Here is a 144,179-nt window from a genome sequence, read left to right as displayed (position 1 = left end):
GTTGTGCAGAGCCTAAACCCTGGTTATAGCCAACCACAGCCAAATTAAGTGGCAATTTGGAGACACCATTCCCAGAGGAGACAGGCAGCTCTCCTGGGTTTTCCAGCAGAAGGTGAGCAGTGCTGCTGGGCTGCAGAAGGGGCAGGAGGCAGCTCTGCTCAGCCTGGTCTCTCTCCCAGCCTCACTGGCCTGCAGCACTCCTGCTCCTTTGACACAACATTATTACATCTCTTTGTCAGATCACCGTCAAGCGACTTCAAACACCCTCTATGCTGCTCAAAAAGCTCTGCAATTACCTCCAGCTCGTGCAGGACAGAGCAGGGCAATTCCCACCAAGTTTGGGCGGAGGATTTTTGATCCTTCCCGCTGCTCTGCTGTGCACAAACTGCTTGTTGGTGTTTTGATGGAGTTCAAGGTCTTGGTCGTCATGTTTAAAGCCCTTAATAGAGTGGGTCACACCGTCTCGCTGGAGTTCTGATCTTTAGGGATCTTTCATCTCGCCTTGGGAGATCTGAGGGAAAAGGTTAATCGTTGCCAGGTGTAGAAAGAAAGCCTCAGCTCGGCTGCCAGCTTTGCGGCTGTCTGTCAGATCTTCCTTGAAGAGCAAGAGCCGCTATGGGCTTGGGCTCTTGAAAGAGGCACAAAGGCCTTACTTATCTGTGCAGATATTGGGGAGGCACCTCTGATTCCTCTTGACTTTTTCTTTCCTCGAGGCTAAAGGTTGAAGTAGAAAGAGCTCAGCACAGTTACAGCTGCACATCCACACTTCTGAGCGTGGCCTCTGTGCCAGTTCCTCCTCACACGGCTCACGCCTTGGCTGCTTTCCCAGCCAAAAGATCCACATTGTAGGAAGAAAGTGGCTCCTAAATCCTCTAAGTGGTCCTACAACCACACTAATTCTGGTCCTTTCTGGTCCCTTCCTTCTTTCACAGAAGGAAGTGGGCATTTTTTATCAGTATTTTATGGAATCACAGATGGGTTTCAGCTGGAAGGAACCTTAATGATCATCCAGTTCCTATTTCCCGTCATGGGTAGAGACACCTCCCTGGAATAACCGAGCTTCTCCATTCCTCTCTCCCTCCTGGAATGTATTGTGATCTGAGGCACAGCTCGCTTTAGCCTAAGAAACCAAGAGAGTACCCAAATTTAATTTTGCTTTAGACGACCTCTGTTTAGAATCATCCTGTATTAACTCCAGGACCTTTGTGATGTATTAGAGCAGCAGCAGGGCAGTGTCACTGTGAAATGGTTCAACTCAAAACTATGGTTATGCCATTCACAGAGCTGTCATTTTCATAGCCCTATGAAGGACAGGAAGGCAACAGTGTTTCTATTCTAAAACTTAATATTTGGAGGATTTTGGAAATTTATTCTGTAAGATTTCTGTTGATACCACTTTCCAACCTGTTAGATTTGGGGTGGACTTGCAGTTTTTATGTCGTCTGTTCTGGTTTTGTTTTCTGTTAAATTTCTGGAGAGGAGACTTCTGTGTGGGCTCACTCAGAGGGCTGAGAATACATAAAAACTAAAAACTGAAATTCACCTGGCACTGGACCAGGTTTCATTGGTTTTGATCAAATACCTAAAATTTAATAAAGACTTAAGCACGACTGTAGAAGTCCTTAGTGTCCTGTTCCCCTGAGCTGTAGCAGTTTCAAGCACCAGGAACAAGTTTTCCCCACTGTGCAAGGGTTGAAATTGTGATGACCACTCACTCCCAGCACGTTGACTTCAAGCCTTGACATTGAGCTGCAGTTCAGAAATGCAGAATCTACCATTTAGGGGAAGCAGAAGTCTCCTAATCCTATTTTTATGAATCCAGTGTGAGACTCATCACTCAGGGGCTGTATTATGCATGGATCCTCTTTTGGGGAAGCATTTTTTGAGATAACCATGAAGGATTTTTCCATTTTGATCAGAATAAATAGAGAATAAAAATTTTGAATGTAAGGTTACAGCCACCTTGGTTCTCTATATAATAATTCCGTTAATTGGCAGATAATGCCAATTGATGTGGAAATTAGAGAGGAATTTTTGGGTCGTGCAATGGTTGTAATCTCAGCCCTCAGTATCAATTCCACATTGACTCTTTGGATGCTGTTCAGATAAAATTTTGTATAAGTCAGCAGTCCCCACTAACAGTTTGTTTACAGTCATTGCACACCATTTTAAATTTACATGGTTTAAAAAAAAAGAATTATTCTTGCTTTTTGTCTTCTAATATAAGGTTTTTATTGACAAATTATAATTCAATTATAACTCAAGTCTCTGGACTATGTGTGAAAATTCACTTCAGCCGAGGACAGCATGAGAGGATTACAGGGGAGAACACTGGATAAGAAGTCAGCATCTAGGAATTAGTTTTATTTCTGCAAATGAGTATTTCATTGGAATGAGAGGTGTGGTTATATTCTGAGTGGCTCTAAAATCAAATGTATTTCTGTGGGTCTGAGGACAGAAATGGAAGTTTTCAAGGAGAAGATTGGTGTTCGTTTGCCTGCAGTGATAAGATTCTCCAAGCTTCGAACAAATGGGAAATGAGTGAGATCAATTTGCATCTTCTCCCCACTGAGCAGGGTGTAAAGAGTGAGAAAGAAAATTCCCAGCCAATGTTTAGAGTAGACTCTCACATTAATGCTATTTGCCCATGGAATTCAATACCTAGGTACACATGATGAGAACAGTCATCTCAGAAATTATCTTGGTCTGTCTTCTTTAAATATTATTGCAAACCTTCTGCTAATTGTTCCTAATATACTTATGAATCTGGGAAATTTTATTTGGTGAAGTATTACTCAGCTAACTCTTACCAGTCTGTTAATTATTATTAACCTAATTATTCATTCTCTTACAGGGCCAACATTTTTCAAACATTTTTTCTCAATTTAGAAAAAAATAAAAAATTGGAAGCTGAAAAAGGAGCAAAACATATAGACTTATTTTCAGTATCTGAGGTAATATTAGGAATTATTTGATCAGTTCCTGGCTTGGAGAGGGGATTTCTGATGGGAAAGGACATGAAACTGAATGCCCAGGAACCAGAATTACCCAACTTCACTGGAGGAATTGGCTGAAGAGTTCTAAAGGTGAATAAACAGCAATATCTTTAAATTTGAACAACAGGCTTTGGGTCGTGGTAGTCTCAGTGACAGAGAATAATGGTCTGTTGGAGATGTTTGAGGTTTGCTCAAGAATCCAGGGAGGCACACAATGTGACACCTGATCCTCGTGGTCCTTCCCAGCATTAAAACCTGGGACAGAACATTTCTGAAAGCCTGGAAACTCTGTAGTTCCTTTTCTTCCTGTGATAATTTCCCCAGCACGTTTAAATCTCCAATATCATGTGAAACATGTTTTTGGCAAGAACCAAGCCTGTTTCAGTGAAGGAAGCGCTGAGAACCAACACTGAATACGGAGATGATATTTATTTTGGATTTCTGTAAGGCTCCAAAAGCCCTCCTGATTAAATGGGTTCAATATTTTGATGCTATCACAGATGCTGCATTCAGATTTGATCCAACCCTCCAGAGCAGAATAACAGACTAAAAATCCTGCTAGAACAGATCAAATGCCGTGAATGAAGGTGTATTTCAATTTAATCATCAGAGAGTAATTCCTGTGTTCTTCCTGCCTGCGCTATTGATCTTGGCAGCTCCGAGAGGTTGCAAACACACCCTGAGCACTGGCAGGTTGTGCCCCAGAGCTGCTGCTACCCAGTTCCAGCATTTCCACCAGGGGAAGGAGCAGAAAATTCTGATTTGTGCTCAAGCTCTGGAGGATCCAGTGTCTCCCTGTCCGTTGTGCTCGTACTCTTGGTGTTCTCTATATTTTAAAAACAGCCTCCAGGTTGTGTCTCTGTAATCATAAAGCTAATTTTTAAGGAGCACAGTGTAGTGACAGATACATCTTGAGAAGTTCAATACAGAATAACGGCCAGCAAGAATATACAATATACTTTATATGATAGTATCTCAATTATAATTTATTACAAATATCATACTTGGGTAACTATTTGCTATTACTATTTGTTATTTGTATCAATATCAGTAGTTCGTTATAAAAATTATTCACCATGCACATAATCACAAAACACACTACCACGAATAAATTTAGTTAACTTATTGAGAATCCATTTCAAAGCTGCAAACTTTTAATTTCTGGTATTAATTTGTTCAGTCAGTGTCAGGTTTTTGTTCTGATTATTGCTTTATTTATCACAACTTGGTCTTTTTTCTTTGCTTCCTGCCTCAGTCTGAATATTACATTCAATAAAAAAATTTAATGCTCTAAAAAAGGCTTGAGATAACGTGCAAGAGACAACTGATTTATCTTTTTAAGTGACAAGAGATTTCTGCTTCTTTTTTTACTTCTGAGACTGAGGTAATAAACGAGTAACATGACACAACTCTTTTGATTGAGAATAAAGAAAAGTATTCATAAAGAGTTTTAAGATATTTCTTCTGCATGGTATTATTTGACAGTTTATGGTCATTCATTGGAAATTTTATTTCCACAAAAATTTCATTGGTGGTTTCGTACAGCGAGGAGGTTAAAGGTTGAATGTGACACAACAATTTCTTAAACCCAAATCAATTTAAAGGCTTAGAGTAATAAGCTTATTAACAAAAATAGAAAAAAATTGCAGAAGTTGAACACACAACTAAAACTGACAGATATTTATAGGAATATTACATACAATTACATGGAGAATGTGACATTGATCCAGTGTTAGGGTACAATATATCCACACTTCTGATGACCTTGGGCTTACTGATTGAGAAAAATCTGTGGAAAATGGGCAGCTTCACTGAGATTTATAAGTAGAGACTTCTTAAAGCATCCAAAAAAAACCCAAAATGAGGATGGTGTTTCTTTTAGAATATTGAAATAGTGTTTTTAAGGAGAAGACAACATCTAACCAGGAGCCAGTGGGGACTTGCAAGTAGAACTGCATAATGTGTCCTTTGAATATTTTATTTTGCAGGCAATCCTATTATTTTGAAAGCTACATAACAAACATACCCATTTAGACTGAAACCCCATCTGGGTTTGTATGAGGATTTGACATTGATGTAAAGTAGCACTGTGAGGAAAATACAAGGAAAAACTCACTAGAAAAATTAGCTGCAATGATACAGGAAAGAAAATAATTAGCAATGAAAATTACCTGTTTTATAAGGAAGCTGGTCTGATAGTTAAAGAGCTTGGCCTTTAAAATTTATATAAAGCATTTAAAAGTTCTGGCCTTTTCTGCATACAATTTAAAGATTCATGTTAAAGACAACTGGAGTTAGGAACAGGTGAATTCTTTTCCCCACTGCAACAACTTTCCCTGGAGAAAGGATACAGCAGAGCTGAGCTGGTCATAGGAAACTATTCATAATATACATGTGAATATGTAATATTAACACAGGATTTATGCTTTGATTTCATGACTTATTCATCTTGAACTGTGTGTGGGGTTATTCTCTATGGGAAAATTCCCTTCTCCTCATCCCTCTGCCCATGCTTGCTTCCCATCCATCCTGCCAGCTGTGGGAGGAAGCTATTGGAAATCTAATGGAGCAGAGTAGAAGTGTGAGGAAAAACCCACCCATTTGGGCAGCAGCCCATATTTACATTCATTTTAAGGGCAGTTTAGGCATAGCAGCAATTGCCTCTGGGCAATGATTGATGGGATTGTCTCTGGGCTTTTGCAATAAAGATTATGCTCATACCTGGAAATCACAAATGTGCAAAATTCCACAGTCAATCTGTTTTCAGTCAGGTTTATTTTTAATGCTAAACTTCCTTGCTGGTGCAGAAATTGCCTGATCTTGCAGTACTTCTGTGAGAAGGTCAATAATTCAATATTAACCGAAACAGATTTTCTACGATTAAGCTCTAGAGGTTTTTATTTTGGGTACCAGAGATCCTTTGCATTGGAAGCAGGCTTCATTTTGCAAAGAGAGCAATAATTTCTGATAGTTTTTACTTCTAGCACTTCATTTAGCAGCCACCAACACATTTATTTGCAAAGCTAAAGCAAAAACCAGCAACACTTAGCAGGTAATTGTTCTTAAAAGCCAACATAACACAATAAAAATTCAAGAGCAGCATGATCAGTTACTAAAGCTGAGCAGACACTCGGGAACAAAGGATGGGGATGCCAGATGTCCAACTGCAATCCCTAAAAATGTCTGTGTAGGTCAAAGGCAGACTGATAAATGGCTCTTTTTCAGTTTACTTCAGCAGCAAGGCTACTTCTACAAATCCTGTGGTGTGTAAAGATTTGGAAAAAGATGTCCTGGGAAGTGCTGGAGTTTGCCATCCTTGGAAGGGTTCCAAAAAACATGTGGCCCTTGAGGACGTGGTTTAGTGGTGAACATGGTGCTGGTTTTACCACTGGACTTTGTGATCTGAAAGGTCTTCACCAACCTTTACACTTCTGTGGTTCCTCCATCATTTGCAGTGGAATGTAAATATGTGGGACAAAAAGGATTATGACTTAAGATCTATCTCTAGAATTTAATCTCTGAAACTTCTGACTTACTTAAAAAATGAGCCTTCTCTACCCTCAATTGTTAACTGAATGTATTGGCCTTTTTTCAAACTATTAACTCCCCGAATATTCAGGGCTTGGGTTGCTTTTGAATGATTTCTTCGCTAATAAGAAACTTGTAGTGAACTTTGGATTTTCATCCTTTAAAACCATTGACTTGCAGTTAGCCTATGAAAAGTGTAATTGATTTCCATTTAGCTGTAATGGGATTTCTGCCTGGGCTGTATTGAGTGGGGTGAGGGATGTGGAGTGCAGTGAATCACTGTCCTGAGGCTCTCTCCATCTTCTGTGATGCTCCCAGGGATGGGAGCTCCTTGGAAATAAAATTCCCATGTTTCTCCTCAGTCGATTCACTGCTGCAGTCAATGAGGGATGTTTTTAAGGAGAAGCAAGGGCTGGATGATCGACCATAAAGCTTCTCTAATGAATTAAATTACAGCAGTGATACTTTCTTATTGTTGCAGGCAGGAGTGTCTGATATCCAGCAGCCCGTGGGCAACAGCACTGAGGAGTAACAGGATCTCAGCTGGTGTCACTTATTGCTTTCCCATTTCCCCTGTCAGCAAAGGATTTTAGAGCCATAGATTGGGACTGCTAGTCTAAATACATTTGAATAGGTCAGGAGGTGTTATTGGAAGTCCTCTGGGAAAGATTTTCTACTCCTCTCAAAGACAATGCACATCAACCAGTGCCTTATTTCAAAGCATTTCACTCCAAAAGGTGCTCTAAGAGGGTCTAAAATAATTTTTAGTAACATTTGCCATGTTGCTGTCACGGTTTCTGTTGCTGGGATGTTTCATAGCAGCAATGTTTCACATAGGATGTGGAGCTGAGTTTCGAATCAGTTAATTTTACTGCTGTGTTTGTGTCTGCAGTCTTCTGAGGATGTGTACAATTCTTTTCTTCTTCTGTGCAGCTTCCTGGTGCTTTCCAGAAAGGCCAGAGCTCCAGGAGTGTTTGGGCAGCACTGCCAGGGATGCACAGGGTGGGATTGTTGGGTGTCTGTGCAGGGCTGGGGTTGGACTGATGATCCTTGTGGCTCCCTTCCAGCTCAGGATATTCTGTGATTCCATGATTCCTCCCTACAAGTATCTTGGACACTCCACACTAAAAATCTTCAATTATTCTGGCTTCCTAACCACCTGAGAGGAGCCTTTGTTTACCAATCTGTTTCAATCGTCAGAAACTTGCGGGGTTTTTCTCTTTGATGTTCCAAACTCAACAGGGTGAGCTCCACCCCATCTCTCCCAACTCTGGCCATGGGGAAAGTCAAGGCTCAGGAGGCTTTGCTCTGACTGCACTGAGAGCCACCCCTGCCTCGGGTAGCAGATGATGTGCTCAGTCTGTGCAGAGATTTTGCATTTCAAAGGAAAGCACTCGATGGTAATCAACCCTCGTGTTTGCTGCTGCTCACTTCAAGAGGGGACTGTTAGGAATACTTGTCATGCAGAATAAATATTACAGAAGATAAAATATTTTCTGCCACTTCGCAACACTTACTCTCTTATTTGACCTTCTAATGAGGTTTTATAAATCCCTAATGGGGTCTGATTGGTGCTGATGCCAGCAGAGCTTCCTGGGGTGACTTTGGTCCTCCACGTGGAGCTCATTCCCAGCCAGAGGTCTGCGGTGGGGAAGCTTCTCCATCACTGTCACCAGTCGGAGTGCTCATCCCAATCACCACCTCACAGTAATTACCCAGAGGATGGGGTTAATTTTTGATCCCTCTCTCATTTACTCCAAGACACATGGCTTTAATGTACACACTGACACATGGAGATGGACCATTTACGAGGGGTGATGGACTCCACTGCCATTAAGGTTTAATGCATCATTAATTTTCCAGGCAGATGTAAAACAAGACTGTGATATTCCGTTCTTCATTCCCAAGGTTGACTTAAAAGTCAGTGACCTCTCTTGATTGAGTGGTCATTAAAATAGTCTGAACTATAGTCATTTTAATCTTCAGAGCATATAAAAATTAGGAGTTTAAAAAAAAACCATGCAGGTTTTTTGCCTAAGACTGTGGCGTATTAATTTCTGCTTTAAAAGAATTCATAGACTTCTCTTCAAATGCACCTGAGAGAACCTTTCAAATCCCTCTGTTTCCTTTGTCCAAGGTAAAATTCTACCCAAAATGATTGAATAATGCTAAAAGCATTTCAGGAGCTTAATCTGCTACGATTTAAGCATATTTGATTTTTAGGGATTTAAGTTATGCTCCTCAGCTGAAATTTATGTGAAGGGAAGAAGAAAACAGTGGTGGAAAAATAACACATCCCTGCAGGGGCAGGGGTTGGAATGAGGTGGTCTTTGAGGCCACTTTGAACCCAAACTATTCCAATGTTGATATTCCAGGAGGTTTCAGATCCAAGGACGTGAGATATCTTCTGCTGGTGTAGATTTTGTTTCCTGGTGCACTTCCTGAGTGTGAGCAGGGCTTCTGGTCATGGGCAGGGTGGGAATTGGGAAAACCCACACAACTCATTTATTGGGATTGTTGGATAGGCTTAGCCTTCCCATAAGGAAACCCAAACCCTGAACAAGCTTTCCACCCTCACACTCTGCTCTGTCACAACTGAGATTTTACGGTGAAATAGAAATTCCTCAAGTTTTGCTGCACAGTGTGTGGCCAAATTGGCTTTTTCTGTTCTGTTTTCTCTGAACCATCAGGTGGGTTTGGTGTGAACACATGAACTTAACTTCTGCAGATAGATTTTCAAATATTTTTCAATTAAAATAGAAGCAGGTGTCTCTTATTGTTTTTTTGTGATTTTTTTATTTGCTTTGGTCTGTTGTTGCCAGCTTGTTCGTGGGTTTTTTTGGCAGTGCTGGAATAAAATGCTGATCTGTGGAAGTGTCCAAGGCCAGGCTGGACACTGGGGCTTGGAGCAGCCTGGGACAGTGGAAGGTGTCCCTGCCCATGGCAGGGGGTGGCACTGGATGGGCTTTGAGGTCCCTCCCACCCCTAACCATTCCATGTCATTATGATCCTATGTCATTGTGCCTCCTCGATCCTCCTGTGAGTGACTTGGTCATCCAGTGAGGGAAAATTGAAATAACTTTTAGTGCTAAGCAGGATTCTTATGGTAACCCTCAGCATATAAAAATTATGAAATTACTTATTGGAGCTGGTCAGCGCTACGAGTGGGCACTTTGGAAGTGCAGCTGGTATTTAAGTTCATATTATTTACCCAAATATCTACATAAAGAGCAAAAAGCTTTCACAACTGGATGAACTTCCAAACTCTTGCAGTGGGAAGAAATAGATGCAAAGTGCTTTTTTAAATCTCTCCTGATATTTCAGGATTGTTATTTTACACAGGCTAGTGTAACAGAAAAATAAGCAGCAAAACAGCACAAGAGTGTTTTCAGAAACTTAATAAGAAGTCTCACTTTCTTATCCTAATCACGTTCACCAATTTAGTGTCTGTTCTTGTCCTGTTCCTGAAAAGCATCAGAATAATTCTCTTCCCACAAGTCCTATTGATTGCTGTCCTGTAGAAGTTGAATGTATCTGCACTGTTTGTTTGGGTTTTGTTGTCAGTAATCCATTTTTGTTTGTATTTTTTTCCAGTTCTGCTATAAAATTCAAGTCAGTCTCGTTCTGAAGCACAGGGAGCTGGAGAACAGGTTGCCCTGAGGACTGCATTGTATTTTAATAAGAAGTGTTACATCACTCCTACAAGCATCAGTTAATTGCCTTTGGACTTGTCCCAGGGAATGTTTCCATGCAATTTCTAGGTGTACTTATTGGGAATTTTTTCCAAAGTCACTGAAGTGTGATGGGGCAGGAGCAGCAGAGAGGATTTTCTGGACTGACCATGATCCCCCATTGCCCATCTCCCCTTGGGAGAGTTCAGGAAAGTGTGTGTGATGGAAGGTGTTGTTTTAATCTGATTGGGCTTTCTTTATCCAAAGATATTTTAGTTGGAGATCAATTCAATTAATTTTCCCTAAGCCAAGTCTGTTTTGCCTGTGATTATAATTGGTAAGTGACCTCCCTGTTTGTTTTTGGGGTTTTTTTTAAAATTACAATCCATGAGGTTTCTCATCTCGTTTTCTCCCCTGCCCTGTTGAGGAGGGAGAGCAGGAGAGCAGCTGGGTGGGATCTGGCAGCCAGCCCAGGTCAACATCTTAATATGAATATATTTACATATTATACCCATATTGGTGTGGGAAAAAGTGCTGCTTTGGGATCAACCTCCGCAGAAGAGCAAGTTTGATGGCACTGTCAGGGCAGGTGAAGGAGGGAGGATCTCCAGGGAGCAATTAGGGGAGTGTGAGAGTGAGGTAAACAGAGCTTATTACTCTGCCATTCTCTGCAATTCTTTCACCTTGTAGGACCACAGAATGATCCCAAATCGCATCAGGTGTGAGACTGCATGAAGGTTAGCAGTCTAGGCAGGGAGAGTTCATCACAGCCTCCTAGGACTGTGCCAAAACTTCCCTGCTTTGGGAAGTGCTGTGGGATTTCAAGGACTGCAGTCAGGGCTGGACAGGGAATCCCCAGAGGAGCAGTATCAATTCCCAGGGATTGGGATCTTCACCCAGCTCAGCACTGGGTGAACACAGAGAGGGCAAAATTAGCTACCTGATCATAAATGTTTATTTACATGGGAGATTACTGGTTGGAAAGCATAAATTGAATTAATTTGGGTTGTTTATCTGGGAATAGAATGGAACGGTTTTGACATAAGGACTTCAGTTGTGGTCAGACCTTTTTCTGGATTGAAGTAAACACACATCTCCACATGATTAATTGCTCTTGTTTCAATAATTATTCCATTAGATAAACAAAATGTTATCTTAATGTACAACACTCATTCGAAATTAAAAAAAAACAAAAACAAAACACAAAACTAACCAGACATTAAATTTTGCTGTAGGTGTTACATTTAGAATTTCAATGATTATTTAGGAATTCATTTACTAAGCTGAGCCACTGGCACAGGTTGCCTGGAGAAAACCTGGTCTGGTGGAAAGTTCCCCACCCATGGCAGAGGTTGGAATTAGATGAGAATAATTTTACCATACAAAAAAATATAAAACAGGTCACATGGTCACCCAAACTACTGGATGCTTAGTTCTGAAGCTCAGTAAAGAGTATTTCCTAACGGTTTACAAAATTTGCTCCCTTAAATATATTGTTAAAAAATGTTGAAGATTGTAACAATTGCTTTCCGTGAACTGAAGATCTGTTTCAGTCCATAAGTTCCTTGTGTAATGACAAACCCTATTGCAAACAAGAAAACTGCTTAAACTAGGTGTTTATAACATGCAGCACATTACAGCACATTTTATGATTCATGTAGCCTAAATATGAATATAAATTGATGATTTTCTTCTTTCTTGTGCTTGACTGGAAATGTAAGTATTTTTTGGTTCTTTTTCGCTTTAACAACCTACCAATGATTTTTCAGAGCAAAGAGTCTTTCTGTGTTATTAGACTTTGCTTCTTGTAAATATGGAAATGCTCCCAGCTCATAAATACTAGCATTTGTCTTGGTTGAGGGATGTAAATGTGGCTTTGGGGAATTTGGAGGTGGGGGGATGAGGAAAGGGAGGAAACTGTAATGAGGAAAGCCTGGGACAAGATTTTTCAAGTTCAAAAGCTGAAACTCGATTTCTAGAATTAAAATTTTTGCTGCACTTTCAGCTCATGCCCATTTTTCAGGCTGACACTCAGTCTGGATTTGGGATTTCCAAATCACTGAGTTTGGGTTTGTTTGCTTAAGGTGGGGAATTCTAGAAATTCTATAAATACGTAAATCCTCTGATAAGGTGCGTGTGCATAGGGAAGTTCTGAGCAGAATAAAAGCACAAAAATGCCATGGGGAAGTGGGAAGAGCCTGACTTGGCTGTGCTTTAGCTGAGTGCAAACACTGATTCCATGCTCCCAAACCCCTCTTCCTTCATGAAATGTGACACTTCTGTCTCCACACAAGAGGCTCCAGAAATGCTGACTCCAATTTTAAATATGGGCTACTGAAATTTGCTGAGTAGCTGCAAGTATTGATATGTATTTTTGCCTGTCACAGAATCCCAGGATGCCAGGATGGTTTGGGTTGGAAGGGACCTTAAAGCTCATCCCATTCCACCCCTTTCCATGGGCAGGGACACTTTCCACTATCCCAGGCTGCTCAGAACTCCATCCAACCTGGCCTGGAACAATTCCAGGGCCCCAAATAAGGTGTGTGCCCATTGTAGGGAGAAAAAGAAAGTTGAAAAATTACTCTCTTACCAATAAAGAATACAATAGTGCTCCACAGATAAATTAATGTGCCAAAAAGTATGTATTTTTCTGTAGGTATTTAAGTGCTAAACCCATGAGTTATTTTAACATTGCATTATCTTATTTACTCTAATGGATATGGTGAGGTGAATGTTATCCATACCTCTAGCAAGTCACAAACAAGATAAACATTGTGAGCTAGGATGTCCCTGCCCATGGCAGGGGGTGGAATGAGATCTTCTCTAAGATCCCTTCCAACCCAAACCATTGGGGGATTCTAGGAATATCCTGCTCTGACATTGCATATTGCTGTGCAAAATATAATTTACCAGGTCAGTCTGGAGACAGACTCCAGGTAATTTATTTTAGTGTGAAATACTTTATTAGGAAGACTTTCCAAAGCATTTGGAGAAATGTTACAAATAACTTGTGTACAGACTTGCAATGGGAAATTGGACTAAAGGACCACTAACAGCCTCTAGAATCTTTGTTCCCTGTGATTATAATTCTTTGTGATGGTCTTGGAAAACAAACCAAAGCAGTCCTACCTGGCTTGGGGGACCTTGGCTTGGCCCAGTGACACAGAAATGACTGCTACACAGTCATTTGTGGGCTTGTGTATCACACAGAAAACATGGCTTAACCTCTGCAGTAATTCAGAGTGAAAAGCCTGAAAGGGTTTCAAACAGCAGCAAAAATTGCCAGGGAGCTGCTGGATTTGCTGCCTTGGAGATGCTCCAAGCTGGAGTGGGCAAAGCCCTGGGCAAGCTGGCATCTGCTGTGCAGAGCAGTGCAGGGTGGAAGGGAGAATTCCAGAGGCTCCTTCCAACCTTTATCATCCCGTGATGCCGTGACTGGAAAGGGCACAGGAAATTGCTCCTTGCTGATGTTCTGCTGGCTGAGGATGCAGAATCCCATGTGCTGCGAGGGACAAGGATAATATTGTAACAATTATGGGTTTCCTTCCTAAATGTGGAGCGAGAGTTCATGGGAGCTTTGCCTCAAGGAGCATCACGTCTTAGGGAAGCATCCTGACCTTAAAATCCTTCAGACAGACCTTCCTGCTGTCTTATTAAGTTTTAACTTATTTTAATGTGATTTTCTTTCAAACCCTCTTTGTTGAGCAATGACTTCTCCTCTGGTTGGTTTGGACAGGCTGAAAGAAGCACTTTTTAATGAGACCAGGGCCAAGGAGAATAACTCGTAATGTTTGAGATTTTCTTAATCATTTTTATATAGCATGAAGATAAAAACCCAAACATACTCTGTACTCACATATATGGATATACAGGATCTCTGTTATAGATACACTGAAAATATACTCCCATTAACAGGAGCAGAAGTGCAGGATCACTTACAAAGTCATGGAATCACCATCAGAGAATCATAACTAAAAGGTGCAGATGGCCTTGGCTGAAAAACAATGTGAGCCTTCTTGCCTGATTTTGAAAGTCTTGACAGGAAAAATAGTTTGAACCATCTGTCCCTACAGGAGAGTGAGTGAGAAAAGAGTATTTAATGGGTAATTTTCAATGGCAAGTGTAGGATTGGCTCACTTGCAGTTGAAATGCCATCTACAAATGCAATCTTTGCAGCATAAAGAAAAGAGGGTTGGAAAAAATGACCCTTTAAAGAAACCACAGAAAACATTGGAAAAATTACTTTAGTGTAAGAGATTTAAAGAATATGATCTATTCAGCTTTTCTAAAGGAAGACTGAAATATGACTTAATCAGGAAGTCACACCCTTTCCAATAACAGATATTTTAGAGGAAATAATTTAGCAGAGAAAGTCACAGTGGAAAGCAGGGCTGGAAATTCAGAGAAGACAGATTCATACTGGAACAGTGCTTGGGATTTCAACAGGTTTAGAGATTTTGTAAGAGCAAAAATGATTTATAAAAGAGACTATCTATCAGGAAAAAGAGAAGAATAATGGGTATGTTTCATTTCAGTGTCTTCAGGATAAGTGTTTCAAGAACATATGGTTCCGTGGAACACAGAATATTGGACTCAAAGAAATATTAAGTCAAAGGTAATGGTCTGCACTATTGGTAGGAAATTATTTCTCCCACCCTACAAATACACAGAGAGAACAATAAGCACTGAATCCATCCCATGCAAGGAGTTGAAAGTCTTTCATATATTCTGAAATGGAAGCAATTCCTGTTCCAGGAACTCTAAAGAGATTGAAATGGTGAATAAATGTCAGGGGAAAGCAATGCTATTTTCGACTAAAATGCACAGGAAGAAATAATTTTGCTGGAAAACATGTGGAAATATTTTACACTTGTGTTTTTCCCTCTCTCTGTAACATAATTTAACTGTCTGAAAGATAGATTCTTTCTGTTGTACTGATCAGGAAGAAAAATTTGCGTGGGTTTTGGTTTGGGGTTTCTTTGTGGTTGGTTGTTGGGTTTTTTATGTTGTTGTGCATTCTGGAAACTAATCTGAATTAATTTCCTGAGGCCATTGCCTTCCTCAGTCAGCAGCTTTGAGAAATGTCATTTATTGTGCTCACCATGTCCTCCTCACAGAAAACATCTGGGGGACCATTAAGAAAGCAACAGCATCTTCTACCAAAAATAATTCTCAATTGAGACCAAAAATAGCCCCAAAAAACCAAACCTCCCTTTTAATTCTGAAAATATGGTTACTTGCAACTAGGAGAGGTGCTCTGTGGCCTCCTCTGGACTTTCTCCAGCAGTTCCATGTCCTTCTCTTGGGGACACCAGGACTGGACAGAGCAGAGCAGAGCAGAGAGGAAGAATTCCCTCCCTGAACAGAAGGGAGGTGTGGTTTTTTCTCAAGGGAAAAAAGGGATTTTTTATCTTCAAGGAGGTGATTTTCTTTTCTTAAGAAGGACCAGGCTGCCAGCATTACAAGGGAATTACAAAGTGAAATTGCCTTTGCAAAGGAGTGAAATATCCTGTCTGGAAAGCTGGACTGGTAAATAAACCAGCAGCTCTCCCTGTTATGCCATGAGAGTGGGAAATGTGTTTTCACCCATCCTTGTTGATTGTTCATTGCCTTTTTCTGAGAAAAATGGGATGGAATTATCCATCTTTTCAGAGCAGCTGTTGCAGTGAAGCTCCAGATGTTGCCTGTACTCATTGCAATGTAATGTAAAGAATAAACTTAATATTTTAATAATAAAGAATATAATAGAAACGTCTCCTTTTATTGACATTATAAAGAAAGAAAAAGGAATTAGTCTCTCAACAATCTTAGATAATAATCTTTCAACAGAACTATCATATATATCATCCCAAGAAAGATTTTTGCCTTTACTAATAAAAAACCTGAGGCCTTTGTGCAGAAAACAGGGTCTCAGGACTTTTTTGGTTTTCTCTTAGACTGAAAGTATTTTACATTTGTCAGGTTTGATAACAGCTGTTTAGCAATCAGATGGCATTTTGGCGTAGTTTTACTTCAGTTTATAGAGATAAAAAGTAATTTTTCTGCGTGGATTGAATTGTCTTTGCCATCCAGAATAAAGAGTTGTGGGGAAGGTTTTGCAGACATGCTGATCCCAGGAGTCTCACTGCAATCACAACAGTCAATCTGGGGTTGTTAGAGGGATAAAAGCTCACATCCTTCAGGTGAAACCCCTTTCAAAGGGAGCAGAGAGAACAGCTGGATAACAGGGATCAAAGGAAGAGAAGGAGCAGAGTCTGCGGGGAAAATGTGAGTAAAAATCTAAATACATCCCAAGGATGAGCAGGAAATATCAACATCCTGGCAAAGAGAACGGAGATGCCATGGATATCCCACTCCTCCCATCAAAGCCTCATGGTGCTGCAAGTTCCTGAGCAAAATCCTGTCCCTGAGGAGCTCTGAGGGATTCCCAAAAGATGGTCCTGGGAGGCTGATGCACCTGAAATACAGAATACAGCACCTCAAATGTCCCACAGGACAGCATTCGGGACTCTCTGAGAATCAGTGAGGATTCCTGTGTTAATATCAGTGTTTCTCCTCAAACCCAGCTCCTCTGGCCTGTATTTCTCTGCAGGATTTTGTGCTCCATCCACTGACTGCAGTTCCTTTTGCTTTGGCAGGCGTTTGCAATCCCTCTGCCTGAGGAAGCTGCAGGATGGTCTGTAAATGGGAGTCACTGGTGAGCTGCAGCTCAGTGGTTAAACCTGAGTGACTCAACCCCAGGACTTCTGCAATAATCCATTTGTAATTCTTCAATCCCCTGCAAGAAGCCAAGTATTTAATTGCCTTCCTCCCTCTAGCCTCATTGCCAATGGAAATCCACATCAGAGGGAGAATAGGAATATTGACCTTTTCCTTTCAGGTAATACCAACGAATTATGACACATTAGGACCACTTAATCGATGTATTGCAGGATAATTGCTCTCTGCAAGGACCAGGATGTGTTTCGCTGTGGGCAAAAACATTCAATATCTATTTAATTACTTAAATTGGGACACTTGCAGTTCTTGATGTGTCTGAGGAGAAATACAGCCCCTAGACCATGGAGGAGAGCTGGACTGGGGAGAGGCTGGGCAGTTGCAGAGCACACAGGGCATGGCATGGATTTAAGCCACCTGACAAAAATGTGCCAAGCAAGGCAAGTGGAAACTTTAATTAGCTGATCTTTAAAGTTGTATCTTATTTCCTGCAGAATAAGTTCTAATCCTTATAGGGTTCTGACATTTTTTTCTGATGGGAACTGCATTTCTTTCGCTGACACGCTAATCCGGATTTCATTTAAAATTATCATTTATATTTGCTCATTGTTCCTTTTGCTGAATTTAATTAGAGTTTTGCCAGGATTGGCTGAAGGCTGTTTTGGGGAGGGAATTTGTAAGACAAGCTGTAGCATGCTGCAGAAATTATAACCCTGGGCTTTTTTAAATTAAATGAAAGCGAAGGGTAAAAAATTAAAAGTATGCTGCAAAAGTATTAATCTTACTTCACACACAGAAATTCATAAACTCCAACATTATGCAAGTCTTGTTGAAAGTTAGAGCAAAACAGTGTAGTCTTATTACTGCTCCTGCATTGTTCTGTCCTTCAGCTATTTCAGATTTAACTGAGCTTTTTGTGTCTGCAGAGAGGCTGGAATTACAAAACTACCAAACAAATAAAATAGATGGTGGCAAAATGTCTTTCTGTAGAAAAACTATTGCGAAGAATCCTCTGGAATCCACACTTGACTGAGCTGTTGACCTCCACGTTAGAGGACAGCACAACATGTTGTGAGAAAACCACTGATTTTTACAAGCTCTTTAACTGCAGAACAGATTTTTATTTGGGGTTTTATTTTTTTCTCTGTTACTGCATCTGGATCCTAGGTTGCAGCAACAGAGAAAAAATCATCTGAATGTAAGTTTTCCATTCTCCTGAGGTGCCTGACTATTGGATCAGGTGAGTTTGGGAATTTAAAATAGACCTTTTCAGGGTGGCAGACACTGAAGGGAACCAACACAAAGCTCTTGTCCTTTCAAAGTGACAGCTAGAGACAAACCATTGACTTGTCCACAGTGTCCACATCACCCAAATAACTGAATTTACTGCATTAGGTGGACCTCACCATTTGCTTCTTTGGAAATGCAATTGCAAAATTAAGCAAAAAAAAAAAAAAGGCAGTGACAGGTATGACAGGTATTATTAGTATCAGAAAGTGAAATAATGGGAAATATTTTAAAGGTTTCTGGGAAGACTGTAATTTGGGTGAGCTTTCTGTCACTTTTAAATGCAATGAATATGGAATTGGTAGAGGAGAATGTAAATAATGGCAGTAAAAATTAACTTCTAGATTTCTTTTTCCAATTGCTGTGAGCACAGAAATCCTTTCTTTATTACTTTGATATCTTTCAATTTTCAGTGGGAAAACTGCAAGTTCTTGGTCTGACATGAGTCACTCACATCTCCAATAATTCAGCAAAGCTCAGGGCATCTGAATTTAGAGCTGACTGAATTTTTTTCTATTGTAATAACATTTAAATAGAACAGAATCAAGTTCCTGGTACGAAAATATCTTCCAGAAACATGTTTTGGTAAGTGGTTTTTGAGATGGTGTCAGAGTTATGGTTTGTTTTCCTAAAATATTTCCTGGGAGCTTGCAGCTTGGAAGCAGCTCTGCCATAAAGCTTCCTCCTGGGCTCTAAAAGTTGGGCATCTGTTCTCAGCTTTATAGCAGACTTCGGAAATTGTCTTTCCAAAAAAAAGCAGTTTTTTGGTTTAGGAAGGCTGCATGGGTGAGTGCTTGGGAATCCTCGTTTTGAGGGTATTTTCTGAGTGGAATGTGCTTCTGTTAATTATGATGCAATCGTGGTGAGATTGGAGTAAATCACTTATGAATTATGAACCTTCCTGATCAGTGATTCCTACCCCTTGGAGCATAAACACAAAATTATGCATCCTTCAGCTGCTGTAAGGGTTTGTTCCTCACCCAAACCTGGCCACTGTCTGTGGTGTAAAAACATGGAAATTACAATGAAATTTGAACACAAGTTTATTGGGTCATTTTAGTTCAAAAAATGCCCTTGATCTTTTCAACCACTTTGAAACAATTAAACTGTGGCTGCAGATCAATGACAAGAAAAGGCTGATTTCTTCCTGAAGCCGTTTGTGAAGCTCTGAAGAAAATCAGCATTAGTCAACCTGTGGGAACCACACATGATGTCAGGGAATTATTCTGGCAGGGATAAAAACAGAGCTGGTTTTGCGTAAGGCAAAACCTCCAGGAATAACTCCCACCCTCAGTCTATTGAGCAAAACCTACACAAATTACTCACCTAACCCAAAATACATTTGTTATGATGGCTCAAGTGCTTTTTCAACCCAGCATTTCTGGTAAATACTCACTCCAGCCAGCCTGAGCCCATGGTTTTCACTGCAGATCCAAGCTTTAGGCTGACATGACCTCTTCCCAAAGCAGATCACAGAAACATCTGTCCTGGGGCAGAATTTGTCCTTTCGACCTGCTGTAGCACAAACCAGAAGAAGTAAGGAAAATCGAGTCCACATCCAAGTTTCCAGGCATGTCTTGAAAGAAAGGAAAAGAAAAATAAACCAGAGGATGAAGAGGGAAAAAAGCCTGGAGTAATTCAGTGTTGTATTCTTTGGTTTATGATCATATTTTATGATGAAGGGGGATCAATTTGCACTTCTATTTATCTTTTAAAATTGTGGCAGAAAACGTAAGGAATATCAATAGTTATCATATGCTGTAAATACTAGTTAACTACCAGCTAACCAGGCCATGTGTCAACTGATAATAACATTATTCACTCAGAAAAAAGGATTATTATCTCTTCTACTTGAATTTGAATTTATCAGAACGCTGTGGAAGTGTTCTCAGTCCAGTTTTAATCTGTATTTGTTGTAGCAAGAGCTTTAGATGATTAGTTTTGTCCCCTGTCCTTCAATAAACCCTGCAGAGCATTATTTTATTAAAACCTATTCTTTTCACTGTTGAATTTAACTTCATATATTTTCCACTAACAAGCACAAAAATGAGTCATCTTTGGTGTCACAAGTGCTTCTGCAGGTTCATACTGAGCAGAAAAGGTCATTATGTGTTTGGTGTTGTAAATTCCTAAGCACTACTTGCATTTCTGGGACTTGCTTGTGTCACCCCAGGTTTACAAACCTGTGTACATTTCTATCTTCACCCATAGATCACTGAAATCTCAGATGAATTTGGGACTTCCTCATCCCTGGAAGTGTTCAAGGCCTGGTTGGAGCCCATGGCAGGGGGTGGAATGAGATTAAGGTACCATCCCACTCAAATCACTCTATGACTCCATGAAAAAGGGAATAAATGTCCAAGGTTGCTCTCAATACAGCATTTCCCTCTAAATCTGGAGCTGGGAATCAGCAGAGAGGAAGAAGGAAATCTATTTAACCCTCTGGAAAAGAGGAAACCCCATTCTTGTAAAGCCTTTAATCCCACAAACCATTTCAAATTTTCAATTTCCCTAAATATCCCGGGGCATTAACCATAATTTCACAACACTGACTGGAAAGAGAATTTTCAGCTCTGTGTTACTCTGAGTCAGTTTTCTTTCCTTAGCAATGGCGTGACTGCTGGTCATATGAATTTATAAATTTGTAAAAGTTTCACAGATACTAAAATTTTTTATAACCCATATTCGAATGGCATGAAGACTGGATTAGCACTCAGATGCTCCTGAGCTCTCTGTGATGTTCCATGGAAGGGTAAAATGGTCTGAGAGAAGGATCTTGGGATGAACTCTGTGTCTGTCAAGAATGTTATTTATTTCATCTTTAGCATGTAATAGAATTAAACTCTAATGCTCAGAGTCAGGGCTCTGAATGGCTTCAAACTGGAAGAAGATTGGATTTTATTGGACATTGGGAAGGACTTGCTCCCTGTGAGGGTTGGGAGGCCCTGGCACAGGGTGCCCAGAGAAGCTGTGGCTGCCCCTGGATCCCTGCAAGTGTCCAAGGCCAGGCTGGACACTGCGGCTTGGAGCGGCCTGGGACAGTGGAAGGTGTCCCTGCCCATGGCAGGGGGTGGCACTGGATGGGCTTACAGGTCCCTCCCAAGCCAAACCATTCTGGGATTCTGGGATTCCACCACTCAGCTCCTCAGCATTGGATTGGTGCCATGAGGTGCTCAGCACCCACCTCAGTGGGCTGCAGCTGCCCTTGGCCTGAGCTCGGGAGGATCTTCCCTTTTCCTGTGGAACCCCCTGGCAAAAACAGAGCCTTTCAGCCCACAGCAGTCCCCTCTGGGGGAGCACCAAGAGATTCGCAGCCTCGCCAGGCTGGCTTGCCACCCCGTGTGCTGCAGCTCCTGCCAGGCCTGCTCAGGGAGCGCAGGCAGCTCTGCACACATCTATCTCCTGGCAATTGCTCGCCTGGCAGGGAGCAGCAGCCGGAGGCTGCAAAGACAAAGCAAGCATCTGCTTTGCTATCAACCCCAATGCCAGGCAGCGTCCAGCGTGGCACGTTGTGGCGTCCTGGAGCTCTCAGCTGCACAACGCGGGTGGCCAAGCACGTGTCCTCTCAGGCTCCTTGCCTCGGGAGATTTTCAGCCAGGCTGCAAGAGCTGCGTTTGCAAATGTGTTTGAGTGCTGCAGCTCCTCTGCAGGCACCTGACACAGCCAGTGGGATCCAACGCCCTGGCAGGAAAATCCCCGTGTGCCTCACAACGAGTTCCACAAAACAGCCTGGCAGCTGCTGGCCCGCAGAACAGAGAGTTCTGGAAAATCTCCTTGGCATGGCTGAGAGCTCTCCTCCCTGCAGAGATCCTACAGAATGATCTCTGCACCAGGGCAGCTCTCTAGGAGGAGAAGTGGAGGCAAGAAAAGGAGCTCTTGCATCAGACCAAGGCCTTGTGGCACAAGTCACAAGCACTTGGTGTCCCTGCATCCCTCCCGCCCCAGGCAGCGCCTTTCTCCTCTGCCCCACACAGCACACCCTGCAACGCCCCAGAGACCAAAAGGCTTCAGCAGTTTTCCCCAAATCAGTGGGGGACTACGGCGCAATGAAAACAACAAGCGCTTCTGATTTGTCAATTCCATCATTTTATTTCAATAAAAGCAACTTGTGGAACCTGTTCTAACCAAGCAAGAGCTACAGCTCAAGTGCCTGAGGAGCACATTCCAGAGGAACATATTCCAGGCCAAATGCTAAATAATATTATCTACCAGAAATAAAAAGAGCTCCCTAGAACTTCACCAAGTAATGTCTAGATTAAATCTTCAGAACTCTTTACCTTGTTTAATTAATAATTTAGTTAATTTAGTTATTAGGGTTTAATTAATTAATTTATTTAGTTAGTTATTTTTAAATACCTTAATTTATTAATGAAACAGGAATAGAAGGCATAAGATAGCCTTTATCCCATTATCCTAAATTCTACAAGAGGGTTCTACTAACATCTACTTTTACTTTAACCTACATTATTTTACTCTATTAAATTCTCCTAGTTTTGTTCCTCAAATTCTTGAGGTATCATCTCCAATGGCACCTCAGTCTTGAGCCTCCTGGCCCTGCAGCAGATGGACATTGCCACCCAACTTGGTGGCATCTGCAGAATGACTGAGGGTGCCTTCAGTCGTCTCGTCCGGATTATTGAAACGTCATAGCCAAAGTCAGGGTTTGGTTACTCAGACCAGAACCCTGACTTGCTTTGGTTCTTGCTTTTTCTGTGAGGATGTCACAGCAGTGCCAGCACAGAGCCGTGGTGGGATGGCTCCTATGGCTGGAGCACTGCACTGAAATGTCTGAGGCTCCCCAACGCCCTGCGCAGAGCCCTGAGTGCCCTCCCGAAGTGGGACGGCCGCCGCTCGGGGACAGCCACGGCCACGGCCACGGGTGGGCACAGGCGTTTCAAGCGCTCGAATGACTGCCTGTCCCACTCCAGGAATTGCTGTCCCCAGGTGCCATCTGGAGAGTCCCACGGGAGGGACCCTGAGGAACTCTCGTCCTCAGGTCTCCAGGCTGGGTCACTGCTTTGTGACCACAAGTCACTTGGCAGGGACACAGAGCCACTGCCCTCATCAATGCTTTCACTCAGGTCTGTGTCTTCGGCCCAGGCCTCGAATGGGAGAGACCCTGAGCCACTCTCTTCTCCAGTCCTTTGTGTCACCTTCGTGTCTTTGGCCCATGACCCACCTAGGAGGGACCCTGAGCCACTCTCCTCAGTGCTCCAGCTCAGGTGGGAGGTTTCTGCCCAGGCTGTGCCCAGCCCTGGCAAACTGCTCACAGACCTGAGCTTGTTGGAGCTGCACCCCTCCTCACCCTGCAGCACTGCCAGGAGCGACCCTGAGTGACGCTGCCCTGCTGACCCTGCCCATTGCCCGAGATCTGCCGGCTGGCCGGGCGAGGGGCTGCGGGGGCAGCAGGGGCTGTGCGGGGCCACTGCCCAGCTCTCTGCTGCTGCAGCCTGTGCACCAGGGGCAGCAGGCGCTGCTGTCTTTGCTACCTCTGCTGCCTCGGCAGTGTCTGCCTCTGCTGCCAGCAGTGAGCAGGGCTCCACCATGAGCGCTGGGCAAAGGGGGTTGACCCAGATGGTCTTGATGATGATGTCATCCCTCTTGCTCTGCCACGGCTCTTGCTCCTCACTGTCTTCCCCACTGGACACTGATTGATCTGTGTCTCGGAGAAACAGCTTGAGGAGTTGTCCTGGGCCGCTGGGAGACTCCAGTTCATTTGTGTCATTGAAACTGGACTCTGAGTGACTCTCTTCACTTCTAGCTTGGCATTCCTGGGACCAGTGCCGCTCCTCGCTCCGTAGCTCTTCCAGGAGCCCCATCGCTTCTGGTCCTGCCCACTGCCCAAGCTCTTCCAGCTGGCAGGGCGAGGGTCTGGCAATGCAGCAGCAGTCTAAGGGCTTTGGGCCTGAGGTCTTTGTTTTCTTCTGCCTTCTGCAGGGTTCAGCTGGGCTCTGCTCTGTGCACGCCTCGAGTTTCATCAACTCTTCCCATACCTGTGCTGTCGGGGGCCTGGGGGGCCTCTCTTCCTCACTGCTCTGTCTTTGCTGCCTATGGAGTCCTCTCTCTTCATCTTCATGCCATGCCTTGCCTGGGAAGGACCCTGAGCTACTCTCCTCCTCAATGCTCCAGCTCAGGTGTGAGATTTCTGCCCAGGCTGTGCCCAGCCCTGGCAAACTACACACCAAACTGAGCTCGTCGGAGCTGGACCCCTCCTCTGCTGGTGCCTCTGATGGGCATGGCTCTGCTTCTGCCCCTGTCCCCTGCCAAGGGAGATCTCCCAGCTGGCTGAGATAGGGGCTGGGAGGGCACTGGTCCTTAACTGGCTCTGCGTTGGAGGCCTCTTCCCCCCTGTGAGGGGCTCTGCTGGGCAGAGCTGGGGCTTGGCCTGTGCCTGTGCACGGCTGAAGCTCCCCGTGCTCTGCCCAGGCCTCTCTTGGCCTCAGAGGAGGTCTCTCTTCACTTGACGGGCTCGGTCCTCTTCCTTCTTCCTCTTCAGACAGCTCTTCGGGGCTGTCCACTTCCCAGTCTGCCATGGAGAAGGCTTGCTCCTCCACCTCAGGTTGTCTCAGGGCAGCCCCCGCTGCTGCCCCTGCCCCCTGCCCACCCAGAGCTTCCAGCTGGCTGGGCTCCGGGCTGGGGGGCCAGCAGGGGCTGTGCGGGGCAGCTGCCCGGCTCTCCGGCCCCAGGGCGGGGGCTGCTGCTGCTGCCCTCCCTGTCCCCGTGCCCCGACGCAGGGGCCGCCGTGTCCCCGGCTGCTGGCCGCGTCGCCGGGTCACAGCCGCCATCCCGCTCACGATGGCACGGCAGCCGCGCCGCAGCGAGCGCAGCAGAGCCTGGCCGCGGCCCCTGGGGCTGTGCGGGGCTGCCCGGCTCCCTGCTGCTGCCGCCCGCGCCACAGACGCAGCACGGCAGTCACGGTGCTCCTCGGCTTCCTGCGGGGCTGCCCGTGACTCGCAGTCGGACAGCTGCGCGGAGCACGAGAAGGATGAGGACCAGCTGGCCCTCTGCGCTGCAAACGGCCCCCCTGGCACAGCAGCTCCCTCCGTGCCCGCAAGCCTGGCCCCAAGCCCGAGCGCATCCCTCACCTTCTGCCTCCGAGGGAATCGCAGCCACTTCTTCTCGGGCTGGACGCCCACGGTGCTCTTCTCGCTCGTCCCCATCTCCGTCACGCCGCGACGCTTCGCTACTGCGGGAGATGCTGTCTCCAGACGAAGCAGCTCTCTCTCCCGGCAGTGGCACCCCCGGGCTCTCGGTGCCCTTTTACAGCCTCCCGCTCAGGCCGCGTCCCCAGGTGTCACAATGGGCTCTGGGCACACGCAGCCACACGTCACAAAGGAGCCTGCAACGCGCTGCTGTCCCCACGGGCCACTCCCCGGCAGTCCCAGGACAGCGGCGGGCTAGGGGGGCTCCGAACCAGCTGCAAAGCGGCTGGCACCGGCTGGGACAGCAGTGTGCAAAGAGGGCGGTGACAGAGCTGTCACACAGCCTCTCGCAGCGACAAATCAGGGACCGCAAAAGCAATCAGTGCATGTGCCACAGCTTTAAAAAACTCTGTTTGCACATCATGCCCAGCTGTAAAGTTCTAGAAGGCATCGCTGCAGGCTGAAATTTGTTTGTAAATAATTAGAAGGCAGAAGTGCTTGTGGAAACTGTTCCAAAAAATCATTTTCTGTCCAAGAAATCATTTTTTGGTCTCTGTTAACTCTGATAATTGCACACTCAGCAGAGAATTCCCTTCTCAAATCAGGATAGAGGCCCCACTGAAAAATGCAGAGGCTCTTGCACATGGAACATGTGCAAGCCCAAGTTTAGGGTCAAGAACTGCGGTGTGCAAATACTGGGCTCATTGGGAAAAAGGTTTTCCTTCCACCATAGTTGAGAATGCCATCATTTGCCCCTTTGGAATGCAGAATGAAACAGAGGAGAGCTCACACGGTTCGGGAGGCAAAGGAAAGAACTCCAGAGATGAGCTGTTGGAATACAATTTCAAAAAAGGCTGAAACGTTCACACAGCTCCATTTGAAACTGGGAAATTGCAAGAGGAAGTGATGGCGAATATTCCCATTTTGGAGGGTTTGCATGGGCTCTTGGGAAGGACTTGTTCCCTGGGAGGGTGGGGAGGCCCTGGCACAGGGTGCCCAGAGAAGCTGTGGCTGCCCCTGGATCCCTGCAAGCGTCCAAGGCCAGGCTGGACACTGCGGCTTGGAGCAGCCTGGGACAGTGGAAGGTGTCCCTGCCCATGGCAGGGGGTGGCACTGGATGGGCTTCAAGGTCCCTCCCAAGCCAAACCATCTTGGGATTCTGGGATTTGATACTCTTCACTTGTAGCCAAATTCTGCTATAGATTGTATTATATTGGAATGTGCTGGAGCATAAGAGACGAGGAAAAAATAAAAATAAATGCAAGCTCTAAGCTCTTTTTGTTCCAATAATGATGTATCATGGTCCGGGAGGGTGTCACAGGCCGGCTCTCTCCCGGTCCGGGGTCTCTGGTCCATGTAATCCCACCAGATCTGGGGCAAGCGGCCCCCAAGGTTCTGCAGCATGGTGGAGGTCTCCAAACAACATCAATTCAAGCAGGAAATTAAGTAAGGCAAAGGAAGAACTGGACTCCATCTCTGTTCTGGCAGGGAGGTTTATTTGGGGTAACGGGGAAAAGGGGGTTGCACAGGAGGAGAAAGGGGGGAGGACAGGCAGGGACACCATAAGTGCTGCCAGCTCAAAGATGGAAGACCTCGAGCTGATCCAGACATTGACTTATAAAGGGAAAGGAAGGGGAGGGACTGTCTCCCCTAGAGCCAGTCCCAGGGAGTCTGAAGGGAAGACAGGCATAGGGAACCCACCAATAGATTTTGGGTACAGCAGAATGTGTATTTCAAAAGGAACCAATGGTATACCGAGCGGGGAAACAAAGAGAGCACATGGAATCCTAAAACCCCACATTGCTACACAATAATGTGTTGGACTTGAAAAACCAAAATCCATACTGCATTATTTTCTTCAGTCCTTCATTTATTTCTTTTACCTACCTCACCCTTACTGGCTTTATCCAGTTCTCCACATTACTTATTTTGTTTCCTCATTCTCTTTTTCTTTGGAGTTGCCTTTTCCTCACAGCCACCCCAGGAAGCTGCATTTCATCATTCACACTGTCCCAGCTGATCTGAGACATGTTAGGGCAGAGAGGCAATAGGGTTATGAAAAGGCCTGCTCAGTTTTTGATGGATTCTAAATGTCTGGCTGCTTTTTGTGTGTGTGTTTCCTTTGCACCTTTTCTTTGCACCTTTTTCATTCCAAATTAATTGATTAATTTTCACAATTACTGGTAATTTCCAAGTCTGATTCATGAGACAGTTTTTTCAGCACAAACCACTTTTATTCCTCCATTCCCCCATGGCCATTTGCTGAAGATTTTTCCTCCCTTTGAAAATAATAATTAAAATGCAGAAAGTTTCAAATTGCCTTGAATGACATTGTAATGTAACATATTCTTGGCATTCCACCTGTTGTCCTCATTGTTTGCTTCTTCCACCCAAAAAGGAAAGAAGAAATCCAGTTTGATGTACTTACAGAAGCAATGGCTGTCGAAGACAAGGCTCTGTAATGAAGCACTGGGAAGATTTGTCACACATTAAAGACTTCTTGGAAATGTCAAACTTGCCAGTGCTAAATCCAGGATTTGAACACAAGTTCCTGAGTAAGCTCCTGCATTGAAAGGAAGAGCTGGGATAACACTGACTTCAGAGCAGCATTTTGGTGAAGCGTTTTCTCAAAACGCTCTGTCTTTAAATGTCTGTCACAAACACCAATCCTTTCCAATTAAGTTCAGGAGGTTTTCCTTTCATCCTCTTTTCTTTTTCAGCAGCAATCTAACAAGAATGATTCTCCTGTTGCTTTGTATAAGAAACTCCTAAAATGCCTCTGGGCACTTATATCTGCTGAGTGTATTAATTTCAGGCAGGCTCTCCAACTTGAAATATTTGAGTAATTTGAAATGGAGATGCCAGTTCCACCTGGGGAAGTTTGTGCCCATCATTGGTGCCTGACAGAAACACCATAGTTACACGTGAGCAAGTCTAGCCTGTGCTCTCTCTGACACAAAATCAATGGGCAGAATAAAGCCAGCATAAAGAAAATGTTGAGATTGTTCATTCTGTTAACAGCTCTCCTCAAAAGCGCTTCAGGGATCAGATTGATTGATGACAAGTTCTCCTGAATCAGATCTTCAAATTATCTCACTTCTCCTCTGATTTGTGTCAGCTGAGCTGCATTAAATAGACAAAGCTGCGTGAGATCAGACAAAAATGTCTGCTAAAGACGTTAAACACTTCTGGGAATTCACACTCGTATTTCTGTATTGCCACCACAATACACTGTGACATTTATTCTGCAATTAAAATATTTTTGGATGTTGGAGGTGTATTGAAAGCTTAAACAAGAAAAGTAAAATAAACTTCTTCAAAGTCCCAGTAATACTGTTGATGTGAATTTTTAATGTGGTAGTAGCTCTGATCTCAGGACATCACACACACGTGTCACTAAGGTCCCAGGTGACACCAGGCTGGGTGGGATGTGGATCTGCTGGAGGGCAGGAAGGCTCTGCAAAAGGACCACAGCTTGGACTTAATGGTCCTGGAGGTCTTTTCCAACCTTAATTATTCTGTGATTCTACACCACAGAATATAGTCATCCATTTCCTTCAATAATGATATATTAGAACTCATGAATCAATCACAACATTCCTTTTTTTCCATAATTGGGATAATCCTGAAAACACAATCTGAAGATATTCCTATTCACTATCAACTTTCCATTTGCCTGTCAGATATAGAAACTTTTCAAAAATCCCTTTATTTTCAGTGTTTAATTCCCCACCTGACCCATATTTATACATTTATTTAGTTGCAGCACCGAGTAGGCACATTGTAAAGTCCTAACCTGAGGAGGGATTTGTACATAACAAAGCAGAAATCTGATGTATTAATGCCAGATTTCTGGGTTTTTCTTCACTCTCTCTGTTCCTGTCAAGATGCCTTGTCAGAGCCTGGCTGGAAAACAGAGTTCTGAAATCTATTGTCATGTTCAGACTTGAAATGCTTGAAGACTTCTGATGTCCTGTACATCAAACATTATTCTGAAGCATTCAGGGAGAGTGAGCCATTTTCACCTGTCTAAAAGCTGGGGAACAAACAACAAAGAGCTTTGATAACACATGCACAAAAATCTAAACTGTACATTTAAATTTGTGTGTTTTAAACAAATCTTTTAGTTTATATATGCTAGAAAAGAGGGTAAAGAGAAGATTGTCCCATGGCAGGGACACCTTCCACTATCCCAGGCTGCTCCAAACCCCAGTGTCCAGTCTGGCCTTGGATGCTTGCAGGATTTCTATGGACAATATCTCTCTGGAATTGCCTTTTTACATGATGATGGTTGGATGTATTTTCAGTCTGGTAGTTATATGGTATTTTAACCCTTATTCTTGACAAAATAATATCACAGCTGCATAAAATTATGAAGGCTCAAGGCAGTATTTTAAGGCAGAGAACTTTATAATTAATAGTATAATTCTGATGAGCTAATTCTGGTCTCAAAACTCTTTCAAAGCTGTAAGAGCACTCAGGTGTCTGAATTTTTGACTGTTGTTTTTCCTTAGCTTTCTCACTGTTTAATTTCAGGCTTCTGTGAGCTTAATAAAACCAAGCAGTTTGTCATGAAAGTGCTTTGTTTTAGAAAAATAATCATTGCATTCCAAATCTCCTTACTCTGTGTGAAGTAGACATTTTATTCCAAGGCTCTCTCAAGGAAATTCCTAGTTTCAGAACCACCAGAGCTTCCTGCAGTTCTTCACCACTGACCAATGTCTTTCTTACATTCAGTAATGCAATATTTTAAGGAGACTTTGATACTTCCCTAATTCTTCTCTCTTGTAGAAAACAGCAGGGCAAACCAGGATTTTGTTGAGGTATTTGAGATTTACCATTGTGATGCTCTCAGTTGCTCACAAACATTTCTGGCAAGTGCTTTAAGGAAGCTGCATTTCTGTGAGTTTCTCTCTCTCTGAAATAAAATCTGCCTTGGATTGGAAAGTCCACACTAAAATATCATGGGTTTTCTATCTGTTAGGAATGGAATTCAGAAGTCTCTTTCTGTTCCCCAGAACGTTTTTAGCAAAGAGAAGTAGAGATCTTACACTTGTTACAGGCAGGAGGAACACAGCAGACACACACCTTGAAGTGAAAAATTAATGGTTGTTCTGATTAATGTTTTAACAGTCTAATAATGCTTTAATAGTCTAAATGTTTTAATAGTCCAAATGATCCCATCAGGATGGAAAAGTCTCATTATTAACATAGTGAAAATCATTATATAAAATACCTTCCTATAGAAAAAAAGGACATTTTTTTTATCGTTGTTGCAGCCCCGGTGGATTGCAATTTCAAACAGTTTTCAAGGTAAATAAAGTAGCAAATGTGGTTTTTTTTAATATGATGTATTTTTATATGGTGTTGGGGGGGGTCATTTTGTCTGTAAATTTGTAATGTAAAAATGTAAAATTTCGTGATGTAAAATGTAAAAATTTGTAATGTAAAAATGTAAAAACTACTACTAATCTTGTCAATAATCTCATTATTGACAAAAAGACATGGGGTTTTAAAATTTTATTTATTTATTTTTTTTTTGTATTTTATTTTACTTGTTCTTATGCAATACTTAAGTTTTGTAAAAGATATTCTTTATCACCCATAGTCAGTTTGTGTTTTGCTTAATGATTTGCTTCTCAGACAGTAGAATAGATTATTATATTAATTATATTGCATTATATTAGTATAGTATAGTACAGTATATTTTACCAAGGAAAATGGCTGAAGACATTCTTTATCCCCTTGTGCACCCATATAAACATAGAAAATATAGGAGATGAGTAATTTTTTGCAAATATTGGCATTTTCTACACCAGGATCTTCAAATGGATGTTTGCTGAGCTTTTCTTAATTTCCTAGTAATGAAATTAACATTTGAATAGTCCATAGACACGTGTTCAATCAATAGCTAATGACAAAACCATTCATCTTCTGCACCTTGAAATCATTAAATGCTTTCCCTTTGCTTCCCCAAAATTCCTCCCACAGAGGAATCTCACTAGAGAGCCTCATGGGATGGAGACATGGTGGAGTTATTGACAAAAAGATCTCATGTTGTTCAGTCTGAACGAGGTGTTTGGGGAGGAATGTGACACTCAATCCCCCAGTATTGCTCCATGTATCGCTGATAACTGATGGCAGCACTGAGATAATCACTTTTATCTCATAGGCTGATAAGCCACAATCCAGCATATCTCATTCATAGCTGAGTAATTCGGATATTTCCATGCATTTCTAGTAGCACAGACTCCATTTGAAAATCCAGCAGGTTGTCAGACATACCTGATCCTCTGGGATGTTGTAACTGACAGGAATATGTGAGTGATTGGTGCAGACAGGGAAGTTTCCAGAATTCCCTGTGCTCATCATTCCCTGGTTTGGGGACAAAACCCAGGGCATCCACTTTTCCTGAGCACAACTGCTTCCTGTGGTTGATGCTGTAGCATTTAATATCCTTTGGTTCCAGGAGAATGGAAAATGTGAAAAATGTAAGAGTTTTAAGCCAACAGACACCTACAGGGAAAATTAAGATCTGAAATGGTGTGATTTAGATTAAAGACCTAACTTTGCAGGTTGTTTTTTAGGATTTTGCACTCTTGTCCCTTCACACCCACCTGCAGTTTCTGCGACAAGGTGAGACCTTATTTTTGTCGCCTTTGGGAAAATTATCTCTTTCTTGCAAACATTTTTTCGTTAGTGAATTAAAACTGGTGAGTTTGTACTTTATTTATCTTGTCAGTGCATGCCTCCTTTTGGGAGCAAATGTTCCAGAAACTGCTATCAAATAATGGATGTTATCTGCATGCTTGAATGGATTACTACAGAGGGATTCATCCTGCTTGACTGGCTGGAAATGGATTTATTTTGGTAGATCAGGCAGATTTAAACACAGAGTAGTGGCAGTTCTTGGATTGGTAGAGAAATGAGCTTGTTTCAGTAAGACTCCAAGTATAGATTTGAGATCATTTATTAACTGCCCATTGTTTTGGTTAATACTGAGTGTAAAGTCTGATTATTTTAGCTGATAAAACCTTATGTAACTTCTGTGGATTTCTCTGTTTTCCATGGAAAAACATCAAGCAGTGCATTTACAGAAATTCCCTCCTGCCTTTACCCTGGTTATATCTCTTCACTTCCCAGAACATTCTTCATGCTGGAAAAAAAAATATTCTCTGTGATAAACAAGAGCCTTTAACTAGGATCTTAAAAAGTGGCATGGGAGTATGAAATATCCATAAGCTGATAAATAATTTTTGCACTTTGTTGGGTTTTTTTACCCTGTGATATCAAAAATTCAACTTTATACTCAGAACCCAAGTCTGTTGGCAAAGTGATTTTCAGTTCTTTCAGACCAGTGTAAATTCATTTTTCCTCTGTTCACAGTAGTAAAACTGCATAGAAATTTCAGTCTTTCTGGAAACAAAAATGAAGGCTAAGATCTGGATATATAATTTGGTCTCTGGCACTGAACAACACTATGTTCAGGGGTAGTGGGAAGATTTAAACTTTTCCTGTAGTCTACTACAATAATGTAAAAATTTTAGAGTTCAAAGTCTTTGGTGGATTTTATTCAGCAGAGTGGTTCAATTGGGCATTGGCTTCATTATTTAGTCATTAATGCAAACCTTGCCTTCAATATTTGGGTTTTCCTGTGAATTACAGACTTTAAAGAGCTTGAGGATCCCAGAAAAGTCAGTGGTGCTTTGCTTTATTTTTTCCATGCAGCACTGAAGTGTCATCCATGAAGTGTCCAAATGTTTTGCAAAGTTCCTCTTTGTCAGGTGACAGAAAAGTTCTTTGAGAAACTCATGATAACAGGATGAAGATTCACTTGGTTGTTCCTATTTCATTAAGAAAATTAGTATTTTAGGACAGGAGATCACCTCGTTTTCAGAGTCCTTTGCCTTCCTGCAGCAAAGAAAAGAGCAAAGACCCCCAGCAGCTGTCCCTGGTGGGTCTGAAGTGGCACAAGTGTCTCCTGAAGGGCTTTCCTGAAGAACCATCCCTGCACAAACCTGGCTTCATGTTTTTCCCTGGTTTTGCTGCTCTCAGAGCATAAAGTGATTGGGGAATGATGAAGGACTTTGCTGTCAATAACAAAGAAAACAGACATCAGGAGGAGATGAACTGGTCACTAGAAATATTATAAACTATAAAGCTCCTGAATAACAACATAGCTGCTGCTTACCCTCTCCCATTCCTCTAGCAAATGTGTAAATATCTCCCTCTGAGCTAACATTTTAACAGAAATGCATTGATTGACTCCTTCAAACATTTACAAACTTACCATTTATAAAGAGGATCAAGACCTAAGCTATCCTCATCTCCCTAACCATCATTTTTACTCATTTAACTGAGGTAGAATTCACAAAGGAATCTATTCTTGCTTGATTTCAGAGTTATATTTTGGAGTATGAACCTAATAAGGATTTAACCATAAAACTATGGACTAGGTGCTGGTTTGAGACCCTGTGTGAAGGATTTTGGTTGCTGGTATCACATGCTTTACACCAGAGTGCTTTTTATTCCCTCTCTCTGCGTTAATCTGTGGAGAATGGGGTGAATTCCAAGTTGCCTTTCTCTGGGTGGGGTAAGTTAAACATATCTATACAAAATGTATTTTCAACATAATTGTGGTTTATACAGGGCAAAATAAACAATTACAATACATAAACCACAAATCCCACCTGAGACTTTATAAAATGATTAATAAGGAGAGGTTAATCTTGAATCCCATGGAATCAACTATCAGCTCCTTCAGAAACAGACTGAGCAACTCAATCCAAATTTCAGCATTTCCAGGGCAAAAATGGCCTCTTTTCTGTGGCTGCCATTGGGGAGACAAGATTTTGCTTGTTGCAGTTTTTATGGGGAGAAACAGGAGTGATTTCTTTTAAAGATGAAGCTCTGACAGGTCACTTCTAGAAATGTGAGGCAGAAATTTCTGTATAAACACTTGCATAACCAAGGCAGCTGAGAGAGAAACGCTGTGTCCCAGTGAGTTACTGATGGGGCTGGCCAGCTGACACAGTTAAAAATAAAGCTCCTTCCCCATTTACAAGATGTGATACAAAAGGTGAAGGCAAGCCTTGCCACCTGCTGGGTCACACAGAAGGCAGAAAACAGCAGATTGTGCTGGAAGAGCTCCAGGAAGTCAATTGAACTCTTGTCCCATCCACAAACCTGACCTCGTGGAGAAAAACATTGCCAGCCATGTCCTTGGTTCTGTTTTAGAGCTGGGAGAGTTTCAGTCAGGCCATGAAACTTCACTAGAAAAGATGCGGTGAGTGATGCTGGGGCAGACAGAACAATGCACAGCAGGTCCTGTGGAGTGGAAATAAATCCACCTTGGACACTGAGCTTCCCCTGCAAGGCAATATTTACATTATTGGTCCATTGGTTTATTCCAGCAAGATTGAGCCTATTAAAAAAAATCAGCACATCACTGCCTTCCTGACTGCTCAGCACCCACAGGATGCTGAGGGAGCAGAGGAAAAGCCCAAAGTTATCCCACTGGAAGCCAAGGGTTCCAACAGTAACTGCGATAAATTGAGTGATAGGGGAATTGTTTTAGCAATTCATCTCCAATATCATCTTTGAGGGTTGGGAAAAATGTGCCTTGTGCATTAACAGATTTGTTTCTGGTAGAGAGATTTTCTGCTCTTCTGACAGGGATTTCTTCCCTGGTTTCCAGTGTGGTCAGAGAATCCCAGAATGGTTTGGGTTGGAATGAAGCTCAAAGCTCCTCTCATTCCATGGGCAGGGATAACTCCCACTGGTGGGAAGGTTCTTGAGACAGTCTGAAGAGCTCTCAAGAGCTCTGAAGAGTCTTAAGAGCACTGGCCAAAGGCTCTTTGAAGGCTTGTTTGGAATGTCATGAGCAATCTGGTCCATTGGTTTATTCCAGCAGGGTTGATCCTAATAAAAAATATAAGCCCAGCAAAGCTGTTAGAGCAGGGCTTTGTTTGATAAAGCCCTAAATTGTGGAATTCCTGTTCTTCCGTGGCAACTGTGAGTTATTGCCAGGTTCAGTAATCAGCATTGCTCATGGAATTATTTTTGGTTGGTTATCAGTCTTACCCACCTTAATTCTGTAATGAATGCAATAAAACACTTGTATTTCTCCTTGTGGCACTAACAAATTTGATTTGATGCATAAAAGATTAAAAACCCCACAAACAGATTTTTAGTTGTCTTGCTTTCTCTTTTTTTTTTTAATTTAATATGAAAGTTTTAATATTTTAAAATCATTTAATTGCAGCTGCTTCAGTTGCAGGCTCGACTCATCATAACCACTACAGGAAATGGCATTTCCTTACATAAATATTTTTACTTTCAGGTGGAGAGGAGGAAATTCTCCTAAGACACAGAATAACTTACAATGTATTTATTCTGCTTTCCATCACAATCTCTGCATACCAGAGGAGTAGAGCTCTATAAATCTCCCAGCAAAATCAGCTTGCAAATGGTTTGGAACAAATCTTAATATATTATATTTATGAAATGCTTTATAAAATCAAAGCAAATTAAATAAATAAGCAAATTCCTTTCTAGTTACAGTTTTCAGTATATTACACGAATTTCTCATGATAATTTCATGCGCATCTTCACAGGGAGATTTTATTTCAATCCTAAAAAATCAATTAAAAAGTTAAAAATGAAATTTAAAGTACTTCTAGGCATGAGGAAAAACTTTAAACAATACCATCTGTTAACCACCCTATCAAAACCATGTCACCAATATCTAAATTTTGGAATACATTTCCAAGCATCTCAACCTGAAATATGATCTCGCTGGTGTTTGCTTGCTGATGTGTGGAGATTGGCAGTGCGACAGAATTCCTCACCATTTCAGGGCTGTGGAGTTGAACTGCAGATAACTGGGAAGTTCCAATGCCTCCTCCAACCAGAGCTCCTACCTGTTGCATCTATTTGCTCAATATTACGTGATTTTCCTCATTTAAAGTTTAATTAACATCTTTTCCGTTAGATGCCAGGAATATCTACATGAAGATATCACTTCTCCTTTGTGCACCTCTTGTGTTTTAACAACCCTTGACAGCTTTACTAATCCAATTTTTTTTGTGGAGATCCTGTAGCCATTTTCTGGTTAAAGGGGGTTTTGTAGTGGGTTTAAATGTCCTTAAGCCTTGCAGCTTTGGGCTCTCCCAGGACTGCATCCTCACACTTCTGCACTTCATTATATGAATATTTTCTGCTGAATTTTATTTTTACTTACCCAACACCTCCTAAAGAACTGGGTGTGCGATTATTCCTGTCCCAGGATATCAGGGCAGGAGGATACACAGGAATGTTGTGGAGAATAGCTTTATGGAAGAATGTAGATTACAAAAAGTTCTTCTACTCCCCAGCCTGGTTAATTGTTGCAGGAATGAGGTTTTGTGCTCTGTGAACAGTCCAGCCTTGTTGCTGGGTAACTGAGATGGGGATGTGGAAGAGGTGACACATCAGACAGAACCAGTGCTTGAAAATAACCTCCACATTTGACCAATTTTAGCAAATTCAAGGGCTTGACCCTCATGGCTTCTTTATCCTGGGATAAAATCCTGTAATGTGGACCAAAGGTACTCTCTTAAACCTGTTGTCATAATTTATTCTTTTTCTGCCCAAGAGGATTTGATATTTCTGATCTCCAGCAGTTTCTTAAAAACCAGAGAAAGTCCCTCAGTGTTTTATGAGGCAGGAAAAGAAAAAGGTTTTGAGCCCAGGAGGTGTGAGGTCAGAAAGATTCCTCAGAAGTGATGGGGAAAGTCTCAGTGCTGAAATCCTCCAAAAAACAAGGTTTGACATAGGTTTAAAGATTTCAAATCTGTTCCTGGCTGCTCAGCCATTTCATAAGGATAACCTCCAGGATTTACAAACATCATCTAGAAAGGGAATTTTGTGGAAAAGCTATTAAAGGACATTGTCTTTCTCAGCAGTGCAGACCAGAGAAGAATAATTTCCTTCACCTTCTTATGAAATAATTTCCTTCACCTTCTTATGAAACCAAACTCCTTGGTTTTTATAAGAATGGGAAATAATTTTCCATCTCCAAAGTTTTTGACAAAGCAAATATTTTGTTTCCTGCATTGAAAACAGATATTTAACTCCAGAACTATATATTTGACACTGAAAGGAATTTTTAGGGCTAAGTCTTCAGTTCACTTTCTGTAGAAGATAAGTTTTTACCTGAGGTTTTGCTTTTATTAAGTGCTCCAGGATTGCTTACCAAGACATTTCAGGCATTTGGAGATTTATTACAAAACAATAGACTGAAAAACACAGTGGATTTTCGTCACAAGAAATGGCTGCTACCTCTTAACTGGTACCTAAGGTGAAATTAAAACCTTAGCAAGCAAACAGGATTTTTACAGTCTGGCAAGCAAAGCACAATAAAACCCAGCATTTCCCAACTTTACAAAGACAACTAAAATTATTATGTGGCTTTCATGGCTACTCTGTCTCTGCTGCTGGATTGGCTGAATGTCCAGTTGCAAATAGTTTATTTATTATTATTTATTTAATAATAAATCTTCAGTGTTTATCAGAGAAACTGGAAGAGCAGAAGTGGGTAAGACCTGCTTAAAGGAGTAATTCTGATATTATTTGGGTAACCAACACCCCAGCAGTATCAATGGCACCTGAGAGAAATAGGAAATTCATGTGCATAACTTTCTCTGAAGATTATAATCTGATGGTTGTAGTCCCTGGGAATTTCTCCCACAAATTTATGGGAATATCCAATAAAATTACCTTTCCTGGAAGGTCACCATGTTCACAGAGTGATATCATTTATAACAACTTTTTGACTTGGGAAGACTTCCACTGTCACTGATTTCAGACTTGCAGCCCAAATTTGCAGCCTAAAGCCACAGCCAGCAGTTCCAACAATATTTTGAAATATATTGTTTCATAAAGAGTTTCACAGACTTTCTCCTACCTGTTTTAAAATTCCATATTAAAGCAGACTGTAAATCAGAGCCTTCAAAATGCTGGTGCTTAGGGGAAATGCACATTTACTTCTGTTTATTCCACTTTTTGTAGACAGGTGCATAGACAGTTTTCTCACTTTCAAAAGTGCTCAATGAAATGTATTTATTTTTTAATAAAAACATCTTAGAAGACCATTTATTACTATAATTGGAATAAAATTGTTTTAGAGTCATAAAATCCCAGAATCCCAGGATTGGAAGGGACTTTAAATCCCATCTCATTCCCACCCCTGCCATGGGCAGGAACACCTTCTGGCTGCTCAGAGCCCAAGTCCATCCATTTTCTTCCTTAAATTACAGGGTTTTTTTTTAATTCCATCAATTTTCTTTCTTAAATTACAGGTTTTTTAAAATTTTATTTTTTTAATAGTGGACTGGCAGTAAGGTTTTACCATTGGCAAGGAATTAGTGACATTTTTTCCCTCTGTCTTTAACTGGAATATTTTGAGAGACACAGAATTCTTTAGGAATGATTTAACTGGTGGAAAAAGTAAGACTTGCTAAACCTTGATGTTTGAAAGTGAAGGTAAAAACCTTCAGTTGCACCCCCTCATAGAGAATCAAAATTGGCATCAAAAGTGCATGGTGCAGAGTAATTTGCCATTATACTCAATATGAGTGTTTTTATAGGTAATTACAAGTTAACTAAAATTTTAGGGATTTTAGAGGAGAGTGGTCTATCTTTTAATATTTATTATTTTTTTCTCTGTCATAAAAATGCTTCATTGCTGCTGATGCTGCACACATTTCAAGTAATAAATAGAAACGTGTCGCAATTATATTAATTTTTATATTTAATTCAATCATCAAAACCTCCATGAAACCAAAACCCAAATGTGTATTACCTCATTTCATAGATGGTTATTAGAATAACATTTTCTCATTAAAGCATAATTTTGTATTAGTGCAGAAGAGGCTGCATTTTGCTCATTTCCTTTTTCCTTTAGGCAAAAAAAAAAAAAAAAGGTTTAATAGATTTTGAAAATGCATCTGTCATGTAGAAAGTGATCCATAGTTATTAAGAGAACATCTTTTACAGAAACCTGAATGTGCTGAATGGAAACTCAACCAGAGTCTATAAAATTTGCTCCAAACTTGTAACTCAGCACCTTTCCTCTTGTTCTTAATTTCTCTTTTTTTAATTTTCCCACTGCTGTTATTTCAATTCGCTGTGGCAGATTGATCCTGGTGGTGTTTTCTCATTCTCCCAAAACTCGTTTAAGACAAGCAAACGTGTGTTTTGTCCCTTTGGGACGTGGCAGTAACCAATGTCCCTTCTGGAAATTCAGACATGAAAATTCGTTCTCCTTATCGGAAATTCTTTGTCCCGTTAATGAAGAACAATTCAGTGCAGCAAGGAAGGGGAATTGCAGGTGATACCCACAAACCTGAAGTCAGATTCCTTTCACATGTGCAGATTTTAGTATAAAACAGATGATGCCCAAGGTGTGACATTTCTGGGCTCTAGGAATCCTCCGCAGGGGATTTGATGGATCACCTCCACTCCAGCTCTGCATGTCCCCAGGGGCTGATGGGGCTGGAGAACAGCAGAGCCCAGGAGCTCCTTTTGCTCCCTCAGGGTGTCATTTATGTCACATGCTGGTGTCCCTAAAATCTACTGCTTTCCATGGGTTTCTTCTTCATCTCCCTGAGCTCTTTATCTCCCATGGTCAGTCCCAGTGTTTATTTACCCATCAGAGAAAGGTCACTGCATACGTTGATGCTTGATGATTTTTGTCTTGTATAGCCTCTTTATACATTTTTATATCCTTTTTATGTCGCTGTTGAGCCGCTAGCAGAGTGAGAAGACCCAGGTTCAAAGAGTGGCATCCAGAAGAAGCTTTTATTATTTAATTCCAACTTATACAGACTTTTCAAAGGTCACCCAGATTGGTCAGTTCGAAGCCTCCCCCTAGGCCTGACTGGCCAGGCCTGAACTGTCCATATTTTGAGAAACTGTTTCAACAAACATCCAAACTTTATCTTTGTTTATAAAACACAGGGAGAAGAGAGAAAGAATTCTCACAGGAAAGGTCTGTGCTAGCCACATTTTTATACCCTTTTAAAACCCTTTTCTAAAATTTTATACCCTTTCTCTTCCCTTGTACCATCTATACACACTCCTTGTACCTTAGCCCTACATGTTTATAACGCTTGTAATCTGACATTTAGCTTAGTTTGGGGGTTCTCCAGGAGGGAAGACAAAACATCCATACTATCTCAGAACTAGAAGCTCCAACCTTGGCCAGAGCCTCCTCTCTGGAACATGTTATTGTAAACCAGGCTGTAGTCTCACTTGAGGGAGGGGTAATTAGAATAGAGGGACAATTACCTTGTTAAGTCTCTTATTGGGGGATTTTAGGTAGATATGCTAATTTGTGAGGTCCTTACATTTGTGTACATGTTGTACTCGTTGTGCTCTCAGCATGTTTCCACCTTTGACAAGTTGAGCACCTAGGATCCTATTAAACCAAGGTAATACCCTTTTCCCCTTTATTACTGTGTCTGCCTCATTTTTTTACCAGCTGATAAAGCATCAATGTGACAAGCAAAGATCAGTTCAGACAGGTTTTCTACTCAACTTTTACTGCTCTGCTGTCAAAGGAAGGGGAGGATGAAAAGACCTTTGGAGAGGAGAGCTCAGCTCATATCAAGAAAGGAGGACATCAACATTATTTTAAAAAGTTAATTTACTTGAGAATGGCAAAGGGATCCTGAGGACTGACCTGTCCCCAGGTGATGTTCTGAGTGTCTCTGCACAGGTTGACAAAGGCATGAGGATTTCCTCTGAGGCTTTGTGTTAAATGGCTTCTGATGGTGCTTTCTTAGACAAATTAATTACTGTAAGTGGATCACATTTTCAGTAATGGATGATAAATGATGAGTGCCTTTGTGCTTCCTTTCAATCATTTTATATCAACAGCACCATGAGCTGTTTCCTGTTTTCATCTGGTCGGCTTGGCATTTTAAAACAGGGATAGACTCATGGAAGCCCAGAATGGTTTGGCTTGGGAGGGACCTTGAAGCCCATCCAGTGCCACCCCCTGCCATGGGCAGGGACACCTTCCACTATCCCAGGCTGCTCCAAGCCCCAGTGTCCAGCCTGGCCTTGGACGCTTGCAGGGATCCAGGGGCAGCCACAGCTTCTCTGGGCACCCTGTGCCAGGGCCTCCCCACCCTCCCAGGGAGCAAGTCCTTCCTAATTCTGTTCCTTCCTTTATTTCTGTTCATTTTGTGTCCATGATTATGCCATGATCCTCCTGCAGATGCTGGAGATTGTGAAAGAAAAGTTCTACTTAAGCATTCAAGCTCTTAATTCAGAAGTCTTCCAGTAAATTTGGTTTTATGAGTTCACTGAGAAATCTTTGTAAAAGCAGAACTACTTCAGTCTCATTTTGTCGTCATTTTGGTTTTAAGAATTAGGGAATTTAAGATTATTTTTTACTCCACACTTGTTTACTGCTGCAAAATTCCTCAAGAAATTGCCCCTTAAGCAATGAAGATACTTCCTGTGTGCAATTGTTTCTTTGGGACAGCCCTGAGTTATGAATTTATGTAATTCTCTGTGTGAAGGCTGAAATTGAGGATGAAGTGTAATCCACATTCTTTATGAGACAGGGGATTCACAGGATGTGGAAAATCTGACACTGAAGAACTCTGAAGACCTAAGGAGCAATTATTAAGTCAGTAAATAATTTGATGTTCAAGGATCAGCAGCTTGGCCACACTGTACCTGAACAGTGTAAATTGAATTATTTACACTGAATTAGAAAAGGAAAATTAAAAACCCAACGCAAAGAGTTATTTGTCAGGGATTACTGACAACATCCAAATAACTTTGCCTCAATCATTTGGAGTGAAATTTTAAGGAGAAACCTGCCAAGCAGATCAGTGGCCTTGCCTTGGGCAGAGCATGGCCAGAGGCTGGGGAGAAAAAAGTTCTGTTCTCCTTAAACCAGAAGGGTTTAATCCCTAAATTCTAAGGGGAAAACAGGAATGGATAGCATCCTCTAGCTAGTTGGATCTCCTTTTCCCTTCTTGGACATGACTGTTAACCTTTCGTTTTCTCTACATGAGTTATGACAGGAAAAAATTATAAAATTCTCATCATCAAATATAAATCAAGATTATTTTTTTTAATCCAAGAAGAAAGTCATAAACATGGTGGAAATTGGTATTTTGGAGAAAACTAATTCTTTTTCTTCACCATCATTAGTTGTGTTCTGGTAAGACTAAAACAAAAGCAGAAACAAACCAAATTTGAGTTCAGATCTGATCATTTCGTGGTTCTCCTGACTCTAAGTGCCAGAGAGAGCAAAGAAGCAAAAGTTCTGCTTCCCACTGTCTTTAGGACAGCTAAAATGAAATTGGAAAGGCAAGAGTTGTGGATTGTACAGCCTCCCTGTATTGTCCCAAACTCCCCAAAGCTGCAAAATAACTTGTTAGAAAGAAGCTGAGAAGTGATTCTTTAGGATGTTTACAGAATTATTTTGTGCTGCTCTTGACACAAATGTCTCACTCTTCATCATGGCGAAAAGCTGAAAAATTTCCCTTTCAGTTCTATTAATCCATGCTTAGGAGCTTCTGAATTTCCCTCCACTAGTAGATATCTGACAATGTTATTAATTACCAGCTGAGGCAAAAGCCCCACCGGTGGCTACGTGGGGGAGAATACTTGTTATAATATTAGACAGGAAAACAATGCTGTGTTTTTATAATGGTAAAATAATCAGAAAAAGTGTCTTCATTTCAAAGGCTTGAGTCATGCTTTACTGTCGCTGTTGAGCCGCTAGCAGAGTAAGAAGACCCAGGTTCAAAGTGTGGCATCAAGAAGAAAGTTTTATTATTTAATTCCAACTTATATAGACTTTTCAAAGGTCACCCAGATTGGTCAGTTCAAAGCCTCCCCCTAGGCCTGACTGGCCAGGCCTGAACTGTCCACATCCCAGAAACTGTTTTTAATAACATCCAAACTTTATCTTTGTTTATAAAGCACAGGAAGAAGAGAGAAAGAATTCTTACACGAAAGGACTGTGCTAGCCACACTTTACCTTCCAGAAAGAGCAGAGCTACCAGTGAATGTGAGAGGCTGAGATTTGCCTTCATTGTTGGATGAACTAACATTTAATAAACCTTCAGTTCATCCCAAATGCCTCAAGTACCACATCTCTTGCTGTGTAAAGCTGTCATGAGCTTTACCGGGTGTGATGGTTTTGCTTTAAGCACTTTCAATCAATGGAATGGCTTAACAGGAGAGATGCAAACTCTGGGTTTTTCAGCAATGTAAAATGTGTGGACTGCTCTCCTTCAGCTGCCAAAAAAGTCCTTCTTGGGGTCTGAAACCTGGGGTTTGAACTCTGCCTGTTGTTTTAAAGAGCAGGAAAAGCTTGTTCTGGTTTAATTATTTTAAATTAATTATTAATTTATGTAATTAATTATTGTTTATTATTTTATACAATTAATTATGACGAAGAATTAATTATTAATTTTTAATTTTTCAAAATAATTTAGAATAATTTAAAATTAGATAAAAATTAAGTTGATGGTGGGTAAATCACCAGAGAAGAGTCATGCAAATTGTGAAGAAAGGCCAATGAACAGTGGTAAAACGTGCTCCACCAAAGTCTTTGTACATAAATTTAATTTAACTTTTTGCCATTTCAGCAGTGCTTTCCCTCTCACTTTTCCATCTGCAGCAGCTCCATGTAGCTTTTGTGATGTCAATAGAATGGAAAGACCTAAATCCCCTAAAGCTGCTGTCTAGAAGAGACATAATTATGGTTTTTTCATGCCTTTACAACTTCCTACTCCTTCAGCAATACCCACATGCCAACACACACATGGATTTTACTGCTGTTTTTCTAACCCTGATTTGCTTGACTCTTTGCATTTCCCTCAATTCTAGAGAACTGGGATGCTTTTCATCCAATCCATTTCAAATCCTGCCCCTCCTGCACATATTTTTCTTTGATTTCAAACAGGGGAGAACATCAATATAAGGTTTTCCTGTTAGAAATTTTCTGACTTGGAGAAATTGCTGCACTGACTATTCTTTTCCTCCTTTTAATTTGTATTTTACAGGAGCATAAAGCCCATCAGTCAAGGTCAGGATGGTTTTTACTGAGCTTAAGCACAACATGTTCTTGTAAGTGCTGTTCTCTTTAATTTGGCTCCTGTTTTTCCAAGTAGAAGCTGCTGATGATTTAGCTCAGAGAAAAACACCTTCCATCTTCCATCCTTTAGGGTGACAGTTTTTAAGTTCTCATGCTGTACTTGAGTGGTCACTCTGCATTTTAAAATCCTATTTGTGAACAGCAATACCAGACCTGCCTTTGAGAGCTCCTCGAGACATATTCCAGGAAATAGCTGGAAAACCATACTTGAAACCAGGTGGATAGTGAAGGATGAGAAATAGAATAAATAATGAATATATAAAACATTATTCTTAAAAACCTAACTCAACATAAAAATGATAAGAAACGTTATTTTCTTCACAGAGTGGGATTCTTGGAGTGTCCTGTGTAGGGCCAGGAGTTGGACTCAATGATCCATGTGGGTTAATTCCAACTCAGAATATTCTGTGATTCCAGGATTTCTCTCTGCTCCCAGAAGCATAAACAAAACTGTGAACCACAGAGCTGAAAAGCTACTCATAGACAATGCATTGAAACTGTGTTTTAAAATGGAAAGGTAAAATCATCCAGATTAAATACCCTGAATAAACTCTGTAGATTTCACAAAAATAAAGGAAATGTATGCAAGTGTTTTGGAGGAGAGTGCAAGTATTTTTTTTTAATGTGATGTATTTGTATAATTAATGTAATACAAAAAAATTCCCTGCTAGACAGTGGATGGTACAAAGCTGGGATAATTAAAAGCATTATTTTCTGACTATTTTAATTCTCAAATTATTTTCTGTGTATTTTAGCTCTCAAATGATAAGCAAGGATAGTTGTTTGAGCCAAAACAATTTTTTTTAATACAATCTTGGTACTTTTATCTTCTTTACGTTGATTCTAAACTGAGCAAAACCAGACCCATGCATTTCAACTCCAACAGAAATGTGCCAAAAAATAGGACTGGAAAAATGCCTCAGGATATTTATATTTCTGCCACTGGAAATACACATGGAACTTCAGTTTCCACTACAAAAATGAGGTGAAAATAAAGTGATTTGCTCTAAAAGCCATTACAAGGCAAGACTGGGAGTGTAATAAATTTTTCCCTTTCAAGACTAAACAATGCATGACATGACTTTTATTTTCTTTCAGGGAAGGAATGCAATAGGCTGAGTTATGTGGCAGCAGTTGTTAATACTTGGTTTAATTAGGAATCAGCTTTGATTTAGTAATGCACTGCCAGACAAGGTTTCCAATCCACACTGGGGAGCAAATGATACAATTCACGTTGGGAAGTGAAATGAGAAAATTACCAAAGTGGGGTTTTTTTCTAGAAAAAAATCATTTGTGGAAAACTATCTTCATCAGGAAATTCATGATATATGACCAGCAAAACACAGGGTAAAGAACTTCACTGTTTATATTAATCTTATTGTAATTTTAACCAAATAATAATTTCAAATATACTTTTACCCAGAAACAGATACTCTTACTATTGATGGCTTTTTGGCTAAACACTGAAGCACATTTTGAAAATACTTTTTTTTATTCATAGATTTGATTATTGAATTTAATTTACTTTAATTTTCATAGTTGCCATGGCTTTATGAAAATGCAGTGAAAAAGTCCTGGTTTTCATTTAAGACAGGTGCACAAAAAGGTTGTGTGGATCCATCTCCAAGCAGATGCAAGGCAGCTCTAATGTAATAAATAAAGGATTTGTTGGGGGGCAAATGGACATAAAATATAAATTTGTGTTTTGGAGAACAAGAAACTGCCTCCCACTGATCGAACCAACTATTCACCTTTACCTTTTTTAATTTTTGGTGTTTCCTATATTGTTCTATCAGCTATGCCACTTTATCTTCATATTTTCAACGCTTTTGGGCTCCTTCTCTGCCCACTTCAGGTGGTGCACACTTATATTTTTCCATACCCATGCAACTACTACGGATCTCTAAATAAGCTAATTCCTGAAAACCTTTTCTATTTTTTGTTCCCTGATACTATTTTATGGTTATTTTTGAACAGTTGTCATTTTAATATGGATGATGTCCTTTGTTTTTAGAACAATTCCTCTCAGATGAACCCTTTGCAATATTTTGTATCTCCAAATTCTGGATGAGGTTTGAGGGGAGATTCTCTTCAAATTTTTGTGTGTGTTTGGTTTTGGTTTTTCCTGTTTGTTTCTCTGCAGAGGTTGCTTTGGAGGTGTGATTGGTGTGGTTAGGAATCTCTTTTCTCTTTCTCAATTAAGAATGGATTTCATCAATTTTGAATGGATTTCACCATTGCAGCCCTCAGCATCTTTGATCTTGCTCTTTACAGAAGCATCTGCCCAATTAATTTCTCATTGGAAAAAGGACTAGAGGAGGCTGTTAAACATCTCTTTTGATTAATTTTTCCTGACTTTCATTGTTGGCTGCAGGCACAAGTGAAGAGCTGAGGAGGAGAATAACCTCAGTGTTTAATAACTTGAAAATGAAACAGACAGAGGATGACAATGACCCCAAGGGAGCTTTGTCCCAACCCTGCTGTTGGCCAGGGCTGTTCCCTAGATGCTCCCAAAACTCCCTGGCATTGACACCTTCCAGAGCTCAGAAGGACTTCAAGGACCTCTCAGAACATCTCTTTCCCTATGAATTTATGTTAAAAGGCAACAAATACTCACAAATAGAAAATATTTTTGCATATACATATGGGTGCAGATTTCTATCTCTGTTTTACATATAGGCACATATTTATAAGAGTGGATGAATGAAAATTGCTCAATAATTGTTGATGGCATTAATGATCAAGGTTTGAATTGAGGAGGAGGAGACATGGAAATGGAAGAGGAAGAGGAAAAAGAAAAAGGAAAAGGAAAAGAGAAAAAGAAAAGGAAAAGAAAGGCAAAAGAAAAAAAAAAAAAAAAGAAAAAAGGAAAAAATCCTGGCAGTGCATACAGGAAAACTTAATGTGTGTCTCTCACTTACCTGAAAATAGTGTTAACTGTACTCTGTCTTCTCTCTCTAAGCTAAAAGTGTAGTTTAATGTTTTAAATTTTATATTTAAATTTCACCTCAGCATGGAGCAGTTCATCCCTCTCACACTCCATGTTGCTGTGGGTTTTTTCCCATGGTGGATTCCCACCTGAGCAAGGCCCTTTCAGCCCCAGTGTTAAATACAGCCTGCTTTGGCACTGCAGATCTCCCCAGCCTGGGCAGCTGATGATATTTTTAACTGATACTGTCAGTGTGCTTCCTAAATGGACTTGTTTAACTTCATCCAAACAGTTATCTGGAGTGCTGCTTTAGAAAGGTGATTAATAACCCGGAGGTGACAGCAATTCCCAGAAAAATCTGTGAGGACCTTTCACTTCTTTTCATGTAAAAATGCATGAGATATTATTTTAACAGCTAGGTAAGACATATCTCCTTCATGTCACAAGACTATTAAATATCTTCTTAATTAACCTCTTCCTCTTAAATCCGGAGTTTGTCCAGACTTTCTGACAGTTCTTGAGAAATAAAAGAATAAAATACCAATTTGTAATGATCTGGTTTAACAGAAAGCACACTTCTCTGGTGACTCTGGTGACACTGCTCCTCACCCTGCTGTGGTGTGAAAATGGGAGAATTGCCATCTATTAATATTTGCCTTTATTTTTCCTCCTGCAGGTTCACACTTTGCATAATAAAGGAAAAGATTTCTATTGCAAGTCTTTCAAGAAATAATGCTTTATGTCCAAAGCACTGAGTGTAACAGTGGTGCCATTATCATGGAGTTATGGAACTATGGAATTATGGAATTACGGGATTATGGAATTATGGAGTACCAAACTGGTTTGGCTTGGGAGGGACCTTGAAGCCCATCCAGTGCCACCCCCTGCCATGGGCAGGGAAACCTTCCACTGTCCCAGGCTGCTCCAAGCCCCAGTGTCCAGCCTGGCCTTGGACGCTTGCAGGGATCCAGTGGAGGAACAGGGATGGGGATTAGGAACAGAAGATCCTCTAAGTTTGCATTTTTCAGCAAAAGGGAGCTAGAAAGAGGAACACCCAAATTGCATTTTAGGACAGCTCATGCCTAGACTTGTCTAACCACAGTGTTTCGGATTAGATCCCCAAATATTCACTCCCAGGTGTGTGATGCCATTTAGATCTCCTCCCTGGTGGCCAAGCAGAGCCCAGGGCTGGGATAACAATTCCTGAGCAGTATTTGAGCCCTCCAGTGGCCACTGGTGCTGTGTGTGCTTTGAGAGCTGCCAATTAGAGCCTCGGTGTTTATCAAACCAGACCCCACGGCTCTGTGTGCACTCACCAATATGTTCCCGTGAACCTGATCTGACAAAATATTTTGTTATTTTGCCTGAAAGAGCCAGGCGATCATCTGTCGGCACAGCAAAGTCCCTGCTCCCAGTTCTCCCAGAGTATCACTGCCAGCAGCACTCTGCATATTTAATGTTGTCTCTCACAGCACCCACAGGATGGGTTTCTGGATGCTGTGGCTGGAACATCCCTTCCCCAGAGCAGCAGTGACTCCTCTGCCCTCCCTGCTGCCCGGGATGCACACAGAGCTCAGCTGGACCGGGAATAACAGGATATTTGGGCAACTCCAGCCTTTCTAAGCTGCTTTCTGGGCACACAGGGCTCCAAAGGCTCTCCCAGTCAGATTGCCCCTGGTTTTGGGAGAAGCAGGGTGGGTGAGTGCTGTTCTGGCAGCGCTGGGTTTGTTAATCTCTCTCCTGTTCATTGAAAAGCACTTTTCTCCATCCCTGAAATCCGGGTGTTGGGGCACAGGGGTGATTTCCAGATTGGAACAAAGGACTCTGTGCATCCCTGGGGCTGGGCAGCTCCTATCTCCTGCTGCTTTAGAGCTCCTTCATTCACCCTCTCCGAGCTCTGGGGACACAGAAAATGTGTCCTTCCACACTTCCTACAAATGTGGAGACAGGGCTGGAACAGCTCTGCAAAATCTCCAGTCTCTTTACAACCAGGGGCTCTTCAATCTACATTATCCTAATATTTTAAAACAGGCTGTGTTCTTCTTGCTGGGCTTTTCCCCCCTCCCCTTTTTTTCTTCTTCTAGTTGCCTGTTATTCTACAATTCAGGAGGCAATAATGTGTTTCAGAAGTTACAATAAAATGGATATACATTTAGTAATCTTTCACCTCTTTGCTTATTTCCCACAAATGCTTTTAAAATGAGTACCAAAAAGCCATGAAAGGAAGAAGCGACATTTTCTTTTCCTCTGAAGATGGGAAAAATCTTTATCTCATCCTTTTGTCTGCACTATAAGAGGAAAATGAAAGCTTTCTCTGTCTGCAGATCTAGCCTGGAAATCTCCATTTTTTAACTATATGAAAGTATAGAATCAGAGAATCCCAGGCTGGTTTGGGTTGGACAGGACCTTAAAACTCCTCTCATTCCACCCCTGCCATGCCCAGGGACACCTTCCACTACCCCAGGCTGCTCCAAGCCCCCTCCAAACTGACCTTCTGCCACCTCAATCTGAAGTTAATGAAGAAACCTTTGAAGGAGGGAAATGTTTAGATATTGTTCAAATAACATTGTCTTCGATTAATATTCATGGCCTTTTTTATTCAGCCTGTGAGAAAGATGGAGAGAAACTTTTTCAAGGGCCTGGAGTGACAGGATTTACCATGATGGCCCAATCTAGAAAACAATTATTCTCATGCTGGGATTCCAAGACCAACTGGCAGGGTGAAGAATGTCACATCGTCACCCATCACACCTCCATGGCCACTTCCAGGAGCCTCAGAAACCAAAAAGAGATTTAGGCAGGGATGGAAGTCTCTTTATTTCATTCCAGGTTAGTTTTTATAACAATGAATGTTGACCATTCTTAGTTTTAATTTTTAAAGAAAGAAACCATCCATGTAATCATCTAATGTGGTATTTGGTGACTTAAGGATAAAACAACAGATCTGAAAACTGGTGATAAAATAATGAGACTTGGCAACATTTTGGTCAATAAAGGAGCATTCTATTATCCAAAATGGAATATAATTCAATACCTATAACATTATGCCATATTATGCAATTATCCATATCGATGCAGTTGAGTTTCCCAATGAATCATGGAATTATTGGTTTGGATTGGAAAGGAACTGAAAGATCTTCTAGTTCCAATCCCCCACCATGGGCAGGGACTCCTCCACCCCACGGGCAGGTATTACAATGAAATTATCTAAATTACAGCTAAAATTATAACTGAATTACAACTCTATCTGTCCATTACTGTGGTCCAGAGCCAAAGTTTTCTGATCCCTAATCTGTAGTTCATGGTATTGCCCAAACCACAGAGATCTGAGCAAGCACTATTTGGTACTTGTCTCTGAATATTTTGGGAACAATCATGTCTATTTTTAGAATAAGGTGGCATTGTTCTGCACGGATGGGTTTATACACAATCATTTGCAAACACTGCATTGCACAGAGCCAGAGCAGCAGCCACGTATAAATTAGAAGTTCATCAATCAGGATATAATTAATACTACTTTGCCTTGGAGCCAAATATTAGCATCCTAATTTATTACAGTGTAGCAGCACTTTGTAAATGTTATGGCAAAGGCAGACACGATGTGGGAATATTTCAAATAGTTGTGTGAGTAATGGAACAAGCAGAGTAGCAAAGGTGCAGCTGGAGAACAATCAGCTCTGAGATGAAGAACAAGGTAAGGAAAGGAGAAGGACATCCCACCCAGCACCCCAGAGACTGAGCTGCCAAACAAATTCCAAATCAGCAGTGCCAGGAGTGGTCAGTGCTCCACTTGGGGAGGAATAAAAGCATAAATTACATAAAGAGACTAGGGAGGGAGAAGAAATCCAGCAGCCTGGATTCTGCCTTCTCCATCCAAGAGCTTTCCAGCCTCATCACCTTGACCTTCAGCCCTGACTCCAACCAGGACTGTGGGATCTGTGCTACCTAGCTTAGCTCGGGGCTGCTGGGCTTGCAAGGGTTAAACAGAAACTGCTTTCTCTGCCCTCTGATGGTGATTAATAACTCTAAGTACTGGTGATTAATAAGCATAAGAACCAACCAGTCAAACTAAATGTGCTGTAAATCACTGAATGTTAGATTGTTGGGTTATAAAGTTTGAAGCTGGCCTGAGCTCTTGGTTCTCTCAGCACACCACAGTGCTCTAGCTCCTCACTGATCCCCTTTCCTCCTCAGACCAAACCCTTTTATCCTGTAAAGCAATCAGGTTTATCAGGCCTGATTTATCTTTGGCAAACCTGGTAAATCCATGCTGGCTGCTCCCTGTCACCTTTGTCTCTGCCTTGTGTCCAGAAATATTGTCATGAGGATTTGCTCCTTGATTTCCCAGGGACCAAGGTGAGACTGAGCCTCTCACAGCTCCCTGAATGTCCTTCTGACACATTTTAAAGGTGACTGTGGCTCTTCCTTCTCCTCACTGGTGGAAGATCTCTCCTAATCTCCCCTGCTTATCAAAGGTGACAATGAACAGTATTGAAAGGACAACTTCCAGCTTTCCCAGTGACTCCAGTCACAGCCCAGTGGATCCCATGGGACTTGGTATCTCAAGTGAATCCCAAGTCTGTCCCCATCTGCTGCTGCTAACTCCTAAACTCCTTCCCTAAACTCCTGCACCAAACTCAGGGATCTGACAGACCTTTCTGGTGCTGGCTGAAGGCAAAGGAGGTGCTGAGCACCATGTCTGTGTCCCTTGTCACCAAATCCTCTCACACCACATTTAATGGTCTTGGGATAAATGCTGCTCTCTGGAATTCCTGACGTGTTTTGAGAATGGAATGAATGGAAAAATAACAGCATGGTCCAAATTTTCTAGGAATATTACAAAATCTGTGCAAATATCGAAATATGGGATTTTTTTGTCACTTGAGTCTCCCAGAAGGTTTGCAGAAGTAGTGTCCTACTTAGGAATTCAGGAACTGGAGATTCATGGCTTTGTGTATAATCAGAGTCTGGGGTCTCCTGCTCTGACTGACATAAAGCAGAAATTCCAGAATTTTCACAAGTGAAAATCCCGTTGTGCTAACCCAGCACATTCCCCTCGAGGACGGACAGTCCTTTCACCTTCGTCTCTTGGCTGCCACTTCCCTCTCTGACCTTTTGCTTGGAGCTGATTCGGTTTGATAACCCAATGATTTAATTTTGCCCGCTCAGGTTTTATTTTTTACCAGTCCAGCAAGCTGTACTGATTGTGCAGATTGTTGCTGACATAGAGGGGAAAGTAAGAGAAGGAAAGAAAGTCCCTCTGATGTAATAATAAGTTGTGGGATGGACAAAGCTGGTCTGTAATGTCCCAAATTTCATCTCGAGCTTGTCTGCATTCAACAGAGACATTCTAGCGCCGAGCAAAACAATTTAAAGGAATTTGTATTATCCACAACTGTTGGCAAATCCCATTATTTCAGCCATGTTAACAGCTCTCCAATTAATTGTCAGCCTGCTGCTTAGAAAGGTCAGAAGTAGATGAGATGTAAACTCCACGTGAGGCTTCTTGTGACGTTTCACGGCACCTCGATAAATATTGCAGCTGCCAGCTCAAAATGCTCCTTGCGTTGTAAACACTGCTGAATCATTTATTAAAAATGAATAAATGAAGCCAATAGACTTTCTGCTGCATTAGGCAGCCTTTGTCTGTGCCACTGAGGATTCTGCAGCAATCACACAGGGCTTCTTCACTCCTTGGTTTTTCTTCCCTTTTCCCCCTGGTCTTGTCTAAGTTATTATTCTTTGGTGTCACCACTCTCTCTCCTGGCTCAGTGTACATCCTCTGCTTTTGCTTTTAATTGAATCCTTACCATAGGAGGGTCTTTTGAATGCAAATATATGATATAATGTGATAAAACCTCCATGGAATGTGTAGCTTCGCTTGTTTTCCATGGCCAAACTGGAAGGAGCAGAGTAAATGTCCACTTAGCCAGCTGAATTTCTGGAAAATTTTGGGTTTAAGTTTCTGTTCCTCTGGAGTTTGGTTTTGTGACTTTGGCACATCACTTATGGCACAGAGGGCTTTAAAATGTGGAGTAGCAGTACTCATCCATGAATGGCTTCAAAACATCAATGGGCAGGAATGGATGGGCTCTTGGGAAGGACTTGCTTCCTGGGAGGGTGGGGAGGCCCTGGCACAGGGTGCCCAGAGAAGCTGTGGCTGCCCCTGGATCCCTGCAAGCGTCCAAGGCCAGGCTGGACACTGCGGCTTGGAGCAGCCTGGGATAGTGGAAGGTGTCCCTGCCCATGGCACTGGATGGGCTTTAAACCAAACCCAACCTCTTCCAACCCAAACCATTGTGGGATTTTGTGAAATTCAGTCCATATCACTGCAGGTAGAGCTGAGGAAAGCTCTGCCTACTTCCTATCCACGTGGACAGATGGATCTGTTTTCATCTTCACATTACCACAAAACCGTGACTCCATTACAAACAAACATGTTTTTCTAATGGATTTCATTCTTTGGTAAGTTCCATTATTGTCTGCCTCAGAAATGTTTGAGCACTGGGTCAAACACAACTGAAATGTGCATTGGAGAAAGATTCTTATAAAGAATTTTATACAACAATCTTATAAAGATTGTTATAAAAACTTACAATTTGGCTTCTAAACCCCTCTGAGTCATTTGAAGATGTGAACCAGTCCCTAGTGTAGCTCCATGTGCTTGCTCAAAAGTCATTCATATCAAGTATTTTGAAGGAATATCTGGGAAAAGCCACACAGCACTCAAAGCTTGGGAGTGGATTGGGCAGCAAAGATTTGTGGTTTGCTGCACAATTTGCTGCACTGCTCTCTAACTGCTCACCAGCTTTGCTTCCAGAGGTGATTAAATACCAAATGACACCGAACTAATTAGAAGACTCTGCCATCTAGTGACTCAGCAGCTCCGTGGAGTTTTACACCTTCAGCTGAGCTTTGAGGACATCCTCATGGGCTCGGAGCAGAGCTCAGTCTGATCATCAAAACCCAAGTTCTCCTCTCAGTGCACAGCATTAATTTTCCTGTCTGGCACTCATTTGGTGTCCCTCCAGCATTTATCTGCGGTGATTGCTGGCAGTATCTTTATTTATTTAATTTTTCTCTCCGTAATAAGTCTCTGGAAAACAACCAACATCTCTTTGCTGCACCTTTATCTTTAACCTGTCTCGCTTTTTGTTTTGAAATGTCACTTTTCTAGGACAGCTGCTGACAGACAGGTACCAATGTGATACTAATAACATAACTATATGGCTGGAACATGTTATTTTTCCCTCACGTAGAGTTCCAATCAGACATTTGATGACAGGTGCTTTTGGATGATCGCTCACTCTCCATTTACAGCATTTTTTGGCTGCTATGTTTCTCGTGGCTGTGTTGTCTGAACACTGGAAATTTCTCAAAAATTGTTTTCCACCTCTGATCTTAATATTTCCTCCCTTCAAAGCTCTCCTCATCCCATTCCCAGTTTTGGGCTTAAAAATCAGTCATGACAGAACCAAATTTGTTTCTTCAATGACGAGTTGGAGCAATTTCTTCCTTGGAGATATTTCTTATTTTGCTCTTGTAGGTCTTAAGAAAAAGGGGTCTGATCAATGTTTTCTGTTAAATGGAAACATCTGAGAGATCAAACCTGTATTTTATAAATTGTCAAATAAAACTGGTAGCAAAAGGTACTTCTATTTCTGCAGTATTTTTAATTATCACCCAAATTTATCATTAGTATGATAAAAAAAAATTTTAAAAACCTTGACAACTTCATCTTCATTTCTTAAATGCATTGGTTGCTAAAACTAAGTAATGAAAATTATGTCTCACATCACTTGCAGAATCTTGCTAATTGGATTATCGTACTAATTTTTGAAAGACAAAAAGAGCTCAGATTTTGGAACATTTGGAGAAATAAGATATTGTTCAAAGTGACCTCAATTCTGGATTTGCAGGGGTGACTGACATTGTGGAATCAGAGAATCCCAGAACAGCCTGGGTGAGAAGGGACTTCAGGCCAATCCAGTCCTTGTCATGGCAGGGACACCTTCCAGTATCCCAGTTTGCTCCAAGCCCCAATGTCCAGCCTGGCCCTTGTTCAGGCTTTTTATTAAACAGGGACACTGAAAAGGTGAATTTGCAACTTTTCTGCCAAAAGAAGCCCAAGTCAGGAGCTCAGGTCAGCATCTCACTCACAGTCAAACAGCAAGGGACCTGAGCATTGCTGGAGGGGAGAAAAACCACCCTAAAGATGGTTCCTGTGTTATTTTAATATTATTATACCAACTATTTATGTGAGAAGGATTTACAGAAAAAAAATGCAGCTCATCATGTTATGTCATTTCACATTGGCCAGCAGCAGGAATTTCTGCATGGAAAGGGTGCTCAGGCCTTGGCAGGAGCTGCCCAGGGAGGTTTGCAGTTCCCATCCCTGCAGGTGTCCCAGGAAGGCCTGGCTGTGGCACTCAGTGACAAGGTGGCCATTGGGCACAGCTGGGACTGCATGGTCCTGGACATCTTTCCCAACCTCAGGGATTCTGGGATTTTGATACATCTTTGGCACAGCAGTGCTGGGCAGTTGGTTCTCATCCATCATGCTTGAGTTGAGGCACTTGGCTGTGATGAAGATGTGTTTTGGTACTGCTGGAGATCTATCAAAATAATAAAGCATCCTCAAAAACAGTCTGAATCAGATTTGTATTTAGCCTAACACCCTAGGGGAAAAAAAAAGAAAGAGAAAAACAGTACTGAAACAAATCAAGCATTTTAACCTGGGCTTTTTGCTGAGAGGCAAGTCAAAGAAGACCCTCAGCATTAGAACTAGATGCTAATTTCTGGAGCACTGTGCATATATTGTTATTGCTTGTTTTGCCAGGAGCTGACCCTGCTCCTGGAGAGCTTTCATTGTGACCACTTAAAACATTCACCTGTGTGCAAACAGCAGTGGTGCTGCAGCAGACTCTCTAATGGTGTCATTCAGGTGGTTATTTCAGAAACTGAATACTGAGGAGCAATAAAAAACACCTCTTGTCTGGGTCCCAGAAGTGATGAAGTGGCAACTTGTGTGGGGAAAATAACAGGAGGCAATGACAACATCCTGCAGCTGCTGAGCCTTGGAATGAGACTTTCTGGTCCACTCAGGAGCTGTTTATCAATGGCAGTGCTGACGTTTTCAGGGTGTAAAGTGCAGCACCTGAGGAAAAAAAGCCATTAATGAGTGCTGAGGTGCTGTGCTGCATTTGGCTGGACTCGGGATTCCTGTCCTGAGTGAGCAGCAGAGCAGATGGAGCTCAGAGTTGTGGACTAAATTAATTCAACAGACATCATGTGGCCTCTTTATGGACATTCTGCAGGAGTGGGCTGGAAACCAAGGGAATGATATCTGTGCATTAATAGCAACCAAGAAAAGGGGGGCTGGGCTTAATTTTCTTCCCAGGGGCTGTTTTAGGGCTGCGTTTGGCTTTGCACTGAACACAGGGCTGATGCCACAGAGATGTTTTTGTTCTTGCAGAGCTTACCCAGAGCCAAGGCCTTTCCTGCCCCTCACATGGTGATCCCAGGGATATCCCAGACCATGTCACTTTGTGCTCAGGATATAGAGTGGGGGGAAGGAGGAGGATGGGGGGATGTTTGGAGGGATGGGTTTTGTCTTCCCAAGTCACCCTTCCGTGGGATGGGGCCCCGCTCTCCTGGAGGTGCTGAACAGCTGCCCAGCCTTGGGAAGGGCTGAAGGAATTCCTTCTTTTGTTTTGCTTGTATGGTGCCTTTTGCTTTCCCTCTTCAAGTGCCTTGATCTCAACCCACTCCAGATTTTACCCTCCCAGCTCTCTCCCTGATCCCACTGGTGGAGAGTGACTGAGGGGCTGGGAGGTGCTGGATGAGGTTAAACCAGGACAAATGTGTGGCTCATGCATCTCTGAAAGAGCACCAGAGGTGGGATTTTCATCAAACTCCCCAAAGCTGAAGAGCAAATTTTTCTACACATGATTTGCAAGTGGACCCTGAGGCTACTCACACTGTCTTTGGTTTAAAAGGTTGCCTTTCTATATACTTCTAAAAGTAGACAAGTATAATAACATACAATAATATATATATATAATGCATCTGCATAATAATGTAATAGTGTATAATGATATAACAATTTATAATGATATAATACTATACAAGCATAATAATGAAATACTAAATAGGCTGATTAAATAATAAATAAATAATATGAACACTGGAATTAATAATAAAAGAATACTTTTGCTTTGATATTTTAAGGTTTCTTCTCCAATATTGGAATTTTCTTTTGCTGACACGTGGTAGAGTGTTCAAAGTGCAGAGGGATGTGTGTGATGCCTTACACATCCTTCCTCAAAAATCAATTCCTCCCACCAAGTATTAGATGGCAAACATGTCGTGAATTACTCAGTCAAAAGTATTTCAACTCGCTGTTGTACAGAGCTATTTGCTCAGTCTGTCCAGCTTGTCTTGCTAATGGTCTTTCCTAATTTTTCTTAGCACTTACAAGCACCAGTTGTGGAAAATAAAGTGTTGGAAATGGCTCTGTACAATCATGCTTAAACGACTGTGGCTATTTTTCAAATCAACAGAGGAACGTTTAATAAGTGCAGGTCACCTGTTCAGTGAAATGGAATTTTTTGGGAACAATTCTAATTAGTAAGCTGTCATCTGTTATCAAGTGCAGATCAACCAATATTCCTTAGCTAGACTGTAAAAAAAAAAGTCTTCTTTTAATCCTGGCAAAGAATGGAGACCTAAATGCTTACCAGTGTGATCATCCAACCTTCTAAAAACAGGTCATTACACCCATGAAACCAGAGGCGTTGCAAATATCAGCTTATTCTTGCAGCACTAATAAGAAAAGCTTGAATTAAAAGAGCGAAGTACCTTCCAGCTGAATAGAAAACTGAAAATAGCAAAAAAGTATCTATTACAATTATGCATTCAATTAGGTTTTCTTTAGTTCCTTTGGGGTTTTTGGTATCTGTTGCCTGGAACCAGCCTTTTGCTGTGGCTTTTGCAGTGTAATCACCCAAAGGGATGTGCCAAACCCCTGAGGAATTGTGACACCAACTCCTTCTGGATCTGCTCCTGCATTTGGTGTATTCCCAGTGCCCAGGGATTATGACTCCTGAACTCCCTCATCCCTGCCTGTTTCCTGGCCATATTTGTACCCTGAAGACAAGTCTATTGTATTGACATTGACAATAAATTTCTAAAGACTATTGAGCTCTACTGGTCATGTTTTGCTCATCTTGTTTTTGGATAAACTACAATTGTCAATTTACATAGAAGTGCAAAGTAATTAGTAATTATTTGGGGGGGAGGGAGGGACACAGCAGTGCAAAAGAAGTGCAAACAATCAGTTTTTGATTTGTTGTTTTTACAGTTGAAATTGCTGAAAACCCTTCCTAAAAAAAGTTCCTTTTTCCCCCTTTTATATTCCTTACCCTATGACATCATGTTAGTCAAAAATTTTGTGTTCAACACAGACTAATCACTTCTCACTTCAATGTACCTTGAATATACACTGAATATCCCTTCCCTCCTTCCTTCCCTCCCTCCCTCCCTACCCCCTTCCTTTTTCTCTAACAGAAGTTGCCCAGTGCAAATTCCTGACAAGATTTCAGGTACACCAATAATAAATTCCCAACCTGTAGGAGGTTCATTTTCTCTCTGATAATAACAAACATTTTATATTTTAAAAAAATTTGCAGGACTCCTTCTATGGTGAGAAAGCTACAGCAAGCAGTAGCAGAGAGACAGATAGTTCCCCAGCTTGGCTATATTGTCTTTATGATATAGAGTTATATAGTCTTTATTACATTTCAGAGACTTTTTTACATTCTTTCTCAGCAACTAAGTCTTACTGATCAACTCAGAATTTGTATAAAGGGAAAATGGAGCAGTGAAGGAGTAGTTTGTGCTGCAAGTGCTAAAATTTTCAACGTTTGTTGCTAACACAACTGAAATGTTCTTTCCACAGGTGTATAATGAAGACAATTTCCATGTTCCAGCCATCCTATAGATTAAATAGCACTGGTGAGGGTGGAATGAGAGAGGGGAGAGCTGAGAAAAATTGTTAATATGCAACGCAGAAGGAAATACAGTTATGCATAAAACATTCCTATTCAGCTGTGGCTATGAACATATACAACATGCATATAGAAGTGCATATTTTAATATATATAAATAAATAATTTATTTATATGCATGAATTAATATTACAGAAGAAGATGATGAGAATCACTCAGTCTCAACCAGCTGGCATACTGAGATGTTTAATTACCCTGCTGGGTTTCAGAGAACACCTAGAAATAAACCTGAGCAGGTATTTGGGCAATATGTGTTTTTCTAGGCAGATGTGGACTGTAAGGAAGGTGCATTTTTCTGGATATTCAATAAATAATTCAATATATTTCTGTATATTTCTGTATATTGCATATATACAATAAGAGTGTTGTATATATATTCTTTATATTAAAGATACATTGAAGAATGTAAAATAGTTATGACCAAAAAAAAAAAAGAACTTTAGAAGTTATTAAACTGAAGGGTTGCTTATTTGGTATAAAAGAGTGACTGCAGTCAGAAATTACTGAGAGGTGCACTGACACCAAGACTCAGAGACCACAGCAAAACTCCCAGAGACAGAAATTTCCTTCAGTCAGGACAGTGGGAATCATTAGAATCAGGAAAATTACCAAGAAAGGAAACAACTTAAGGATGGCTTTGCTAAATGAGAGTTTCCCATTACAGCTTTGACAGGTTTTCCATTAAAATAGCAAGGCTAATTATATCACCCCTATTTTTATTCCATAGCCTCCACTCTGTGAGCTACTCTGCTAAAAGTCCTGGGGAATATTCCTCATCCATTTGGTGATGGGAGGAATCAAAGAGATTTTACATATGCTACAAAGCATACTAAAATGAGCTGGATAGAGCAGAAGAGAAATGAAATTTGGAGTTAAAGAGTTGAGGCAACACCTCATATGTGCCTCAAGCTATTTTGCCAATACTCATGGGCAAAATTATTAAGATTCATTTTATAGGTTGAAGGATAATGGGTTAGGAACTTTCTTTCTTTCTTTCTTTCTTTCTTTCTTTCTTTCTTTCTTTCTTTCTTTCTTTCTTTCTTTCTTTCTTTCTTTCTTTCTTTCTTTCTCTTTCTTTCTTTCTTTCTTTCTCTCTCTCTCTCTCTCTCTTTCTTTCTTTCTTTCTTTCTTTCTCTCTTTTTTCTCTCTCTCTTTCTTTCTCTCTCTCTTTCTTTCTTTCTTTCTTTCTTTCTTTCTTTCTCTCTTTCTTTCTCTCTCTCTTTCTTTCTCTCTCTCTCTCTTTCTCCTTTTCTCTCGTTCTTTTTCTTTCTTGTCTTTTCAGCTGCTGCTTTGTTTTCATGCTGATTCTTTGGTTTCAGGTGTGTTTCCTCTCCTCAAACACCGTTTAAGATGGAAAATAACAGCAGAGGATAATTAATTTCACAGAATCACAGAGTGGTTTGGGTTGGAAGGGTCCTTTAGGTCATCTAGTCCCAATGCCCTGCCATGGGCAGGGACAGATATTTAGCATGACAGCAGCAATATTTATGACCCCTAGAGCTACAAATGTTTTAGGTTAGGTTGCTTTAGTAGGAAAATGTAGAACATTTTACCTAAACTACATTAATGCTATGCAATCATCAGTAATGTAATTATGCAAACAGAAAATCTGCCTTCTTCACCTGCAACAGTCAAGTATTATTTTTATTAATTATGGTTCAGTCAAGCTCCATATTTTGCCAAGGACAGCCTCAGACCATTGATAGGTGGGTCTTCTCAGGTTGTATTTTAAAACCAAAAAAAATGATCTTTTTGTCATGAAGAGCCCAACTTTATCGCAAATTTGGCTTACTGGTGATCCAATGCACCAAGAAATATCCCAAGAGTTTCAAATATCTAATATTTGTGTGTTTCTAGTGCAAGGTGCCCCAAAATCCATGGGAAAATTTCTTCTGAGGACATCACTTAAAAGAAGACAGTCAATGTATCTCAGCCCAATCATGAGGTGAGGTTTACAGTTTTCTCTAACACAGCAATCCAAGAAGAGAAAAAAATAGATTACGTCCTGCTACTTCCTTTACTTTCTCAATCGCTGACTTGGGTATGAATTTAGCATTCAGTAAATATTCAGGGAGAAAATTGACTGGGATGAGGAGATAATATTATGCTCATGAGTGCTTAGAGGGCTTGGAATTGGCAATCACAGGAGGAGTTCTCAGATGCATTTTAGCACAGCCACCTCCATTATATCTTCCCATTTCAGGCTGTTAAAGGAGCAGGCTGCTCCAAACAGGGTAATTCAAACATCTGATGGCAGCAATGTGTGCGAAATGCACAATTCTTGGTGCTCAGGGGAATGGGGATGGGGATCTCTGCCATAAGCAGGGCTCTGGGGATCCTCTTGACTGCCAGCTGCAGAATGTTGCACATCTGAGAGGGGAAAGGGTGGGGATGGAGCAGAGGGAGAGAGGGAAACTGCCTTGGGATGCAGAGGAGATGATATGGAAATGTGAAATGTGATGGAGAACTGCTCAAGCAGAAGTTCCAAACACAACACTTCAGTCAGTTTGGTGCACACAGGATAATGGGAAGAGCAGGACTGAGATGGTAATTTTGGGTACACAAACTGTGTCCTCAGCTCTGCACTTTGCAAATCAGGCATGGAGTTGGAAAATCCCTCCCCAAAAAAATGTTTCTGGAAAATGTGCCACAGTAAAAATAACTGGGGAAATCTGACAAATTCAGGAGAAAACAAAGAGGTTTAATGTAGAGATCTCTCCAAGAGAAAGTGATGATAGGGAGAAAAATCTCGTGGCAGCACAATAATGAGCGAAGTCTAGGGGGTGAAAAAAGACAAAACTAACTAGACAGAGCTGGGGGGACAGGGGAGTCACCCAGAGATTCATTTCTCATGAGTGATGAGTGGGTAGAGAGGAGCAGAGAAATGAAAATGTGTTTTGGAAAGAGTTTGCAGCTCAAAGGAGAGGTTACATGGCAGAATCTCAGTGTGTGCAGGGATTCAAGAATCAAATTCTGACATTATTTTGGTGCCTGGAGATGGCATTTGCTGATGGGAACTTATTTCACCAGAACCTCACTTAACATAAAGAGGACTTAACCCCTCATTGAGTTTCTCAAATTCTGTTTCTCAATTTGTAATGACTCAATTTTTTTCCTAAATTTCAAATGCATTTAAATTCTACAAAGCCAGATCATAAATGGATGTTTTGTTAATGCTTTGGAGAGCTTAAATAAAACTTTGAAAGATAGTTTTATTTAGCACCAGCCAAAGTCAAATTAAAGAGTCGAGACACCCTGAATAAACCAGCTTTAATATTTTAGAGTTTCCTGCCTTGAGGCACATTTGATTAGCAGTCACTTCATGCTCTGCTTGAAAGATCAGCCCAAGCACCACAGTTTCTGTAACTCAGAATACTGATTTATGGGGTTTTTTTTCCTAAGACTTTTAAATATTCTGAGGATGTTTAATAAGTAGCCATGTGTACTCAGAAAGTTTGAAAGAATAATTCAAAATTTCTATTATTTTACCAAACGTTCTGAATGAAGATGGACCAAATTTCACTGAAAAATGCCCCAAATTTGAGGAATCTGTCATTATTCTGTAATAAAGCACTGACTTTCTAAATTGTTCCAGAGACCAGATGTTGCTGGGGTAATTTTCATAAAATTAAGAAATTAAAGTTATAACCATGTGCCCTGTTTAATTTAATGGAGAGAGGAATTAGAAATAAACTCAGAGTGTAGTACTTAATAAAATATGACATTCACATAACCTGAAACCCTTTCCTGCAATAAAACCCACATATAAATAGAAATTTCATAAATAAGAATGTTCCAATATTATTTTCAAATAACCTCATAATGATCAGCCTGGGATGGAGCTGCTCTGCTCTCCTGATTATATTCAAATAAACTAGTAGAAGCAAAGAAGGAAAATGTAACCTTAGTGATCCTTTCATGTGGGAAACCAACTCAGCACAGGGAGGGATTTTGGGGTGTCCTGGGCTGGGCCAGCAGTGGGAATATCCCTGTGGATCTCTTCAGCTCAGGATATTCTGTCATTCCATGATTTTGACTACTTATTCCCAAAATACTCTTTTGATTCTGCTGAGTTTTATGGTTCTGAGATGTGAAAAAGAGATGATTTTAGAAATCCAAATGATATTTTTGTGGTTTAAACCCTGGTATTTTTAATTAAACAGTTGCTTCTGTTTTGTCTCTGTTAGTTTTCCTTTAAGTTTGTATGGCAAAAGTGGTTTTAAAAATTTCCCAGCCTCTCTGATTTCTCTGTGAATGAAGGTGGTGTTCATGTTAGAGTTTTCTATTTAAGCAGCAGATGCTGTGCCTCCTAAAAAAGCTCTGAATCCATTTCCTCATCCCTGGAGTGGAACACAACTGCCCTCAAACATTTCTCAGTAAAGCCAGAACCAGAGTTTACAGCAGGAACTTATTAATCATGTGCTGCATCAAATCTGCAGAGAGAACTTCAGAGAGCAAATTTTTAATTGCAGGAATTGGGATTTAGCCAGGACACAAGGTTAATAAGCTAATTCCTCCAAGGGGTGTTTAACTGCTGTGCCCCATCAATCCTGGGGCTTTGCATCCCAGCTGAAGGATGACCCCAGAAGCAGCAGAAGGTCCTGCAAGCTGCCTGGTGGCTCTTCCAGGGTGGAGCTGCAGGAGAGTTTTCCAATGCCATTGACAGAGGTGACCTTGCTCAGCTGGTGACACTGCAGGGACTGTCCTGCACACACCACTCTCACCTATCACTGCTCACCAGGACCATTTGTGTTTCTTGAAATAACATCTCAGACACGAGGACAAGTCTTTTTCAGCCTTTCTTTGTTCCATTGCTGCTGCACATTTGTTTTTCCAATCAAGTCGCAGCAATCACAGCCATGGGGGTTTGGCTGCTTCCCTTTTACTTCTGATCTTCTGCAGCAGAACTTTCTGCATACTGATAATAGTGTTTCCTTAAAACTCCCTCCTGATTTATACTTCCTAAATAATTTCTTTTCATCCCTTTCATTTCATCATTTTGCTCAATTCGAAGCACGCTGCATGCAGGTAGACTGAAAATTAAATTTTACTGCAAAGCAGTAAGACAGAATGACAGAAAGTGACTCCAGCACTTCCCTTTCCCCAGGGAGGTGGTGGAGTCACCATCCCTCGAAATGCTCAAAAAACAAGTGGATGTTCACAGATTACAGCTCTGTCCAGCTGCTTTAGGTGGGTAATTTCAGAAGGGTATTCATGATTCAGTAACTGCTTTACTTCCTCAGAATACCCAATCCTGACAGCAGGAATGGCAAAGAAAAATCTTCCTTCTCCTCGTCTCCTTCACTGGATTGTATTCCAGCTGCTGTCCAAAAGGTCCTGTAAATCTGTGCTGAGGATTCTGACCACAAACACAATTCCAACCTGCTGGAGAGCCAATCTAGTCAAAGTACCTTCTTTCCCCCAGTTCTCTACCCTAGCAGTTAGAAAAGTTTTAACTCTGGTTTGGAGACTAATCTGATAAACATTTTCTAGCACAAGCTGTGAGGACAAATGTGATCATTAGAAAAGGGTAATTAAGAAGTGTATGGTACTTTTATTCCAAGTTCAGACTAGGGAAACATCTGGGGAGTGGATTAACTGAAGGAATTGAGCACATTCATCGACCTTTTTTTTAAAGCTAATAATTTATGTTCACCTAGATCATAATTACTTGGTTCTTCCTTTTTTTTATTAGGACAAGTACAATTATGCAGTTTTTCCAGAATCCTATTTTTGCATTTCTTCTCCCAATTTGTCAGTGACTACTGGAAAACATAGAAAGCTGTGAAATGAAATATGGGTCTTGACAAAAAATGCATTTAGACAATATGCGGAATAGTGAGGGAAAATAATATTTATTAATTCTACTTCAGTAATAATAATAATGAAAAGAAGCTCTTCCTAGGTATGTGTTTACAAGTATTTTTCAGTACAGTGTTAGCAGTTTCTCTAAAAATCCTGAAATCTAAAAACACATTAAGAGGTGTATTCTGAACATCTTCTCTTTACTAGTGAAAACTTAAATGTATCTATGCCTTTCTGGATAAAAGAAGATCCTATTTATAGGGAGAAATAGTAAAAGCATCGAACCTATAATCTAGAGTACAATAACAAAGAAACAAAGGAAGTGTCTCATGTGACACTTTAATGTGTTTTGCATTGGATTAAAAAGCCTTGACACTCAAAGTGAAACAGAGTAGATTTAGCTGGGATTTTGAGAGGAAATCCTTCCCTGGGAGGGTGGGGAGGCCCTGGCACAGGGTGCCCAGAGAAGCTGTGGCTGCCCCTGGATCCCTGCAAGCGTCCAAGGCCAGGCTGGACACTGGGGCTTGGAGCAGCCTGGGATAGTAGAAGGTGTCCCTGCCCATGGCAGGGGGTGGCACTGTGTGGGCTTTAGGGTTCCTTACAAGGCAAACCATTCTGTAATTCCATGATCTTATGGCTGTTCCTCAAAAAATGGCACTGAATTCTCTCACTCCCCTTCCATCTGTGAGACCTGTCTGTGCTATGGGAAGTCCATGTTGACTTCCTGTAGAAATAAAGTTATTAAGGGACAGTGAAAATCAGTTTAGAATTCCCAAGAAAACCCGTGCTAGCATAGAAAACTGACTGGCAGGAGCTACCAGCACTTCATTCACATCATGATCTGGCTAACATTTGTCAGCTTGGACAGGATGAGGAATTTCCTGTTTGTTGTGTTCCTTAGTGCAAAGCTGATGGTAAAACCTAATTACAATTCGTTAAGTAGTGTAGGTGTGTACCTGAATAAAAGCAATGAGTTACAGGACTGTCCTGTTGCTCCAGGGATTGCTTTTTCTCTTCTAGATACCTGGATCTCTTTGGGATCCATACAGTTAGAAGAGCAGAGATTTTGGCATTTGTTGCTGGAGGCCACAAGGAATTGTGCAGCTTTCTGTGTATCTGGGGCTTCAACCTGTACACAAACCTCCTGGTTTTGTATTGTCCTTTCTGCTCCCTGGTGGGTTGTAATAGTCAGCTAAAAGTGGGGGAAAGGGATTAATTCAGTGTTCTGAGGAGCAGGTTGGAGCACAGGCAGCAACTCCAAGGTTTACTCAGTGCCTGCAGTCCTTGCTCTGCCCATGCTCTGCTCCCAGAGCTCCTTGTGCAGCCTTGGGCTCCTCCAGGGTGTAAAACCACCATGGCTCCATGTGCCCCACCAGAAAAGGCATTTTCACCATTTATTCCTTCCTCTGGTTGCAAGGAGCCACCAATAGCTCCTTGGCCAAGTCAGCCCAAGGTGAGCTCCTTGTCTCTCTCCCTGTTTAATGCCAATATGCTCCACTGTCACTTTTTCAGGGTTGCAAGGTGCCAATAGGCAGGGTCAGACTTTCATGAGTGTCATTCCTCTGAGACAAAATGAAGCTGGAAATAATGAGGACAAGATCTACTGTATCCTGCTGCTTTGATTAGCACGAGCAGGAAACCTGAATTAGGGCTCAGATGGAGAAATTCCAAAAGTAAGAGAGAAGTGGCATAATTTAAGATAGAAACTGCCATTTCCCAAGAGACCAAATCTCTTTCTTCCTACGAGAACGTGGAAAATAAATTGGAGTTATAAGGATTAATTGCAGTAGTTGAGGGTTTTTTTCTGGAGAGTTGAGGGTTTTTCTTGATTTTTTTTTAATGAAAGACCTCTGAAAATCATCTGTTCAAACGACCTGCTCCAAACCAGACCAACTCCAACATGAGAGTAGGTTCCTCAGGGTGATACCCAGCTGAGTTTTTAATAAACTCAGTTGAATTTTGAATAGTAACTAATAATTCCTTTCCTAATTTGCTAGAGGGAAATTGCAAGACTCAAATTAAGAGATTCCAAGACCTAATCCTAATCACATTGAAGTCAGTTGGGTGCTTCCTGATTAACTGAGGTTTGATTTATTCTCACCCAGGTTTCCTGCAGAGAGTTTTCTCTGACTTCAATAAGAAGTAGAAGACAATAAAAATAAGGATAAAATGAAAGGAAGTCCACCAGCAAATTTTCAACATCACTCATGTCACATCTTTTCTTGGCTCAGGGCATTACCTGGTTTTTCAGCAGCATCAGAATTGGGATATGGCACCTATCAATTAAAAATTTCCCTGTGCAAATTCAGCTCCTGTGCCTCACTTCTATTTTTGTCTCCAAGTTAACCACTGAAGCTGCAACAAGTACAAAATGAAGGTGATCTGGTGAGATTTTAAAATTCCTCTGTACTGCATTTCTAGCCTTCTGTGGAGATTGTTGCTTTGTGCAGAACAATTTTGGAAATGGATCACCTGAGGAGAAGAACAGCCCAGTTTGAACCTTACTGGGGAAGGATATAGATTTCTGGAAAACTAAAGCTACTTCAGGTGACCTTTGTTATTACTTTTTCCTACTGGCTTTGGGCTGCAGAGCACTGCCAGGTCTTGGGAGCAAGGAGGGTTTCCAGTGGGGTTGATAACACCACTTGGAATGAAATGAAACATTTGTCTACATCCATGGGAAACTTATAGAGAGAGAAAAGTGGATTTTGAGTTACCTGGCTTTAGTAAAGTTGGGTGGGATTTTTTTGGGTTTTGGGTTTTTTTTGTTTTTGTTTTTTTTGGTTTTTTTTTTTTAATTTTGTTATGGTTTGCTTCAATTTTGGGATCATAAATATCCTCTTGCATAATTTGGACAGTGTGGTGAAAAATGTAGTTTGTATGGATTGTTTTACCATTTTTGATCACAATTGATACCTGCAGCCTGTTTTCATCATGCTGGGGTTTTTTTAAGAATAAAGAGGGATAAGAGCTCTCTTGAAGGATTTCAGTGCAAACAGCTGACAGGGTGGAAGAGAGAAATGTGAAATGATTTCAGCTTCTTGGAAAATGAAGAAGAAAGGAGCTAGGGAAGGTTCCTTGAAGGGAAAATGCAGGGGAAAGATGCTCAGGTGCAAAGGGAGAGGAGAAACAAGGGACCAGAAGAAATCTGAGGCAACAGAAATAATGCATCAGAAGTATCAGGAGGGAAAAAAAAGGAATTCCACTGAGCAGAACCTAAGGTTTACCAAAGCAGCATGTGAAGGTTAGCACTGAAATGCTTCTTTTGAACATAAAAATACAAATCTAATCAGCAATGAATACATCAAAATGACAAATAGTGGAAGGTCTGGGGCTTGGGAGAGCAGGAGTGTTGCTGAATTTGGAGTATTTGTGTAGAAGCCACCTGAAAGGTAAGTGGTACTTGGAAGATGAAAAGCAGATTACAGCCTTGAATTCAGAGGAAATGTACACTGGGAACATGGTGAGAAACAATGGGAAAAGGAGATTACTGCCTGCAAGTTTTACAAGTAAATTGAGTGGTGTTGATGGCAAAAGCTCAAGCAAAAAATTCTGAAAATGAATTTTTCTGTAGCAGAAGTTGTGAATTCACAGGCATCACTTTATGTCATTTTCAAATATAACATTTACAGTCCTCACCCTTTGGTTCCACCTTATCAACCTTTCAGCAAGTAATGCAAAAATCTGCACAGGGTACAAAAAATAGTTAAGGTTGCTTTGAAAGCCACAGTTCTGTAGGGTTTTATGCATTTTTAACCTTCTTAAAGATGATCAATGGCATCTCAGTGTTCTCAAATAACATTTTATGGATAACAGAACAATAATATTTTATTCTTTCCTTACAGAACTCTCTATATTTTAAGACCTTTTAGTGTTTTTCTAGGTTTTTTTACCAATTTTAAGAATAATTTTTTATAACATACTGCGTAAAATACGATTAAATTTGTAAGAATCCTAGAAAATTCCATTACCTAGTGGATGGAAAGAAAGGATGAAGTGATCCTCAGGTAGAGAAAAGGGATCACTTGTTTTGAGTCACCAAATCAAACACAGCATTTCCAGTGTCACCAACAGAACTATCAATGCAATGGGAATAATTACTGGGATTCACCACTCAGGTATTCAGCTCTCCTGACAGATTTTATTCGAAGGGGAACAGGGAGTGGTAGAAGTTCAGAGGGGAGCTAATGGGCTTAGTCTGGGTTGCTGGTCATGAAATGGGCAGAAATAATCCATTTAGGGTTTAAGTTTGGGTTCTTTGCACATCACCTCTGTGATGGTGCCACGAAAACCTCTCTGTGCAGAGCAATGTGCTGCAGGTGGATGTCAGATCTCTTGTTTTCCTGCTACAACCAAACCCCAGATCAGCAATCCTTCACTGTTATGATTTCTTTTTTTATGCAAAAAGCTGTAAGAATGTGTAGCAAGAGAATAGGGATGGTTTCTTTAGGCTTCATCTGAAGATCTCTTTCCTTTTGATAAGTTGTTACCTCTGTGAAGAAAAACTATTCTAATATTTGTAATATGCAGAAGTTTTCTGATCAATGTATTTTTTATTAATAACTTACCACAGTCAATGTAAATTGTATTAACTCCCTGGAATGATAAGAAATCCTGAACTTCAAAGATATTACTTCTTTTTTTCTCCAGCCATTCATTTCCATTTCTTTTGTACTCAGCCTAATATTCTTCATGCCAGTGTGACAGTTCCATGTTCAGCAGGAACAAATTAGACTTTAAGAGTTTGCCCTGTAATATTTTCATTTGAGAGGAGCTGTCTTGGATCCATTCATTGCTACTGACATTTTTCATTAAAAATACTTCTGTAGTTGTATCATAACAGTGTGGACAAATGCTTTTTTCCTTCCTTCCCTCTGGCTCTTGCTCTGGGGAAACTACTTGGTTATGTCTTCAAAAAGAGGCAAATTCCATGAAATGTCCCTGGAAGTGTCCAAGGCCAGGGTGGAGGCAGATATAGATAGAGAGATATAGATATAGATGATATAGATATAGATATAGATATAGATATAGATATAGATATAGATATAGATGATATAGATATAGATAGATACAGATAGATATAGATGATATAGATAGATATAGATATAGATATAGATATAGATATAGATATAGATATATAAATATAGATCTAGATCTAGATCTAGATAGAGATATATATATAGATAGATATAGATATAGATATAGATATAGATACAGATATAGATGTTATAGATATATATAGATCTATGTAGATATAGACATAGAGATTAGACAGAAAGATAGGTAGATAGCTAGCTAGATGATAGATTGATAGAAATATAGATATATATTCTCTCTGAAACAAGGAGTTCATAAGACACGGACAAAGACATCAGGAAAAAGACAGTAAACTTGAAGTACATTCCCTGAAGGAAGACTCTTTGTGAAAATGCAATTTCCTTTATTGTTTTTAAGGTGCTGAAATTTAAGATGTAATAAAACATGAATACCAATTTGGAAGCATTAGTTGCTCCTGGCAACCTTGAGAATGCATTATGCTTCATTTTTCCTCTCCATCATCTCTGCAGAGGCTGAGCAAGGGAATGAGTAACAGCACGTGCTTGCTGAACCAATATACACATCTGACCTCCTTTTCCCCTTCTCAGGAACAATAAATTATCATTAAAATTACGGCTGTAGGTATGATACTCTCAAGCAGTGCATCTCAGCTCAGGAAGAAATTCACCCTCGTGCCACCGTTTGACATTACAAAGCAGTGCATTTCAGCCCCAAGGCAGCTGAGTGGATTTCCCAGAGGACAGCTCTGTTTGCATTTTGAAAGGCTGGCATAAAGATTACCAAATTAATAAAATATTTTTTAACATAAATCAGCATCAGTTTAAAGAAAACCCAGATTCCCTCATGCAGAAGGGAGCAGACCAAACTGCATAAGATGGAAATAGAAGGTGAGAAATTATTATTGAGCTGAGAGGGTGTCAAAATTACTTTGTAAACTCTACTTGAAAAGTTTCCTTCATTATTTTTAATACAGCTAATTTTTCTCCTCGTCTTTTTCTAACACCACCCAGAGCTGCTGCAGCTGAACTTGCCAGATATGTAGATGTCTGTAAACTTCAAGAAACACTTGTCAAGCCCCACTGCAACATCCAGTCATCAATTTAATTTACATTGCATTATTCATTAGATATTCAGAGTGAGCAACAGAGTGGAAAGAACTGGAAATCTGTATTAGATCTAAATATACCCATCTAAAAATTCACACCCCAGAGATTTCTAGACTGAGAAAAAAAAATAGAGGGGAGCAGTATTGTCATTGATTGCTACGGGGTTGCTATTTCATCCCAGATATTTAGGGAAGTTTGGGGGAATTTCTCCTCACTCCATGCACAAGAGCATCTCACCTGTGTTGTGCTCAGCAGCCTCCTGGTGCTCTAGGAGTTGTGCCCAGGCTGTCCCACCTGGGAGCACCATGGGGACCTTCAGGCACTGAGGGTGGCAGGAAGAGGTTGGGATTGCAGGGACATCTCTTTAGTGACTTTCAGCATGAAAGGGAAAAGCAAAAGTGTGGGAAAGCAGCAGGTTAAACACAGAGATGCAGAAACCCTGACAGGGAGCACTTCAGGGAGATTCATTCCAGTGCCTGGGGGAGCTGACAGGAAACATGGAGAGAGATGATTTACAAGGGATGGAGGGACAGGGAATGGCTTCCCACTGCCAGAGGGAAGGGATAGATAGAATTTGGGGAAGGACTTGCTCCCTGGGAGGGTGGGGAGGCCCTGGCACAGGGTGCCCAGAGAAGCTGTGGCTGCCCCTGGATCCCTGCAAGCGTCCAAGGCCAGTGGGGACACTGGGGCTTGGAGCAGCCTGGGATAGTAGAAGGTGTCCCTGGTGGAACTGGATGATCTTAAAATCCCTTCTAACCCAAGCCAGTCTGGGATTCTGTGATCCTAGGACAATGAAGAGCCAAGAGAGGACACTGATGGACAGGCCAGGGAAGGAGCTGCTCATGCACAATCTCAGAGGGCTTCACTCAGAATTTGCTCCTTCACTAAAACAAAGGAAACAAGGTCATCATAAGTTCCATGAGAAAAAACAAACTTGAAGGATGTTTCAAGGGGATTGGTAAAGGGAACTGGTTATGGGAAGGGACCAAACATGGAGGGAAGGAGGTGCTGGGGTGTGAAGAACATAGAGAAAAGGAGAGGAGTGGTGGTGAAGGTTTGCTGTTGCAAGTAAACAACCCATCCATGTAAAAATGGCCAAAATTGTGCCAGGAACACCTGATCCATGTTTGACTACATTTGGAGCAGGGGTTGGATCCTGCTGGGAGCATGGAGCACACACTGGGAGATCCCAGGGCACAGCAGTTACCGTGTGGGATGGGCTGGGGTGCTTTCTGCCTGACCCAAAGGCCCAAGACCCTTACTGGTCACTCCCCCTGACCAGCAAGGCCACCTCAGGCCATGGGACTGCCATGTCCAGCAGAGTGACCCTTCCAGAGTGGTTCCTGGAGAGATGAACTCATCCCTGTGCTCCCAGGCCAGGATTGTCCTTCCCACCAGGGCAGCAACAAACACACACACTGATCTCACCCCCATCTCCTTCGGGGGGAAAAAAAATAACTTTCTAATGATTTATTAAGCCTTAAATAACCACAGTGAGAAATTTTTACATATATTTGATCAGGACAGACAGAAATAGACACATCAATGCACTACAGAGCTTTTCCTCAGCTCACCAGCTGATGAGACAGAGCTGCTTAGCAGGAATCCCAGAGGACAAACCATCCTTACTACACTTCCAGCTCAATTTCTCAGACTTGAAGGGCCTGAAATCTTAAAAATGTAACTTATGGGTTGCCATTGCAGATGAGTTTCTGAATCTATTAAAGGCTTGTGAAATACCAATCTACATAAAGGAAAAAGAAGGATTGAAAAATACTGGAATAGCCAAAGTGATGCTGTTCCTTGTTATTCCTCTCAGCTGTGGCACTCATTTCTCCATCCATCTTTCACTGCTGACAGTTGAGAAGGAAAAAAAACCAAAAAACAACCAACCACCACCAGAAAAAGAAAAAAACAAAGTGTTGAATTTCATGGTTATTTAGTTTGCAGCAGCTTAAACAAAAACCAAAAAGTGTTTGGAAGACAATAGGAAATGATCCTAGTACAGTTATTGTCTGGATTTTATTCTTTGTGGGTTTTTTAAGAAAAAACTTACACTATTGCACTAAAAAACTTACACAACTTGCACTACTGGCCAACCCACTTTTTCCTAATCTTCCTTTTGCTGCCAATCTCCCTTTAGAGTCCCTTTTTGTTGCCCTTCACATCCCATTCCAAAACCAACTCCAGGCAGGCTTTAGCTTTTCTAACCCCATCTTTGCATCCTCAAACCAGAGTCCCCTTTGGGGTACTAGGAATGTAACTCCAAAATTAATTGCTGAAGCCTGAAAACCTTGGAAGTTTTCAGGTTTTGTTCTCTGGTAAAAAAAAAACCAACCAAACAGCTTTCTAAAATAAAGGATATACCTTGGATGGCTGGAGCTCTCTCTAAGGGCTCTCCCAATATATCACTACATTTATAATCACACCTTCTAATTTCAATTTAAACAAGTAAAAATCGTCTTTAAAAAATGACCTTGAGGAATGTCAAATTGTTTTCAGCTTTCTAGGAATCAACTTCTTATCTTTCCTTTCACCAGAAATTATCAGAAGAGATGATTTAAAATTTCAGTGATTGATCAAAGCCTGCCCTCATTCTTCCACCCAACGCACAGTTTTTCCTCTAAATCAATTATTCGCCCAGATCTGCTCACAGTGTAATACTTTTTCTGGTTTTAGCTAATTAGATTTTGCCAGGTCTTGTGCATTTTCAGTTGTTCAATCTCCATCAATCACTTTAATTGGAGCAAAGAAGCAGCGGTTTGCATGATCTTGCTATTCAGTGTAGTCAGCTAGGCTGTCAAAGAAGTTAGATTGTGCTTGTTTTCCATTTTATTTATTTATTTCCAGCAATATTGGTGAAATTGCAAGGGCTGGTATGATTTAGAGGTACTGTTTTGATTGGGGAGTTACAGGCAAATTAATGATTATTGCTAGGTAATATGGAGCATGACTTTGCAAGTGTCAGCTAGTTTTTAAATCCCCAGAAATTGGTTATTTCCCCCTTTATCTCTGCTGCTTGTATCCAAAACATGTTAGATAGCTGAAATCAGGCAGATTTGGGCATTGTATCTGTTCCTATCCATTTTCATGAAATTTGGATGCAGTCAGACATCACTAAAGTTCAACCCTGTTCTGAAAAGCAATATTCAGCCACTTGAACTCCAAAACCCTGTTGTATTACCCCACAGCACAAATTCTACCTCTTTATCAGGGAAAAGAAACTGCCATGAATTATTACTGCAACTCTCCATCCTCCAGGCCTTGGGATTTAAAAGAGAATAATTGCTGCTGTGCAGCTGAATTAAAAGTGTTGTGTGAGCTTGGTGTTGGCACCTTGCAGCTCACTTGTTTGCAGGGGGGGCTGTTTAAGGGGCTGCTTAAATTAATTCTCTACCAATTCCTCTGCATGGATTTCCCTCTCAGTGGCAAATTTAAACTCATTAAGTGCTTTCCCATTGCCTGTGTCCATTGAAAATGGACAATTCAACAAATCTCAGGTTGGCAGGGAGTTTTCATGGGAAGCAGGCCTGAAAAATGTGCTTTTTAACATCATCTAGAAACAATACATCCCAATAAAAAAACCTTCCCGGGAAGAGCTATCCCACTGTCCTCCTGGAAATACCACAGTGCTGCTCTACTGCACATTTCATGCAAGAAGTGCCCAGGGTTTGGGTAATTAAACACACCCTGCTCCTGCAGGCAACACCAGTTCTGCACCTGAAGATAAACAAACTGAAATGTGCTGAAGTTGGGTTGACTCCTGGAACACTTGGGGAAATTTAGGAGAAACATATGGTGAAGCAATCTGGCTGTAGTAATTTCAGGGAGAAGTCTTTCTCACAGATTAAATGATGTAATTCTCAATATACAGTCCCCTTCAAAATAAAAATGTTTGCCTAATGCATGAGGTTCAAACAGTCTTAAAACTTCCAGAGCCAAGACCTGGGAATTATATGAGTTACAGGTTTTTTATATCACTCGCTACCTCCAGACTTTACAGTAAAGAAAACAACTTTGCTACCAGATCTGTTCTTCAATATTCAAATTACTCTTGAAATTATTAATCTAAAATTAGTCTGTTTCTGAACATGGTACAAGTCCACCCACATGAAAGTGTATTTATTTCTTGCTTCTAAAGGCTGGAATAAAACTGTGTATGAGATTGAAAACTATTAATTAATTAATTTGTGGGAGCCCCATGGACGACTGAACATTTTTTTCCAATGTTCTTCTTTGCTGGGAGGTGAGGAGAAGTTATTTCTCAATAAAATGTGATTTGAAATTGTTTGTTATTATTTTTTATTTTTATTATTGTTATTAAAGAATCAGCCCAAGCACAGACAGTTCTGAAAATCCTCTCTGAAGGCCTGAGGTGTGGTTGCAGGTTTTAATGGAGTCTGATAGCAAACAGATGCAGAACCAGGAATTGGACTTGATGGTCCTTTTGAGTCCCTGCCAGCTGGGGATATTCTGTGATTCCATCCTTCTGGGAAATGTGTTTCTGGCACTGATTTCTGAATAGTGTTTGTAGACAAATCTGCTTTATTTATTTTCGGAGAGATGGAAAATACATAAAACAAACCCAAACTCACTCATTTCTAGCAGGTATTGTACTTGGACAAAAATGAATGTAGATTATTTTGTACCAATTGGATTGGGTTCAGCACCAGTGAGGAGATTTTTTCTCCTGCTCACTCTCTACAGATAATTCCCAGAATTTGCAATACTCGTAGCCAGTCTGAGCAAATCCTACCAGACTGGAATAAGTAATAATCCACAGAAATTGTGGTGTGCAACCAATTATGTTTCAATCCATTTCAAATCTACCTATGGCCCTAATCAGTGGATGATCTTTAGAAATGATGACTCTAACCATCCAAACACAGCAGTTCAGTGTCTGATAACACACAGCATTTTCTTTCTGAACAACGACACCTTTTCCTTCCTAGGACTGATATGGGCAGTTCAGTGACTTCAGCCCAAATTAATAAATCTGCTAAATGGCAAAACACAATTAGATTCATACAATCATGAAATCATCAAGGTTAGAAAAGACCACTAAGTCCAACCTTTGCCCAAATCCCCCATTCCCATTAAAATCTCCCATTTTGCTGGCTGCCAACAGCCATAATTTTATTTGACTGTCTTATTGACCAATTTGCTTACAAAACTGCCTTATCTAAAGGAGGAGACAGGACTTGCAATGCTCCTCTGAAAGATCAGGTGGATGAGGGAGTGGAGGAACAGCTTCCAGGATTGTCTGACAGTGCAGCAAGCAGCCTGAGCTGGGCAGGAGGGAAAGCAATCATTCTGAGTTTGTCTCAGGATGGTCCCTGGGGACAGAGAAACAGGCAGGTCACAGCTAAAAACCAGCCTTGGCAAAGGATTGATAGGAGCTGAGGGATTTGTTATCACAGAGCAGTGTGGGGCAGAACTGTGAGGGAAAACTGAGCAGGAACACTGCAGAGCAAGGCGCTGGGGGCTAAGGGAAGGTGTTGAATGACTTGTTCTCTCCTGAACCACTTTGGTCAAGGCTGGGACAGCAATGTATTCAGGGCAGTGTGTGCCATTGCCTTTTCTCCCCTCTGAGCTGCTTTTGCAGCTGCTGAAAAAACCAGATTCTGTCTCAATGACCACTGAGCTACTGTGCCACAGCAAGCCTGGTGTTTGTCAGGGAGCTTCAGTGTGAAACTCCTCAATTTATTCTGCAGAGCAGCATTTCTTGCAGTAAGGCTCCATCACCATTCAGCTCAGAGTAATTATTCCTGTCTTTACCCAAGGAAGCTGAGCAATCCATCTTGGCCAAGAGAAATCCACATATTTTGTAAAAAGTGGCCCTGTCAGAGCTCAAAGCCCTTACCTACAGCAAAATCCATGTTAATGTTGCAGAGTAATCCATATGTGCTTGTGTGAATGCATTACCTATTGACTGGAGAATTTGAAATGGTTCTGATGGAGATGTTTAGAAACCTGATCATCAAATTAGTTTTAAAATCCAAAACCTAAACTTCATTAAGTTCCTCCATGGACGATAAATTTCGTAACCAGTCATTTGCTCTTACACATTATTTGCCATCAGCTCTACAAACACAGTGCTGCTGGTTTTCAAAAATTGCATGTTAAATATCTATAGACCATGTAAATATCTATAAATATCTGCTGCCATGGAGCTGATGCCATGGAAATGGTGGAGATGGAACCCCTGAGGCTCTTGGTCACTTCAGCCTTGAGAGGTCTGCAAAGAGAGAAGTTAAAACCCATGTCAACCTTTCCATTTCCTTCAGTGTTTTTTTCCTCTGTTACATTCGTGACTTTGTTTCTCCCCAAATCCCCCAAAGTGGAACCTCAGCTGATCTTCACATAAATTGGGTTTTCTGGCTTCACCAAACATCCTTGTTATCTGTTGGGGGGAATAAGTTTTGCCCTTTTTCAGCCTCTTATGCTCATCTTTTCCTCAGCCTGGTACTTTTTATCACTTGCCTTCTGCTATTTTGGTGATCATGTTGCCCATCCTGTGCCAGAGTGTCTGGATTTGCCAGCCCTGTTAATAGCCCCTGGCTACGCTGTGTTACTACACTTAAAACTTTGGTCTGAGCCCAAATATATTCATTATATTCTGTCTAATACATTTATAATTTATTGGTGTCACTGCTCTGGCTGCATGGAGAGTGACTTTATAGCTGCTGCTGTTTGTCACAGAGACCATCCTGAAATGTCCTCACAGCCAATGGAGCAGTTTTAGTTCACGTAATAAAGTGAACCATTTGAAAACCACATTTGTGCCTAAAAACCCCCTAAGGCAGATTTCCAGCATAAAAACTGAGCTCCAGACACTCAGCTTTACCTCTGGATGTTGTGAGAATAAGCTGAGCAGGTTTTGGCCTCCCCACCAACCACATGAAGCACTTCTGATGTGGATTCAGGGTAAATTCCAGGTGATTTCAGGGAGCTCTCAGTGGATCTTGTTAATGTGGGCACAACCTAGCAGGCAGAAAACTTCAATTCATCTTCTATTAGAAGAGTATTGACTACCAATCTAATGAAATACCTCTTTACCAGCCAGAAATAAAAAGTATAATTTTAATTTACAATTTGCAGTGTTTATAAATCCCAGTAGTGTTATTTTCATTATTTATTCTTCTAAAAGGATCACTTTGCTACCAAGACAAAAGCAGGTGGAGAAAGTTGCCCAGACTTATTTCATCTGATCTGTAAGAAACATTTTTTATTTTGCCATGCTACTAGGAATGGCTGCTCTGCCAGGTACAAATAAACTGAATTTACTCCTCCAGCTGCTCTCTCAGGCCCCAGAACTTCATTATGGCTATAACCTCCAACTCTTACCGTCTAAATTGCTGATTGTTTGGTTAGTTCCATCCTGAAGAAGGGAGTGAAGATAAAGAAGAGACTGTTATGGGATAAGAGAGCTCAAGTCAGTGATGTCAGTGGTAAGGATTTTTGGAGGAGAGAGGGAAGTGTGCAGGGTTGCTCTGCTGTGAAAATATATTTAAGAAGGGAAAACTCTTTCACAGGAAGTGAGCAGTGAAGGGGGAAAAGTGAGGAAAAAAATGTGGACATGAAGATCAGAAAAAGAGGAAGGGGAGAAGATTTCCAGATGCTGGAGCAGAGTTCCTTTACTCCATGTAATGCTCCCCAGTGGAGCAGGAATTTCCCCAGAGCCTGCTGAGTCCCACCTGGAGCAGAGCTATCCTGCAGGATCCCAGCTCCTGGAGAAGCCACATCCAGGGGGAAATGGGAGGAGGAAGGAGGGACAGAGGTGAAGTCCAGATCTGCCCATTCTCCATCCCCTCTGTGCTGCCTGGGGGAAAGAAGGAGTGGGGGCAGGTGGGGTTTTAGTCAACTCCTCACTGCCCAACCCTATTTTAATTGGCAATTAATTGTATTTGTATCCTCAAGTTTAGTCAGTTTTGCCCCTGAGGATAACTGGTAAGTGATCTCCACACCTTTATCTCAACCCAGGAGGGTTTCCATCTTATTTTCTCCCCAAAGCTGAGAGATGGAGTGGAAGAGCAGCTGGTGGGTGTCTGGCAGCACAGCTGGAATTGCACACATGTCTTGTAATAAAAAGCCCAGTTTGAGAAGCTGGAGAAAGCAAAATTTGGTCCTAAAGTTTCTGCTGTACCTTTCTGGGAGAATAGAGGAGGGGAGGGAAGGGAAGGTATAAACCCCAGGGAACTATTTGCCTGATATAAGTTGTGGAGAAACAGTTGCCTGAAATATTAAGCCTTCACTTTATTGCCAATACTTTGTTTTCATCACCTTTATAAACCACAATATCCTCTTGCCTTCCAAGGCTTCTCCAGGAGTTGCCGTTGATGTGTTTTACCTCTCAGCCTCACCCAGAGATGAGCCTCTGCCAAATCTGGTGGCATTCTGAATTTAGCATTTACTAATTCCAGTCAGTGCCAGATTTTATGATGCCATGGCCTATAGGTGACACCTCACTCACTTCTGTCAGAGTGTCACTTCTTTCTTCCCCACACTTTTCCTTATTGGAAATGAAGAGTGTGAGCACAAATTGGAAGTGAAAATTGAAGTGCAAATATAACTCCTCAGTGTTTTACACCCTGGATTTTCTTGTTAGGGTGGTGCAAGGGCAGAGAGCTACTCGTGTTTTCTTCCTGATAACTAAAGAGGCTGCAATATTTAAAGCTGTTTATGAACCTGGCCAGCCTTTATGTCTTCTTTCCTTGCTTCTTTTTACTCATTTAATTTTTTGGGGTTTTTTTATGGGGAAAACATCAGTGCAGCCAGTTAATGCAAAGTGTTCATTTAAACAGTGCCAGAAATCATTTCTCAGACAATAAGTCAGAGCCACACAGAACTTAAAATCTGAGCACGTAGGCTTTGTTCTTCTCCACCTTCCCAGACTTAGGAGTAAATGTAAACTGCACTTTTAGATGTTAAAACATGATTGGTACATAATGTAGTCTTTTCATTCAATTCAATAGCTGCGAGACAAAAAATGGGCTCTTCAAAAGAATGTAAAGGGGGAAAAATCACAGGGCATTTCAGCTTTACTTTAATAGACTTAAGATAATATGAGTACTTGAAACAACCCCAGGGGAAGCTTGGCAAGAGCAAAATAAATAAATAAATCAAGCACACGAACAAAACCTACATGTTTTATGCTAGCTTTTTAGGAAGATTTCTCTTTTTTTGAAAGGGTTTTTTTTCAAGTATATCCCTCTAATTTTCTATTCCGTTTTTAAATATACCTATTAAAAGAACATATTGAGCTATTTCTCTGGTTGTATTTGCTGCTCATTCTAATCTATTAGTAGCCAAAAGGCAAAAATAGCAGTGCTTAATTATCTTGCTGGTAGTATGGATGGAGCCAGCTAAACTTAAAAGACAGGAATTGTTGATTTAAGCCATTTAAGCTATTTTAAGAGTCGTGTAATAGGTGTTTAAATGTTAATGCTTCATTCCCCCTTTACAATTAATTTGGCACAGTGTCCCTGGTGAATGAATTATTGGGTAAAACTAACATATTCAAGCAATAACAAAATGCACTTTCTCAATTAAAAGGGGCTTCATGGAACAGTTCCTCCACTTGTTTTCTCCAGAAAAAGTGAGGATGGTGTTTCTGCTCCATCCCTCTGACAATCAAATCCACCCTAGAGGAGTAACCCATTCTTCTTCCATGTAGCTCTTACTGGTCAATCAGAAACTTCCAGTTTGGACAGGAAAGTGAAGAAAATCTGTTTTCTTGGTTGGCAGCTGCAGGATCAGGGCCTAAATATTTGCATTTGCCTTGTAAAGTTTGCCATGTCACATAAATAAAAGAGCACAGCACTGAAAATTAAATGTTATGTTGCAACTAATTCATTTGCAATCATTTAGCACTCACTAGATTTTACACTAATTGCTTTATGAGATTAATGAATTTGCAGAGCTCTTTGAGTCTCACATTTCTTGGCAAGGCACATTGCTGGGAGCCAATAAAAGTGGCTCAGGAGCAACATCTGATGTGAGACATCTTCCAAATGTCTGCCCAGGGACAGGGAATGCCATGCATTGGAGTTTTCCATGAGGAGGCTGCCTCCACTGAAAAAAGTCAGAATTGTTTATTTTTTTTTTTAATTTTCTGGTGTTTCTTCTTATTTTATTGGATGACTCAAGGAGAGTCAGCATATAGATCCTGAGATAGATCTATAGATCATTTAGATCTTTTTCCCATTATCAGGGTAGAGTGTTGAGTCTGTCTGGGTTTTTGGAGAAAATATATTAACAGCTCAGTTCACGAACAGAAACCCTGAACTTTAAAAATTAGAGGTTAGAATCCATCTGGTAGAAAAATGAATTATTATACATTCAAAAGGAAAGACTGTTAGTATGAGCTGGAACTCTCTGACTCTTGTTTTCACGGAGAGATCATTGATATTTATAGAAGTAACACATACAACCACACACATCCCTGAAATTTATGGCTAAATTGAGATCACTGCTTTTATTTCTACTGGAGCTTTTCTGTTGAAGTCACTGGGGATTCATGCTAAGAAAAGGAGCTGTGGGGAGGCGTAAATTGTATTTAATGTGTGTGCATGCATGGTGCACCAGGAGCTCTGCAATCACAACAGCAGCATGTGGGCAAAAGCCTTGTCTGCTGGGTAGTCAGAACTTCCAAAAGGAAAGGAATATGTTTGTAGGGAAGTCTTGTAACAATGGGGGGTGTGAGGTTGTTTATTCCTTGCCTATTTGGATGTAAAATTTCATGACTAATATGACAAATGCGACAGCTAAATTTCCCCAATTTCCATTTAGCACTTTGGCACAAAGGCTCCAAAGTCATAGAGGCAGTTTTCCTATAAGGTTAAATAAAACTTGCAGATTTTTCCCATGTTGTTTCACAGTTTTAACCCAACTAACATGTTCTGAACCAATTATAAACAGGCAGATGGTGCCATCATCCTGGGGCTTGGAGCAACCCAGGAAGGTGTCCCAGCATGGCAGGGGTGGAGCAAGAAGACCTCTAAGGTTCCTTCCAACACAAACCGTCCTGGGATTTGATGGTTCCATGGTCAAACGCAATATGTCTTTGCTGTAAATCCTCCACAGTTGCCATTGTAATGCCTTTTCACTTTTTCTTGTGGGTTGCTGGTTTTGTTGTGAGCAGAGGCTGTGAGTGTGGCTCTGTGTGTTGGGGATTTATACCAATGTGTCACCTCTAACCATCAGGTCCTTCAGGTGAAGATGAGCTAAGCAATGTCTAATTAAAAGCTAGGGATAAAGGCCTTAAGATGCAAAGAGGAAACTGTAGCTCATCGTTCTGTGCAGTTGAAATGGCTGGTTCTGCACTGAAAGCTGTTTTACACAGAGTTTTCATAAAAATCAGTAGTTTTCTCTCTGAATTACGATTCTCTCTAGCAGAAGCAGCTGAAGGCTGAATGGCTTAATTCTCCCTGCCCCTCGCCCTGTTTGCATCCCTGGCTTTGAAAGATATTTTCATTTATTATTGACTTCCAATTTAATATTAATTTGCAACAGAAAGAGCTGATCAAAACCATATCAAGGGAAGACTACTCCTATCTCAGCGCAGTGTCCTGTTGCTATGGGAACTGGGAAGAGCTGAGGTTTACACAATTACTAAAGTCTAGAATAATTCTGGATGTCATCTCATGTTAGATACGTCTACATGCATGAACACACACTCATGGACCCAGAAAAATGCACATTTGGGGGTTGTTGGCCATGATGGGGAAGGAAGACACTCCTGGTTGTTCTGTCCTGCTGGGTCTCAATCTCCTGCTGAACAGACAAAGGGCTTTTCTCATGTCTGATCAAGTAATTCTCACTGCAGAGCCCTAAAATCTGGGGAAAGCCTGCAGTGATTCCATGCACAGGACCAGGATTTCATCTCGAGAGTCCTGCAGCTCCTGCTTTATCCCACTTCCAGCTGCTCAGCACCAGACAGCTTTGAGGGATGTAGAAAATGGTGTAAAATAGCAGAAATCCCCCAGAACTCCTGGGATCATCATAAAAAGAAGAACTTTTCTGGTGTGGAACATATCAGGTGAGGGCAAGTTTGATATTCATTCAGGTCACTACTGTGCTTCCACAGTCTGTGTCTCATCTGCCAGGGAATCATGGAATTATGGAACCATCAAGGGTGGAAAACACCTCTGAGATCATCCAGCCCAGCCACCAACCAGCATCCCCACCATGGTCACCACCAGCCCACGTCCTCAAGTGCCACCTCCTCATGACTGTTGAACACTTCCAGGGGTGGTGGGAGTTAGATCAGAATATCTTCAGCTCTTTACTGCTCAAACAATTAATGCCAAAGGTCCTAGGCTTGATTTTTAGGGAATTCTTTCACCCCCACTTCATCTTCTTCCCCCTCTTTGTGTTCCAGAGGCTGCAAGCTGGGAGTGAGAACAGTAACTGTGTCTGGATTTTGAAGCAGACAATATTTTGGGGTTTGGTTATAACTACTTGTCTGGAGCAGTTCTGACAATCACAGTCACTGGGAGATGCAAAGGATCACAGAACCCCAGAGTGGGTTGGGTTGGGTTGGGTTGGGTTGGAAGGAACCTTAAGGATCATCCTTTTCCACCCTCCCACCATGGCCAGGGACAACTTTCACTAGCCCAGGCTGCTCAGAAATCATGCAATGATTAACTTATTCAGTTTAGCTCATATTTTGCAATTTTTTTTCATCACCACTGCTCATGGCTGCTGGTGTAATTGTTATTTTTTTTTATCAGGTTTCAAAATTTTACTGATTATTATATCTTCCTCTTAATTATCAACATTAATGTCATCAGTTTAACAGCACTTACGGTGATATGAGGTCAGTGTCAAGCTGTCCTGCCTGTTGTTCCCTAAAAATAGTAATAATCAATTCACTGAAAATTCCAAGCAGAAGTGCCAGCAATATTATTGAGTGGAGGAAAAAAAATGACATTTATTCAAAGTTTTAAGCAATTTTTTCCTTTCAGTTGCATCCCCCCCACAGACTGGGCTGGCATTTATTTAGTTGTTTGGCTGTTTATTTTGCAGTGCTGTGAGCAAATAAAACACACCTCAGACAGTCAGCGAGGCGGTGAAACCTAATTGATGAGTGGTTGTACCTCAGTGCTCTGCCAAAGAATTAGCCTTTCATAACCTGACAGGCAGAAAGACATTAATGCTATCAAAGCCTGTTTCTCCAATCTGAATGAGTGCAAAATACTGGTGTTTTCTTTTTCCAAAGCACCAAAGACTTTCAGTGAAATTAAGTGCTTGAATTGGTTATAATCCTGTCCTGTTCTCTGGCTGGGATGGGATTGTAAAGAACAATTCCCTGAGAATTTTGGGATGCATCTCAAATCCCACAGACTTAGGGGCTGCCAGCTTTCCCAGGGGTGGTTGCAAACATCCAGTAAATGGTTTTTATTTAGAGTAAATACAGATGTTAAGTGCGTTTTAAGAAAAGCTCTCTGTGTTTTTTAACAACACTGTTTAGACCATTACTTCAGTCTAAATTGCATGAATAAAAGAAACCCTGAAAGGAGAACAGGGTCAGCCTGGACATTGCTGATACAAATTTGCTGTTCAGAGATTACAAGCCTGGGCTAATTGCTTTCATCCATTTTCACAGCCAGAAAGTGAAGCCACGAAATAAAGGCAGAAGAAAAATAAAAGCTATATATATGACAAGTTATAAACGTTCTGGTTTTACACAGTTTCTGGTTTGCTTCGCTCTCATAAGCCACTTCTTTGCCTCCTAAAAACATGTCAAGATGTGTGCTCAGGGCTTGCAGAGTGGCCCTGCATGGGCTGAAGGTTTGGAGTGTGCTGAGCTGGAGCCAAGGGGGGAAATGGGAGCTGGGAGTGCATCATCTCTCACTGCCTGACTGCTAAATTCCTCACAGCACAACAACTTAAGGACTGAGTAAATCATCGATTAGCTGTCAGCCTCCCTGGTCATCCTCATGAAGAGGATTAGTGACAGCCAGGGGCCAGAGAAGGGAGCCATGCAATACAAATACCTTTTGAACCAGGACAAGAAACTCCTGGGGAGCTCTCCTTCCATTTCAAAGCAGGGTTTGAGGCAGTGGTGGGGCAGGAGAGGCTGACTCCCTTCACTCCTGTGCCTTTCCTAATTAATCTTTCATCAATAAAGAAAACAGATTCAAAAAATGAGAAAAAGTGTCAATATGTTTCTGTTAAACTCAGTAAAAATAGGCGAGAGGAAAGCAATTCCACAGATTTGGACAGCAGGTTTCCATCTGGCTATGGAACCAATTATATTTGTATTTCAACAAATGTGCCAGAGAGAAGGAATGGAAATTCTCCACATCTTCCTGGCAGCAAGTAGAACTTGCTGAGCAGCCACTTATTGCTTGGTTTGTCTGATGGCTTCTTTTATTAAACATTAGCTGTAGCCAGAAAAAAACCCAACCTTGCACTTCAGGGCTGCACACACTGATCCCTTAATCCAAGTTCACTTCTATACACTGCGTTTTGTGCCACATCCAAAACCACACAAAGCCTTTTATCTGCTCCCAGCAAAGGTACAGGAGGGGAAGAATGTGGATTTTTTACTCGACACAGCTTCTAGACATTGCTGCTATCCTTCAAAGGCCTCTGCCTGGCTCTTGCAGCTGGGCTGTCAGCTGTGCCGTCCCTTTGGATGGGGAGAAAGGTGCTCTTTACTGCTTTTAGAAGGGAATTCATTCCCTGGTCTCCAAGAGGAGAGCCCAGTGAGGATGCCCTGAATGCTGGAATTCAGGATACCTGATACCTGGATACCTCTGTGCTTGAAATTTGGGTTCCTGTGTGGTGCAGGGTAAATCAGGTGATGGTGGAGAACCAGGCATGGAATAAAATACACAGAGTAATTCCAAACCAAGATCTACCTAAAAGGGGAACTTCATGAATAAGAAAAAAATAGAAAAGGTTGCTGGACTTATTTCGCTATCCAAATTCAACTTATGTTCAGATCCAAGCACATACACCATCCTCCTGCTCTGAACTGTTCCCTCTCATCTCCTGCTCCTGCCCAGTGCCTCCCTCAGTGCCAGCTGATGGCTCAGGCTGGTGAAGGAGGATTGAGGTGCTGACACTTCATCCCCATCCCAAATGCATCACAGAACACGTGGGGTGTTGATGTTCCATCTTCCTTCTCACCCCCAGGTGCCTTTGGAATTGTTTTTGGGTTTGCTGCCACTCTGCACCTTGCTCTTCCTGCACAATCCCAGCTCCAGAACTCTTCCAGGTCCCATCCTGACCTAGTATTAGACTATTAGTAGTAAAATATCCATGTTTTATAGGAAAATCTTTGGTGTGGGTAATTTCCTAATGTTTCCCTTAATATGTGTCCAAGTCTTCACAAAGAATCAGCTCTGCTTATCCACTTTGAGGGAAATCTTATCCAAGTTATCTGTTATTCCAATAATTGGGATTTAATCATGAAGCTTAAAAGAGCTTTCTGGCAAGAATAAATTCAGGAGGTACTACTCCCAAAGAAGTGTTTCTTCCAGCAGCATCAGGTACTGTTTATTTTATAAACTATAAAATAATGTATGAAATGAAAATATGGAATATTTTAAAAATAACTGCATTTGTGTATTTCCTAAATCACTGCAATTTTAAAGGTTCACACATCTGTTATGGAAAACATTCTTTTCTGCGTCTCTCTAAGTAATATTCAAAAATTCCAATTTTGTGTGTCCTATGTTTTCCATTGAATTTAATTAAAACATTTCTTAGACAAAATGAACAGGAGTTGCATTAAATGAATGGTGAGAAAGTGCACATAAATTCTAGGAATTTTTCGGGTTTCTCTCTTAAACTTACAGCTGCAAAACTCATATTTACTCATGTTGTGAGCTGCAAACAGGGAAGCCACAGGAAATTTTTAAATGTTTATAAGCCAGAGGCTTAACATGACCTGCAGAACTTCTGGAATATTTATTGTACAGCCTGGCTGATGCTCATTGCCAAAACCATTCCTGTCTTCCTGTCAGTGTTCTTCAGCAATAACAGACAGGAGGTTGGGATTTATTTTAAAAATCAGTACCTGTGTTACACAAATCAGTGGCACAAAGATTGAGGACTAAATAAAGGCAATTTTGTTCAGTTCAGTTTGCTGCCCAAGCTGCTCACATTTGCAGGCTGGGAGGTGCTCAGCCCTTCACAATGATTATTCACCTAAATTCCTGTACAAAACCACAAATCATTATCTTCTGCATTTACATTCATTGGAAAAGAGAATGCAGCAAGTTTTTTGCCCTTTTTTTAAAATTTCTATCTTTTCCCTTTGGGTGAAGCCTGTTCACTAAGTTTTGTAGAAAACAGATGTGATTCTACTTTAATGCATTCAGATTTCATTGCTTATTGAAATATTTGCATTACTTTGAATTTAGAAAATAAGCTTAAGCTGTTAATGGACTTTGAATAGAAAGATATAAAGAATCTCAGTCTTCACTGTTTCCTACTAATTACTAATTCTGTTTCCATAAGAAGGTTTAGTGTTTCTGCCTAAAATTAACCGTGCATGCCTTTCAGAATGTGTATTTAAAAGACCTCCTGCTGCTGCAGGAGAATTTTATTTTGTAGAATTCTTGTAAACATGGAAGAATTAACTTGTGCATCTGGTCTGGATAATGGAAAATCCCTGGCATGCCCAGGCACAATGTGTGTGCACACAGACACACAAATATATAGATATATAAAATATACTGCCCACCTGCACAGAGCAGGGGTTCAGCCCCTGCAAACTCACTATATTCAATTATTTCAAAGTATTTTGGATCACTTGATGAGCAGCATTTCCCTTCTCCTTCTCTTAGCTTGCTTATGGACAAGCTCTCTATGTTATTGCTGAGTAACCTGAATGTCAGTTAGGAAATGGGAATTCAGGGAATTCATTTTCCAAGAAATACCAAATATCCACACTTCTGTCAACAAACCCTTTCTCTTTGGACCAGAGAGATTCATCTAAGCTGTAAATAACTGGAATGGAGATGAAGTTGTGTATCCTGTTTGTACAAGGAAGTGCCCCAGGCTCCATAGGCTGTGTCTGCAGTGTGTATTTACTCATCCAGGGCAGATCTGGATGTAGCTTTTGATCCAAGTGTGTGAAACTATTAATGTTCCTGAATATCTCAAACACGTATGGATATGTTGACAGAATCAGCCCCAAAATACTCCTGGCTGCTCTTTCTCTGCTCTGCCTTTGCCATTTGCCTTTGGGTCTCACTAGCCATTGCTATTTGGGAAATCCTTTAAGGGTGTTTATTAGATTAAAAGTGCTCCAAACCAGGAAATTTATGCTGGTTTTTGAACCGTGAGAATAACTTTTAATTTGAGCATAACAGAACAACTACAGATTTTTTTTTTAAGTGAAAAATAAGAATGACTTATGATCTTCTTTCATTGTCACTTTCCTGTTTTTTTCCTTTCTCACTGTCACAATACAGAAGTCCTGACATTTAATTACATCAATGTAGATGAACAATTTCATCTGTGAATATGTAGGAAAACCCATGGGATTCTTTACACTGTGTAATATTCAACCCAGCTCTGTTATTTTATTTTTCTTTATATAAAGATAACAGTGTCTGTCAAATAAGAAGAGACAAAAATTTTTCTTCTAAGAGAGAGGATGGTTAGCAAAGACAGAATCCTACCAGGAAAAATCTCTCAGCAAAGCTCAGTTGTACAATCATGTAGCTCCTCATTTCTCATTATTAATGCAGCCTCCTTGTTTTCTAGAAGCCACATATGGACAATTTTCTTCTTTTTAAATATTATATCTTTCTCCATTGTTCCTAGGAGGCATTTTAATGCAGATAATTGAATTTCAATTAACTCTGCATATGCTGCTCCAGATTACAGTGGTTTACTCCTGCTGATGTGGGTCTGTCATCACTCACACCCTGCCTCACCCTCAGCTCTGGGTGACCATTTTTTAAGCCTTGTGGGAACACACTGCATTTATTGCTCACAGGAAGTTATCCAGGAAGTTATCCATGGCAAGTTCTCTAAATGCTGATTCTCTTTGTGAAACCTTTTGCTCTTTTATCAGCTTGTGCTGCTGTACAGCCAACAATAAAAATGATTTCAAAGGAAATTAGAATGGGGATGGTGTAAGGTTATTGTACTAAATGTGGGGTTTTTAAATTCTCAAATAATGAGGAATGGATGCCTAAATAAAATGGAGCACCTGAGCCCCAGGCTTTCTGCTGCCAGCTTTTTTCTTGGTTAAATTACTGCAAAGGACTAAGAAATGCTAAGCTGAGATCAAAAACCAAGAGCTGCCCAGTGCTCTGAGGATAAAACTGACAGAAACCTTGTGAAATGCCCACAGATGCTGTGAAACATCCTGGAAGAGAAACTGGGGCAGGAATTTAGATATTAATGGTAGAATCCATCTCACACTAAATTCCATCCGAATCCTGTTGCTCTGGGATTGAGAACATGAGGTTTCAACTCCTTTCCCACCACCATGCAGGGGGAAACCTTTCTGTAATTAAATGTTTTCCTCACGTTGGCAGAGAGACCTTAAAGCCCAGTGAAGTGGCAGTGAAGAAGAGTCCACTTTCTCTGTCAGCTTAGATCTTGAAAACACCTTCCTTCCAAACCTGCTTGAAAGGGAATTGTGCCTGCAAAAAGGAGCAGAGGTGGAATCTATTGAAATTCTTTACAGTCAGAACTGAAATTCCAAAAGTAGGCTTGTAACAAAGGGCACTTCTTGTGAGAGGATTAAAAACTGAAAAAGCACTTTTGATATGACACTTCTGTTCAAAAATACCTATAGGTATTCTAAAGAAGACAAAATACATTAAGTTATTATTAGGATTACAATGACCACCTCGAAAATATGTCACTCATTTATCTTGCAGAAAGGTAGATGGGGATGGATTGGGGTTCTCACATTTTCCTCAGGGATGCTGTGGCTCTGTGCTTGTCTCTATTCATGATGGCAGCTAATTAGCACAACCTATCTTGATTGGGAAAAAAAATGAAAGCTTTTGTTCAAATACATTTATTCCATTCAGAACTGAAATCATCCTACATTAGAAAAAGGAGACTGCAACATGAAAGATTTGCTGTTTCAGGTTCCTAAAATCCTCGTGGAATGGTTTGGGGTGGAAGGGACCCTAAAACCCCTCCAGTTCCACCCCTGCCATGGGCACTGAGACCTTCCACTACCCCAGGCTGCTCCTCACCTCAAACAATAGTCTGGATCTTAAATAAGTTTATACATCCCTCCTGCCTTACACATAATTAAATAAAATAATTATCAAACCATCCCAGGAAGCTTTGATGTTTCAGTAAGAATGTGCTAGAATGGATTGTTCCATTTGGTCTGTTCAGCTGGCAAAACTGAGATACAGAATTTGCTGGGTCATAAGCAAGCTTAAATTGGTGAAAATCGTTAAAAAAACCCAAAACAACAAAAAACTAGTTTGATTTCCTCTAAATCACAAACTGTTACAGTTCACTAAGCTATTCCCAGCCATGCAGTAGTCCTGAAAATAGAGGTAGAATATAATTTGTTCTTTGTTTGCAAAACCATTTTTTTCCCCTTTAAGGAGGGAATTGGTGTTTATTTAGGGAAATTCTTGTGTAGGTACAAAATTCTATTTTCTCACTTTTAAACTGACTCAACCTCTGACTTTCTCATCTGACTTCCTGCATGAGAAGTAGCTATAAGAACTCCACCCAGTGATTTTTATAGTGAGAGTTTGTATTTTTTCTGTCTATGCAAGGGAGCAATAGAAGGAATGATAAACTGTGGTGAAGCAAGACCAGGTCTGTAAGGAAAAAATCCACTCTTCTTTAGAAGCTCCACTAGACCTAAATTTCATTAGATGAGCTATTCCAGTGGTAAAATCCACTTGCCACAAAAAAAGAATCCAACCCCCAAATAACATACCCTCCCACCAACCAAAATCTGGTTGAGTTTTAATTTGAATTATTAAAATTCTTTTTTCCCCCCTATTTTATATCATTACCAGCAATTAGCATACAGCTGTTCTAAGGACAGAAAGGGAGCAACCTGCACAGCTTGTGCATCAGATGAAAAAGGAATTAAGTTTGATGAATGCTGTTTATGTCTCACTAGCAGCCCTAAAGGCTTCTCATAATTTTGTAGTAAGAAAATATTTCCTTGTCAAGAGCCATTAACATCTGTTTTTTTTAAAGTTTAGTCATTACATGCTTTGCCTGACAGCTCAATGTAGTACAGCTTGATGGATAACTGAGTGAAAGGCTTGAAAGGTCTCCAAAGGAAGTCAATATTCCAAATTTAATGAAAAATGCTGAAGTGCAACACTGTTGCAAACACAAACCACCTAATTGCAAACCAAAACAACCTTCTTGCTTTGGGTAATTTTAGTGGTATTTGAGCAGTCAGGGGTTTGCAGAACCTCAATCTCTTCTCTAAATCTCTTTGTAAGAGTTGCTCTTTCCACCTCAGAGATTGCCAACGTTTCAGCTGTTAACCACAGTGACCTTTGGAAATACCTAGTGCAAAATTAATAGGATTCAAAAATATTCATTAGGATAGAGGAGTCCCACTGTGGGCTGAAATGTAACTTGTGATTTTTGGTCCTTAATGAAGTTTGGAAGTGAATTACATTTGCATGGCAAGAAAGAGGTTGAAGAATAATATTCCTCTGATGAAAAAATAATTTGCCATTTTAGGCACAGAAAATTGTTTAGCCAATGGACTGAACACCTGGAATTTTTGCTGCATCCCAATCAAGTGTCTGTGGACAGACGACAGCAGAGAGAGAGAGAAATCTGTGGATATAAAGGGATAACATTTGAAAAGCCAGAGATCAGCTGGAGCTGAGATGTGTAAGGATTTCAAGGGCAGGAAGAGCTGCTCCTGCTCCATCATCAGCAGAAGAATGAAGAAGGGAAATATTGGCTGGCTGGGAGCAGGGAGGTGATTCATGCCAGAAGACAGAGATGAAAAATGCCCTCTGAGCTCTGGGGCTCAGTTCCAAGGTGTCCCAGCCTTTTGTGCCTGGAGACAGAGTTCAGGAGGACAGGAGCTTCCAGCAGTGGGAGAGGAGCTCCTCGAGCAGGGATCCTTTCAGCAGCTCAAGATGAGTTGCACTGAAGCACCAAGAGGAGGATGGCTGCTGTCATGGCAACTGCCAGTGCTTTGTGTCATCCTTTACAGGCTTTGCTTTATTAGACTGTCTTTATCTTGACCCAGGAAGGCTTTTTCCAAGTGTTCTTCCCACTCCCCCATCCTACTGAGGAGCTAAGTGATAGGGCAGCAGCTGGTGTCCAGTGAGGGTCAAACCCACAGAGCCCTGGAGCTGCTGCTGGGGTGAGCTCTGTGTCCCAGGAGAGCCTGAGGGAGCCAAGGCTGCTCCAGCAGGGCAGGGGAAGCTCTGGGGATGAGGGACAATGACATGGACCTCTGGGGTGCTAATGAGACAACAGAGAAAACTCCTTTTTGCTGAATGATTGATGATCAATCATAAATTTGCAACAATCATTTTTAGAAAAAAACACTTTCTATTAGCCCAGGTTGCTCCAAGTCCCACCTTTTAAAGTATTTGTGTGTTTTTCTTTACTTCCTACATCCTACTTCCATTGCTACACCCACTGTCCTGTGTCTGCTCATTGATTCAGCAATGTTCCTCCCTGCTTCAGTGATTTGCAGAATTCCTTTCACAGGACTTTTCTTCAGAGATACTCTTGAGCAGGAAACTGCTGCTGCGTCAGAGTTGTCTGCAGGTCTCCAGAAATACACCCTGCTGTTGTTTGAGCTGTGGCAGAACTGCAGCAGAGCAATTGTAAATGAAGAGTCAATTCCTCTCAGCTGCTATCACATTGCAGACTCAGGTTAGATTCCAAGAGGAAAACCCAGGTGGACAAAGCCAAAGCTTGGGATCACAGGGGATTTCTGCCCTTTCTTACACTGCCAGGGGTTTCAGTGCCAAAGCTGGGGTCGTTTCTTGTTTACACAGCCCTTTTGGTGGCACAGAGCACAGTGAGATTCCCCAGGGTGAGGCTGTGGAGCACAATTGTTTTTCCTTGCAGTGATTTGTAAGCCCAAAGGCTCTATTTTATCAATGGCACAGGGTATTAATGGGATTTTAAGGTACACCTCCTTCATATATCAAGGGGATAATAGAGTCACAAGCAGACTTACACAATAAATCATTACAGCTTTAGAGGAAATGTTAATGCTTTTGTTCACAGAAATGTTAAAAGCTTTAGGAGGCAATATTTTTAACTGCTTAAGATGATAAATCAAAGCAGATTAGCTTTCCAGATAAATATGTGTGTAGGTAAAATCCTGTGACACTGACTAGAGCCACATACAATTGCCCTAACTAGGTTAAAAAACATCCTGTGAGTCCATTAATTTTATTTTTTCTGACAGAAATTCTACAGCAAGTCTTCCATATGTCCTGTACATCACGTGTTTGATGAGTAGAGCCACACAGTATTTGAGAAACTGCTTTTGGTTTGGTTTAGTTTATTAATAAAACCCTAATTCATATGCATTTGTTAATAATATATTCCTTTACTCCTCAAGGTAAATTCCTTTTGGACAATGAGCATTCCTGTGGGTCTGCATGATGGGAAAATAGCTCTGTACTCCACTAGACAAACTTGGGGAATTTATTAATTTTCACAACTTACCTGTTAGGAGTTTTGAAGGATTTTTGTGCTGTGCTCTCTTGCAGGGTGTTTAGCAATTAGGAAGATCAGGACAAACAACAAATAATGGAATGTGAGTTTGCCACAGGAGATTTTCAATGAGATGAGGAAAAGGAAATTTTTTTTTCCAAAGAAATTGTGAAGTCTAGCAAAAAGAGACAATGGTCCTCATCACGAGATCTCACAGAATACAAGCATTCAGCAACATGACTATATAAATAAATAAATATATATATATAAAATTAAAATTCTCATTCTCAGGGGTTAATATAATAAAAAGACCTCTTATAAAGTCATGTGTTAAATTACAAGTTGAGAAAGAGGAACATTTTTCCCACAGAGCAAACTGAAGCCATAATTGCCTACAAGAATGGGGTTTAGCTCTTTCTAAAGAGAAATGATTGCTAATCGGGAAAATAAATCCCCAAATCGTCATCACAATCATTGAATAAGGAACTAAATAAATAGAACACATATTTTTTGCAAATATTAATTTTACAGGAAATGCTGCAGTTTGATTTTCTCAGTGTGAGTAGGGCATTATGGTTATATTAATATTGAAACAGTTGTGCAGATCAATCATTTCCCTTAGGTATCACATGGGTTGAAGCCTCAGCCCCAGATTTGTACTTCCCCATTTCTTTGTTTTTAGGAAAATTTTCAATGTAAGGATTGTCCCACTTTTCAGTGGGAAATTTTCAACTGTCTGAGAGATCCCACAGCAATTGAGGAACATGAAAGATCTACTTGAAAGGACCTTTTGAGTGAAAGGTAGGGAAGGAATTTTCACAAGGAAAGAGCAGAAGATGAACTTAAACTCAGTTGGTGCTGCAAAGAGTTTGACTTTCACTGACTTTGAGAATCTCCCCCCAAAAATGTCTTGTTAAAAAGTTTTAGCAAATTGATTAGGAGTTTCAAGGCTTGTGAAGTCTTGCAATATCAAATATATCAAAAATATTCCCTGTTTCATGCCACCCTTGCTGCATTTCTGGAATTCCACATGCTCAGCTCCACAGGCTCAGTTTGGGGTTCCTGTGGATTGAGGAGTTTCTCTATTTTTGTTCTAAAATAATCCAAATAAAACACTTCCATCATGAACTGCACTGCAGGAAGGATAAATGGAGGAATCTGAAGCACTGGAAAGAGCCTTGAGTCAACACCTAGCTATTGACTTCAGTTCTTCATCACCTAAGTCAGATGACAACTTTATTTATATGTTTATTTTTTATGTAGAAAAATAAGTGTAACTCACCTACTTTGTTGACTGGAACAATCTGACAATGATTTTTGCTGAAATGATCAATCAGCAAATTGATGTGCTGATTTGCAGGCATCAATAGGATATGTTTGCAATAATTTGTCCATGGTGGGAATCTATACTGTGATAACCAAAGCTTATCTGAAAAAAAAAATTTAGTTTGGAAAAGGAATTTCATTAAAACCAAACATTTTTAGGAACTAGAATTTCTTTAACATATACAATAGGAAAATTTGAAAATGTAGTTTCACTTGTTTCCTTTTATGAATTTGGTAATAAAAAGGGTAAAAATTTGAAAATGTCGTTTCATTTGTTTCCTTTAATAAGTTTTGTAATAAAAAGTGTCTGTTTGGCTCAGCTTTCTTTTAGATTTCTCATCAATATTAAAAGATAGATTTTATTAGACTGATGGCCGATGATATACGGCACTGCTAAAATTTTGGCATTTTATATGCATAAAAAATTATTTCTAAAAAAACTTTGTATGTCTAAAAAGCTTTATATATTAAAAAATAATATTTCATATGTATACATGAAAAAGCTGAAATATTTATAAACCCATATTTGTTATTTTATGTAATGAAATTTTTGATGTTATGGAATCAATTCAGAGTACCTACTGAATTTGGAAAAAACCTCAGATTTTGGGTTTCAAACATATAAAGTGGCCAATGTTTCACATGGAATGAAATTTCTTTTCTAAATAGCTTTTTTTTTCTACAATTTTTCTAGCCCCAAATATCTCTTCAAATTTCATCCTATTTTGTTGCCATACAGGTTTTGTTAGCTTGATTTCTTGGGTCTGAATAAATTTGTAGCTTTGATTTTCTTGGTTTCAAGAGTGTAAGGTGGAGATCATCCTTTCGCTGAACACACATTCATTTTTCCTAGACACTACTATTAAAAAAAAAAAAAAAAAGCCCATTGCACATTTTTTCTCCTCTAAACCTGCCATTATCTCAACCATGAGAGAAAGTTAAAGCTGAAGATATTGCAGCTCTCTGGCACATTTCCTTTGGTCCCCAACACCACCAGGACAGGTTTTTAATGCTCATTTTGGGCTCCTCTTAAAGCTCTCCATTGCACCAGATCCTCCTGGCCCTGCTTTGGATTCTGGGTTTAGAGGAGCAACAGTTTTATGTGAAAGGGAAGTGAAATATTATTGTCCAGAATGTCTGGAAGCAAATCCCCATTCTCCTTTCTCTAGACCCTACTTTGGGCTGTGAGGAACCTCCTGTTAATTCCCTGTACAATCAGGGTTGTCACCTGAGCTGGAATCAGACGGTGTGAAGTTGCTTTATTTTCACTTGGCTGAAAATGTCACTTAGCATAACTGTAGGGTGAATTTCAAACCTTGCAGGAGCTCCATCTGCTTGGGTATTACCTTCCTGAAAATTACACTCTGGGGAGAAGATGTCAGGTCATGGGAAGAGGGTGAAGAGAAAAGAATGCCTTGATGATTTTCAGGACTAGGAGCAGAGGGAAAAGAATTCACTCCCGTTTTATTGTAAATTATAACTTATTATATTCTTTAGTGATAGCGGGAGGAATCAAGAAGTTCAGAGATTCTTTTGATCATGACAAACAAAGCTTTGTTTCTTCCCAGTAGAAGAAAGGATTTGGCTATGGAGGAAGAATCTGTGTAATTTCAGTTGCACAGTGTCTTGCATGGGAGACAAGAGTTTTATGAGTTTTTGCAATTTGACAGACTTTAAGATAGCTAGTCTGTGACCAGCACAGGTCTTTCTCGTAAGAACATTTTGCTGTGCTTTATAAACAAAGATAAAGTTTGGATGTTTTTGCAAACAGGGTCTCAAGACTTGGGCAGTTCAGGCCTGGCCAATTAGGCCTAGGGGGAGGTTTCTGACTGACCAATCTGGGTGACCTGTGAGAAGTCTATATATACGGAAATCAAAATAATAAAGTCTCTTTTCTTGCCTGAGAACCTGGGTTTCTACTTCTCTGCTAGCGGCTCAACAGCGACATTAGTTCCCCAAGACTTAGTCCTGTTCGCAAGATTCTTTGATATTTGGCCGATTTGTCTAAAAATACCATTTATTAGACACAGAAAATAACAAACATACAAACATAGAACAGATTGGCACACATAGACACACAATGAATGCATAATTACAACCCTATAATAGTTAAAAATGCAATTATGGGGTAAAACCTTGCTTGAACTATAAAAATAGTTAAAAAACCCCGCAAGTTAAGAAATGCTTGTTTAATGCAAGTTAAGGAATGCTTGCTTGAGCTAGCTGAAATGCAAGTTAAGAAAGGTACCTGTAAGTTAGCCGGAATAACACAATTTAGGAAACCAATGATCTTACCACATCCAATTTTGGAGCTGGAATACACTAGTCTTCCTCACCCAATCCCAGGGAAGTAACCACAGGGCTGTGTCCAAACCCTGGGGAGAAGACTTTCCTTCATGCTCCAATGTCCATGTAGAAAAGCTTCTACCTTTCTGAGGTTTCGTGGTGTTTTTTATAGGAAAAGAGTATGTGGATTTGTGGTCACTGAAAATTCTTCACATTCTCTCAGTGTCTCACCTTGGCTTCCAGGCACCAGGACTAGATAGCCTGGATTAAGCTATCGACTTAATCTGAGCCATTCATCTCCAGCCAGCGATCAGGGAGAGAGAGAAGGGGGAGGGAGGAGGTCCTACCACACACAGGGAGAAGTGCTGGGTGTATTCTAGACACGCTGAGATTTGGGGTGTTTGTCAGTGCATCTCTCTGTAACTGTAGTTATTTGGGAAATCAAATCAATTCTACACACACACACATCCATAAATTAATAGAGTTATCTCTGTTTTAAAAATTGGCTTTATGTCCAATGACTTCGCACAGAAATCAGAGCAGCAAGGCAGAAAAAGAGAATTAAAATGATTGTTTCATCAGAAGTTTTAGTGTGGAGAACAGAGAACATCCTGAACCTACTGCAATCAACTATGACATCTAATTAAGAAATTGAAACAGCTGAATAAACTCATAACATTCCTCATTATTGTTTTAACTATTCCCCTCTCCCCCCTTGAAATACAGTTCCATGGATTCAGATCTCAGTAAAGTTGTGTTTAATCTTTTTTGATAAAAAACCTCATCAGGTATTTTTACGAGAAGTTTGACTTGTTTTTCAAAGAGATCATTAATTCTGAGCCCAAACCAAATTCTTTCCATTAAGTTGAAATTGTCCAGTGACTCTGTCATTTTGATAAAGTTTAATGTTATTTACAGGTTCTTCAAACCTTCTATTCCATTGGGTACACGAGACTTTTATTTAGGAAACTGAAGCTTTTTCTAACATGGAACAATATTTGTCTTAATTAAGGACCACATCAATCACAGTCAATTTTTCGACTTCTTGATCCTGTTAGTCATAATGTTTCATTTGTGAACTTGGTTTTCCAATCAGCTGCAGAGTGTGACTGCTCTTTCCGACTTTCAGTCTTTCTTTTCCATCTTTACATGGTTTTGAACATTATTTTAATTTATTTAAGCGTTGGATAAGATTGTCACCCCCATCTCCCTTCCTGTATCATAAAGATTTTCATATGCATTCACTTTTAATTATTGCTTCCTTCTGAACAAACCTCTACAAAATACCCAGCACTAATTAATTATTTTGTACTTATATTTCCATACTTTTTTTTCCATCTTTTCAATAATTCATCACAATTCAAGTCACTGAAAAATTTCACTTCTTTTCACAAGACCTTTTTTCAGATAAATTTATCATTAAAAATATTTAATCAAAGGCTTAGGTTTCGCATTTTAACTACTCACTGGTTTTTTTCTCTCCTATATTAGAGCAGCATCTTTTGGAAACTTAAATAAACCCTTCTTCTGGGAGATTTGTCTATCACTTATTGTCTTATTTGTGTAATAGAGAGTTGGATTTTAGAGAAAAGGTTTCAATTACAGACAAACCATATTGCTTATTTTACAGCACTTTGTTTTTTAAAATATGCACTTGAATCCTTCTTTCTAATATGAAAGTAAAGAGAGGAGAGATTTAATCTCAGGAATTTTTAGAAGGGGAGTTTTGAGGCTCATGGCAAGAGACTCTAAATTGATAAAACCCTCTGCCTGTGTAACATTTTCATTGAGTCAATGGTCAGATCCAAAGCTCACTGAAATGATCCAGTAATTAAATCCTGGGTTTTCATTAATATAAATTCAGATTAGGGATTTCAAGCCTTTTCTTTCTACAAATACAAACCTTTTGGATTGGAAGGAGGAGTGCACGGCATCAGAGAGGGTAGAGGACATCCCAGGAATCCCCAGGAACAAAGCCAGGAGTTGGAGTGCAGTGATGTGGGGAGGGAATGAAGTGAGCAGGGAATGGAGGCTGGGAAATCTTCATGGAACAAAGTTCTCTCCTCCAATCTTTACAGGATGCACAGGATGTTCTGGGAAGAGGCTAAGAGGGACAAAGCCCCACAGAGAATTCCCAGAGCCAGCTGGCCCTGTTTTCCCTGCAGGCTGAGAGCTCCTTGATGGCCATGGGTGCTGAGGTCAGACACAGCAGGATCGAGAGCTCACCGAGGGAGGAAGCCAAAACCAAAGGGAACTTCTTCTTTCCTCTCCCTCCCTCCCCCTCCAATCTGAGATTTCCTCCTCTACAAGACAATTCAGTCTAAGATGGGTCTCAAGGCTTGGCTGCTCTTCCCCAGTCTCCTAGTGCCCAATCCTGCTGGGAATGAGTTTCCCAGGCCAGCCCAGCTGCCCTGAGGGGCTGTTTGACTCTTGGTTTGCTTCCCCTTAGCTGTTTCTCTCTCCCTTTGGCAAGCTTAGAAACCAGCCTCTTGGCAGATCTCAAGTTGCTTTTAGAATCCTAGGGTGGAACCACAAATTAAGATTGGAAAGGAACTTTAAGGTTGGAAAGGAACTTTAATCTCCAAGAGCAGCCATCGACCAGCACTGTCCCCATGCTCACCACTAACGCACTGCCCCAAGTGTCACATCCACGTGGTTTTAACATTGCCAGGGATGGTGACTCCACACCACCCTGGACAGCCTGTGCCAGTGCTTGAAAATCCTTCCTGGGAAGAATTCTCTTCCTGTTATGAAATCTAGACCTTCCCTGGTGCAGCTTGAGGCTCCTCTTGTTCTGTGTCATGTTTTCAGTGCAATCCCATAACAGAGCTGGCTGTAGGTCTGAGCTCCTGTTTTGACTCTGCCTGTATTTTTAAGCTGTTTGCTGTTGTCCCCAGGGCTGTCCCAAGAGAGGTGACAAGAAGCTCTCCCACAACAAGCAATAACAAACCCCAAGGCCAGGCCTGGAGTTATGCTCAGGGATAGATCAGACCCAAGGCCTTTTCCTAGAAATGGCAATAGTATCTTTACTGAGCCGTTAGGTAAAAAGGAATACCTAGATTTTATCCCTCAGTTGTGCCATATTTGTGTGCTGATATTACTCTAGCAATTATCGTTATGAGCTCCTATTTTTAATCCTGTTTTGCATGTTTTTATGTTTATGAATGCAATGGTTCTCTGCCTTGGTGGATCATGGACAGTTCCAGCCATCAGCTCCCCTTTTAGCTCAGAAGGGTGTCCTTATCTGCCCAACCACTGTTCCTTCCTCCTGCTGGGATTGTCAATTATTTGCTTTAAAGTTGCCTTGGAAAAGGACAACATCTCCTAATTCACTTAACTGTGTGTGTCCTGGAGTTAGCCAGAAGCAGCAGCCTTGTATTAAAAAAAACCCACAAAACCTCCTTCCCTCTGTTATTCTTTTTTTTTTTTTAACCACCTAGAGATGTGTAGAACACAGAATAAAAGGCACAATTATTATGTAAAAAAGTGGAGTTTTCCAATAGAAAAAGCTTTCATTTTGTTGCATTTTTTGTTATTTTCCTTTTCTAGTGGATTCCAGCACTAGTGATTATGACAAAGTATGTAATAAATGGAAAAAACAACCAACCCCAATTCCAAACTACCTATTTAACCATCTAAAGTGGAGCTGAACAAAAGTATGTGTGAAATGCACTGATTAAAGGACTTCACACATACTTATCAGGAGCGCAGAAATGTGCTGCTGAGCACAGATGATGTGTTATTCCCCAAACAAATAATTTTAAATATATGGCTGTTTTGTAATCTGTTTTGCTTTTTCCTCAAGAAGCAAATTGCCACCTGTGTTAAAGCACAGGAATATTTTTCTGACCAAAAAAAGTAATAATCACAGCAAATCTCATTTATTCCTAAAAAATCTACACCGAGGCTCTCCATGAAAGAAAAGGTCAAAGATTAAGCTATTGAAATGCTGAGGCCCTGAGAGAAGCCTTCTTTCAATTTTCTTGAAGGAAACATTTCAACATAGTTCCTTATCAAGTTTAAGGAAAACAGTGACAGAAGTTGCTGACTTTAAAGGAACTTCTACATTTCCTTTCTTTAGGAAGTTGAGGTAATCATCTACTGAGTCTGAGGAGATGCTTGGATAATTCCTCAGCTGCAGTTATTCACACAGAGAATAGCTTGGACTTGGGAAAATATAAGTGTTTGTATCTGAAACCATGATCCTCTCTGCCAGGAGAAATTCTTGTGCTAGGAAGAGAGGCTTCAGCTTCCAAAACCCCTTAGAAAGGTCAGTCTAGGAAACAAAACAATACTTTTTTTTTTTTACTTTCTGAGCTGAATTTGGATCTGACCTGAGCCTCTGTTCTCTCATCCATCTCTCCTGGCATTGTGCAGTGTGGGGTTGCCCTACTGGACCCCAAAAGCTGTTTCTGCTGGGGTTCAGCCCTTCAGCCCTGACCAAGAGCCCATTTCCCCCTCAGCCCTCAGGGTTTACATTTCCTGACCCATAACTTCCCAAGTTTGGGCTCTTTGTTGGAGATTCCAGGAGCATTGGATTTTCTGTCCCTGTCAGCACCTGCAGAGTGCTCTGTGAACAAAGGGTGCTGCAGATGCAGTGACAGAGAATTATGGGCTGAATCCTGCCTGTTCTGGCACCACTTAGTGCAAAACACAACGTTTTCTGGGAATGCTTCAGGATTTCAGGGAATACATCCTTTCCACGAGGAAATGTAATTTAAAAAATTACTTCTCAGCTCTAGCAGTGCAGCAGCTCTTAATTTGGTAATAATTACTCTAACCTGCTCTAGCAGTCAGACAAATATCTTAACTCACTGCTGTTTCAGAGTTTTATGTTCCATATTGACTTTCAAGATTGTATTGGGGAAAAAAGGATTATGGTGATGTAGAAACCACACTGGTGGTGATGAGTTCATCACAGGAAAGTAAAATAAGGCACATTACAGTGTCCCATTTCTCCCTGTAACTTTACATAAATAATGTCCTGTTTCGAACAAAAACCCAAGCAATATTTGAATGGATCTTTCTATTGAGCTGACATCAGCTCCACCAGGTACTTGTCTTTATTCCATACTGAATATAATAAAACTGAATAAAATAATACTGATTCCCTCCATACTGAATAGAATAATATAGTGAATATTAAAATATATTGAATATAATAATATATTGAATATAATAAAGAGACATTTTGACAACTACACTCTTAAGTGTTCAAAGTCCTGTGGTGCAGGATTTTAATAAATATTGTTTTTAAGGGAAAAAATGCTGTGAAACAACCGATTTTTCCTGTGTTTTAGGGATATCATTGTGATCCAATGTTGTGTTCTCAAGACATCTAAAAGGTCCCTTTCAACTCAAACTAATCTATGATTCCATGAAGATCAAGGCAAAAGCCTTTACCAAAAGCAGTGATGGTTTCATACAATTCTCATCCCACTCCAGTGAGATAAGAGTGATGAGAGGACATTGTTAGGTGGCAAAACCCACTGATAACAGAAAACACTGACACACCTGAATTTGTCAATTATTTGATGTGTTATTTTTTGAAAGCACATCAGAGAAGATTGGCATATTAGATTTTGTTACTTCAAGGCTTGAGCAATGCATAAGTCATTAATCTCTTGAGCTTTGAGAGCTGTGCATGGTCAGAGTAACAAAAGACAGGGATATTGGGCAGAGATTCCAGGCTAGGAAAATCTCTTCTGGATGATTTTTAAGTTAATTTTGCTTTGAATACTGAAATAAAATGCAGCCATAGTTCATAGAAGATGGATGGGTAGGACATGGCTGTTGGAGGAGGATTAAGAGGATTACTCATTCCTTGGCAAGGGGTTGGAGAGCAAATAAAAAGCTAATTAATGAGTATTAATTATCACACTTCATTCTAGCTAGTCACTGCATTTCTGGAGTATAATTTGTGCAGGTTTTTCAGGTACTTTGCACCAAATACACAGGGAGAAATGAAAAAGTCTAAGATTCCAAGTGCATTAAAAACAAATTCTCATCAGTGCAGCAGACTTGCAGGAGGGGTTTTAAAGGCAATTAATTTTGTTATACTTTAGCTGATACAAAACAAAGACTGTCTTACATCCCCATGTAATCCATCTCAATTTCTACACCCCACATTTGAAAACTTCTTTATGAGTTCACAAAACTCGTCTATCATCTCAAATAAGTTCATTCTAAATCCTTTTTCAAGTTCTTTTTTTAAGTATAAATACATGGATTAATTTGCACTGTCAGTTTGGTGGAAACTCACCTTCCTCAGGGTAAACCTGTATTAATTTAATAGCTCTTGACATTTAGATATTTAAAGAAGGTTCTCTTCATCCTGTAGTGAAAAGGAGAAATTTAGGTAGTTGGAAAATATCTAGATTTTACTTCCCACTTGCTTTGCAAACAGAAACTCAAGGAGGATATGCAAAAGAAAAATGTAATTCTTCAGCTCTCAGAAATAAAAGTAATCTCATTATGTGCCTATTGAGGTAAAGGAAATTAATACTCATCTCTCACTTTTGATTGAATCCTGCTAAAATAGAAATGTTTTCATTGAGCCAAAGCCCCAAAAACACAACAATCAAATATTTTCATGATTTCCTTTGAAAAATAATGTTTCATTTCTCATCCATCAATGTGAGTCATCACAGGTTTTCAATTCCAATTTCATTGGTGTTGATACCAGGTGAGTGGTTAAACTCTATTCTAACACCCAAAAAACTTTTATTGAAAATAAATTGAAATAAAATAAAATGAAATTAATAAAATAATAAAATAATAAAAAAAAACCCTTGAATTGAATATATGCTTCTATGCCACAAGCTGGCAAATATCAAGAAAAATGTTCAGATGCTTCAATAGATCAATTTTTTCATCTAAATATTGGAAGATGGGAGAGAAAGCTGTCAGCACTTCCACTGAGCTCAACATGGACAGTAATTCCACGTATGATGAGAGTGCAGCATAAAGTAATCATATATTGAAACATCTTAGATTTACATATTGAAATATGTCATAAAAAATTAAATCATCAGATTTTGTACTTTAAAACTCCCCTTGCATTATTTTGGTTGTCTTTGTTTCTTTGAAGCTGAGGAGAGCAGCTCTGATTATAAAGTGTTCCAAGGACTTTTTCTCACCTCTGCCCATGTTAGGCTGCTTGATTTTGCCAGCTTTAGGTGATTCTGGGTGAACTCTGACTTCCCCACTGTTTCACCTGTATCTGGTAAAAAACACTAAAAGATTTTCATTGCTTCAATTTCAAAAAGGCCAAAAATATAATGAAAAAAGGATGCTGCAGCTGCAGCATAGAACATTTATCTGAAGGAAAAAAAAAATAACGAAATGAAGATGAAAACCCAGAAGAAATAAGAGTTTCTTGCTTCAGAGGATTATTCGTGCTGTGCTGCACTAGAAAATCCTCCAGCCTTGTAAACAACAATTCAGCTCCTTCTCCCACCTCCCTTCTCCTGAGCATCCTCAAGATTAGGAAGAATTCTAAAGCTTTTGAAGCCACCTGAACACCACAGGCAGCTAAATCCTATTGTCATCTATGGCTAAAGGATCATTAGGGCTTATTTGTTCCAGTCCCAGCATCACCCTTGAAAACGAGTGTCATCATTGATAAAATTTCTGTCTAGACCTTTTTCATCATTATTCTTCTTTTCAAACAGGGAGCAATATTGATTCTGAGGTAAAGAAATAGATTAATAATGTTGAAATGCTCAGAGGGTGTATTCTGGTATATATTATAGTATTTTTAGACACACTGAAAAGGCTTTTTTTTCCCCTTGCTGCTTTAGTGGTTGGCAGAGAGGAGGCAGAGCCAAGGAGCAGCTCTGGCCAGCTGTGCCAGCTGTCACACAGCTTAATAAAAAGCACTCAGGAAGGAGCAGAAATGATATTAAATTGTTGCTCCGATGTAATGTGACCGCTAACTTGGATTGTGTCTGCAATTCACTCAATTTAATTTGCATTCTAATCCATTTTTGCCCTGAAAAACATTTAAGTACATTGATTGATGCTCTAAAGGAGTAAGTGCTCAAGCATCCTGTAGATGTGCTGAGTTCCTACTGTGAAAATTGGGCTGTGTTTTCACTGGAAAAGGTAAAAGTTGCAGAACCATGATGATATATTTCCTTTCCCATAAACTCTTAATGTTTGTTAGCGTTGTTTTGTTGTACATTGTTGACATGTGTCTCTGCTGCTGCAGAACACGACAGAACAAATTATAGAGATACAAAACAGATACTATATTTATAGGGAAAAACAGCTTTGTTCAAATAATTGAAAATTAAATTCATTTTAGCCCAGTGTATTATATAAACACACACTTTAGGATCTTTTCTATTCCTGATAAAAAGTTGAATTAAGTCATCTTTGCTTGTCACCAAACTTTTTCTTTCTTTACCTTTGGTGGCAGAAGTACAGCAGTGAAAATTAACAAACATTTCAGTTTGTACAGTATTCCTGCTTTGCTTTATGTTTGCTTTGCTTTGCTCTCCCAATAATGCAGTCCTTGTCTCACATATTTGTTCTTTTTAAGGAGTTCTCAGAGGCCTGAATTAGGAACAAAGCTCCTGTAAGGGAAGCCTTTGAGGAGTTTGGGATGTCATCAGTTAAGGGTGAGCCCCAACTGACATAACAAGTGCAGGGTGTTAAAAAGATAGAATTTTAATTTTATTTTATTATTCAGTGATATTGCCCACATGGGCTCTGCTCGATACTGAGTTTGTCCTTTGCTAAGGGTGAAAGGAGGGTGCAGCCAGGGGGGATCAGGCTCTGCTCCCAGGCTGGGCCAGGGGAGGCTCAGCTTGGCCAGCAGCAGGAATTTCTCCACGGAAAATGTGGTCAGACCTTGGCAGGAGCTGCCCAGGGAGCTTTGGAGTCCCCAATCCTGAAGGTGTCCTTCATTTTTTACACAAGAACAGACACTAAAAAGAAAGGAGCAATAATATAAAATACCCCTAATGCAAAACAACATTGTCCTCTGCATGGAGAAGACATTTTTCATTTTAAATTTCAATACAGCAGCTTCATTTCTCACAGTGTGTAGGAACCAATTATATTAATAGTATTTTCAGCTCAGACTGGGATGGTTTGGTCTATTAATGTTCATTGTCAGTGTCTTATCCAGAAGCAGTAGGATGAACTCTGCCTGCCACTAATGCTCCATTTCTGTCTCTCTGTGTGGTTATTTCAGCAGGAGAATGTGCTGGATGAGCCACTGAAAACAGATGTACACCACCAGATGAAAAAGTGCTGCCTGGTGCTGGATTTCTCTGGGCAGCTGGTGTTATACCTTTTAAATGTCTCTTTATGTTTGCCAGAATAGCAGAATAGTCAATTCTCTCCTCAATCACAAGCTGCCTGCTCTGGGTAAATAGGAAGGTGTTACATCTATTTCTCTCTCCATAACAGAGCCTTTCTAGTTCATCCATTAGTTTCACACTCAGACAGATTAAAATCTACAGAAGTGAAGGGAACAAACAACCAAGCTAAGTTGTCTACAAGTACTGAAAACAGCAAAAACTGAAGAGACAATTCCTGCAGCACATGGAACAGATTGCAGTTGTTTGGTTGGCTGTTCCTTTGGGGTGTTTTTGTTTTTTAATTGAATTACTTTGTATCTTTATCCTAGAGCATTCTTTTGGAGTGACTTTGCCTTGAAGATGCCTTGGTATTATGCACATAGATATAATCAGGGAATCACAGAATGGTTTTCTGCAAGGCACTTAAACATCACCTGGTTCCAACCCCCTGGTTGATTTCCGAGCCTTTCTTCATATCAAGTAGCATTTCATTCCTTCTGTTGTTCCATCAACTACAGGATCACAGGGAAAGACATGATTTACCATTCCTGGGGAAATCCAGATTTGACCCTGAACAGAGCACTGCTCACTGGGGTTGAACTGAGCAAAACCTGAACCACTGAGCAGCTCAAATACAGAGAAATTCATGTTTTACCCTTGCCCTGGACTGGCTCTGAAAATGTTGTGAGCTTGCATTGCTGGGTGTTCCTTGCTGGAATCAGAAGTGTCCTGAGCAGAAATACACAATCACAGCATCTTTAATGTGGGAAATACCTTCAGGATCAGCAAGTCCAAGCCTTGCCCAAATCCCACCAAGCCTTTTCCTCTGCTGTTTCCTGCAGACTTTCTTCTGCTTCCCTTCCCTCCTTGGGACAGCCACAGACCCATCTCACCCTGCCTAATCCTCACAAAAAAAGTCAATAAAAGCTCTTTAAGAGGAAGGAAGGTTGGGTGATGCCTTTTGTCCATGCTGGGTAGGAAGAGGGTTGGGCTGGTGATGAGAAGGTTCATCCCAAAGAAGGGAAATCCACTGTAAGGAGGAGTCCAGGGGACGGACGGAGTCAAGCCATGATTCAGAGGGAAGTGTTGCTCCTGCCATAGTCCTGAAGATAACTCCACTCCAGCCTCCCCTCTGAACTCTCCTCTCACCACACTGTGAGTTGATGGTTGCAACTCCAGCCCATGGCACAGAGTGTGGGAAACACCATGGCAAGGGACTGCTGGAATTCTTGCTGCAGGATGTCACTGTGAAAAGTCACAGAATCACAGAATGGTTTGGGTCGGAAGGCACCTTAAAAGTCATCATGTTCCAAACCCTCAGGAAATACTCACTGCGTGTAAAACACCCCAAGCTCAGGAGATTTGGGATGCTAAATGAATGCTGGGCTGGTGATTGGTCAGGGGTTTAACCTCACCTGATACTCTACCCTTCCTGGTAGTTTTCTCTGAGCTCCTGTGAGCTTTAGCAGCACTGAGCACGTGTGAGAAATGAGGAAAGCAGCAGCCACAAGGTCACTTCATTGTGCTCTCCTGCCGTGTGAGTTAGCAAACAGAGTGAAAAGTAATTTTTTTAAAGCTTTTCAGGAACTGATAGGATTAATATACTCCCTGAACAAGAATAATGCATTTTTAAACAACATTGAATTGAATTGGCTTTGGGTTAGAAATACAAATATGTTTTGTTTAATTAAAATTTGCCCAAATATCTTTAATTGCTTTCTTTGATCTCAATAAATAAGTGTTTGTTTAAATCATTCTAAAACTGGGGGAAACTATTAATTTTGCATTTCAGGTAATTAAAACTTGCTTATGTAAAACTGTGCTGATCTGACACAAATTGGACTAAGGTAAAAACCTGTCAATAAACCAAAACACATGGGAGCCTTTTTATTCTTTGCTTTACTTAGATTTTAATGGGGAGCTTATCCCTACTGCAAATTAAATAGAAAGTGTACCTATTTCAGCAGTGAGGAAAAGGTAAAACAGTAGACATGGATATATTTTCCATAATAAGAGGCCTTTTCAAGTCTTTTAGTAAAACTTTGGGGATGAATTATCTTTTTAGCTAGTGATAATAAAATAATAAAAAGCATAATAAAAAATATAATGTAATCTTGAATTCTCCTGAACCCAGAAAGTGTGGTTTTACTTAATATCTTCGTAATTTTTTTAAAATAGAAGTTTTATGAACAATGGTAAAAAAACATAAACTATAATTTGTCTTGCAGGCAAAGCTTAATGGTTATTGAAGCCTTCTAGCAAATGTTCTCTGCAGCCATGGGCAAATATGGGAAAATATTTCCATGGCTGAGAGCAGAGGATACCTGAGCATCCCAGAGCCAAGCAAGGTCACCCAACCACCTCAACTGCTGCAAAGCAAAAATCAATATTCCAAAGTAGGGAACCTGGCAGTAGATATTGGGGCTGGTTAGTTGTTTGAAAATAAAGAGTAAGGAATATGTGTAAAAGACCTTTCTCTGACATTGCATCATTTTCACATCAAATTAGCAGCATTTTATTTGAGGATAAAATGTAAAAGTGGCAAAGTCAATCAAAGTGAAATAGCACTTAGAGCTCTTACAGAAATTTCATTGCTGGAAGGAAAAAGATCCCCAGATTTGAAAATAATTGCAACTCCTTTGACAGTCCCTGATTGTTCCTGAAAAGTTTATAGGGATTAAGAAGGAATTTGTGTTGCTTCTGCAGGAAGTGCTTTCCAGCCATGGATGGGTTATATACTTTTTGTGATGAGTTTAGGCAATTCCATGAATTTACTCTCTTTTGCTTTATTCACTCTTTATAACTCTACTGACTTAAAAAAAAGAAATTGGGGAAATAATAGAGTTATTGAATCTTGGAAAGGTTTGGGTTGTGAGGAGCCTTAAAGCCCATCCAGTGCCACCCCCTGCCATGGGATACTTCCAGAGATGGTGAGTCCACAACCTGGGTAAATAAATCTTTGTGGTAGATGTGTTTCCATAATTTTGAAAAATGATCTTTTAAACAATTGATTCACACAGGTGACCATAATTTACTGTACTATTTATACTGTTGTGTGTATAAATTGTGCAACATTCTGGTTTTAGAATCTCTACAGCACAAGAACTGCACTCCAAGTTCTTCAACCACCTTTGCTGGTTCAGGTAGTGTTAAAAGAACTCAGAAAACTTTTACATTATTGTAAATGAAAATTAATTCTCTGTTGGAACCAAATGTTTGTATGACTCTTTATACATTTTTCACTTTCAGGTTTTTTATTGACACTGTAACCTTTGGAGGAGACTTTGCTCCTCTTTATGATTCACTGCTAGACATTGGTTCCTTATAGTCTTGGAGCAGACGTTCACCTTATTAATTGTGATGACTAAATGCTTATTTTTCCAAAAACATTTTAACAACTGGAATTTCTAACAGCTCCAGAGCTGACCAAGTGCAAGGCTTTTAAAATCTTTGGCACTAGAATATGAACTCTTTACCACCATAAATTCAGATCTGGCCCCAGTCTCGCTGCCTCCTGAAAGAGGTGCAGGACTTGTCTGCACATTGTTGTTTTTATAGCAGCAAAATGTGTGAATAATGGCTTGGCAACACATCCTTGAGAGCAGCAGCATAAATTATCTGAGAGAAATGAGATATTGGTACAATAACGGAGGATAGAGAATATAGAGAACTTTTTGCAATTTGTTGGCGAGAAGATTCAGAAGTGATGGATGTTCTGTAATTACTGGGCTGAATGCAAAATATATTTTGCAGGTGTACCCACTATTTAACTGATATCATTCCTAAATTTCACTTAAAAGTTTCATTGATTTAATGGTTTGCAGACCCACAGCTCTCACCCCTGAAAGCACATCTGTTGTCAAAGTGCTCCTATTTTAACACTCACTTTGATGCTTATTTCATTGTAATTCTTCCCACTTATTAGATTTGAGAGAATTGCTGTAATGGAAGCATTGGACATTCACAGATGCTTTCATCAAAATATTTAAAACATTCCCATGCTTTTATCTTGTGAGGGTTGTTATCAGGCAATTTATAGCTTTTTATCCAAAAATGCTTGGTGCTCCACCTACAAAATGTTTCTTGTTAAGGGCTTTTTTCCACATCAGATGCTACTTTGAAAACCACTTTGATCGCAGAATCCCAGGGTGGTTTGGGTTGGAAGTGGATTTAAAAATAATTTAGTTTCAACACTCCTGCCATGGGCAGGAACACCTTCCTCTAGACCAGACTGCCCCAAGCCCCATCCAGCCTGGCCTGGAGCTCTTAATGCTGGTCTGTGCTCTCCCAGCTCTGAGCTGCCTCAGTTCCCAGCTCCTAGTTTAAAGATCTCCTTTCCAGATGGACCAACCTTTAGGCAAAGGCATCTTTGTCCTGCTTTGTCAGGTGGTTCCTGTCTCTCCTGCACTTTTCAGTGTTCAAAAATTCCTTTGTGACCATGGAAACCAAACTGCTGCTTCCACCATCAGTGATTTGGCCTCCAGAGCTGTCTGGTCACAAACATAACTATAACATCCTGTCAGGATCAGGGAGACTGGACTGTGCTATTGACTGTCACTGGATATCCAAATCTGGAACATTTCAGTGCAGTTGGAAATAAAACCTTCTGGGTAACATTTCTGAGCCCTCATTACCCACTCCTGTTTGGATTTCCCCAACTAGCCTGTGATTTAGAGCTGCATGCAGCAGACGGTGGAGGTTGTGGAGCTGCATGACGTGAAAGGTCACAGAATTCTTCTGGGCATGGTTCAGCTGGCATCACCCAGCTGAGGGATTGAGCTGTGCCAGCCAAAACCTTGAAAGAACCAACCTTTAAACGGAGAAACATTCTCATGTTTCACCAGACGAGCAGATGGATGTGAATCAGGAGAGCAGATCTGTGTGCGGAAAGATTAAATAGATTTCCTTGAGGGACGGGAGGGCTCTGTTAACAAACTTCAGAGTGCATTGGAAGGGCCTGTCAAGCTAAATGAATTTCAGGTCTTTTTGAAAACAAAGGTTGAATATTTATGCATATGTGTGCCTTCAGGAAAAAAAGAAAAAAAAAGGAAGAATCGAATATTAGGAACATGATACATTTCAAGCACTATAACTTTAATTTGCACTCCACAATTTTCTAAAGCTCTGAAAAGCTTTTTTTTTTTCACTTGAGTTCAGCACAGCAGCAGCATGGCAGAGCTAACATGATGTGTGCTCACATTCCCACCAAGTTCCAGCTGTGTATCTGCTTCTACGAAGTTTGCTTATGTCTGCTATAAATTTTAATAGCTGATCCAATGCTTCATTCTAGACTTAGGAGTTACCCTGGCACAGAGCAGTGCCATGTCTATCAGGTGAAAGCTGAAATACATTGCTCCATGCAATTATAGTGTATTAAATAAGACAATACTTAATCTGAAGAAGAAAGGAGGTAAATTGCAATTGGAAATTGCAATTTCCACAGACAGTTATCATTTCCTGGGTTTGAGTTTAATGAGGTCAATAGCAGAATATAAAATAGGTAATAACCTCCCAGCCTTGGAGGTGCTGGTTTTTTCTGATCATCAGCAAAGTAGGAAATAGATATTCCTCACTTCTTGTCCTGGCCTGTCAAGCTGTGTGTCCATGGACTAACAATCATATGATGCACTTCAAAAATGGGTAAAATTAGGCTTGAGTCAACTCCCTAATGCTGCAAAGGGTGTGGGAAATCACCTGAACATGGAAATTGCCTTGAGAGGTTCAAACAAGTCTGCCTGTCTAATATCACTGTGAGCACAGTGGTGAGGAGCTGAGAGAGAGGATGTTCCTCATGTGCAGGAAGGAAAACACCAACACAGGTGACATTTCTTCCTGTTATTATGCTGACTTTGAGGAGTTTTCAAGCAGCAGAGCAGTTCCAGAAGGTCCCTGAGCCAGCAGAGTGTCCTGGGGGCCAAGGGACCAATGGCATCCTGGGGAGAGCATTCCCAGCAGCTCAGGGAGTTATCCTGCCCCTCTGCCCAGCCCTGGGAGGCTCCTCTGGAGTGCTGTGTCCAGCTCTGGGATGGCCCTGCTGGAGCAGGGAGGTGGCACCAGGTGAGCCACTTCCAGCCTGACCTGTCCTGGGATTCTGGGATTCTGAGGTTCTGTAATTGTGAGATTCTGGGATTCTGGGATTCTGAGATCCTTTGATTTTGTGATTCTGTGATTCTGAGATTCTGGGATTTTGGGATTCTGTTATTCTGAGATTCTGGGATTCTGGGATTCTGGGATTCTGGGATTCTGGGTTTCTGTAATTCTGAGATTCTGAGATCCTTTGATTTTGTGATTTTGTGATTTTGTGATTCTGAGATCCTTTGATTTTGTGATTCTGTGATTCTGAGATCCTTTGATTTTGTGATTCTGTGATTCTGAGATTCTGGGATTCTGAGATTCTGGAATTCTGTGTCTGGCACTGGTGAGATCCATCAGGAGTGCTGTGTCTTAGGCTGGGCATGAGGAGATGTTCAGAGAGCATCCACAGACTTGGATTCAATCAGTGGTGTAACATTGTATTTTGTACTAATTTGTACTAATTTCTACCATTTTGTCTGACTTCTCACTGTTGAGATGACCTCTGCTAGGCTGCCTATCCCAGCACTGATGTGCTCTCAAGTGATCAGCACAGAGCCATTCCCAGCTTTATCTTTGTTTTTCCTTGAATTATCCTCTACCTGTACCTATAATACATTTCTAAAGCACTATCCTTGGGAATGCTCAAGTGCTCTATTTTCAGAAGCATTATTTTAAAGAAGCATTAGTCTTGAGACTGAGACTGTAATAATAAGACCTTTTTTTTCCGACAAATGTATGAAAATTAAAGTCCTTCCAGCATCTGTCTGTTTGAATACACAGGAGTAGATAGAGCTGCTCTTCTCCAAGCAAGGAAAGCACTTGTAGTGCAAGTACTTCATGGAGTGAATGGAGAGGAAATAAGTGTGATTAATAACCAACCACTGTTAATTAGCAGCTTTTCTTCTACTCTCTGCCAGAGGGTCTGTTAGTATAAATGACTGATTCCCTACAGTGCCAGATAAACACAAGTTCATTGTCCTTAATTTCAATTTCTCTTCACAATTTCCCTTTTGACAAGAAATGGGTATATAACACCCAAGACTTTCCAGGCTCATAGGTGTTTCCTCACTTGAGAAACACCTATGAGCCCAAGAGCAGGATTACTGATGATTTCATAAGATTCATTATTATTTTATTTATTAATCATTATTATTTTATTTTTTAAATTTTTTTAATATGTCTGGATCTTTTGCAATTTGCAAACAGCATTTTAAAACTTGCCTTTAGCTTTCCTGGATATTTTGTCCTGGCACTGTGATATAAATATCCACTAAGGAGTTGACCAAATGTTCACCAGGTTATAATTCTGCAGTTCCCAAACTGCTCTGATCCTTGCCTACAGTGATAAGCTCCTGATGTATTTCCACATTACAGGTCCCTGACTGCAGCCTGCAGAATCTGATATTTATGTTAAACCTTCTCTAGGACATACATAAAGGAAAAAAAATATACAATATACTTGTATTGGTTTGGGTTAATTTTCCAAATATTATACCAGATCTGAGTAATTTTTAAAGCACTGTTTTTTATATATAGCCCCATGTAATGGTGACACAACTTAGGCAATTTTGGCAGAGATAACACAAATGTGAGAAGAGTTAGAGTGACCCTCTACAGAGGTAGAAACAAGGTTTTGAAGATTATTAAGTTGATTGAAATGTATATTTTGTATGAACAAAGCTATCAATAAACACAGATAAAATGGAGTCAGTTTCATATGGAAAAAGAGGGGGTTTATGTGAAATGTTTCAGCATTTCTAAAGGAAACATCCCCTTTCATTTTAAAGTACTGTTTTCATTTTTAATTGATTTTTTAAAAAGTTAATTAGGTCTAAAATGAAACACAGCATTTAATTACATGTCAAATTGAAAATATTTAGTTGATTAAAAATTTTCTTGGTCCAGAACTCTTCCAAGGATCTAATTTCTAAAACTAATTTTCTCCTTGTCATCTAATGTTGATCTGAGTGTTCTTGTTCTACTTCTGAAAAACTCTGCAGGCAGTTTGGAGGATAAACTTCCACGGTGAGGAGTGCAAGGTCTGGACAATTTTAGGATGTCCAGATTAGGATTTTAATGCACACAGGTTTTAATTCACTTTCCCAAGGGAGGGCATGACAGGTCTGCAAAACACCTTAAGTATAACCATCCCTGTGAACTCCATATCCAGGGTGTTAGACATGAAAATCCAGCTACATCTCCTCTCATGGGTTTTTCCTCTCCCTTTTGCTGCAATCTTCTCCTCTGCATTCCCAGTTATTCACAGGTCTGTGGATGCACATCCTCTCTGAGCTATAACATCATGGGATGCTCCACAGGCTTCCCTTGGACCTTCAGGATTGCTGGAGGCATTGTTTTTATGCAGATTTCTATCTCTTGGCACACTCTGGTGGTTTCTCCCCATTTTATTCCAACCAACCAGGAAATTACACAACTTTCAGTCACCCTGGGTTGTGCCAGAGAGACCTTGAGGGGCTGGAGAGTGTCCAGGGAAGGGAACAGAGCTGGGAAGGGGTTGGAGCACCAGGAGAGGCTGAGGGAGATGGGAAAGGAGTTGAGCCTGGAGCAAAGGAGGCTCAGGGGGACCTTGTGGCTCTGCACAGCTCCTGACAGGAGGGGACAGCCAGGGGGTTCAGGCTGTGCTCCAGGGAACAGGGACAGGAGGAGAGGGAACAGCCTCAGGCTGGGCCAGGGGAGGCTCAGCTTGGCCAGCAGCAGGAATTTCTCCATGGAAAGGGTGCTCAGGCCTTGGCAGGAGCTGCCCAGGGAGGTTTGCAGTCCCCATCCCTGCAGGTGTCCCAGGAAGGCCTGGCTGTGGCACTCAGTGCTCTGGGCTGGGGACAAGGTGGCCATTGGGCACAGCTGGGACTCCATGGCTTTGGAGAGCTTTTCCAACCTCAGGGATTCTGAGATTCTTTGTAAAATGAACAGTACATTATATGATCTCTGCTCTGTTAGATGAACCCCAAAACAAACACCAAATCTTCATTTTCCTTGAGATCATTTAACCTAAAAATTTATTGGAAATAAACATAGGACTTCATCACTTCATTTTACAAAATGGGTTTTCATAGTAAAACAGCAGGAGAAAAATCTTTGAAAAAGATCATTGCAACAAGACTTTAAAAAATATTTAGTGAAATAAATTGAATGGTTATGTTGCTCTTGCAAACGTTTAATATTTGGGGGTTTATTTTTCTTGTATACCCCACAAGTTCTCCTGGGTAATAATCTCCAATGCTGCTGGACACATTACTGCATTTAAAAGGCTCCAAGGAAAATGCTGTTTAGGAAATATCCAGTTATTTAAAGATGATTATTAGGCATGAAACAGATCAGCATTACATCAGTGATGACACATTTTGCAGCTCTCTTTAAATACCCATGGAAGAAATTCTGCCTTGCCATGGGCTCTGAGCAGTTAAAACTGTTTCTAAGTAATGAATATATAAACAGATGTCTGCATGTATCTGTATTTATATCTCCCCTTTTCAGGGTGCAGATAGGGCTGTTTGGATTTGCTGGTAGAAATCTCAGGACTATTAGGGATGCAAATGTCAGACTCCTTGAAGGCAGAAGCTGTTTGGTTCTAAGTTCAAGTTTATTTCCACACTTCCAAGTTGAAAGTATAAATGTTGCAGTTATTTTTTAGTCACTTTTATATGTTCATGAAGCGAAATTCCTGCAGATTTGGCATTTTTCCCTGGACTTTATTGCATAATGTATCTTTCCAATCTAACATTTGTCAGGAGAAAATACTTTCATGCTAAATTGGGTAATGTGCAAATCTCAAAATGAAGCCTCTTCATAAACTGAACCCTGCACTCCATATGGACATGTAAACTGACAAATGTGCTTCATGCAAAATTATGGGATGAATGGGAAAAACATGTAGGAAAATAATGGGATTAAGGCACAGAGTGACTGGAGATTAGCCACAGAAGGCAGTGCAGCTTTAGATAGCTCCCCCCAAGCCAGAGCTTAGAGGAATTTCATGGAAATAATCCATTGTAACAGACCTCTTAGCATTATTTCAATCTAACAAGTGCAAAACCTTGAAGCAGAGTTCCCATGCTCCCAGTCAACACCTCTCTGCTCAATTCAAAGGCCTTGCATCCATTTTTATTACCCAACAATGTGGCTTTTTATTTGTAGGGAATACAAATTACAGTGATTTTTTTCCTAAAAAGAACTTCACTAACACACACAGTGCATATGCTGGACAGAAAGGTTTAGAACTATTTGCAAATATTAAGCCATTTATTAACTCCAAGGTAGAGTTCCAGGTATGAGGGCACAGCAGCAAGGCAAAGTTGGCATTTTTGCAGTTGTAAGTTAGGAGAGATTTCCTCTGGGCTTTCTTCTTCCCAGTGTTTACTACTCACACAAGTGCCACTGTGAAATATTCATGAGTAGCAGGTGTCATGCATTAAATATGATGAGCCTGCAGTGGGACAATGATCCTGCTGGAGGAACTGGAAGTTGTCAGCACAGAGATGTGCTTGTCTCAGGAGATCTGGATGCAAGGATATGGGGATTGTAGGGACATCTGGACTGGGAGAATTTCTTGTTAATGACATGGAATCACAGAATATCCAGAGCAGGAAGGACCCACAGGATCATCAGTCCAACCCCAGCCCTGCACAGACACCCAACAGTCCCACCCTGTGCATCCCTGGCAGTGCTGTCCAAACACTCCTGCAGCTCTGGCAGCCTCAGGCTGTGCCCATTGCCTGGGGAGCCTGGGCAGTGCCAGCACCCTCTGGGGGAAGAACTTTTCCCAATATCCAGCAAAACCTCCCCCAACACAGGAAAAACTAAGTTTTAAATTTTTTTTTCAAAGTTCCCACTCTGTTCCTCTCTGTGTGTGATTCATCAGCAAACTTCCATCTGCACCAGCTGGCTGGACTAGTGGAGGAGGAAACCAGAATATGCAAATATTCAAATGTGGAGCTGAAGGCTGGATGAAAAGGAGCCCAGTTGATAGGTTATTAAATGTTGGACAGGATTGAGGTCAACTCCAGGGGCTGAGCAACCTGACCAAGCACTGGTCATGGTGCTGAATAACCCAGGAGGTGTTATCCAGCAAATCCCTTTTTTCCAAGGGTCCCATTCCTTATATTTTATGAGAAGTTTTAGAAATGCAACCACAGAAAACAAGCTGCTCAGTAACCAAACCTTGGCAGTGCAAGACGATGAATATTTTGCAGCTGACTCTGTTTTAAGTGTTACATTTAATGTTTAAACTCTTCTCCTTCAGCTGTTCCTCCCCTCAGCCTTCCAGACTCCTAATAATTGAAGCTTGGAGAAATCTGCAAAACAGCCCCAAGCTCCATTTAACACTTCTGTACTTTTTTCCTTATATCACAATAACATAGGGTTCATTAAACACCCCATGAATATCATTATTGAGTTGCATCAGACACCTTGCCCTTGCCAAGGGCTATTCTTTTTATTAATGTGCCAGCCCTTTTAGTTTGGGTTTGTTTTTTTTTCAAAATATGCTTTTATTTTTATTAAGCTTGCATATAATGGCATCTGTCTCAAGAATGTATTTGGGCTCCTTCAGTATTTACTCCTGTCAATTCCCATTTGAACACACAGACAGCTCCAGTTTTCTAAGCCACTGGCAACACCAGCTGGGTGCTGCAGAGAACTTGCTGAGAAAAAATTATTAAAAAGATAGAAACAAGATAGAAAAAAAGCTACTTAGATGCGAAACTTCTTGCATCTGGCTCCACATTCCCTGCTGGTGTTTGTGACACTGCATGAAATTCAGTGTGAGTGTTAGTGAGGACAGAAAGGAACTCTGGGATTCTGGAAGAGAAAACAGTGCTTGGTAGGAGCTACATTTACAGCAGTTTGGTATAAAATGATGGCACAAATATACCATGAGCAATAAAAGAGTTTAGAATTGCAGAATCCTTGAGTGGTCTGGGTTGCAAGGGAGCTGCAAAATGAATCTAATCCAGCCCTCCTGACATGGGCAGGGATAGCTATCACAGGATCAGGATGCTCAAAGCCTGTGGACAGCTATTCCAGCCCTCTGCTCACCCTGCTGCCTCCTCTGGACTCTCTCCAGCAGCCCCAGCTCCTTCCCCTGCTGTTCCCCAGGGCTGGGGCAGCTCTGCAGGTGGGCAGAGGGGCAGAATTCCCCCTTTCCTGCTGCCCACACTGGGGGCTCAGCCCAGTTTTTCACTCCCTAAGTCCTCCTCAGCACAGCCTCTCCCAGTCCCCTCAGCCCTCAGTGCCATAGCCAGGAATGCAGGACTTTGCCCCAGAACTCTTGGATTCGGTTGGATTTGCATGGAGTCACTTCCCAGGGTGCTGTCAGGTCCCTCTGGATGTTATCCCTTCCACCTGCTGGATCAACTGCAGCTTGGCATCCTCTGCATTGGGTCAGACTGTCAGGAATAATCACTGTTTTGTAGTATTCTGAAAGGACAGAAGACAAGAAAAAATGAACCAATAATGGGGTTTTTTTCGGCCAAAAATTACTACTATATCTCAGGAAACAAATGCTGAGTATTTTTTGTATTTCAATTCACACCAACACAGACATCTGACAATTGCCTGTTTAGCTTTGATGCAACCTGGGTTATTTTCAGATTATATTCCAGGTGCTCTGTCCTAGCCTGACCAATCCACTGCACAGAGAGCTTCATACAGGGAATGAAAAAGCTGTTCTGGTGGTTTAATTCTTGCCACATGTCAAAAATGTCCTGTCTCCACTAGAGTGCATTTCTTCTGTTTCCCAGCTCTCAGCTGTTGGTCAGAGCTCTCAGCACTGACCACAGCATTCCCTTTTTGAAGCACCTCTATACAGATTTAGGGCATTTCTGATGATTTAGAAACACATCCGTGATGCTTTGAAAACTCACAGAACCCCAGAATGGTTTGGGTTTGGAAGGGACCTTAAATCATCCAGTGCCACCCCTGCCATGGGCAAGGACACCTTCCACTGTCCCAGGGTGTCATAATGTCCAACCTGGCCTGGAACATCTCCAGGGAAACCCAAACCATGACCCCATAAATTGATACATCATCCCTTCCAGATTATGCTGAAATGTATCAGCTTTCTCCACTTCTGCAAACCATAGAAGGCTTGAGAACAAGCCACAAAGAATTCATTTAAAAATATGCTCACAAAAAGCCTACTTATTAGAGTTTTGAACTTTGCCACTGATTACAGAATCATTTTGTGGTTAATTAGGAATCAACTGTAAACATTCTGGCAGCCACAGAGAATTGCACAAAGGAGATTCAGTCACCCTCTCCCAATTTGGAAGGAAGAATAAAAGAACAAGGAAGCCTCTGGCATCTTCAGCAGATAATGGCAGACTTGATTAGCTCCAATTTCCTATTGAAAAGAACTCAGCTGGTACAATTAAGTGCATTTCATATGTCTTAGGCAGATGCCCGTGAAAGTTTTTTCAGATTTTGGAAACAAACCCGTAAGAGCACAAAAAAATACCACCAAATTGCAAAGTTCTTTTTTTTCTGTACCTGATTTGTGCACAAAGCTAAATCAGGTGCTCAGATCTCAGCTTTGAGAGGAAAGTCAAGGGGATTGCACAACACATTTTCCTTCACCCTGTGCCTCTAGAGCTTGTGCTGGGCTACAGACATGCAAATAATAATTGATCAAATGAAAAAATATAGGAATGCCTATTTATTTTAATAGTTTTGTTTTATTTTATTTTGTTTTATTTTTTATTTTATTTTATTTTAATTGTTTTATTTTAAATTCTGTTATTTTATTTTATTTATGCATGCAATCTTATTAGGAAGAACTTTGGGGCTCCCAGTTGCTGTTCCATGCATATATCCCAGTGAGGCTGGGATTTTGTTCCAGATCCTTGCTTTAGTGGGCCAGGCTAAGCCTGTTTGTGATGTCTCACTGGGGCTCTGTCATCTGCTAATGTTTAAAGTTTTCTGTAATTCTGAAACACTGTAGGAAAAAGTGATGAACCTGGTCTGGAATTAATTCTAAGCCTAGGCTTAATGTCATCTAAGAACACCTCAGCTGGTGGAAATGTTATTTTGTTTTCCTCTCTAGCACTCTCTTCATAAACAATATTGCCCCATTGGTATTTTTTATCCATTTATCCTTCTTTCCTAACCTTCACCCAGGAAAACAAGGCAATCTGGTGGACATTGCTATTGCAGCTGCTTTTATAGTTTCTATGGTGGATATTAATGGGTTTGTGACTATTTTACTTGACAGAATAATTTGAGGACATTCTTATATTTAGCGTTTTTTCTTTATAAGAAGGCAATATTTATCAGCAAAGTATTATGCAGGACCCTCATGCATATGTATGTATACATATATAAATACATACACACACACATATATATATATGTAAAATATAAGTTGATATTTTACATTTATATACACCTACATAGATGTGAAGCATAAGTATAAATTTTACAGGTGGTTTGCTACTCAGTGATAAGCTACTAAAGGAAGACTTGCTCAGTCTGATTTGGGAGGGGAAATCAGAGCAGCAACAACAAAAATGCAGATTCCATGTATGTCAAGCAAAAGATGTGCAGAGAAAAATTTAAATTTTAAACATAAGATCACCAACATGAGTGTCCCACTCCTGAAAGCAATCTGTAATGGCTCAGAAGTCTCCCACAAGGCAGGAATTTCAGTTCTAGGAAAACTTGTCTATTTATTGATATATTTATTTATTTATTTATTTGTAAATATAATAAAAGAAATCTATTTACAGGAAAGTTTGTCTAAGCAAAGGCTCTTCAGAGCCAGGCAAACTCTGGGTGTGAATACATCTCCTTCATGCTGAACCACAGCTCAGCAAGGGAACCAGAACTTCTTTATTTAGTGCTGTGCATTAAATTCCAAGGGTTTGGAACAGTGGAAAGCCAAACCCAAGTGAAATCACTACACAAAACTTTGCATTGCTGGGTGTTTTGGAGCCCAGTGGGTGACACGAGAGGACCTGGATGGCTGTTGGACAGAACAAGAGCAATATGCTCCTTGGTTTTGGCTGTTAAAGCACAGAAACAGGGCTTTGCTTGCTGACAGCTGCTGCTCCCTCCTCCACAGGAGGACTTTGATCAGCTCCATCAACAAAGAACACCACTGGGCAGTTGGAGATCTTTTTGTGAATTGACTCTGCTTTTTTTAAGTTTCAACATGAGAGGACAGAGAATTAGTTGCTGCAGGGATTCTTTTTTTTGTTGTTGTTTTTGTTCTGCCTGTGTGAACATGAAAGAGCCTCGTTTGTGTGCACATTTGGAATTCCTATGTTCTCCTTCATTCTTTGTTTTTAAAAAATAAAGTAAAATATCTGAGGAGCTCATGCCCTTCTTTCTTTGCAGCTGAGGATGTGAAACCTCCAGTGCCCATCTCAAAGGGCTGTGAAAGATGAAGGGAGGGTTGAAAGGTATTGAGAAATTGCTGGTTTTTCAGTAAATAATCCTATATCATAATAAGGGATGATCCACAGTTGGCTCTGTATATTAGGAAAATGTCAATTATTCAATTGGTTGTAGCTCTCCAAGCATTTTCTCTTTAGCCTTCTACACACCCCTGGTACCTGTGTGAGTTTGTAAGCAAAGATTGCTCTGATAAGTAAAGTGATGCCAATTTAGACCACAGCCACGGAGACACATAATTACCCTCATTAGCTTCCTTTAGTACCTGTGTTTTATCAGGAGCCATACACTTTATTACCCAGCCTTCAGGGCTTAAGAGTCAGCTACACACTTCAGTGAGCTGGAGAAAGTCAAAAGAGAATAAATCAAAATAACCTCACCTCACATATACTTCTATGAACATTCGTTTTGAAAAAATAATCTGAATGCTGTATTCTTATTGACAGCCAAGCCCTTTTCACCATAAAGCATCTTCCTTTGCATTTATGTCAGTTTGAAATTCCATTTCATGTTGTTAAAGATTAGTCAGTGGTGGATTCCTGCAGTCAGTGAAAGCCAAGTGCTTTGCTTTGTTTACCTTTGCAAAAGTCATCAGCTGTGTTTTGTTGTAGGTTTAACAACGCAAAAAATACATTTTTAAAAGGATTTTTACGACAGCAATATCATTGTATGTTGAGTGTATATTATGTTGCAGTCAAATTGTTTTTAACTTGCACCCTTTGAAATACAGAACAACGTGTGTCAAAGAAAACTGAATGAGGAAGAATGTTTGGGTAACCCACAAAATTTATTTATCCACATTCAGCAAAGGAGACAGCATTTGCTCAGATTAAATATGCATTTCCTGAGACTACTCATAAAATGCTTTTCCCTTTTGTTTTTCTTCTATCCAAGCCCTCCAATTACAGTTTTTAGGACTAGAAGAGATACCCACAATGGGATTAGACCCCTACAGACCCAACAGAACAATGCTGGTCACCTGGGGTACCTTGCCAATCATAACCAACATGACAGGCCCAAGTTTTGGAACCCAATCCAATCCAATTGAGGGGAACAGGATAATTCCAAATGAAAGGGACCTACCAAGATCTGCCCAACTGCCTGAGTGCTTCAGGGCTGATCAAAGCACATTCTCAAGGGCACTGCACTGTGTCAGTGCCTCCATCACTGCCAGGCTTGGGGCATCCCCCACCTCCTGAGGGAATCTGGTCAGTGTTTGATTACCCTCTTGCACTTCCTAATATCCAGTTTGCACCTCCCCTGACACAGCTTTACACTTCAAATTCTCAGAGCTCACAGGGTCCAGGGAGAAGAGAGTGGCCTCTCTCTCTCCATGTCCCCTGAGGAAGCTACAGAGACCCATGAGGTCACCCCTCAGCCTCGCTTTCTCCAAAACAGACAAAACAGGACTCCCCAGCCACTTCTCACAGGTCATGCCTTCCAGCCCTGCCTCCAGGGCTCTTCAGCCACATTTCTCCCAAATCTCCCCAGTCCTTTGACATCTGCCCTTCAAGCAGCTCTTCACTCCGTGCACCATGAAGCTGCTCACCCCACAGCCTGGCCAGAGGGATGCTGGGAAGGATGGTATCAAAAGCCTAACCGAGAACCAGGAACTATAGATCCAATGCCTTTCCTTCAGCCATGGAGCTGTGAGCTCGTCACAGGAGGAGTTCAGATCAGTCAGGCAGAACTGCCCTTTGGGAGCCCATGGTGATGGCACAGCAGCCTTTCAGTAGCAGCCAAGGTCATTTCTCCATAGATCATGCAGATGCTGGGTTTAAACTCTTAAGTCTGCAGCTCCCTGGGGTGTTCCCTCATGACCTTCTTGTAAATTGGAGAATTGGGCTTGTTCAGCTCAGTCTTCTGGAGAAGTTTTGGGGTGACCTAACCATGGTCTTCCTGTGCCTGAGGAGCTACAGGAAACATGGAGAGAGACTCTTTACAAGGGCCTGGGGTGACAGGACACAGGGAATGGCTTCCCAGTGCCAGAGGGCAGGGAGAGATGGGGTTTTGGGAAGGACTTGTTCCCTGGGAGGGTGGGGAGGCCCTGGCACAGGGTGCCCAGAGAAGCTGTGGCTGCCCCTGGATCCCTGCAAGCGTCCAAGGCCAGGCTGGACACTGGGGCTTGCAGCAGCCTGGCATAGTGGAAGGTGTCCCTGGCATAGTGGAAGGTGTCACTTCCACTCTTCCCTATCCCTGATATCCCTGCCTTCCTCCTGGCACAAAACAGGTACTGGAATTGCCTCAGTAATGCACGTCAGGACTTCTGAAGTTCTGTTTTCCCAGCTCAGGTTACTCCTCTATGAAAATTTAAAGGATCTTTTATAACCCCATGAAAAGACTTCTTCCCACTATTTTCAAAGCACGGCACCTTCATCTCTCCTTAAAAGCTGTGCCCTTATCTCAGTCAGAAAAGCCAACTCCACCTTTTATCACTGGAATAATGCATTTTTCGAATACAAAAAAGGAATATATCAATTTCCTCATCTTTAGCCAAACAAATAGTATTCCTTGAACTCCCATTTGCCTGTTTGTTTCCTTCTCTTTCCTTTCTCTATTATATTTATATACCACAAAAACAATCATTGTTCTTCTTTCCCCATAATTACCTAGCTTTCTCTCAACCCAGCCCCAGATTTCAGTGGAATCTGGAGCAGGCTCCCAGTTTCTCAAGGCACTCAGGAGAATTTCTGGATTCTGACAAGTTTATCTCCTGACATACATCTTTTTTGCCACTCCTAAATACTATATTGCCACTGCCTTCCTGAGCAGCTCATAGCTGTTTATGACTGCTTGCTTTCTTATCTTCCAATCCAAAAGCCATTCCTCTTATTGGCAGAAGTATCCCCCTTATGGCCAAATTAATGATTTCGAAAAGCCCTGAATGATCCAATCGTATCCATCCCTTTAATCCTTGCACTTGGTCTATTTACACTGGGATTTTCTGTGCTATCCTAAGTGTTGCTTCTCTTTTTGTTTATTCTCTGCTTTGGTTTACATGTTAGCAATTCCATACAATTCCACAAGATTTTATTGCACACTATAGCTAGTTCTTTCAGGAGGGGAGAGGGGCAAAACAAAGGACAAAACGCACAACAGTAATAGAGGATGAAAAAAATCCCCCATGAAACATAATGCACAGTTTTTAAATAAAACCCCACCAAAATACTGTCTGAAGTCATAAGACCTCTTGAAAACACACAAAGACAAATCTGCCTCACATTTACTGGCAACTCAGCTAAAACTCAGTTTTCATTTATCTGGAGCTCTGTATGTAGCAGAGGGGACTAAGGGTTTATTTGCCAAGTCAAGTGCAGTGTGTGAAGTAAGAATTCATGAGAAGCTTTGTTAAATGAGAACAAATACCTGTGTAATGCACTGCTGTGCTTTGGGCAGGAGCACAGAGGAAGGCAAGGAACCATCCTGCCCTTTGGGCTCTCCAGGCTGTGGGGCATCAGCTGACTGAACAGGAAGGGCACTCTGACCATCTCAGAGCTTTTCAAACCTCTCTACAGCATTAGATTCCACGGGATGTTTCCACAGACATTTCTCCAGTTTCATTATGCACCCTGAGAAAGAATTCATTTCCCCTTACTGTATTTAAATGTGCTGCAATGATATTGCTAAATTACCACTCTCAGATTCTGTATTTTGACCCCTTTTCTCCTCCTACCACTGAGTGTTTCACCCCTTGGCACTTCTTTTCTAGCTGAGGAACCTTCCCTTACTATGTGGTAGAATTAATTTGATCTCCATCCCTATATCTCTTCTACTTATTTTACCTTCTCTTCTGAGGCTGTAAAGCAAAGTTACACCTAACAGGCAAGAATTCTCATACTTGCTCAATTTTTCACACCCTCTTTGGTTTTGAGTCCTACAAACTGACCTGCTCATTGAACTCTATAAAGACAAGAACTTCTGACAATGCAAATCTGTTGTTACCTTAAACTAACAAGGAAGTTCTGATTTATGGCAGCAGCACCAGCTCTGGGCATCCTTGGGCACAGATTTATTTACGAGTGCAGATGGAGAGCTGTGTTTGTGCAGTTAAGTGCTCATTACATACAAAGCAGCTGCTTAGGACTGCCTGGGGTGAAAATGCTGATTGGGGTGCTAATAAATTATTCCAACTGAACTCTGAGCAGAGAGGTCTTTTCAGTGGTGCAGATGATGTTGAGCATCTGTGTATCCTCTAGTAACTCCTCCTGGCTCTCACTGGCCTGTGGGCAATGTTACACAAGAAAAACCCTGTGGGCAACATCCACTTTTGCTCTCCTTGTTACCTTCAGTTTTAATTTTTCATTTTCTCTGGCTCCCAGCGATGCTGTTGTCTCTTGCAGGCAACATGTTCCTGGAGAGCTGAAGGGGAAGGAGCAGAACACGGAGACAGACAGGGATTTTCTCACTGCAATTCCACATGCCATTTGCATGATTGTGCCTGGAAGGGATCAGATCACTTCTGCATTGATAAATCTGAAGTGGAGATCAGAACTGCTCCATCCAGTGACAGGCTGGCACTAAATGCTGATGCTTGTCAACAGCACACAGTGTTCTGTGCCTGTCACATCCTCATTAATCTGTTTTACCTGGTGTGGCTGTACCTACTGACATGGGAAAGCTGCTGCTCCTCTTCAGGGATAAAACTCAGGAAAAGGTGAAGAGAAAAGCTCTTTTGCACAAGAGATACTGAAATACTGTCTTTAAGTTATGACTCGTGGTTTGTTCTCTTAGCCCAGCTACCCCTTCCTGGTGTGCCTTGGAGATCACATCTCCCCTGCATGAAATGTGAAGGGGAAGGTGTTTCATCCTGTCTTAATTTCTCTCAGACATGTTGCTGACTTAGAATTTTTCTTCTATGACTCTTCACGATCTAATAAATCTTTGGAGTTTTGTCCACTTTGTATCTTTTTTCAATTCTCTTTTCTCTCCTTTTATTTATTTCTCTATTTTTGCTCTTGTCTTCTCCAGCTCAGAAAATAAATTCTCTCCTCCCTAATCTTTCTGCTCTAAGAAGCTTTAAGAACCAGATGCCTTTTTGTTTACAGTGAGAATATATAGATGGAAGATGTATTTTTTAACTCACCAGACAGAAAAAAATAAGCAGGAGAGGCTGAAATGTACTTTTTCCTGATCAAATCTACCATCTGACCCTCAGATCCTGGGAATCTCAATTAAAAGGCTTCATCTTGACAGTACGAAGTCACTAATAAGTAAGAGAGGTGTTGGGATGTTTTTGAGACATTGCCAATTTGCATATTCACACTTTTTCTGCTCCCATTGCTATTAGATCCTTGTTTTCTCTAAGTAAAATAACAGAGCTTGAAAAGAAATGTTTTCTGTTTGTGTACTCAAAAGACAAACTACAAAAGCAGATATTAAAAAAACTCTCTCCAAATCAAATGCAACAAAAACTATAAATATGAGTAATTAATCACACGTGCATCCAACCTGGAAGGCACTTTTGACTCAAAATTACTCTGACATCAATTTTTTTTTAAGGCTCTGATTGTAGGATTTGCCTCTTACTGCTGAAAGAAACCTGGAGCATGTGGTAGAAAGGTTTGAATTAGCAGCAATGCCATTTTCAGTTACTAAGACATTCTCCCAGTTTCCAATAATTAGAAGCTCTCAGATTCTTCAGTCCTGCCACTCTCCGGGACAGAGACATTTAATCAGCCACCCAGAAAAAGCTCCCATTTTTTTGTCTAATAAGACATAAAGAAACTCTTTCAGCTAGTAAGTTAGGACTTCTGTGCGACATTTTCTATTTTTCACTCCATTTGTTCCACCTGGAATGTGCAACTGGCTGAGGTGGCTGGCCTTGCCTGCAGGGATGGAGCTGCAGTGTTAAATTGCACATACTCTTTGCTTTGGTTGGTTGGGTTGAGGTTTTTATGTGTGAGAGAATTCTGCATGTTTCCATTTATTCCTCTATCACCTTTTCCTGTTTGAAATTGCCAGTATTACACTGAGATCACAGAGAAACTGAGATCCCAAAATAAGGTTTTCCAAAAGCATCAGTTAAAATGTTTCCACAGGGTCTTGAAACCATTAACAGAAATTAGTTGTGGTTTTTACAGAGTTATCAGCTTTCATAATGCTCACCAGGGGAGGCTCAGCTTGGCCAGCAGCAGGAATTTCTCCATGGAAAGGGTGCTCAGGCCTTGGCAGGAGCTGCCCAGGGAGGTTTGCAGTCCCCATCCCTGCAGGTGTCCAGGGAAGGCCTGGCTGTGGCACTCAGGGACAAGGTGGCCATTGGGCACAGCTGGGACTCGATGGTCCTGGAGGATTTTCCAACCTCAGGGATTCTGGGATTCTACTTGGCTGTTCACCTGGTATTTTTGATAAAACATAAAGACGAATTATAAAATTTAAGAACCAAATGGAGAAGATGTGGTTCAGGACAAGGTGATGTCAGCTTTTCTATCTAAGGGGAGGAGAAAATTACCTGGATTTCCCCATAATGGTGTGATTGCAATCAGTAGCCAGTGCTATGGAGGGATTGTACATGTGAGACAAGAGCTTGCACCATAAAAATCATATCATATTGACAAAAAGGAGTAGCTAATAAAGAAACAATCATGGAAGCAAAGAGAAGAAAATACATTCTCAACACTTCTCTAGAATGAGTCAGATCTAATGTTTTTCTGCATCTGTCCATGACTGAAACCTACTGGCACTGGGTAGAGCCCAGACAGGGCTGAGAGCTGCTCCAAGCACTTGTGATCTGGGAGGTTTAATTACTCTGATATTTTTGTCAAAGAACAGAGTGTGCTGGGTTCAATGACCCTTTCCAGCTGCACTGGGCAAAGGTCAAAGCCTTCCTTTGGAAGAACACTCTGGGTTCTGTTTCTGCGTTTTTGTCTCCCTTTCGTTACATTGTCTATGGATAGAATAACTGTTTTATCTTGTTTCTATAATCTGATAAAGACTGGTAAAAATGGCTATATTCAATGAAATGTTTAGTAATCCCTCCAAAATCCTTCTGAGTGGATATCCATGTTTTATTGGGTTCTTCCATTAGCTACCACCAGTGTTTGCAATAACATCATTGAGATTAGGATCTGTGCCTGCTGGAGGTAAAGTGTTTATAATCCAAGTAAAAAGTCTGGCCTTTTTGGGACAAAAGGCATTTGCACTGTGTGGGAGCTGGAGCTGATTTCCATCCCCATTCATGCACACAGGCTGCAGTGACGCTGTGCCTTCACAGAAAATCTTGGGGAATGACAATCTGTTATTCCCAGGAATTTTTAGCAATTGTATTGTAAATAGCAGTGCATATTTTTTTTTTTTGGTCATAAAACTTTCCAAAATGAATCGAATTTCAGGTCATGCAATAAACACCAAGTGTGCTTGAGACTGATTTCAAAGCTACAAGAATATCTATCAATTTTTCAGCACACATGAAATGAATTCCAAAGTTTATGGGCTTTTGCTCACTTCCCTCCAACTTTACCAGGGACAAATATGTGATTTGGAGTGAAAATTACAACGGGATGCTTTTTCATCATCTCAGTCTTCAAATGAAAAGCAAATTTGGTTATTGCAGGTAATGTTCCTGACTCGGGGAATAGTCACAGTGGGAACTGAAGCCAATATGAAGCCACAGCACCCCCCTGTAAACCTTGCCGGCTAATTTGCTCATTGCTCCGGTCGCAGCACAGCTGTGTGGGAATTCTTGGCACCCAGGAGCACTCCATTTTCATTCCATCTCTACATTCAAGAGCAGAAATCTTTTTAAGGCAGTCCTGCAGTACTCATTTCGAGTTACTAACCAATCCTCCTGGGGCCTGGCATTGCGGGGAGAGGGAGAATGCAGTGGTTTAGTGGTGCAGCTGTACTGCTATAAAGAGCACATAAAAAGAATAAATCTATGGCATCACTTTTCCTTCTGCTGGAAATAAATAGCAAAACATGCCACTTCTTTGGGTTGAGTAGAGACCAGCATTAAAGGGTCGCACCACACTGTTTTTATATGCTGCTGGAGAGGGGTGATGTGTCTGAAAAGTCAGGATTCAGGAGCAGTGCTGAGTGCTGAAGGCAGCAGGATAAATGGAAACCTTCACCCTTTTTTTTTTTTTCACCCTAAGTAAAGCTTGAAAGTCCACCACTCATTCCCCTTGGAAGCTGCTTGTGATTTCTTAATTTTAAAAACTAAATTTATCTTTTTTAGACCCCTATGACAAAATAGAGCTAGACTAAGAAATTTTACCTCAGGTAGGAAGAGAAAATTTGCCTTGATTTTTGCTGTAAATGTTGCAGCTGACTAGTTTTAATCATAAAATAATGTCTACATATTTAGTTATGACTAATATTTTTTCCTTGTCTAAGCACTAGAATTTGTTAGAGAATTATGCAGAATATATTTTTTAAAACAAAGGTCATAAAAAAAATTCCTCCTGGATTTCCTTTTCAGTGAAAGGTTGTAGGGAGAACTAAATTGTATGTTTGCATATAGTATAAGATGTGTAAACCTGAACAGGTCTGACCTCCAATGTGTGTATAGAACTTCAGATCATGTCCTCAACTTTATTCCTCTTTTCTGAAAGTCTAAGAGTCCCACTTCCTTGCTTTTCCTACAGATTTCATTGGTATTATTGCTTTCTTTAGAAAACAGAAAAAGGACCACCCAGATTAGCAGCTTTACTTTTTTCATCAGTGAAAGAATATCTTAGAAATATCCTTAATTTTCCAGTAAGGAGAGCAAAGTGGTTACATAGCAACAAAATTTATATCTTTAGAATTTGGTCTTTCTTTTTATTTTCAAATCTGCTTTGACAGAACTGCACTGACAATGCTAATTTAGGGGTTTGATGCATCTATAACAATAGTTTCTAAGGTTGCCAGAACTCCAGGTTTTGTCTCCAAATTGAGTAAAGGTTGACAGGTCCATTACAGCTCCGTACACAGAAGAATTAAAAATGAGACTGGATAAATGTTATGTCTTGTGTGTTTCACAGAATATCCTGAGCTGGAAGGACCCACAGGATCATCAGTCCAACCCCAGCCCTGCACAGACACCCAACAATCCCACCCTGTGCATCCCTGGCAGTGCTGTCCAAACACTCCTGCAGCTCTGGCAGCCTCAGGCTGTGCCCATTGCCTGGGGAGCCTGGGCAGTGCCAGCACCCTCTGGGGGAAGAACTTGTCCTGATACCCAACCTAAACCTGCCCTGGCACAGCTCCAGCTATTCCCATTGACATGGTGTTAATTAAATCGAGATCCATGGCTGAATGAAGGATCCTTTGTAAGACTTGCCATTATTTGTTCATTAATTTAATGTTCAGTAATAGTAAAACTTTCCAACCTCTGAGAGCATTTTAAAATAGAATTCTCTCCAGGTTTCCTTAAAATATAAGCCATACTCAAGAGATTCAACCTCCTTATGTATTTTTTAAATATATTTTTACTGAAGAGCTTCAATCTCTTTTCCTTAACCTCTTTGTGATATGCAGTAACCCAATTAAAGTCTATTGCCTTTGCTTTAGAGATAATAGGTTTCACTTAAGAGAGATCATGCCCTCTGCCAAAGGGCTAAAAAGAGAAAAAGGGCTCTGAAGTACATAGGCACTGAATTCTTAGATTGAAAAATTCTATGTTATTCCCTAAATCAAATCTTTGCCTATGAATCTGGCAGATCTGTATTTTAAATACATCAAAATGATAGAGCTTTATGTTTGTTAACCACACGCAGTCTCAGGCCCTACATTTCCATCAAACCTGAAGGGATGAGGACTAACGAAGCATTAATCTTGAAAGAAACTCATTTAATGGATTTTACAGAGGTTTCTGAGAAAATAGAGAGAGATTTTGATGGCTTCTGTAACATAACAGGTTATTAATGAAATCCTCCAAAGAGCCCCCCTGAAACCTCTGCTGTTGAGTCTTCATTCACTTTGAAGAAATCCTCTGAGAAGGTGGGCAGGCCCTGGCACAGGGTGCCCAGAGAAGCTGTGGCTGCCCCTCGATCCCTGCAAGTGTCCAAGGCCAGGCTGGACACTGGGGCTTGGAGCAGCCTGGGATAGTGGAAGGTGTCCCTGCCCATGGCAGGGGGTGGCACTGGATGGGCTTCAAGGTCCCTCCCAAGCCAAACCACTCTGGGATTCTGGGATTCCACCACTCAGCTCCTCAGCATTGGATTGGTGCTGTGAGGTGCTCAGCACCCACCTCAGTGGGCTGCAGCTGCCCTTGGCCTGAGCTCGGGAGGATCTTCCCTTTTCCTGTGGAACCCCCCGGCAAACACGGAGCCTTTCAGCCCACAGCAGTCCCCTCTGGGGGAGCACCAAGAGATTCGCAGCCTCGCCAGGCTGGCTTGCCACCCCGTGTGCTGCAGCTCCTGCCAGGCCTGCTCAGGGAGCGCAGGCAGCTCTGCACACATCTATCTCCTGGCAATTGCTCGCCTGGCAGGGAGCAGCAGCCGGAGGCTGCAAAGACAAAGCAAGCATCTGCTTTGCTATCAACCCCAATGCCAGGCAGCGTCCAGCGTGGCACGTTGTGGCGTCCTGGAGCTTTCAGCTGCTTTCAACGCGGGTGGCCAAGCACGTGTCCTCTCAGGCTCCTTGCCTCGGGAGATTTTCAGCCAGGCTGCAAGAGCTGCGTTTGCAAATGCGTTTGAGTGCTGCAGCTCCTCTGCAGGCACCTGACACAGCCAGTGGGATCCAACGCCCTGGCAGGAAAATCCCCGTGTGCCTCACAACGAGTTCCACAAAACAGCCTGGCAGCTGCTGGCCCGCAGAACAGAGAGTTCTGGAAAATCTCCTTGGCATGGCTGAGAGCCCTCCTCCCTGCACAGATCCTACAGAATGATCTCTGCACCAGGGCAGCTCTCTAGGAGGAGAAGTGGAGGCAAGAAAAGGAGCTCTTGCATCAGACCAAAGCCTTGTGGCACAAGTCACAAGCACTTGGTGTCCCTGCATCCCTCCCGCCCCAGGCAGCGCCTTTCTCCTCTGCCCCACACAGCACACCCTGCAACGCCCCAGAGACCAAAAGGCTTCAGCAGTTTTCCCCAAATCAGTGGGGGACTACGGCGCAATGAAAACAACAAGCGCTTCTGATTTGTCAATTCCATCATTTTATTTCAATAAAAGCAACTTGTGGAACCTGTTCTAACCAAGCAAGAGCTACAGCTCAAGTGCCTGAGGAACATATTCCAGAGGAACATATTCCAGGCCAAATGCTAAATAATATTATCTATCAGAAAAAAATGAGCTCCCTATAATTTACCAAGTAATGTCTAGTTTAAATCTTCAGAACTCTCTACCTTGTTTAATCAATTTAATAATTTAGTTAATTTAGTTATAAGGGTTTAATTTTAATTAATTAATTTAGTTACTTATTTTTTAAATACCTTAATTTATTAATGAAACAGGAATAGAAGGCATAAGATAGCCTTTATCCCATTATCCTTAATTCTAGAACAGGGTTCTACTAACATCTACTTTTACTTTAACCTACAGGATTTGACTCTAATAAATTATCCTAATTTTGCTCCTCAAATTCTTGAGGTAGCAGCTCCAAAGGCACCTCAGTCTTGAGCCTCCTGGCCCTGCAGCAGATGGACATTGCCACCCAACTTGGTGGCATCTGCAGAATGACTGAGGTTGCCTTCAGTCGTCTCATCCGGATCAATGAAAATGTCACAGCCAAAGTCAGGGTTTGGTTACTCAGACCAGAACCCTGACTTGCTTTGGTTCTTGCTTTTTCCATGAGGATGTCACAGCAGAGGCAGCACAGAGCCGTGGTGGGATGGATCCTATGGCTGGAGCACTGCACTGAAATGTCTGAGGCTCCCCAACGCCCTGCGCAGAGCCCTGAGCGCCCTCCCGAAGTGGGACGGCCGCCGCTCGGGGACAGCCACGGCCACGGCCACGGGTGGGCACAGGCGTTTCAAGCGCTCGAATGACTGCCTGTCCCACTCCAGGAATTGCTGTCCCCAAGTGCCATCTGGAGAGTCCCACGGGAGGGACCCTGAGGAACTCTCATCCTCAGGTCTCCAGGCTGGGTCACTGCTTTGTGACCACAAGTCACTTGGCAGGGACACAGAGCCACTGTCCTCATCGGTGCTCCCACTCAGGTCTGTGTCTTCAGCCCAGGCCTCGAATGGGAGAGACCCTGATCCACTCTCTTCTCCAGTCCTTTGTGTCACCTTCATGTCCTTGGCCCATGACCCACCTAGGAGGGACCCTGAGCTACTCTCCTCAATGCTCCAGCTCAGGTGGGAGGTTTCTGCCCACGCTGTGCCCAGCCCTGGCAAACTGCTCACAGACCTGAGCTTGTTGGAGCTGCACCCCTCCTCACCCTGCAGCACTGCCAGGAGTGACCCTGAGTGACGCTGCCCTGCTGACCCTGCCCACTGCCCGAGATCTGCCGGCTGGCCGGGCGAGGGGCTGCGGGGGCAGCAGGGGCTGTGCGGGGCCACTGCCCAGCTCTCTGCTGCTGCAGCCTGTGCACCAGGGGCAGCAGACGCTGCTGTCTTTGCTACCTCTGCTGCCTCGGCAGTGTCTGCCTCTCCTGGCAGCAGTGAGCAGGGCTCCACCATGAGCGCTGGGCACAGGGGGTTGACCCAGATGGTGTTGATGACGATGTCGTCCCTCTTGCTCTGCCACGGCTCTTGCTCCTCGCTGTCTTCCCCACTGGACACTGATTGATCTGTGTCTTGGAGAAACAGCTTGAGGAGTTGTCCTGGGCCGCTGGGAGACTCCAGTTCATTTGTGTCATTGAAACTGGACCCTGAGTGACTCTCTTCTCTGCTAGCTTGGCAGTCCTGGGACCAGTGCCGCTCCTCGCTCCGTAGCTCTTCCAGGAGCCCCATCGCTTCTGGTCCTGCCCACTGCCCAAGCTCTTCCAGCTGGCAGGGCGAGGGTCTGGCAATGTGGCAGCACTCTGAGGGCTTTGGGCCTGTGGTCTTTGTTTTCTTCTGCTTTCTGCAGGGTTCAGCTGGGCCCTGCTCTGTGCACGCCTCGAGCTTCAGGAACTCTTCCCATGACTGTGCTGTCGGGGGCCTGGGGGGCCTGGGGGGTCTCTCTTCCTCACTGCTCTGTCTTTGCTGCCTATGGAGTCCTCTCTCTTCATCTTCATGCCGTGCCTCGCCTGGGAAGGACCCTGAGCTACTCTCCTCCTCAATGCTCCAGCTCAGGTGTGAGATTTCTGCCCAGGCTGTGCCCAGCCCTGGCAAACTACACACCAAACTGAGCTCGTCGGAGCTGGACCCCTCCTCTGCTGGTGCCTCTGACGGGCATGGCTCTGCTTCTGCCCCTGCCCCCTGCCAAGGGAGATCTCCCAGCTGGCTGAGAGAGGGGCTGGGGGGGCACTGGTCCTTAAGGGGGTCTGGGTTGGAGGCCTCTTCTCCCCTGTGAGGGGCTCTGCTGGGCAGAGCTGGGGCTTGGCCTGTGCCTGTGCACGGCTGAAGCTCCCCGTGCTCTGCCCAGGCCTCTCTTGGCCTCAAAGGAGGTCTCTCTTCTTCACTTGATGGGCTCGGTCCTCTTCCTTCTTCCTCTTCAGACAGCTCTTCGGGGCTGTCCACTTCCCAGTCTGCCGTGGAGAAGGCTTGCTCCTCCACCTCAGGTTGTCTCAGGGCAGCCCCCGCTGCTGCCCCTGCCCCCTGCCCACCCAGAGCTTCCAGCTGGCCGGGCTCCGGGCTGGGGGGCCAGCAGGGGCTGTGCGGGGCAGCTGCCCGGCTCTCCGGCCCCAGGGCGGGGGCTGCTGCTGCTGCCCTCCCTGTCCCCGTGCCCCGACGCAGGGGCCGCCGTGTCCCCGGCTGCTGGCCGCGTCGCCGGGTCACAGCCGCCATCCCGCTCACGATGGCACGGCAGCCGCGCCGCAGCGAGCGCAGCAGAGCCTGGCCGCGGCCCCTGGGGCTGTGCGGGGCTGCCCGGCTCCCTGCTGCTGCCGCCCGCGCCACAGACGCAGCACGGCAGTCGCGGTGCTCCTCGGCTTCCTGCGGGGCTGCCCGTGACTCGCAGCTCGGCACCTGCACGCAGCAAGAGCAGCATGACGCCGAGGCGGCCGCGGGGCCTGCAAACGACTGCCCTGGCACAGCAGCTCCCTCCGTGCCCGCAAGCCTGGCCCCAAGCCCGAGCGCATCCCTCACCTTCTGCCTCCGAGGGAATCGCAGCCACTTCTTCTCGGGCTGGACGCCCACGGTGCTCTTCTCGCTCGTCGCCATCTCCGTCACGCCGCGACGCTTCGCTACTGCGGGAGATGCTGTCTCCAGACGAAGCAGCTCTCTCTCCCGGCAGTGGCACCCCCGGGCTCTCGGTGCCCTTTTACAGCCTCCCGCTCAGGCCGCGTCCCCAGGTGTCACAATGGGCTCTGGGCACACGCAGCCACACGTCACAAAGGAGCCTGCAACGCGCTGCTGTCCCCGCGGGCCACTCCCCGGCAGTCCCAGGACAGCGGCGGGCTAGGGGGGCTCCGAACCAGCTGCAAAGCGGCTGGCACCGGCTGGGACAGCAGTGTGCAAAGAGGGCGGTGACAGAGCTGTCACACAGCCTCTCGCAGCGACAAATCAGGGACCGCAAAAGCAATCAGTGCATGTGCCACAGCTTTAAAAAACTCTGTTTGCACATCATGCCCAGCTGTAAAGTTCTAGAAGGCATCGCTGCAGGCTGAAATTTGTTTGTAAATAACTACAAATTTTAAAGAGTTGTGGAAAAGGTTAAAAAAAAATCCAAGAGCATAATTTTTTGGTGTTCGTTAAGTTGATAATTTTAATAAGTATCATGGATGTTCCTAAATCCCAAGCCCATTACCAGTGACTGAGCGGGAAGATTGCTGCATCCTCTTCCTTCTCCTGCTCCCGCTGAGGAAGGACCAGCTTTCCAGCAGAGCAGCAGAGCTGTCCAGTTCTGAAAGGAAACACTTCCACAGAGTGTAGGGAACAGGAAGGAAAGAGGACAGGACTGGGGAACCAAATCAATTTTGGATACGGATAAATAAAATTGGATTGCAGGTTCGAAGTAAATAAGAATGTCAAGAAGCCCAGCTGTTGGTCAGGGATCATAGTGGGTTCCAGGTGGGAGGATAAGCCCAGGCATGTCTGGGGAAAACAATTTTAGTCTTCCCAGGAGTGACAGATCTCAGGATTGGGAAACAATATATAAATAGGAGAGAAGTGATAAAAAAGCAGAGGTGAGGATAAGGGAGTACAAATGAGGCCACTGGCGAGAGGGGAAAACCACAATCCTGTGTTGTTTAGATACTCAAGCTGACAGAGAAAATAAGCAGCTCTTGTACCCCCAGGAACATTTAGAACCTGTCCAGAGGTGATGTTGCTCCTTTTTCCTCCTGCCAGATGCCATTCCATGGTACATATCCCAGTGCAGTTTGTTCCTGTCCCTCTTTCCCACGAGGATTCAGCCCCAGACACTCCACCCCACCCTTCAGTTCAGTCCCCTTCAGCCGTTTCCACCTCTGTCTGGAATTTAGCATTGCTTGTCCAATCAGGAGGTAATTTATCGTGCCTCACTTAGAAATGAGCTCAGAATAAAATATTGATCATTCTGTAAACTTTATCCCATCATCCTCCATTGGCTTTGGAAGTTTCCATAGAGATGACATTTTCTGCTATGACTTGTACCATTTTCCAGTTCCAGCTGGGCTGCAGAGCACCAAAAGCAGCATCAGAAAGGAAGAACCTTCTGCAAATTCCCGGAAAAAAACTAAGGTTTAATTTCTTTAATATTTGATTGGGTGACAAATCATTCCCAAATGCCTCCATGATCACAGAACTCCATCTGGATGCATCAGATAAATAAAATATGATAAAGGATCTGTTCCCACAGCTGCTGGGAAACAAAGAACCCAAGTGTAAAGACCTTTTCCTGAGCCAGAGAAGGCAGAGAGGATTCATTTACAGTTATAATTGCACACTCACCAGAGAATTCCCTTAGAAAATCAGGATAGAGGTCCCTCTGAAAAATGCAGAGGCTCTTGCACATCAGACATGTGCAGCAGTAGGTTTAGGATGAAGGTCTATGAAGTGAAAATACTGAGCTCATTGGGAAAAAGGCTTTCCTTCCACCATAGTTAAGAATTCCATTATTTCCCCTTTTAGAATGCCGAGTAAAACACAGAACTCACATGATTCAGGAGGCAAAGGAAAGCACTCCAGAGATGAGCTGTTGGAATACAATTTCAAAAAAGGCTGAAACGTTCACACAGCTCCATTTGAAACTGGGAAACTGCAAGAGGAAGTGATGGCGAATACTCCCATTTTGGAGGGTTTGCATGGGCTCTTGGGAAGGACTTGCTCCCTGGGAGGGTGGGGAGGCCCTGGCACCTGTATGGGCTTTAAGGTCCTTCGAACCCAAACCATTCTGGAATTTTGTGATCCTGTGATCTGGAAAAGGAAGCTAATATTTTGCTAATGGTGTAGAATTAATGTAGAGCAGTAAAATATCCTGTTTTCACCCGAGTGAGGGAGTTTGGAGCTACCCTTTGCAGGGCTACCCAGGAGCAAAGGTGAACGAGTTGGCTTGGGAGGGACCTTGAAGCCCATCCAGTGCCACCCCCTGCCATGGGCAGGGAAACCTTCCACTGTCCCAGGCTGCTCCAAGCCCCAGTGTCCAGCCTGGCCTTGGACGCTTGCAGGGATCCAGGGGCAGCCACAGCTTCTCTGGGCACCCTGTGCCAGGGCCTCCCCACCCTCCCAGGAAGCAAGTCCTTCCCAAGAGCCCATGCAAACCCTCCAAAATGGGAGTATTCGCCATCACTTCCTCTTGCAATTTCCCAGTTTCAAATGGAGCTGTGTGAACGTTTCAGCCTTTTTTGAAATTGTATTCCAACAGCTCATCTCTGGAGTCCTTTCCTTTGCCTCCCGAACCGTGTGAGCTCTCCTGTGTTTCATTCTGCATTCCAAAGGGGCAAATGATGGCATTCTCAACTATGGTGGAAGGAAAACCTTTTTCCCAATGAGCCCAGTATTTATAAAAATAAATCAAATAAAAAGCCACACGCAAAAAAACCAAAACAACCAACAAAACCAAATCAAACCAAACCAAACCAAACAAAAAACACCCCCCAAAACCAAAAAAAAACAAAAACCAAAAAACCAAAAAACCAAAAAACCAAAAAACCAAACAACCAAAAAACCAAAAAAACCAAAAAAACCAAACCTATGAATAAACAGATAATAAAAGAGAAAAATGTAATTTTTTTGATGCAAGAATGGAGAGCAGTAAGCAAATTATTAGGGAGCAGATGGGAAGAAGGCATAAAAATCTAACTTGTAATGCAAAAAAAATGTTGGTGCTATTTTGGGAGCTAGGAGTGTGTCAGGATTTGTGCTGCAGAGGCTGCCTGGGATCTGGCCCACGAGAAAAAGTGAACATCTGTGTTCTGTGGGTGGGCTGGAGTCCATGGATTTTTACAGATCTCCTGTTAAGGTGCGAGAAGGAAGATATTGTCATGCTGGGTGGCATTTGAGATCCACTGGAATAAGGTAAGGATAAATTGGTATTTGTTAGCTATGAGACCAAGAAAATAAACATAAACTCCCAAGTGCCACATGCTGTATTTGACCTGAGGGCCTGTAGTGTTGACTCAGTGGGCTTCCTCCCATCCCAAAATCTGCAGCCAAAATCTGCAAGATGGTTAATAAGTTCTTTTTTATTTTTTTTCTCAACAACAATGGACTGAAATGTTCTGCTCTATTCAGGAAAGGCTTTTTCAACTGCAGCTGGGACTGTAGAGGGTTAGAGCTGCCTGCATTTTGATTCATTGTTGTTAATCCAGTATAAATCCAAGATGACCACTCTCCTTTTGGTTGTCTTTAAGGTGACTGGAAGAGATAATTGTCTATGTTTGAAATTTCTTATTCTTCAGTACAACACTGGAGCTAAAGATAGCACCAGGAGAATATATCCATCCCTTTTTACCCAGTCTTTTGCTTGGGAATCTTGCAAGGTAAAAAATACTTATCAGCAGGAATGAACCCTGATGATAAAATACAGAAATTAATCTGAGCATGCTGTGAGAGGGAAGTTACCTTTCTGAGAGCAGGGGCAAAAGAAGGAAAAATAAAGGGTACTTCTGCTATCATCAGTAAAACTGAGAGTCATTCCTGATTCCCAGTAATTTGAATATCTCCACAATAATCACTGTCATCCGAAATTACTGTTAGGGAAGGCGTCTGCCGATGGGACAAAAATACTGGGGAAAAATGATAGTTCTTCCTTCAGATTCCAGTATGAACTTGGATGAAATTCCTGAAGAAATGTAACCAGGCCCCATTTTTACAGATGCAAAAATTGTGGTGCTGATGGCTCTGTTTTAGATAAACATGAATGTCCCACAGAAATTCTTTGGCAAAGGGAATCTCGGGGAGTTTATATCTGCCAGGACATTGTTCAGAAAATGAAGCTCCAGACTTGCTCACAGTTCTGTAGTTGTTTTTTGGATAAAAACTGGTTTAAACACAAGATCTTAAGAATCTCCCCCAGTAGGAAATGATAATAGGAAATGTCGCTGTTGAGCCGCTAGCAGAGAAGAAAACCCGGATTCTCAGCATGGCATAGAAAAAAAGAGCTTTATTATTTTGATTTCAGCTTATATAGACTTTTCAGAGGTCACCCAGATTGGTCAGTCAGAAACCTCCCCCTAGGCCTGATTGGCCAGGCCTGAACTGTTCAAATCTCGAGACACTGTTTTAATAACATCCAAACTTTATCTTTGTTTATAAACACAGGAGAAAGTTCTCATGGGAAAGACCTGTGCTAGCCACAAAGAAATTATAGGAAGCATTTCCAAGGTGCACCACGGAGATGGGAACTGCTGTGTCTTCAGCTGGCTTTGGCTCAAGGTTTTAGTCCCTGAGTTTGATTTTCACGAGTTCACATTAAGCAAACCTGAATGGGACCGCTGGGCCATAAAATCCTTTTGGGTTGGTAGTCAGCTGCAGAGAGGTAAATGATGGAATAACAAGGACTTTGACAAGGTCTTTGCGTTTCCACAGAAGAGCCATCCCGTATTATTTTATTCTTGAGGTAAGGTAAATAGAAATTTTCTGCATTATTTTTAATTGAATGGACTCATGCCAAATACCTGACTGTCAGAAATCCCTTTTCCTAATGAAAAGAAGTAAGCCCCAAATGCTGCTGGCAGCATCAGCTAAAGAAAGAAAACCAATTAGGCTCAGATTAAAATAATTTTCCATTCCAGGAAAATCTGAGAATTCAAAGGTTTGTTTGTTGAGGTTTTTTTCTCATAGAAAGACTCCATAATTTAAAAATAGATTAGCAATTACTAAACAGTGGGGAGAAGGCAAGCTCAGATAAATAATTTGTTTTCTCAATAACTTTGAAATATAAGGTATTTATATAGATTTTAACTGATTGATTTTACTCCAGTAATGTATTATTATTTATTATTTGCTTACGATATTCTAGTAATATCCAGGTCAATATCTGGAAGATCTTAAAGGCATAACTTCTTTTGCAGTTGTTCAATCAATTTATGTTCAATAAAATTTAGTGTTAGATTTTTTACTTTCTTCCACCTTCGAGAAGCATCAGAGTCTCCAAAGAGGATTTTTGAAATCTTTCTAATGAGATGTAGGACTTACAGCCATGTCTGTTTGTGTGAAGTCATGGGAAAACTCTTGGCTGATGCAAATCTTATGGAGTTCTAGTTTCTCATTTCTCGCATAACTTCAGAAATTTTTTTCAATGCCAGTAACTTCTGGATTTTTTTTAAACATTTTTTTGACATTTTTTTAATGTCAAGTGCATTGTTCCCTTTAATCCTGGACATTAATAACCTATAATTTTATTCATGGAGTAGAATAGGCAGACAGCTAACACTATGGGAAAATTCAACTATATGACATTAAATGAATTTTTCTTTCTTTTTCTTTTTTCTTTTTTCTTTTTCCTATCCCAGGCTTGGTATAGAACTGTGTGGGTTTTGTATTTAGGTCTATAATATATACATTATATAATGCTAGAAATGGCAAGGTCAGGAAGATTCAGAAACCTCTGGCTTAGTGCAGTCAATTGGGTTTTGTTCAGTGCAGCTTGGGATCTGCCTTAGCTGTAGCAGTGGAAAAACATTATCAAATTCTCTTCTGTCTGAGGAGTTTAATTCCACATCTTTTGATTATTGATTATGCTTTCCATTTGTATAATTCTGCGAGATTAAATGCAGCACAATGTCTCAGGCTTGACCTTGGCTGGAATTAGGCAGTTGCATTAAAGAGGTGATAAAGCAGTTTAATCATGAGTGGATGTGGGGTTTCCTACCTAAAGTTTCCCATTCCTGCACTAAACACAAAGACTATGGACGTTTCTGAGATATCTAACTTCGGTTAATTACCTTAAGTTTGTTCATCGACAACTGAGGCAAACAAAACGAAGCCTTCCAAAACTCCTGGGCTTATCAGAATGTTAAAATAGCTTTTAAATTAAGATAGCAGATGAGAATTTATCTTCTGATCTTCGAAACCACTCATCATTTAGGAAGAAAAGAAAGCTCTAAGTGAGGGAAAACAGTTTATTTCTTCATCAAGGAGTTTAGATCCTCCAAAGGGCACTGCTCACATCAAGTAGAGCTTTTTAATTAAGCTCACTAAACAAATGCTAAATCTTTCTGTGCAAGTATTTATATTCAGCAAGCAGCACTCCTGCCTTTGTTAAACATTGATTAATGTCACAGGCATCTCACATGCAATATTTTAGGAAGATCATTAAGACTGATTATTAAGTCTGGGAGCAGCACACAGAGCAGAAGGGGCTGGTGCAGAGTTTCCAGGCTTCTTCTGCAGGGACTTCTCTGGGAAGCAGTGATTGTGGGGGGAGGAATGAGGAGCTCAGAGGGGTTTTCAGAACCACAGCAGGGCCAAGAACTCAAATGGTTCCTTAGGTGTTCCTGAGGAGGAGCAGAGAAAGGGGACAGCAGCAAAATGGAAGCCCCTGAGATGTTAGGGGCTGGAGACTCTGTGCTTTTGGTACCTTCTGTAAAAATCTCCTGCCTTGCCCTGGGCTCAGCAGAGGGTCCTGCCAGGGAGGGTCCAGGCCCTGGTGCATCTCCTTGATCCTGCTGGTGATGCCTTAAACGCTGCTAAAAATATGAAGCAGGAACAGCAGTATAGGGAAAAGGGTATTGCCTAGGATCCTAGGTGCACAACTTGTCAAAGGTGGAATCACGTCAGGGAGCACAATGTACAATTTTATGGACTTCCCAAATTAGCATATCTAGCTAAAATCCCCAATAAGAAACTTAGCAAACAAAGTAATTGTCCGCCTATTCTAATTACCCTCCCTCAAGTGAGACTACAGCCTGGTTTACAAAAACATGTTCCAGAGAGGAGGCTCTGGCCAAGGCTGGAGCCTCTAGTTCTGAGCTAGTATGAATATTTTATCTTCCCACGCTGCAAATCCCTCAAACTAAGCTAAATATCAGACTAGAAGAGTAGCCATGTGGGGCTAAGGTACAAGGAGTGTTTGTGAAGGGTACAAAGAGAGGGAAAGGGTATAAAAATGTATTAAAAGGGTATAAAAAGGAAGGACAAAACCTCATCAGGCATCACTGGGAGGAGCAGGTTGGTCCTGGTGGTTTCTCCCCGACTCCCCACATTTTTTGAGGAAATGCTGCCTCTGATAGATAAATGGGATTACACTTACTGTTTCACCTCTCTCCTTAGTGCCGTTGGATGAGAATCTTGATCTGCATTTCCA

This window comes from Lichenostomus cassidix, chromosome 8, assembly GCF_008360975.1.
Source record: "Lichenostomus cassidix isolate B80296 chromosome 8, HeHo_3.0, whole genome shotgun sequence".
In the NCBI taxonomy this organism is placed as follows: domain Eukaryota; kingdom Metazoa; phylum Chordata; class Aves; order Passeriformes; family Meliphagidae; genus Lichenostomus; species Lichenostomus cassidix.
The sequence above is the reverse complement of the archived record's forward strand: the minus strand, read 5'-3'. Positions refer to the sequence as shown.